The sequence below is a fragment of the Schistocerca americana genome, chromosome X (assembly GCF_021461395.2).
Source record: "Schistocerca americana isolate TAMUIC-IGC-003095 chromosome X, iqSchAmer2.1, whole genome shotgun sequence".
Taxonomy (NCBI): Eukaryota; Metazoa; Arthropoda; class Insecta; order Orthoptera; family Acrididae; genus Schistocerca; species Schistocerca americana.
In genome coordinates this window covers 818,942,626-819,086,804 of record NC_060130.1, presented here as the reverse complement: position 1 = coordinate 819,086,804, position 144,179 = coordinate 818,942,626, and the positions used below count along the sequence as shown (strand labels likewise).

The window sequence follows — 144,179 nt, the reverse complement described above, 5'->3', positions numbered from 1 at the left end:
TCATACATCTTGCTAACCAGATGGTAGAGTTTTGTCAGGACTGGCTCTCCCAAGGCCGTCAGTAGTTCTAATGGAATGTTGTATACTCCTGGGGCCTTTTTTGACTTGGGTCTTTCAGTGCTCTGTCAAACTCTTCATCCAGTATTGTATCTCCCATTTCATCCTTATCTACATCCTCCTCCATTTCCATAATATTATCCTCAAGTACATCACCTGTTGTGTACATAGTTCCACATAGTCAGTGTGTACACAACTTTCCCACTAGAGCGCGCCCCGCTAAGCACAACAGCGCAGGCGCAGCGGTCGTCTGTCTCTGCACTACGAGATGGCGCTGCCATAGAGACGAACCAAATTCTGCTTCTGTCGATCTGCATATTAATATGTAACGCAGCCAATGAGATTGCTGCTAATGTAGAACCTTTACTCCTCATGGATCACACTCGCGCAGTGATACATGAACACGCGAGGTATTATAACAAGGGTACAGACCTCCGATTAGTCAGTCTGAATTTGTCTGCACCAGTCTGTGCCAGTCTGCATTAGTTTGTATGAGTTCTACATTTGTCTGTACCAGTCTATAGTCAAGTTTCAGTCTGTACCTAATAAGATTACCATATTCCTGTACATAGCCATGAAGATAAATGTATAGACACTTTTGTCAAGTATCAGAGATATATGTGAGAAGAAGATTAACGTACCAATACCGACGGAACTTCAGATTGTCAATTGTAAATAGCATCCAGAACCAAGTTAAGTAATTTTTATGCTTGTTATTATTTTAATATATGTGTGTGCAAATTAATCAAGTTCTGTTTAAAAATGGTCACCGTCAATCTGCTACTCTAAGCGTGCAAGTGGCATTTCTATCGTCTGACCTAACGGCAGAAGATAAACACGCCATGAGAAGACCACGAGACATATTGCTGACACTCGCCTACTTCGTTAGAGCGACAAGTCAAATAATCTGATGGTGTGTGTACTGAAGGTCTTACAGTACGCACACCACATCACCCTTGTATAGGCCCTCTATATACTCCTTCCACCTTTCTGCTTTCCCTTCTTTGCTTAGAACTGGGTTTCCATCTGAGCGACTGATATTCATACAAGTGGCTCTCTTTTCTCCAAAGGTCTCTTTAATTTTCCTGTAGGCAATATATATCTTGCCCCTAGTGAAATAAGCCTCTACATCCTCACATTTGTCCTCTAGCCATCCCTGCTTAGCCATTTTGCACTTCCTGTCGATCTCATTTTTGAGACGTTTGTATTCCTTTTTGCCTGCTTCATTTACTGCATTTTTATATTTTCTCCTTTCATCAGTTTAATTCAATATTTCTTCTGTTACGCAATGATTTCTACTAATCCTCGTCCTTTTACCTACTTGATCCTCTGCTGCCTTCATTACTTCATCCCTCAGAGCTACCCTTTCTTCTTCTACTGTAGTTCTCTCCCCCATTCCTGTCAATTATTCGCTTATGCTTTCTCTGAAACTCTGTACAACCTCTGGTTCTTTCAGTTTATCCAGGTCCCATCTCCTTAAATTCCCACCTTTTTGCAGTTTCTTTAGTTTTAATCTACAGTTCATAACCAATAGATTGTGGTCAGAGTCCACATCTGCCCCTGGAAATGTCTTACAATTTAAAACCTGGTTCCTAAATCTCTGTATTACCATTATATAAGCTATCGGATATCTTCTAGTATCTCCAGGATTCTTCCGTGTATAAAACCTTCTTTCATGATTCTTGAACCAAGTGTTAGCTATGATTAAGTTATGCTCTGCACAAAATTCTACCAGACGGCTTCCTCTTTCATTTCTTACCCCCAATCCATGTTCACCTGCTATGTTTCCTTCTCTCCCTTTTCCCACTCTCGAATTCCAGTCACCCATGACTATTAAATTTTTATCTCCCTTCAATACCTGAATAATTTCTTTTATCTCATCATGCATTTCATCAATATCTTCATCATCTGCAGATCTAGTTGGCAAATAAACTTTTACTACTGTAGTATGCATGGGCTTCATGTCTATCTTGGCCACAATAATGCATTCACTATGCTGTTTGTAGTAGCTTACCTGCACTCCTATTTTTTTATTCATTATTAAACCCACTCCTGCATTACCCCTATTTGATTTTGTATTTATAACCCTGTATTCACCTGACCAAATGTCTTGTTCCTCCTGCCACCGAACTTCACTAATTCCCACTAAATCTAACTTTAACCTATCCATTTCCCTTTTTAAATTTTCTAACCTACCTGACCGATTAAGTGATCTGACATTCCACACTCCAGTCCGTAGAACGCCAGTTTTCTTTCTCCTGATAACAACATCCTCGTGAGTAGTCCCTGCCCGGAGATCCGAATGGGGGACTATTTTACCTCTGGAATATTTTACCCATAGGATGCCATCATCATTTAACCATACAGTAAAGCTGCATGCCCTCGGGAAAAATTACGGCCGTAGTTTCCCCTTGCTTTCAGCCATTCGCAGTACCAGCACAGCAAGGCCATTTTGATTAGTGTTTCTAGGCCAGATCAGTCAATCATTCAGACTCTTGCCCCTGCAACTACTGAAAAGGCTGTTGCCCCTCTCCAGGAAGCACACATTTGTCTGGCCTCTCAACAGATACTCCTCCGTTGTGGTTGCACCTACGGTACGGCCATCTGTATCGCTGAGGCATGTAAGCCTTCCACCAATGGCAAGGTCCATGGTTCATGGGGGGGTTTAATAAAATTTGATCTCTCATCCCCCTCCCCCCCCCCCCTCCCAATTCTGATGTGGCCCAAAGTGTCACCCTACAAAACTGAACTATACCTAATGAGCTGATGTCCATGTCCATTCAGATGTTTCAGGTGTGACTGGTTAATGGTATACTTCGAGTTACACAGCCTAGTCCATTTTTGCATTATGTTTCTATGAGTGGCCTAGTCTTCTTCAGCTGCTGCAAGTTTTGCTGTTGTATGCTCACTGCCTGAACACCAGCTAGACTGAACTATCGTTGGTCCCACACTGCTGTTAATAGAGTCCAACTCTTCAAACCCATTAGACCCCTTGGTGCTCCTTTTTCAGGGCTCATATTGATATTTCCTGAAACACACATTCTCTTAGCGTTTCCTGACTGGTGGATGCCATGACTGACACACACTTAACAAAATGAATGTCAGACTCTCAAGCCTTATATAAATTGAGACCTCCATCTCTGTTTATTACATTTTCATACAGCTTTATTTTGAGACTTAACCATGCTGTGCCAGAAACATGACATTTGCACCGTGACACTTGTGATTCCACATTCCATTTCATGATTAGTTGCTTTTTTTGGGTTGTTGCTGACATTCCTTGCATCTCCTCTGAACTGTTGTGACAGTCTAATCCACAGAAGACATGCCCACAGAGGCCCAGATCATCCTTAAAATTAAAGATTTTCATCTTTGACAGCTGAAAAATACACAACAAAACCCAAAGTACCTAAACAAGACAATTGGGTCAGTTGGAAATACTCTGGAAAGATTGAAATAACTCTACTGTGTACCAAGAGACACCACTAGTACATGTTCAGTTACAATGACTGTCTTTTACTGCTTCTTTAATACACTTTCAGAGTTGCCACAAGTTTCCCCAAGGTAAATTCCCTGATTTAGCATTTTTTCCTGACAAATTTTGAGCTCTCAAGGGTCAATAAAGACAAAAGTTGACAAAAATGTAAGGACTTCAGTATTTCTCACCCATTTTGTTTTGTTTTAGGGCACAAAAACAGCTAGGGTCACACGTGTCAGAACTGTGAAACATGAAGACAAAGAGAGGAGTTAAAAACAACTTCATGTCAATCCCAAACGATGGAAGAGGAGACAGGTAAAGCAGGGATGTGGAGAAAGGTCTATAGAATATGCAATAGAGAAATGGAGATCCAGAACTAAAAATTAAATGGTCTTTGCCATATTGCTACAACAGATAAAAAGTAAAACATGGTTGACAGCCCATGCATCATTTGCTAAAATGGCCAATAACTAAGGTGGCAAACCCAAACGGGAATGTAAACAGTCAAAAACGGACCTTCGGTCTGGAAATGGTGGACCGTTAAAAGTTCGGCACAATGTGCACCAAGTGGTGGGGGAGCGCCACTTAAATGGCAATGGCTAAAAAGGCAGTGCCCAATACGCAACCTAGTTAAAATTACCTCCTCATGGCAGGAGGGCCGAGAGGGGATCATCCAAGCATCTGGGAGAGGCTTAATAACCCAGAGCTTATTCCCACGAAGGGAGGATCAGCAGTGATGGCAAAGTGATATCACCTCCTGACAAATGACAACACAGAGATCAGCGAGAATGTAAGAACCAGTGGGCTGAGGTACAAGGACTGCAGCCTTGGCAGCAGTGTCAACAGCCTCGTTTCCTGTCAGATCAAATTGACCAGGAACCCACATAAACATCACAGTGGCTCCATCAACAGTGAGCAATTGAAAGCTTTCTTGGACTCACTGCACTAAGGGATGGACAGTGTAAAGAGGCTTTGAAGGGCGCTGAGAGGGTCTGAGCAGATGACACAATTGAAAAGACTGTGTTGCCAGATGTGCTTTATAACTTTATACAAGGTGAAGAACCCTGCTGTAAATACTAAGCAGTGTGCCGGAAGCCAATACCAAAAAACGTCGGCCCAACAACGAAGGGACACCTGACACCATATCAGTCAGAGGCATCAGTGTACACAAAGGTACTATCGTGCAATTCTATGTGAAGGTCATGAAACTGAAGGTGATACAGCAAGACTGGTATAGTGTCGAAGCAAATGAAGGCCCAGGTGAACATGGGGCGCTGCATGAAGCCAAGGTGATGAAGGGTTCATACCAAATGGGAAAGTTGCAGGGAGTATGAAGTTAATCTGCTGGAGAAAGAACCCACAGCAAACTCCAGTAGGTAACACAGAAGAGGGACACGCCCCATATTGTCGATCAAAGCAGTCACTGATGATGGAGGCATAGAGTAGGTGGCCACACATGGAAGACAAATGGCATACATATCTGCTGAGGAGAAAGTCACGGCAGTGGGACAGCAGTACTTAGGCAGATTCTGCATAGACACACTCAACCGGGATAGTGTAAAAGGCACCAGTGGCCACACAGATGCCACGATCATGGTTAGTATTGAGACAGCATAAGAGGGGCAGATGTGCAAATGCATAAACAAAGCACCCATAATCTAGTTACAAACGGACAAGGGACTGGTACAAATGAAGGAGAGTGGCTGGACTGCACCTTAGGAAGTACCATTGACGACATGTAGGGCATTGAGGGACTACATACATCAGGCTGCCAGGTAAGACATGTTGGAGCACCAACAGAATTTCCTATCGAGCAAGAGCCCTTGGAATTTCGTAGTTTATATGAATGGTAGAGCAAGGGGCCCAAGTTGTCAAGATGGCGGGAGAAACCAAATGGACCACTGGATATTCACAAAAAAGGTTTCGTCAGTGGAGAGACAAAAGCCATTGCCTTGCTCCATGAGTAAAGATGATTGAGACATCGCTGAAGACACCACTCTATGAAACAGGTCCGTGAAGAATTGCAATAGAAGGCAAAATCGTCAACAAAAAGGGAGCCGAAGATTACAGGTGGGAGACAGACCATTATAGGGTTAGTGGCGATAGTAAAAAGGATGATGCTCAGAACGGGACCCTGAGTTACACTGTTTTCCTGGATAAAGGTGTCCAACAATACAGAACCCACACATACCACTTTAAAATTCCTCAAGGAAACTGAGCAGGCTGCCACAGAACCCCAAGTGTAGATAGTACGGAGGATAACAGCCCTCCAGCAGGTGTCGTAGGCTCTCTCCAAATCGAAAAACAAGGCCACAGCCTGAGATTTCTGCAGAAAACCACTCATGACATGGGTGGACAAGGTGAGAAGCCCTAGCATCTTCCAGTGGAGGAAGGAACGGTGGTAGTGGGAGCAGCTCTAAATTTCCACAAAATGGTGGAGATAGCGACAGGCTCCATGATAACATCGTCTACTACTGTCAGGCCGTAAGTTGGGGTGTGTATCTTGGACCCAGAGAGCCGTTGGAGGTTGGCCGACACGACAGAAGATGGGGTAGAACTGTTAAAAGAAGTATTGAGTGAGATACAGCTAGCTTTTTTGTTATTCCGAAGAAATTAACGACACTGCACATGAATTGTGTCGTAGCACACCCCAGTCCACCAAGGGACCAGGACGGGGCACGGCATGGTAAAAAGGAAGTGCGAGGCATGGAACATTCTGCGGTGGTAAGGATAACATTTGTAAGATATTGCACCTGGTTATCACAACTAGGGAAATCGTGTTCATCAGGGAGGAGTGGTAAACTGCCATTTTGGTGTGCACGTACGTGGAATAGGAATAAGCAAACAGATGGCACACATGAAATGGCCACTCGAGTCAGTGTCGGAAAGAATGGACCACTTGAGACGACGGGCAGTGCAGAAGGATAAGTCCAAATGGGACTAGGTGTGCAAGCAATCTGAAAGGAACATGTGTGCTCCTGTGTTACAGCAGAAAAGGTTAAGTTGATTCAGAAGTTCAGCCAAGAGGGCACCTCTTGGACAGGTTCTGGGAGAACTCCAAATGGGATGGTGTATATTAAAGTCACCAAGCAGCAGAAATTGGTGAGGTACCTGCCCAATAAGCTGGAGGAAGTCTGCCCTGATGACATCGAATGACAGAGGGAAGTAAATGGTACAAAGGCAAAAGGCGAACTGCAACAGCTTGAAGACTGGTAGTCAGGGTGGTGGGTTGACTATGAACATCATCTTACATGAGCAGCACGACTCCCCCACGAGATGGAATGATGACCTCTGGCAGACGCTCAAAATGGACCAGGAAAAAATGGAAGCTCGAAGTGGTCATTAGGCCGCAATTTAGTTTCCTGAAGGCAGAGTATAAATGTCGAGATACATCGGACAATCTCAATATGTGGCATGGTCGCCTTTTCAGTCAGTACAGCAGGGAAAAGGAGGCAGACAATTACCCTCATGCACATCCATACAACAGGTTATACATTCGGCCAGGTGTCGACAAGACATTGTAAGGTTGAAACAAATACACTCCTAGCAGTGCATTAGGTTCAGAATGTACAGACGGACTGTGGGAGCCTCACTACCTGTTTCGATTTTGGATGCAAGCACCACTCTCTCTATCAAAGTTGATAAAGAGTGTGGGCACTAAGGAGGCATATACCTTTTTTGTCACCCAGTGGATGGCAATGACACCCTGGTCAGAGAGGTATGTTCGGGTTTTTGGCCTCAGACAGTCATGCAGCCTAGTGTAAATAACACCACTGGAAGAATTCAGAGTTCTATGGGCCTCAGAACGAACAGGATAGCTATGGAGAAGCAAAGCAGTTGTTGTGCTTCTGAATCAGAAGTAGCTTCCAAAAGCAAGGTGCCATTACACAAACGAGAGCAGGATTTCACAGGCCCGACAATTGCATCAACTCCTTTCTGAATAATAAACGAATTTACCACTGTGAAGGACTTACTGTCTTCAGTATGTGAAACCATGAGGAATTGTGGTGCAGCTGGGAGGGTCTTTGAATTGTTAGCCTCATACCGTTCACATTCTGTAGACATTGATTGTGAAGATTATTGGCTCATTGTGAGAAAATTCTCCCACGATTGCCGGCATCTCCGATGGTGCACTCCTTCAGAATGGGGTCTCCTTCACAAGGGGGCACACCCATTTTAGGTGATTGTTCACACCTCCCAAATAGTTGACAGAGGGACCAATGGGCAACTTGGGAAGGTAGCAGCTCAGGCAGTCACCCCACGCTGGTCCTGGCCTGTACCAGGGGTATGTGCGAACCCTACCTGTAGACCCTGGGCTGGGAATTAAGTGTTACCCAGTCAACTGTTACGCATCAGATGCATGGGCCAGCCTACATGAGCACACAAGAAGGAAGAACAAAAAGAGAGGAGCCTCAAACACCGAAGCAGAGGGAGGATAGGAGAAGGTAAACAAAGAAAGGAAAAAGGGACAAGAAACAGTGGTGAGATTGTTCTTTTGTCAGCTACAGATAATGCACAACATTCCCAAAAACACCCCAGGCATGTTCCCCAATGGAGAGGAAAAGGAATAGCAAGAGGATAGACATGCAGCACGGAAGGGGGAAAAAAATGCTTCAAAGGTTGGGTCTCCGTGGCAGATTTCTCCCCAGTGTGAGCAAAAATCTTAAGTACTAACATCAACATCACACATAATGAACTACTTTTAGATGGAGAAAGTAAGGCAGATGGGATGTATGTTTGATCGGACCACTTTTATTTTAGTTCAATAAAGCGAAACATATTCATGACAAAAATAAGCATTTTCTTGGCGTTACAAGACAGATTTAAAACACTGTCACCAATTTCATAAATGACCTCAGAAAAAAAGTAGGTCTCTTGAAAGAAGTGTATAAGGTAGAGAAGACTTCTGTAGACCAACAACACTATAGGCGACCACCAATAAAATGTTGGTTCTACTATGTCATTATTGTCGGTTATTAGTCACTGTGTTATGACTATTGTTCAGGGTGTATACATGGACAAGGAAAAAATTCCCGGATTATTCCCGGTTAAAAATACACTTTCTCCTGGGTGTAAACACGCTTTTCCGTGTTAATTGACGGTATATTTTCCCTTATAAATCCTTTGAATGGTTATGGTTTTATAGACGGGCATAGAATTTCCCGGCACACAGGGAAAAAGACACGTTTTGGAAATATCTTTGATGTGCAGCAACATGTACGCTACGTATTTTCGTATTACGAAAGTATACACTGGAATTCCACCAAACACCGCATGTTACTTTCCGAATCATCGAAATCGAAATTGCGATGCGCTTTTGTAAGCCAGTCATAGCTCATGTCACGTCATCTCGCCAGCCGATGATAGATATTCAGAGCATAGGACACGTGATGTAGTCAGCCAACAACATCATCACTGGTAAGTAGCACGAACACACAAACAGGGAAAGTTAATAGTTCAAATTAGTATACATAGAGTTGCTACAAGAAAAGCTTTCACATATAGTATTGGTCTGTAAGGTTAATAAGCTGCAAGAGAAGCTAAGCTTTCGCACATAATGTTGATCATTTTTGTCTTCTAAATGGCTCATCATCAAATAGTTGATTTTTAAATGAGAGTCAAACGCTCTGAATTAATAAATTAATGGTATATTCTTGCATATGGTTCAACTTACGTAAAATCATATTTACTTCGAAAGTAACGCTTTTCAAACCGCCATTTGCAATGTTTTCCCTCGACCTGTTAAAGTCATGGACTGTGCGATTGGTCCCGGCGGAGGTTCGAATCCTCCCTCGGGCATGGGTATTTGTGTTTGTCCTTAGGATAATTTAGGTTAAGTAGTGTGTTAGCTTAGGGACTGATGACCTTGGCAGTAAAGTCCAATAAGATTTCACACACATATGAACATTTTGAACCTGTTAAAAATAGGTTCGTTCCAGCAGTTGCCAGAGAGTGCAGACAACAGGCGACACCGCGCTTGCGGAGCTACCATGACTTAGGAAGCCAGTATGCATGTACGTGTAAAACATTAAAAGATCATACATTATGTCATAAAAGAAACAAGGCATCAGAGGATACTCCAAGTGCATCGGAATTTCGTGAACTATATTAAAATGTGCACATTTAAAGTGCATACTTAACGTGCACATTAGTATGTCCAGAATCCCAATGAAGTAGACCTCGACCTGATATTAGGCTTTTCAGTGTGGTTTTTCGGAACGTAAATTTTCTTGGAGCTCCAGTACTGTATTATATCATGTTCGGTTCTTTATTACGGCATAACGCCATACGTGCTAGAAAATGAAAACGTGCACTTGAAATGCAGCGAACGGTTGAAACTAGCCAGTACTGTGGAATTAAACATTTCGTTTCAAATACATTGACTGCCTCTGCGGAAAACGTTGCGAAAAGTCAAATTTCTTTAGCAAACAGAAAATAACTTCATTGTTCCGCAAGGCGATTAATGCTCCACTGTCAGAAAGGTGGAAATGAAATGAAATAAAATAAAATAAAATAAAACTAATGACATATTTTAGCATTCCGTAATTATGTGAATGTCTTAATTCACTTTACAGCTCCCGGCCACAAACATCCGTTTTGTTGTCATTTGACGTGAGAGTAAACTAAGGGCAAACAGCAAAATCACAAAATGTAGATTACCCACTATAACACAGACAGCTCTGCACATCAGCCTCGGATCTACGAAATTTGCGAACTGGGTCAATAATAATTTTTAAAAAAATTTAAAAATCGAATTTTCAAAAATATGTTCATCTTGTAGCGCACATCGTTCTGAAAAGTCAAACAAAGCATGTGTGTTCGACGAAATGTAAGACATATTATTTGGTCTGAAGTATGCCGAAGTGCACTGCCACGCCTTTTCATAAAGCATTCTTCTACCACACGTCACTGTATTTCGCTCTGTGGAACTGAAACGTATATTTTGTAATTGATGCCATCAAACCATATTCAGGACAGTGGAAACAAATGTCCTGTGGTGCCTCTCCTGCTCCCAGTCGGCCGGTTCGGCAGCCTGCGCCTATTTAAATAAAAAATCTCGCAATTAGTAGCGGATGGGATTATTTGTAATCGGGAGAACAAGAACTCTTCAAAAAATGTGAACTCTTTACTGCCTATTAGCTAACAACTTGCTGTTTTGTGTGACATAAAATTAAATATAGGATACATAAAACCAATAAAGACGAGACTTAAGCAACAATTTACACATTTCTTCAACCCTTAGCTCATAGCATTTTTTCTCTCTAATCTTGCTACAGCTTTACATGGAGTGCTTTCCTTTCTGCGAAAGAATCTATTACCTCATCAAAGCTAGTCAAACGTTCTGCTACACGAAAAATCTAAACGTCGTTATCAAATACTGAAAAAGTTGTTAACCCAAATAATACCCAAGACTGGTGTGGTTTCTCGATCTGATTACTTCTATTTTGTCACTGTCCGCTAGATAAAACGAAATAGACCTTTCTAATATGGCAACAATTTTGTAACACACACCAAATAAACGAGACTCTTTTGGCACATATTGCCATTTTTATAACAAAACAGAATATAAATTCACGAAATACAAATAGCAAATGCCTATTAGGCCTACTACAAGCAAAAAGCTTTGTTAGGAAATAGTTTCAAATTCCATTCATACGCACCAGTTTCTCGAGCATGAGATCGAAAAGTAGTATTACATTTTTATATACACTACTGGCCATTGAAATTGCTACACCACGAAGATGACGTGCTACAGACGCGAAATTTAACAGACAGGAAGAAGATGCTGTGATAGGCAAATGATTAGCTTTTCAGAGCATTCACACAAGGTTGGCGCCCGTGGCGACACCTACGTGCTGACACGAGGAAAGTTTCCAACCGATTTCTCATACACAAACAGCAGTTGACCGGAGTTGCCTGGTGAAACGTTGTTGTGATGCCTGGTGTAAGGAGGAGAAATGCGTACCATCACGTTTCCGATTTTGATAAAGGTCGGATTGTAGCCCATCCCGATTGCGGTTTATTGTTTCGCGACATTGCTGCTCGCGTTGGTCGAGATCCAATGACTATTAACAGAATATGGAATTGGTTGGTTCAGGAGGGGAATACGGAATGCCGTGCTGGATCCCAACGACCTTGTATCACTAGCAGTCGAGTTGGCAGGCATCTTGTCCGCATGGCTGTAACGGATCGTGCAGCCACGTCTCGATCCCTGAGTCAACAGATGGGGACCTTTGCAAGACGACAACCATCTGCACGAACAGTTCGACGACGTTTGCAGCAGCATGGACTATCACCTCGGAGACCATGGTGCGGATACCCTTGACGCTGCATCACAGACAGGAGCGCCTGCGATGGTGTACTCAATGACGAACCTGGGTGCACGAATTGCAAAACGTCAATTTTTCTGATGAATCCAGGTTCTGTCTACAGCATCACGATGGTCGCATCCGTGTTTCGCGACATCGCGGTGAACGCATATTGGAAGTGTGTATTCGTCATCGCCATACTGGCGTATCACCCGGCGTTATGGTATGGTGTGCCATTGGTTACACGTTTCGGTCACCTCTTATTTGCATTGAGATCACTTTGAACAGTGGACGTTACATTTCAGATGTGTTATGACCCGTGGCTCTACGCTTCATTTGATCCCTTCGAAACCCTACATTTCAACAGGATAATGCACGACCGCATGTTACAGGTGCTGTACGGGCCTTTCGGGTACAGAAAATGTTCGACTGCTGCCCTGGCCAGCACATTCTCCAGATCTCTCACCAACTGAAAACGTCTGGTCAATGGTTGCCAAGCAACTGGCTCGTCACAATACACCAGTTACTACTCTTGATGAACTGTGGTATCCTGTTGAAGCTGCATGAGCAGCTGTACCTGTACACGCCATCCAAGCTATGTTTGAATCAATGCCCAGGCGTATCAAGGCTGTTATTATGGCCAGAGGTGGTTGTTCTGGGTACTGATTTCTCAGGACCTATGCACCCAAATTGTGTGAAAATATAATCACATGTCAGTTCTAGTATAATACATTTGTCGAATGAATACCCGTTTATCATCTGCATTTCTTCTTGGTGTAGCAATTTTAACGGCCAGTAGTGTAAATTTGGCATTGTCTTATTCCTCCATAATTTGTGTGATGTCCCCATTTCTTCTCCTTCCTCGTTGTGACAAACAATCTTGTCATAAACTCTGTGGCTATTCCTGACATTGTCAAAATTTGTTTCAAATGGCTCTGAGCACTATGGGACTTAACATCTGAGGTCATCAGTCCCCTAGAACTAATTAAACCTAACCAACCTAAGGATATCACACACATCCATGCCCGAGGCAGGATTCGAACCTGCGACCGTAGTGGTCGCACGGTTCCAGACTGTAGCGCCCAGAACCGCTCGGCCACTACGGCCAGCGTCAAAATTTGTTCGCCGATTAACTTCACTATACCCTGCCAAAACCACAGATTTAGTTATCCCGTGATTATTTGCCGGTTAGGCGTTATTACATGTTCGTACAATACGTTTTCCACATCACTTCCAGAACAGAACTTAAGCGGCAGCTAGTTGGGGACTGTACTACTGGTCCTCACTAGTGTACCGATCTGGCCAAAAATGTCAAAGTTTTATTTTCTTGGATACACCGAGAAGATAATACGTAATCTTTCTCACCTGTTATTCCTGTCAGTCGTTTATTTCCATTCTGGTAGTCTGAATCTATGGATTTCGCTATTAATAATAACAACGCTCATCATTCGCAACCCGAATCAACCATATAATCAGACAGCGATTGGCATTCATCCGTTCGGCTTTACTCTGCTCAGCTCCAGCTCATATAGCCCCGTCCCGTTTTGTCTGCAGAAAGTTTATTTCTAGCTGCAACGAGCATTCTCGTGACAGTGACATCACGTACACTATGCATGCATTCAAAAATTAACTTACGATTCGTTCAGAAATCAACTTAAAGTGTGTTCAAAATTGTTCATAAACGAACAGAGAAGCGTTTAAAAATCATATGAATAATCGATACACCAACGAGCGCTGGACGCTAGGCGCTTTGCGGAACAAGTTTTTTTCCTCAAGACCATGAATTTGGAGCCCCTTTTCCCGGTAGCATCTAGCTGCTTGCTGCGACTGCTTGCACAGCCAACAGCGACTTCCTATAGCCAGAAGCGGGAGAACCTACTACTCAAACGCGACTCAACTGCGCATGCGCATGAGACCTCTCGTAACTGCTAAAGCAAATCTAATGTAAACAGTTGTGACTTCACGCTTATCGGAGGCAATGTGTTGTTATGAAGCATTGCATAGTCTTCCTAAAGCCTTTGACACATTTTGCAGTTGGCAGACGCTCACGAGCACTGTGTCGTCGTCGTATATGGCGCAAATCCTTTGCAATTCAAGTTATTTTCGTTTTTTCTCTCGTTTATGTTTTATTGCTGAAGTATTATTCTGCGGCAGCAGGGTACAGTAATATCCTGAGTATCGGTTCTTACCAGCCAAAATTACAAAAATTTAACTGAAAACTAAATTTTAAAAAATCCTGAGTTTTTCCCGGTTTTCTCCCGGGTCGTATACACCTCGTTATTTTACAGGTACTGTGTGACTTTTTTTTTTTTTTTTTCAAGAAATGCATAAGTACATACATAGCATACAAACTGCCAGAGATTGCCACAATGTTCTTACCGTTTTGCTTTGCTTTAGGGCGCAAAAAGCAACTGGGGTCACACACGCCCAAGTCAAAACTATATAACACGAACACAGAGAGGAGTTAAACGACTATATGTCAGTCCTATTGGAAAGAACAGGAGACAATTAAAAAACAGGGCTGTGGAAAAAGTCTAAAAACACCACCATACGGAAATGGAGGTCCAAAACTAAAAGTTAAATGGTCTTCGCCATATTGCTTCGGCAGACAGAAAGTAAAACGCAGTCGACAACTCGCGTGTCATTCACTAAAACAAACCCAAGTTGGAACCTAAATGGGTAAAAAAAGGGCATTCCAGCAGGAAGTGGCTAACAGTTAAAATTTGGGCACAATGCGTACAAAGTGGTGGGGTAGCGCCAGTTAGCAAATGACAATAACTAAAAAGGCAGTGCCCAATACGCAGCTGAGTTAAAATAACCTCCTCCCGGCGGGAGGGTGGAGAGGACATCATCTGAGGTGCCGTGAGAGGTTGAATACGCCAAAGCTTATTCCCGCGAAGGGAGGACCATAGGCGATGCCAAAGGGACAACACCTCCTGACAGATGGTAACACAGACATCGGAGGGAACATAGGTAATCGTGGGCTGAGGTACTAGGGCTGGAGCCTTGGCAGCAGCGTCAGCAGCCTCGTTTCCTTGTAGACCAAAATGACCAGGGACCCACAGGAACATCACACAGGGTCCACCGAGCGTGGACCCATTTCACTAAGGGATGAGCAGTGTACAATGCACAGACTTTGGAGAGCTCCGAGTGAGTCTGAACTGAGGACACAAAAGAGAACACTGTCGCCAGATGTACTCTGTAGACTGATACAGGGTGAAGAGCTCTGATGTGTATATATTCTGATGAGTGTGCCACAAGCCGATATCAGAAGACATGGGTGCCAATGATGAAGGCACACCTAGCCCCACAGTCAGTCTGAGAGCCATCACTGTATACAAAGGTACTATTGTGAAGTTCCATGAGAAGGTCATGAAACTGAAGGTGATAGACTGAGGCTGGAGTAGTGTCCTTAGGAAGTAAATGAAGGCCAAGGTTAACATGTGCCGTTTCACAAACCCAAGGTGGTGAAGGGTTCACACCCGCCGGGAAAGGTGCAGGTAGCGCGTAGTTAAGCCACTGTAGTGAGTGGTGAAAGTGGACTCCAGGAGGTGACAGAAGGGGGACGAGCCCCCATACTGACAATCAAAGGAAGCATCAAAGAATGAAGCATAGGAGGAGTGGCCACACATGGCAGACAAATGGCACGCATACCTGCTGAGGAGAAAGTCACGGCATTAGGACAGTGGTAGTTCAGCAGCTTCAGCATACAGACTCTCAACCGGACTTGTGTAAAAGTCGCCTGTGGCTGAGCGGATGACATGATAGTGGACAGTGTTGAGACAGCTTAAGAGGGATGGGCGTGCAGACACATGAACAAAGCACCCATAGTCAAGTTTCGAACAGACAAGGGACTGGTACTTTCCTATCGAGTGTGAGCCCCAGAAATTTTGTAGTTTCAACGAATGGGAGGGCAAAAGACCCAGGATGAGATGGTGGCAGAAACCACTTGCGTCAGCAGAAATTCATATAGACTGTTCTGTCAGTGAGACAGGTCCATTGAGAACTGCAATAGGTGGCAAAATCATCAACCAAAAAAGCCGGAGATGCCCGGCGGGAGACAGGCCATTATAGGGTTAACGGCAATAGCAAGGATGGCGACACTCAGGATGGAATCCTGAGAAGTGTGTCCAACAAGGCAAAACTCACACGCACCATGAAATCTTATAAAAATGGCTGAAGGAAACAGGGCAAGAAGCCACGGAAGCCCCACGTCTAAAGAGTATGGAGGATAACAGTTCTCTAGTAGGTGTTGTAGGCCTCATCCAAATCGAAAAACACAGCCACAGTCTGGGATTTCCACAGAAAACCATTCATGACATGCGTGCACAAAGTAATGAGAGGGTAACGACAGAACACCGCACTCGAAATCCACATTATGCATTCATGAGTAAATGGCGAGACTCTAGCCACCTCACCAGCTGAACATGAATCATATGTTCCATCACCATGCAAACGCAGCTGGTAAGAGAGATGGGGCAGTAGCTAGAAGGAAGGGTTTTGTCCTTACTGGGCTTAGGTAAGGGTACGACAGTAGCTTCACACTAGCTTCTGGGAAATGTGCCCTCTGCCCAGATGTGGTTGTACATGTTAAGCAGAAACTGCTCACCCACAAGAGAAAGGTGCTGCAACATCTGAATGCGGATGGCGTCTGGTCGTGGGGAGGAGGATCAGGATGAACTGAAAGCATGATCTAGTTCCCTCATAGTAAAGGCGGCATTGTAGCACTCACGATTTGGAGAAGAAAAGGGTATCATCCGATCCTCCTACTCTCATTTCCGATTGAGGAAAGCAGGGTGATAGTGGGAAGAGCTCAAAACTTCCGCAAAATGGCTGCCCAAGATGTTGGAGATATCAATAGGGTCCACAATGACATCGTCTGCTATTGTCAGGCCGAAATTGAGGAATGGATCTTTGTTCCAGAGAGCCGTCTGAGATTGGCTCACACAACAGAGGAAGGGCTGGAACTGAAATGAAATCCAGCTAGCTCTTCTGCTTCTGCTATCCTAGAGGTGGGCCAAACGGTTATTCTGGAGTAACCGTTATCACAGTTCCAGTTATTCTTTGATAACCGTTATCGTTAACGGTTATTAATAACTGCCAAGTTATTTTTCGCTAGCGAATACCGATAACTCCGACAGTTAAATAATGACATAGTTGGAATCCATCAGTTTAGTTATCAGTATAACTGCGAGTAGTGTGAAATAGCAGGAATGTCGTATGAATCGTGTCATAACCTCAGCTTATTAACTCCGGGTACATTTTAGTTTATGTTAGAACGATTATTAGTGTTTCAGATTATATGTTTGTAGGTTATCGGTCGCTATTAGAAATATTATCTTCGCAGCTGCGACAGAAAGTACGCGGAACTTCGCCAAAGCACTGTTTAAGTAAAATGTTAACAACGTGCTTTTTAAGTATGAAGTAATATGTAAACTGAGTACTGTAGGTTAAATTCGAAGCTTAATTTCTTGTGCTGCTCACATAATAGAATAAAGTGTACAGCCTTGTAATACAACAAAAAATATACGTAATGTGACAGATTCGTTTACTCCTGTGCTGTAAAAGCTAGTCCTATTGGGGAAAGTGTGAGTACGCTAATCCAAGTTTTATGTCAGATTTGCAAACTGCTCGATTTCTCCAGCGACAGCATGTTTATAACATATGAAGACATGCAGATCGAAAAGGTTGACAGTGTTACATTTCTGGGACTACAACTCGATAATAAATTCAGTTGGGAAGGGCATACCACATTTTTTTCATTCTATTATTTCATAAGGGAACATATTCTGTGGTAACTCATCAAACGTAGCAAAAGTTTTTCGCATGTAAAAGCGTGTAATAAAAATCGTTTGTGGTATCAATTCAAGAACATCATGTAGGAACCTGTTCAAGGAACTTTGTATTCTAACCACTGCTTCCTAGTATATTTATTCCTTAATGAAATTTGTTACAAGTATTTCCAACCAATAGCTTAATACATAATATCAGTACTAGAAATGGGAACAGCAATCTACATAAAGACCTAAAATTACTTACCTTGGTCCAAAAGGGGTCCAATATTCAGGAACATGCATTTTCAATAAGCTGCCAGCAAGTCAGCAACCATTAAAAACTTGGTTTCAGATAAGGCACGGTTTACAGTGTGTTTGAATGACTATTTGATACATAAGTGTCTGATTCCACCCATCATCAATATGCCGGAAATGTCTATTTTAAGTGTGTCTATGACGTCACTACATACACATGGCTACAAACACAAAGATACATATAAATAATACAATAACATTTCCCACCAAAAATACAATCAAACCAATGGGACAACTGCGGGAAGTTGGGGGTTTTAGGGTGAGGACAAGCTAGTAAAAAAAACACACCATGATCCCAAAACACAAAATGAAGAACAAAAAGAAAAAAAATACAGCATTCTGCTACACCAACAAAAATCTGCAGGAATCGGACACTTCCCTTGAACAATATAGGTCAACTATAGGTGACCATACCAAAACACCAATACCCACAACTAAAAGTACGAAAATTGGAATCAGACATTTCCCTTGACCTACATAGGTCAACCTCAGATGACGATACTAAAACATCAACACACACAATTATGAAAATGGGAATCGGTCATTATCCGGTGACCTATATAGGTCCACCACAGCTACTGATGCCAAAAAACCAACACTTACAACTGCGAAAAATAAAACCACAATCCCAAAAGTCCACAAATCAATCATCCCTACATAAATTAAATCACATTCAATACTTCATAAATACACAAAACATCACAGCTAGAAAAAAAAAAAAAAAAAAAAAAAAAATAATTAATTACCACCAGCAAATGCCGGCACTGCAACCTAGATCGACAGCCCCCCCCCCCCCCCCCCCCCACACACACACACACACACACACACACACACACACACACACACACAAAACCAACTCATAAACACGGTGCCGTAATGACATTCACACACCACAACACCTTTACATCGAAGCAGACGGGTGGAATCAGACGCTTCCAGTGACCCCTCCTTCTACTCTGTAGATGAATATCGCAACAGAGACTGATAGACCAGCTTAGGTAAAAATTCTGCTATATTTCAGTTTTGACAGCACTTGGTTGCAACAGTCAAGATCGGGTATTCTGTGTACGATAAATTTATTAAAAGTACGTAACTGTGTTTTATTCTGTCAGTGTACCAATTCTGTAAATATTAGCAGTTACTGTGATATATTCACGTATTTGGACAATCTCCTGACAAATGATGAGGATAATAATTATTATATTCCACTGTATTATGTTATACTTTCTGACATGTTATTTGTCATTCGTGATGGCCAGTGGCTATTTCCGTAGCAGTACGAAAATATTTGTTCACTCCAGTTACTATCCTCTCTGGAAATATCACCTGGAACTACGACCTTTAACTGGAGTCACCGAGTCAGGAACGTCTAGGCACACAGTTATTCCGTTACCAGCTTCCAGGTTATCTGTGGTGGTAGCCCGATAACTACCAGAGAACTAGAACTACGAGCCAATAACGATAACTGCCAGAGGAGAATACCGGCTCTGACAGTTATTTCCATAGTCGCTCGAATTCCTTAGTAACTTTCCTTGTACTACCCGTCCAAGCTAAATTAACACGTAAGGCGGTGGCTTAAGGGAACGACCGTATTTGTTAATGCCTGTACTGCAGCTCCTATCAGCCACGGCTCGGACATTAACTTTGTTTAATTGTTTATGCTAAAAGTAACGAAGGCCCACGAAATAGTACACAGTTCTTATCAACAGATGGCGCGCAGTCTCACAGTTATTCCCATGGTCTATAGAACGCCTCCAAATGCGCAGTACGATCTTCGGTCAACAGATGGCGCGAGGCACTGTTGACACTAAACAGTTATTGAAATAACTGCCAGAATCAGAGGAACGGTTATCGCAGTAACCGTTACTTCTCAGTAACCGGTTATTTCTATCAGTTACGTTATTTTTTGCCACCTCTATGCTATCCAAAAGAACATGACAGCACTTTGCACACATCTGTTTATAATGAATGCAGTTTGCCAGCATAGGGTGGTGGTTAAAAATACGGAGAGCATGCCTACGTGCGCAAATTGTGTCACAGCATTCCTCAGTCCACCAAGGGACTGGGACATGACAGCGTAGAAAGGAAGTGCAGGGGATGGATCGTTCTGCAGTGGTATGGATAACTTTGGTGACATAGTCCACCTCGTCATCACGACTGGGGAAATATTTTTCTTTGAAGGTCGCCAGGGAGGAGTAAAGCTGCCAGTCAGCCTTAGTAAGCTGCCATTTGGGTGCGCATGCAGATGGGGTAGGGGTTAGCAAACAGAGCACACAGGAAATGGTCGCTTGAGTATGTGTCAGAAAGAACGGACCACTCAAGACTAGGGGCAAGATGGGCAGTGCAGAAGGATATGTCCAAATGGGAATTGGTGTGCAAGGAGTCAGAAAGGAAAGTGGGTGCTCCAGTGTTATGGCAGAAGAGGTTAAGTTGGATAAGGTCAGCCAAGAGGGCACCTCTCTGACAGGCCCTGGGAGAACCCCAAAGGGGATGATGCACATTAAAGTCACTGAGTAGCAAAAATGGGGGAGGTACCTGCCTAATAAGCTGAATTAAGTCTGCCCTGGTGACATCGAATGACGGAGGTACATAAATGGCACAGAGGGAAAAAGTCCGGAGGGGAAGGAAAACGAACTGAAACAGCTTGAAAATGGGTAGTCAGGGAGATGGATTGACTGATTGGTTGGTTGGTTGAAGGATTAAAGGGACCAAACTGCAGAGGTCATTGGTCCCTTTTTCCAAAATACTAAAAATACCCACAGAGAATAAAAAATGTTCAACAGAATAGGAGACAGACGACACAGAACAAAAGAAACATAGACAAGGACCAGACAAAACGAAATAAAATCACACGGAGTGTGACGGTGGTTGGCCGACCATAGGAACAAAAAAAAGGGAAAAGCTAACGACCGAAAACACATTAAAAACTTAGTTTAAAACCGTAGGCCAAAGGCCAGAATCAACACAAAACAATAAAATAAAACAGAAACACTCAGATTAAAGAATAAAAACTCCCTGCCCTAATAAAACGTAAAACTAAGGCAGCCATAACAGGGTCATCAGATAAAACGGCAGGGAGCGTATCAGGCAGCGCAAATGTCTGCCTGACCACAGCTAAAAGGGGGCAGGCCAACAGAATGTGGGCCACTGTCAAAGCCGCCCCGCAGCGACATACAGGAGGGTCCTTCCGGCGCAGTAAATAACTGTGTGTTAACCGGGAGTGGCCAATGCGGAGCCGACAAAGGACGACTGAGTCCCTGCGGTTGGCTCGCATGGATTACCGCCACACAGTCGTCGTCTCCTTAATGGCACGGAGTTTATTGGGTGTGATCCGATCGCGCCATTCAGCGTCCCAAAGCGCAAAAACTTTTCGGCGGAGGACTGCCCGCAAATCAGTCTCTGGGAGGCCAACATCCAGAGATGGTTTACCCGTGGCCTCTTTCGCCAGGCGGTCAACATGTTCATTGCCTGGGATACCGACATGACCAGGGGTCCACACAAAGACCACAGAGCGGCCGCAACGCGCAAGAGTATGCAGGGACTCATGGATAGCCATCACCAGACGAGAACGAGGAAAACACTGGTCGAGAGCTCGTAAACCACTCAGGGAATCGCTACAGATAACGAAGGACTCACCTGAGCAGGAGCGGATATACTCTAGGGCTCGAAAGATGGCGACTAGCTCAGCAGTGTAAACGCTGCAGCCAGCCGCCAAGGACCGTTGTTTGGAATGGTCCCCTAGAGTTAGCGCATACCCGACACGACCAGCAACCATCGAACTGTCGGTGTAAACAATTCCAGAGCCCTGATACGTGGCCAGGATGGAAGAAAAGCGGCGGCGGAAGGCCTCTGGAGGGACCGAGTCCTTCGAGCCCTGTGCCAAGTCGAGCCGAAGGCAAGGGCGAGGAACACACCACGGGGGTGTACGCAGAGGCGCCTGGAAAGGAGGTGGAACAGGGAAAAACCCAAGCCCGCAGAGTAGCTCCTTGACGCGTACGGCGATCGGACAACCCGACCGGGGCTGACGGTCCGGCAGATGGACGACCGACTGTGGGAACAGGACATGGTAATTTGGATGCCCGGGCAAGCTAAAAACATGGGCAGCATAAGCAGCCAGTAATTGTTGGCGTTGTAACCGCAGTGGAGGGACACCTGCCTCAACAAGGATGCTGTCCACAGGGCTGGTGCGGAAGGCAGCAGTGGCAAGTCGGATCCCGCTGTGTAGTATTGGGTCAAGCACCCGCAACGCAGAGGGGGATGCTGAGCCATAAGCCAGGCTCCCATAATCCAGACGGGATTGGATTAACGCCTGGTAGAGCCGCAACAGGGTAAATCGGTCGGCGCCCCAGCGGGTGTGGCTCAAGCATCTCAGAGCGTTTAGATGCCGCCAACACGCCTGTTTAAGCTGCCGGATATGAGGCAGCCAAGTCAACCGGGCATCGAAAACCACCCCCAAAAACCTGTGTGATTCCACCACTGAAAGAAGTTCGCCGGCAAGATAAAGCCGCGGCGGCTCCGGGTGGACAGTGCGTCGCCGGCAGAAATGCATTACGCAGGTCTTGGCTGCCAAAAACTGGAACCCATGAGCTACAGCCCAAGACTGCGCCTTGCGGATAGCACCCTGTAGCTGACGTTCAACAGCTGCAATGCCAGTAGAGCTGTAATAAAGGCAGAAGTCGTCAGCATACAGGGAAGCAGAGACAGAATTTCCCACGGCCGCAGCGAGCCCGTTAATGGCTATTAAAAACAGGCAGACACTTAAAACAGAACCCTGTGGCACACCGTTCTCCTGGACATGGGTGGAACTATATGAGGCTGCGACTTGCAGGCGGAAGGTACGATACGACAGAAAATTTCTGATAAAGATCGGCAGAGGGCCCCGAAGACCCCATCCATGAAGCGTAGAAAGGATGTGGTCACGCCATGTCGTATCGTACGCCTTCCACATGTCGAAAAAGACAGCGACCAGGTGCTGACGGCGGACAAAGGCAGTACGGATGGCCGACTCCAGGCTCACCAGATTGTTGGCGGTGGAGCGGCCTTTACGGAACCCACCCTGAGATGGAGCCAGAAGGCCCCGAGACTCCAGTACCCAAGTCAAGCGCCGGCTCACCATCCGTTCTAGAAGCTTGCAAAGAACGTTGGTGAGGCTAATGGGGCGGTAGCTGTCCACCTCCAAAGGGTTCTTGCCTGGTTTCAGAATGGGGATAACGATACTTGCCCGCCACTGCGACGGAAACTCACCCTCGACCCAAATACGGTTGTAAAGGTCGAGGAGCCGTCGCTGGCAGTCCACTGAGAGGTGTTTCAGCATCTGGTAGTGGATGCTATCTGGTCCAGGGGCGGTATCAGGACAAGCAGCAAGGGCACTGCGGAATTCCGACTCACTGAATGGAACATTGTACGATTCTGGATGGTGGGTGCGAAACGAAAGGCTCCGACGTTCCATCCGCTCTTTAATGGAGCGGAAGGCCGTAGGGTAATTCGCAGAAGCGGAACTTGTAGCAAAATGCTCTGCTAAGTGGTTTGCAATGACGTCGGAGTCAGTACAAACTGCTCCATTCAGTGAGAGCGCAGGGACGCTGACAGGTGGCCGATAGCCGTAGACGCGTCGAATCTTGGCCCAGACCTGCGATGGAGTGACATGGAGGGCAATGGTGGACACGTACCGCTCCCAGCACTCCTGCTTGCTTTGGCGGATAAGGCGGCGGGCCCGCGCACGCAGCCTTTCGAAGGTGATCAGGTGTTCAATGCAGGGATGTCGCTTGTGACGCTGTAGCGCCCGCCGGCGATCTGTAATCGCTGCAGCAATCTCAGGCGACCACCAAGGCACAGTCCTCCGCCGAGGGGACCCAGAGGAGCGGGGAATGGCAGATTTGGCGGCAGTAACGATGCCGGTGGTGACGGATTGAACCACCGCATCAATGTCGTCATTAGAGAGAGGCTCAAGAGCGGCAGTGGAGGAGAACAAGTCCCAGTCAGCCTTATTCATAGCCCATCTGCTAGGGCGCCCAGAAGAGTGACACTGTGGTAGTGACAAAAAGATCGGAAAGTGGTCACTACCACACAGGTCGTCATGCACACTCCATTGGACAGACGGTAAGAGGCTAGGGCTACAGATTGAAAGGTCAATGGCGGAGTATGTGCCATGCGCCACACTGAAGTGTGTGAAGGCACCATCATTTAAAATCGAGAGATCGAGCTGCGACAATAAATGCTCAACGATGGCGCCTCGACCTGTTGCCACTGACCCACCCCACAGAGGGTTATGGGCGTTGAAGTCGCCCAATTGCAAGAAAGGTGGCGGCAATTGGGCTATCAGCGCAGCCAGGACATGCTGCGAGACATCACCATCCGGTGGAAGGTAAAGACTGCAGACTGTAACAGCCTGTGGCGTCCACACCCGAACAGCGACAGCCTCTAAAGGTGTTTGGAGAGGGACAGACTCGCTGTGCAGAGTGTGAAGGACATAGAGGCAGACGCCACCCGACACCCTTTCATATGCTGCCCGGTTCTTATAATAACCCCGATAGCCACGGAGGGCGGGGGTTCGCATTGCCGGAAACCAAGTTTCCTGAAGAGCAATGCAGAAGAAAGGGTGAAGGCTGATAAGTTGTTGGAGCTCAGCTAGATGGTGGAAAAAACCGCCGCAGTTCCACTGGAGGATGATATTGTCCATGGCTGAGAAAGGCGTGAAAGGACTGGGAAGGCAATTTACGCCACTTGTTCACTCACTGCCACCGATTCAGTACCCGTACGAGAGGCATCCATGGCGTCTGAGGGACCAGCGAGTTCAAGGTCCTCAGTGGACGCTAGAATCTCGACTTCATCCTCAGACGCAGAGCGCGAAAGGTGCGGTGGGGTTGGTGCCACCCCAAGTTCTTTGGCCTTAGAGGTCTTTCTCTTGGACTTCTCTTGCTGAACCTTGGGTTTCACCGGCTGGGAAGGCTTCACCGATTCAGTCTCCGGGACAGAGGAGGATCATGAAGCCGTACGCCCGGCCGCTGGTGAACACTTATGCCACTGGCGGCCGTCATCCTTCCCGCTGGTGGAACCCTGGGAAGGGAGGGTCCCAAGGGAACTCTCACGGGCGAGAGTAGCCGAAGAAGTTAGACGCTTCTCCGGCTGAGAAGCGGGGACGGACGTCCCCGACGGGTGGGAGGAGGTTGCTCCTGAGGTAGGTGGTGCAGGAGCAACCGGTTGGGTAGAGCCCCCCCACGGGCAAGGGGGCAGGAGGAGTCTTACTGCTTATCGAGCTGGCTGGAAGTCTCGAAAGTGATGGGGCTAGCACAGTTGTTGTAGCAGCTGCATAAGAAGATGTCATTCTCACAGGATGGAGTCTGTCATATTTCCTTTTGGCCTCAGTATAGGTCAGCCGGTCCAGGGTCTTATATTCCATGATTTTGCGCTCTTTCTGAAAGACTTTGCAGTCAGGCGAGCAAGGGGAATGATGCTCTCCGCAGTTGACACAGATGGGAGGCGGGGCACATGGAGTATCGGGATGAGATGGGCGTCCACAATCTCGACATGTGAGGCTAGAAGTACAGCGAGAGGACATATGCCCGAACTTCCAGCACTTAAAGCACCGCATCGGGGGAGGGATGTAGGGCTTGATGTCACAACGGTAGACCATCACCTTGACCTTCTCCGGTAATGTATCACCCTCGAAGGCCAAGATGAAGGCACCGGTAGCAACCTGATTGTCCTTCGGACCCCGATGAACGCGCCGGACGAAATGAACACCTCTACGCTCTAAGTTGGTGCGCAGCTCGTCGTCAGACTGCAAAAGTAGGTCCCTATGGAAAATAACTCCCTGGACCATATTTAAACTCTTATGTGGTGTAATGGTAACGTGAACATCCCCCGACTTGTCACAAGCAAGTAACCTGCGTGACTGGGCAGAGGATGCTGTTTGTATCAGTACTGAACCAGAGCGCATTTTGGACAAGCCCTCCACCTCCCCAAACTTGTCCTCTAAATGCTCGACGAAGAACTGAGGCTTTGTGGATAGAAAAGAGTCCCCATCAGCTCTCGTGCAGACTAAGAATCGGGGCGAATAACTATTACCTCCATCCTGAGACTTACGCTCCTCCCACGGCGTGGCCAGAGAGGGTAACGTTTTCGGATCATACTTTTGAGCATTAAATTGAGCCCGAGAACGCTTAGAGACTGCTGGCGGCTGGCCGCCAGCGAGAGATGATGTACCATGCGTCATTGCGGGTCATCCGCCCTGATGCCACTTACTCCGACCAAGGGCCCTCCCCACAGGCGCCACCCAGCCGCAGCAATAGCCACCTGGCAGGATGGCTATTGCCGGGAGTCCTGATGCCCCAGGGAGACGGGCATCTACTCCTTGGCATACGTGGGGAGTTAACGGCGCAGGCATCAGTAGAGCGATCCCTGTGTTGTCAGGGGGCTACAACCAATAGGGTACATGGCTGCCCCACCACAACGGACTGGCTACCGTGCTGGATCTCAGGTGCAAAAATGTCCAAGGTCGTCGTCGCAGTTAAAAGCAACACTGCAGAGTGCAGCGTATCCCCGCCCAAGAGACGGAAAACGAGCAGGACACCATTGCAACGACGAAAAAGTTGGCTAAAGGTCTCAATGCACGACGGATACAGTGCACCATGTAAGGCGCCCTTCCCCAATTGGCTCGCTCTTCGGAATAATTTAGAAAGATGGAGGTCAAACCCGAGAGGGGACCATCACATAAGGCCGAAACATTTGAGACTCCTTTTAGTCGCCTCTGACGACAGGCAGGAATACCACGGGCCTATTCTGATCCCCGAACCCGCAGGGGGGTGGATTGACTGAGTGTCATCCTGTATGAGCAGCTTGACACCCCCATCACATAGAATGCTGACTTCAGGGGGAGTGTCAAAACGAATCGGTAAGAAATGTGGAAGCTCAAAGCGGTCGAGGGGGCGCAATTTTGTTTCCTGAAGGCAGAGTACAAGGGGATGCTGCGATGCTAAAAGCAGTCACAAATCCTCTTTGTGGGACTGAAGGCCGCAAACATTCCATTGGAGGAGAGTTATGATGAGGAAGAGATGTAGGGGTGTCATTCGGCAGCTGCCAAGAGACAACTGGGGAAGAAGTGCTTCTACAGGGCACAGAAGCTGGAGGATCCTGCTCCATGGAGCCCACAGAACCATCAGCTTGCTTGTGCGGTTGGTCTGTGGAGTCCAACGCTGAAAAACGGTTGTTAGTGTGCACCAGCAACATGGTGGCTGGCTGGCCGGCCGGCCTAAGGTATCATGTGCCGACACCATTGAAGACGATCTTAGAGGTGGTGAAAGAGAAGACCGTTTGCCTTTGGTGGACTTCTTCAAACCTTTCCAGTTAGATGAAGACTCAGGTGTTGTTTGGTTGGATGGATAGACGAAGTCTTCACAGGAGTACTACTCCTGTCCTTTCCGGCCTATCGGTTGTGTAGCTGGTGGTTTCGTCCCTTGAGGCGAGAGTTTGATGGCTTGTTGCACAGCTGGATGGGGGTATGGCGATGCTACCTTGACACTGGGCGATTTCACAACCTCTGAGCTGAACTGGAGGTCGCATGTCTGTGCGGCCATGTCCTTCATGGAGTGAGGGGTAAGAAGAATTGAACTATTGGAACCATATGGAAGAACACAGGTTTTGTGACTAGCCAGTAACTTGCAAGCAACTGGATAAGGCACCTTTTCCTTTACCTTGATCTCTTTAACAGCCCTCTCATCAAGTTAACATGGGACAATCCCGAGAGGAGGCGTCATTGCCACTACTGCAGTTGATACAGCGGGGAGGAGGTGGTGGAAAATCGCCCTTGTGTGCATCGTTACCACAGGTGACACATTTGGCTGTATCGACAAGATGTTCTAGTGTCGTTGAAACAATGACACTAGTACCAGCACATCAGGTTTGGAAGGTAAGGTCAGAAGGTTATAATTTAATAGCCTTCTTTGAGCTTAGATGAAAGTACCACTCTATCAAAGCTGAGAAAGCGACTGCAGGTGGGCACTAAGAAAGAATCTACCTTTTTCATTATACGATGAACCCCAATGACATCCTGGTCAGAGAGGTAAGATTCTATTTCAGCCTTGGTTAGACTGTCGACCAGCCTGGTGTAACTTACAGCACGGAAAGAATTCAAAGTTCTATGGGCCTCTACACGAACAGGGTAACCATGGAGAAGTGAGGCAGCAAGCAGTTGCTGTGCTTGAGAATCAGAAGTGGTCTCCAAAAGCAAAGTGCCATTCTGTAAATGAGAACAGGATTTCACAGGGCCAGCAAATGCATCTACACCTTTGTGAATAATAAGCAAATTTACCGTGGCGAAGGACTGACCGTCTTCAGTACGTAACACCATGAGGAACCGTGATGCAGAAGGAAGGGTCTTTGAATCATTACCCCCTTGCGTTTATGTTTTGTGGATGATAGCCAGTGTCTTCAATGGCGTGCTCCTTCGAACTGGGGGCCCCCTTCACAAGGGGGCGGCGCATCCACTTTAAGTGATTGTTCATACCTCAGGTCACACCTCCCGAACACCTGACAGAGGGACCAATGGGCAATTTGAGAAAGTTACAGCTCAGGCAATCACCCCTCCCTGGGCCTGGTCTGTTCCAGGGGTATGTGCGAACCCTACCTGTCGACCCGGGGCTGGAAAATACACGTTACTCAGTCACCTGTTACGCGTCAGACATGTGGGCCGGCCTTCAGGGGCACATGGGGAGCAAGACGATTAAAAAAGAGGACCCTCGAATGCCGAAGCAGAGGAACGAGTGGAGAAGGAGAACAAAGAAAGGAAAATGGAGCAAAAAACAAAGGTGATACTGTTCGCACATCAGCGACAGAATGCAGAACATTCCCAATATTATCCCCGACATGTTCCCAAAGGGAAGGGAAAAAGGAAACGAGGAGGAAAGATATGCAGCACGAAAGGGAAAAAATGCTGGAAAGGATGGGGCTCTGTGGTAGCCAAGCACGAACACGCCAAAGAGTGGCGAGCCCTGTGCGGGGCAATGTTCTCGTTGTCCATACTTTCCAATATATAAATTACTTTCTAAGTGCCAAAATGTATTAGAATAAATAAAATGTCTATAAAATGCTGCACTGTAATCCCGAAAGTAACGTCTATTATTTTGTAAGTACATAGACCTGTTTATTTATACAATAGTTTACAGCTTGAACATTTAGCTATTTTTCGACATAATCGCCATTTCTGTCGATGCATATTTGTAGACATTGTGGCAGTTTTTGTATGCCCATGTTATACCAGCTTGCCACCATGCTGTTAAGAAAGTTATGAACTGGCGTGATTGTTGCTTGGTCTCAGGTGTAAAGTGGTATGCCCAGGTTTCGTCACCCATGACAGTCGAGTCCAGAAAGTTGTCCTGTTCAGCTGCAAGGCAGTGAAGAAATGCGTGGGAAGCATCAACACGTTGCCGCATGTGGTCCTCTGTCAGCATGCGTGGCACCCGTCTTGTGTACACCTCCTGGTAGTTCAACGTTTCTGTTAAAATTCTGTGACCAGTGCTTCGGGGAAACCTCGAACCAACGTGCAGACATCATCCAGGGTGAAACTTCCTGGCAGATTAAAACTGTGTGCCCGACCGAGACTCGAACTCGGGACCTTTGCCTTTCGCGGGCAAGTGCTCTACCATCTGAGCTACCGAAGCACGACTCAAGCCCGGTACTCACAGCTTTACTTCTGCCAGTATCTTGTCTCCTACCTTCCAAACTTTACAGAAGCTCTCCTGCGAACCTTCGCAAGGTCCCGAGTTCGAGTCTCGGTCGGACACACAGTTTTAATCTGCCAGGAAGTTTCATATCAGCACATACTCCGCTGCAGAGTGAAAATCTCATTCTGGAATCATCCAGGGTGACCCGCCGATCTTCACCAATGCTTTTCTCAACCTTCTCCTCAGAAATTAACAGTCTCCCGCTCCTTTGTTCTTTGTGAATTTCGGTCCGACCAGCTGCTAACTCTCTACACCGCTTACAAACATTTTTGCAATCCATGCACGACTCACCATACACTTCCGTCAATTGGCGATGGATTTCAATCAGCGCAGTCCCTTTACGTTCAAAACCCGATAAACTGCATGCAATTCACACTTGGCGGTAACATCCAACAGGAGCTCCATTCTCAACGGCTGCCAAGCAAAGACTGAGCGCCCCAGTGGGACGTGCGTATGTTTACACACAGCGTGTGAAGCACTCTTCATAACAGTGTGACCAACTGCCACACAGAGTTTTGTATTTATAAAAAAAAAAAAATAGGAGACCTTACTTTCGTGATTACACTTGTACATTGTACTTGTGGCGAGACAGTCGCACTTCATGAAATCCATCGCCTGTGGCCTCCGGTCTGCCGAGGAGCACCGCAGTCCTGGGTCCTTGGATAAACTATGAAAATCCGCCACATTATGCCACACACAAACAGACCCAGACTGCAGGCAGATTGGTGAGACTAGATCCGATGGGCAGAGCTTGCACATTAGTGGGAAATGATGGGCTTCAGATCAGCAGGCCCGATCTGTTAGAGATACCCACAGAAATGGTCTGCAGTTTTGGCCTGTCATAGAAGTCCACTCGAGTGGCCAGCTATTTACATGTCAAAGACGCCATGTTGACAATATGAGATCATGTTGATCAATCCATGCAACATAACTTGCGCAAATGCTCAGAATCAATACTCATGAGGATAGGTACAACTCACCATAAACATGATCACCGAGTCGCGAACAGGCACATAGAACAATCACAACCAAATTTTTGGCCATAGCCTTGTCAGAGAACAAGAGCATAGAGACATTCACACAGTCCCTCACACAGCTGATGCATACATGGCAGCCATCTCTGGTCACTTCTTCAACTATGTCTAATAATCAGATCCAAACAAACCATTCCTTTGCCTCCCTGCCTCTCATTGGCAGCTACACACACACACACACACACACACACACACACACACACACACACACACACACACAAAGAAAAAAAGTACAAAATGTTTCCAGCAAATGTTCTTTAGCTGTCAGGGGGACATCAATCAGCACGATTGCCTTCGTTGTAGCTTTGTTTTTTACATACATATGAACTGCACTATGACTTTTTTAATTGGCACCCTGTATTTTTTATTCAGTAATTAATTTCCTCTCCTTAAGACCCATTAAAAAATGTATCACATTGTACCATTCACTGAAAAACAACGTTATTAATTACATATCACAACACTGACTGAGCCCGGGACCATCCACTTGCTGGAGTTGTCAGAATACCAATGAAAACCAAGTAAACTGAATGAAATAATTATTTAATGCTTCCATTGTTGCCTGCTGAAGAGAATTACAAGTAAGCACGATAAGTTCCTGCATGTCCTCTGGAGTTGTTGTAATATAGCAATAGATAACGTCTTTAATGCATCCCCAAAGAAAAAAGTCCAGAGGATTTAAATTATGAGACTTAGCAGGCCAAGTAACTGTTCCTCCTCGACCAATCCATCTGGCAGGATACCTTCGGTTCAGAACATGACGTCCACACAAGGCATTATGTGCTGAACATACATCGTTTTGATACCACATAAGCATTCTGGTTCTTGGCAGTACTTCACCCAGAAGAGGAGGAAGAAGAATTCATCTGAGGAATTTGGCATACGCTGTGCCATTTAGACCACAATTGATGAAATAAGGGCCAATAATTGTAGTACCAAGCATCCCACACATTAACTCCCCACTGCTACTGATGTTCCACCTGTCTAAGCCATCGTGGGTTGTCGCTGGACCAATAATGCATGATCCTTGTATTTACCTGTCCTTTGAGAAGAAACTTTCATCAGTAAATAGAACATTGTAGAAGAAGTTCGGGTTGGTGAGGATTTGCTGCATTTCACCTACCTTCAACACCAACAATAAAAGAAACATTATGTCGATGCAGTTTGTAGGAAGGACAGCCTTTACTGTATGCCTACTGTACACAACAGCATTTAAAATGACTAAACTACTGTACTAAATGTACTCGTACATAAGAAAACAGTATTGCAATTACTGTTCTGCTAACTTACTTTCCCCATAAGTGAGTAGCATTTGTACCTTCTCTTCATTGGTGTACATTCTACTCACACAACTCTTGAACTGATGATGTTTGATGGAATGACAGGTGTGCATTCTACTTATGTTTACATTTCTCCCCTGTCAACATCAGCATGTGGATGTGTTAAATTATCCTGAATACCTGCACTATGCACTGGGAGTGTCAACGTCAATGTTGTTTTATGTAATTAATAATGTTGTGTTTCAGTGAATGGTACACAGTGATACATTTATGAATAGGTCTTTAGGAGAGGAACTGAATTACCGAATAAAAACTACAGGGCACCATTTAAAAGAGTCATACCGCTGTTCATATCTTTGTAAAAAACAAAGCTACAACAAAGGCAATCATGCTGATTGATGTCCCCCTGATTGCTAAAGAACATTTGCTTGAAACATTTTCTAATTTGCATCTGGACAAACAGTTATTTAGGGTGGTCAAGGTAAATTGGACACCCTGTATATAGTTAGTTCTTGTGTATGCCGTAAGTCCCTTCCTGGAAATTTACAATCCCAAATTTTCCTTGCTTTTGCTTTTCATGCCTTTAATAAAAATATTAATAAATACAATATACTGAGTATTATTCCAGTTTATTTGCAGTATAAGTTTTTGCGTAGGGACTCCACTACCACAACCCTCATATTATTGTTCTGAAGTCTTCCCATGGAGCCAACTGCTGGCTGGAAAGTAAGCTAACAAACGTGCCACACCTCACGGGACCAGTGTGAAAAATGCTATTGCTTCTAAATGCTTGGTCATCTGGAGCTCTCACTTCTGTCCCTTTCAGTTCTGGCCAAGCCCTGCATGTGCAACAAATTTAGTTTAAATCGGTAATGATGGATAGGTGTCCCATTTTATACACACATTCCACTCACTCTGCCAAAAAAAAAAGTGTTATTAACTAAAGTAACTATACACACAAAGTTAACTATTGTTATCACTAGACACACAGATGGAACTATTACAATGAATATTTATTTCTGAGTCATGTGTTTATAAAATGATAAGCTCACAAACTTCAATGAGTTGTCCACATGATTATATTAAAGTCCCAAAACCGTGTGACACACAAAACTGATCAACAGGTACTTCATGTAAACTTTACTATTTTATTAATCATTGAAGTTACAAACTTCAGATTTTTATATAAGTTTACTAATGTTACTGCCAACCTTAAGGTGAAATTTCATGACAATCTGAACAATATATGAAAACAATGAAAATGTACACAATACAGCAACCTGACAAATGGCACATTAGCTTGTTACAGGCATCCAGCCTGACCATGTGTCACTTTGCACTGCAGCAGAACAAATTATTCTCTCTAATCTGACACTGCTGGACTGCAGGACACTCCATAACACATCTAGGCGAACAGTAATAATTAAAATTTACAGCCTTCTTTAGCAACTACATTGTCACATACACCAGGCTTACAAAATAAAGAGAACACACAATGTTACTAAAAAAAAAAGTACACACTGCACTTTTTCCCAGGGGCAGCTAAATTGTGATTGGCTCTATGCCAGTTTCCTTACAATCTCTCAGAACTGGTTGGGTGTGCAACATATTGAACAGTCACCATTGTCAAGCTAAGAAACTAATCTCTCAATACGGTCATTAATAAATTAATGAAACTCATCGAAACAAAGTAGCTTGTTTGTTTTACAAGTTATTTCATTCACAACATGAAGTATGTGACAGATTCACAGTAATTACCCATAATAAAATATACTGAAATTTTTGTGCGTGTTTTATAATTTTTTCAAAAATTATTTCATGTAGTATCAAGGTCAAGTGTGAAATTGTATATTTTTGTATCTGCAGTAACAGTAATGCGAAGAGGTAAGTCCAAGAGAATGATAATGTGAAATTTCACATATAGTCTCATCAGGATCAGTATCAATAGTGTGTACCTCTGAAGTGGGTAAGTACGGATGGAACAGATAAACTGAAATAGGTGGTCAATGGAGTAAGACATGGTGAGTGTGGTTGCTCTGCAGAGTCCCAACTTCAAGTATACCAGGAGTGTCTCCTAACAACTGTCAGATTTCATCTGGTGTTTTGGTACACATTTGCAATTTTGGTTCTGGAATGTGTAGCTGAAGTCAGCACAAACAAATATTGCTCACGGCCAATGTCAACAGAAAGCATCAATTTGTTTCCCCCCATTACAATCATTTTTAAAGCAGAACTTAATGTGCCCATAGGACAGAGCAGTGCAACATTATTGTACTGCAGTATTTATTTCAGTGATCTTTAGTAAAACAGGCAATAAAACAGAAATAGTAATTAGTACTCCAGCAGCGAGTCATGTGCCACCCTGCCACGTGCTATCTGCTTCTGCCTTACTGCAGTGCATCACGGGCGCTGATGGAGTGCTCTGCATTCTTCATGTTTCATTATCCCTTTCAATAAATATCAGTAAAATGAATATCGCACTAGACCAGTGGTTCCCAGCCTTCCTGAGACCGTTACCTGCGAGCGAGTGTAACCCAATATTATCTATTATCCACCCCCCCCCCCCCCCTCCTCACTCTACCACATCAATATCAGCTGATTAATTCATTTTTCCATGGCAAATTTCTGTGAACATTTATTTTTAGAATGATAAAGATATTTAGTTCTTGTAGGTCTTTTATTGAAACACAAACTAAGTCAATGAGGCGACTGGCACTTTATATTTCGAATAACCCCTTTTTATCAATGTTCAAATGTGTGCGGAATCTTATGGGACTTAACTGCTAAGGTCATCAGTCCCTAAGCTTACACACTACTTAACCTAAACTATCCTAAGGACAAACACATACACCCATGCCCGAGGGAGGACTCTAACCTCCGCCGCCCTTTTTATAGAATGAAGCAATTCTCAGTACATCCCAAGTGCTACCTACAACTCCTCAGTAATTAAAGCTATCTACATTTAGGGTAGACACTTTACTGAACATACTTTATATGCATCACTGCTCTTCCTAACAACACTCATTTCAAGCCTATACTGCAAACCTATTTAAAATCAATGAAGTTAAAATGTGACTACTATCCATACTATTAGTAGATTACTTCTAAACTGACAAACTGGAAGATTTAAGACTGCCAGTGCTGTGCCTGGCCACTGCCACAAACAACAAGAACAACATTGTTTAAGCCCTACAGCACTGTAGCGGCCATATTATGTGGTTATTGATGTGTCACTATCATTTAGTTCATTATCTATTGTGAAGTGAATGATGGAACTAATTCTGGTCCTTTGCAGGAACTAACGAACTCTGAGGAGACATTTCCGTGAGATATTTAAGGTATACTCATTTCACAAATAGTAACCTTCAGTGCATTGTGTCACGCGTTAATGATGGTATTTGTAATTATTGGTGACTTATTATTACAATCTTATGAACATTAAGGATTTTTTAAAAGTATTTTGTTTCATGACCGACACAGAATCAAACACCTTTGTTTTTACCCCTCAGAAAATTTCATTTTATCTCTCAAGGGGTAATTACCACCATGATGGGAACCACTGCACTAGACTACTTTGGCATCACTCTATAGAATGGGCATGCAAAAGTCCACTGTAAAAACAATTGTAATGAGAAACTAAAAGTGAAATCACAAGTATCTGCCAAAACAAGAGGAAATGGACCTGCAGACTTTTTAGGACACACACCCTGCATTATAATCTGACTGTAGCAAATTTGGTACAAAGTAAGTCATATTTGCTCAGTGAAAGACTGAACTGAGCTCTGAAATGATTATTTTGTGTGTTAAGTCAATTTGTGATACCATGAGTGCAATGCTTTTCAGTAGCATGACATGTGGTGTCTTAAGGATGCGGCTAATAGATAACGTGAGGGAAACGCCTCAGTGTGAATCTATTACAGAGGCTTTCTGCTCTAAATACCAATAACCAGCCTCTGCATGTAATGATAGTTCAAGAGGCTGTGCCTGTAACTGCGTGCTATGTATTATTTGGAGCCATATCTTACAGGAACAAAAATGATCTGCACAAGGACTTAAAAGCACTTACTTTAGTTCAAAAAGGGGTCCACTACTCAGGAACACTCATCTTCAATAATTTGCCAGCAATCATAAAAAATTTAGTTAGAAATAAAGATCAGTTTAAAAGGAGCCTGAAAGACTTACTAGTGGCCAACTCCTTCTACTCCATTGATGAATTTTTTTTAATAGAAACAAGTGATGTATTGTATATATTCATACTATTAGTATTGTTATTTCAGCTAAAAAAAATTGAAGTGTTCCACATCCACGAGGATCTCCTCAGCACGGATCTATGGAACAAAAAACAAATCTAATCTAAATCTAATGCAGCTGTCAATTTAGAACAATTTGTAAACCGCAATCACTAAAACCGGAAGACAAACAACGTATATATTTCTGCAACAGGGTGCAGATGAATGATTTTTGTTAGTTTTGAGAAACATACATCAAGGAAATTAGGTGTTCATTAATGACTAAAAACTACATTGTTAATTCTTTCACTTTATCTAACTGTGTGTGATTACAAGGAACTCTGAAGTATTTGCTTACATAAAAAAATAATCTTTAGTATTTCTTCACAGTAACTGAGATAGTCTGCTTTTTCTAACTGATTACCTCCATATATTTTGTATATACCGAGTTACATATCAAATGCTTTCAGTCATGTAGCATGTCAATACTTTTGCACAGCATTGTTAATTATTTAGAATACTTGAAAGAAATAGCGTTTCTGAATTGCATTTCTTCAGTACTAGTAAAAGTAGTTATTTCACTGCTTACTGAAGCTCATGAAGGTGGTAGCAGTTGCATACATCATTTGTTAACTGATAATTTAACTCCTGTTGGTTTTACCATCTTAAAGTTTATGGTACAGAAGTGACTACAGTATTACAGTGTAAATAAATGAAATATTGTTTGAAATTGTGACATCTTAAAGTCTTAAACATGGCTGTAAATTCAACAACTCTTTGGCATGAACTTTGAGGCATTGAAACTACAGCCACCCAGCTGCAAATAAAGGCTTATTGGAACCCTTGACCTAAGTTCTGACAATTTTGAAGTTGTCTTCTTCAGAACATATAATGGCCCTTAAAGTTACATTGGTGGTTACAGAAGTATTTTAAACAAAAAGTAACAGTTACAGACAAATATTTTAAGATAAGTGCACTCACTTGTTACATAACATATTGATAATGTACACAGAATATAATCAAATGGCTCATCATATGGGACACTCATTTTATGAACACAAATAATCACAGCCTTGACATAAGACTCCGGCAATGTGGTACTTCAGGTATGTAGATTAAATCCCAAGTATAATGGCCCTGTAATGTAAGAGTCTTGCTGAGGTGTAAGTTTACTTACATTTATTAAAACACAATCATGGCATCTGGGTTAAAACAGTATGCATATGGCAATTAGTAAAAGCTGGCTACCCAAATTTATGGGTCCTAGCACTGAGGAAAGCTATGTGCAGAGGGCACTAACTGTGTGTGAATATGAAATGTGAACAGACTGCATTGAGTACACTACGTAAATTAAAACGGAGATGAGAACTGTGTCTTGCATAAGCCCACTGTTAATCTAAAATGATAAAACTGAACAGATATAAAAACGTGTGTAAAAATGGAACCATAAAACCACCTTATAAAAGAAAGAATGCATAGAAATTTTAACATGAATGTAGTAAAAAGTATTAAATTATTATAAAAACTGGAAAGAAGGGGGGGGGGGGGGGGGGGGTAAGGAGGAAGGTTAAATACGATCTAAAATTTGAAACTTCCATTTACTATCAACGAAGTTTACAAACAGTAGCTTATGAAATGAGTAGTGTGAGGAATGGGGTTGGGACCCCCGAAATAAAATCTGTTAATAGCCAATTCCCAAAATGAGAACTTCCAATTACCATTAGAGAAGTTTACAGCAGATGGAACAGGACAGACAACAAATTCCAAAATTCACATTAGGCTCAAAACAGTACAACAGTGTATCTAAAGGCTGAAAATAATGCTACATACATGTAAAAATTTTCATACAAATGAAAAAATGTTATTGAATTAATGTAGAGAGAGTATGTATTGAGGAAAACGACATGTTTGTCAAAGCTAGTGAGACCAGTAAATGTGCTATATGGCCGTGAGTTGCTCACAGTGGTGACTGAATTTGTTTCACCATGTTCTAGTCTTGTTAACAATTAGGTTTCAACCAAATAAGGTGCTAGGTAACTGCATGCAGGCCATGCACAGAGGCTCTTATTGAAATGGTTAAAGAATATAGAAGGGGGAGGAAGACTGGAGGGGGAGGTGGGGGGGGGGGGGGAAGAGAGAGAGAGAGAGAGAGAGAGAGAGAGAGAGAGAGAGAGAGAGAGAGAGAGAGAGAGAGGTTAATACTGCAGTTGCATTATATGGTAAATACTTTCCATAAAAGGCCCACATCTGAGCAATTACAACCATTTTATTGCCATTCATGATGCAGAGCAATTTAAGGCTGAATACAGAAATAATACTGTGACACTAACCACTGATCAGTAGTCAGAACACGAATACTTCAAGAAATCCAGAAAAACCAGAAGTTGACTTTCCTTCACTTACAAGTGTCACCTGAGCACACACTCATAACCAAAGGACCTCCCAAGACTGAACTCTTATTTGCAGTCTGTGGGAAATCCTTCGGATACCAAGGTATGCTGTACAAAAAATCCTCTTCACAAGTGCATTTTCACTGTCTCTAAACAGATGTCATCCTGTATGCCACTTGGTTCAAACAAATATGTAGAAACAAAAACCAGTCTGTCAACTGCTTTTAAATGTCTTCACAATTAATACTACATACTACTTGACAGAGATTACATTCAAAATTAAAAGACAAATATTTAGTATTCTGACACACAAAATGCACTTCATGTTGACTGTTCTGGAAGTAGAAATAAACATTGCTTCACAAGCCACTACAGGCATGTGGAATGCATTACATTGAAACTTGGCTTCAACTTCCTTGTTGCTTCTCTGCCTTACAAGTTGTCTGTACTAGGTCAGCCTGGATACTGTGTGTGTGGGAGGAAGGGAGGGGCTTAACTGCAGCTCCTCCCAGACACTTGGAGGATGCTTTATGTATGTACGTATAAATTTTGCAGCTCTTTTCATTACTATGAAACAAACTATATCGGTTAAGTATGTTAAAAATACAATGTATTGTTTACATACAACTTGCAACTTCTATTCCAAGTAGCTACAGTTCATTTAACTAAAATCACATCACTCTTCTTCATTTTGATATAAACGCAACTTTAGCACCTCCCAACACATAAAGGATTTGCCCAAACTGGTCAATTAACCACAGTTTGTGGCAAGTCTTTTACATGACAGAAGGCGCTGTAATAATTTGAATGTGGTGAAGACCTTGCCTGCTAATTACCATTTGCAACTGGCCAAGGCTCAATACTGGACCATTGGTTTTCACAAGCAATGTTCCCTCCAGACAAACACATCTGATTTACTCAATAAAAAGATTTAACCTCAATCTTGACAATGGCTGTTTCCCATACCACACTGAACAAGACTGGCATATTCACAAGTTCTCTCTCAGTTCACAATATCTGGGCTCTGGCTAAGGTATCCTCCATCATACCATTTCTCCCACAAATGCTGGGCCTGTAACAGAAGAGACTGTGTAATTTGAAAAACTAAGTGTTTTGGGTGGTTACAATTTCAAAATGGACCACAACAAGATGTATTAGGGCAATGTACACAGAACAGAAAGGTCCACACTCATGACAATGTGACAATTTAATTTAAATTTTGTATATAAAAGAGTTTCATGAGCACTGTGGCAATGCCTTTCAGGAGCAACTGCTAATTATCTCCAATCCTGATACATGGTTACCAAGTTTCCCCACATTACTGGCTCAGATATAATTCAACCCTTTGCTAATAACTGTCAATGGTTGGTTGAAATACCTAATGAGACAATGTGGCACTATTCCAGTAAGAAACTCATCAATGCAGCATGGTGCCCCAATGGAATGGCATGCTGTTGTCACGAGATGGAAAACAAATTGGTGCAAGAATGTTACCAATGCCCAAGCCTGAAGAACTGCCAGCAGTGCAGTTCACTGATAAGAGCACAGTGAACCCTTGTGCTCAATAAGAACCACTAGCACCGAGGTTCAACACTACCAGGCTTCCCACCAGTGAAGCCTTCACCTAGCTGTGCTACAAACAGTTGCTCCGGCCTGCAAGTGACCCACTAGCTTTAGGGGGGCCACTACTCAGTGCTGTGTGAAGCAGGATACCTACCAGCATGGTGCAAGAAGTGATGTGTGCAGTGTGGCAGTGGCATGGGACACATCTGACTCGAAACCCAATAAAAGTAAGGTGGCACAATGTCTTTTTCAAAAGATTATGGTGTTCTGGATTCAGTTAACGTAATTGTTTTATGTGAATGAAAAAGCTAAATATGTTTCTGCAGTTTCTCAGTAAAACTTACTTTTCATGTAGAAAATTGAAAACAAGTTCACACATTTTATCTGCTATGCAATGTATCACATTCAATTTTGATTAAAAAATAGATTCTTTAGAACTTTTTAGTCCGACACTTCAGTTTGCTAACTTAATGTCTCCATTATTGCTTATAGTGGTCATGATACTTCAAAATAAACTAACTACTGTGTATATTTTGAAAAATTTATACTGAAAAATAAAGTCACTGGTCAGTTTATGTTTGGTACATTTTAGGTAATACATTGCTGTGAACTGAACTTAGTTAACATACCAAAGCCACACTTGTCTCCAGTCTCAAGTAAACAGGTTATATATTTTGACATTTGGCTGTGATGTGTTACAATGTGTCACTCAACTTCGGCTATACACTATGCTGAGTTGTGGCTCGTTTTTCTCTATCATAAGGGATTTATGAAGTCAGTCACATTACCACTTTAAATTAACATCGCATTAAAGTTATTTCAAGTTTAAAACCAGAGATAGGTAAAGTTACAGTGGCAGAGTTAGCTATATAGTGTATTCTCCGGTTTTTCTTTTCTCCGCTAACAGTTTCATTAATGAAGCATTCAGTAACTATTACTGTTCATGTATTATTGGACAGAAATGGTGTGGCCCAGAGACCAGTGAAAATTAAACTGTATTTTCCTAATGATATACAGAGCACAGTATGTTTAAGTTATGTCACCAACATCAAGACATTTGCTGTGAAGGGATTTGAGTCTGTCATGAACTTTGTTGACAGAAGAAGAAATGTTTCAGCAATAAGAAACCATTTGATTTTATCCATATTTTGCAGCTTGAAACATGACTGTATTCAATACACTAGATGTATGAATTAAAGAATGCCTTCAGTTGCAACTTTTTGTGTTTTATTAATTACATGATGCATTTCGGACCCTGTGGGTCCATCATCAGGTGTAATTCGTTTTAATACATGCTATATTTCTTCTTTTGAATGAGGTGAAATGCATATTCATATCACGAAAAGGTTTAATGTTAAGTTATGAATGTCTCGAATAAAACGCGGAAAATATGTATGTTGTTGTTGTTGTTGTCTTCAGTCCTGAGACTGGTTTGATGCAGCTCGCCATGCTACTATATCCAGTGTAAGCTTCTTCCAGTACCTACTGCAACCTACACCTTTCTAAATCTGCTTAGTGTATTCATCTCTTGGTCTCCCTCTACGATTTTTACCCTCCACGCTGCCCTCCAATACTAACTTGGTGATCCCTTGATGCCTCAGACCATGTCCTACCAACTGATCCCTTCTTCTAGTCAAGTTGTGCCACTAACTCTTCTTCTCTCCAATTCTATTCAATACCTCCTCATTAGTTGTGTGTTCCACCCACCTAATCTTCAGCATTCTTCAGTAGCACCACATTTCGAAAGCTTCTATTCTCTTCTTGCCTAAACTATTTATCGTCCATGTTTCACTTCCATACATGGCTACACTCCATACAAATACTTTCAGAAACGACTTCCTGACACTTAAATAAATACTCGATGTTAACAAATTTCTGTTCTTCAGAAACGCTTTCCTTGCCATTGCCAGTCTACATTTTATATCCTCTCTACTTCAAACACCATGAGTTACTTTGCTCCCCAAATAGCGAAACTTCTTTACTACTTTAAGTGTCTCATTTCCTAATCTAATTCCCGCAGCATCACCCGGTTTAATTTGACTACATTCCATTGTCCTCGTTTTGCTTTTGTTGATGTTCACCTTATATCCTCCTTGCAAGACACTCCATCCCGTTCAACTGCTCTTCCAAGTCCTTTGCTGTTTCTGACAGAATTACAATGTCATCGACGAACCTCAAAGTTTTTATTTCTTCTCCATGGATTTTAATACCTACTCTGAATTTTTCTTTTGTTTCCTTTACTGCTTGCTCAATATACAGATTGAATAACATCAGGGAGAGGCTACAACCCTGTCTCACTCCCTTCCCAACCACTGCTTCCCTTTCATGCCCCTCGACTCTTGTAACTGCCATCTGGTTTCTGTACAAATTGTAAATAGCCTTTTGCTCCCTGTATTTTACCCCTGCCACCTTCAGAATTTGAAAAAGAGTATTCCAGTAACCATTGTCAAAAGCTTTCTCTATGTCTACAAATGCTAGAAACGTAGGTTTGCCTTTCCTTAATCTTTCTTCTAATATAAGCCGTACAGTCAGTATTGCCTCACGTGTTCCAATATTTCTACGGAATCCAAACTGATCGTCCCCGAGTTCGGCTTCTACCAGTTTTTCCATTTGTCTGTAAAGAATTCGCGTATGTATGAAATAGTGGAAAAGCTGAACAGTGTGAACTTACCACATAATCCATGAAAAGCGTTTTTAAAGTTTTAGCACCAGCAAACTTTCTCTTCTCCATCGTTTTCGTACATGTCATTTCATTCAAGAGGCACATTTGCACGTACGTTTCTAAACATTTCACAGATGTTTTTGTACATGGTATTGTCAAAGATGAATTTATTCTTAGCGCTGAAGATATAACTATTAAACAATTGCCATATGCAGGAGATAAATTTAGGATACGTCTTTAATATTACTTTAGTAACTATAGCTTGCGAAATCTGTTTGTTCATTTAACATAGATTCTGGTTTTTTTTTTGATTTTGTGAAGGTATATCTCCACTTGTTCTAACACATTTACCGAGCGAGGTGGCACAGTGGTTAGCACACTGGACTCGCATTCGGGAGGACGACAGTTCAATCCCGTCTCCGGCCATCCTGATTTAGGTTTTCCGTGATTTCCCTAAATCGTTTCAGGCAAATGCCGGGATGGTTCCTTTGAAAGGGCACGGCCGATTTCCTTCCCAATCCTTCCCTAACCCAAGCTTGCGCTCCGTCTCTAATGACCTCGTTGTCGACGGAACGTTAAACACTAACCACCACCACCACCACCACCACCACCACCACCACCACCTCTAACACATTTAGGGTCTTACCACTGGATTCATTATGTAGTACTACTGAACTGCTTCTATACTGTTTATGACATGTTTCGTTTCCAACATATGTTTTGCAATTACTGATTTTTCGAAATGGTTTAGCCTGAAAGCATTTCAGTGTTCTTGAAAATGGGTTTTGAAGTTTCTGCCTGTTTTCCCTATATAGTAGGCAGAATAACTGGGAATGTTACTTTGTACACTCTGCCACTGTTGTATGCTCGTGTATTTGATTTTATGTTATGGACGAGTAAGTTTCCCAACTTATTATTCATTGCGAATGAAATTGTTACGTTTGTTTTTCTGGAAAGGTTAGCGATGTTTCTGTGATATGGAGCCCAGGTATTGGATATCGGTGAATATTCTCTCTTCTTTCACAGTGTGGCCATTCGTTGTCTTACTTTTGTGTACGTGTCTGTTGAAATTGTCAGTTGTTTTGGTTGTGTAGCCATCACTTATGGCAATGCTCTGTATTGCGTCTATCTCATTTTTGAGGGTGTTTTCTTCTAAATCAAAGGAGTGCACTCTGTGTAGCATGGACCTAAATGCAGCATGTTTCAGTGTTGTGGGGTGGCATAATGAGTTGTCAAGTGTTATGTCTGTATATTTCCACAAAAACATAAAATTATGTATAGAACATGAGGACAATTACTGAATCTTAAAATCACCAACAAAAAAGTAAGTTCTGCATACACAGAAAACGCACAAACACAGACGTAGCACTAGAGAACTCATCATGCCAACCCACCACACAAACATGCTGCTTTTAGGTCCAAGCTACACAATGTACACTACCTTGATTTAGAAGGAAACACCCTCAAAAATGAAAAGTTGTGACTAAAGGCATTTCTTTAGTCATACCTCCTATGAATAAGAAAGATTCAGCGGATAACTGTTCTGTAACTCTGGGAAAGTGCCTTGACAGGACAGAAAAATCTGAGGTCTTACATTAAGACAGAATATGAACTGTCATAACCATTTCCCTTCTCATGTAGGTTTCCTTTAATTTTATTGTTCATACTGATTGTTATTTTTATAGTTTATCTGCCAATTCTTCTGAAACATAATAAAATTAATCTGCTACTGAACTTGTCCTCTCACTACGGAGTAACTTTAAAGAGCAGAGCCTAGAGCAGAGATTTGTTTAATGTTCTGTTTTTATTGAAGTATCAGTTTTTCCTATAAAATTATTGTCTGAGGTGATAATGTGGCTTAATTCATTTAATCCCCAAGACTGCCACTTCCTTAGGAAACAACTGTCTGAACAGTGTTCTTTGACACACCTTTTAAGAAATTATAATGCATACTGTCACCAATGCTTCATTATTATCAGTCATTCCATGACTACATTACATATGTTTACCAGTATGAAACCACTGATCAGTCACACCAGGAATACTTCAGGAAACATTTCAAATTTTCATTGTTATTTGACCTGTTTTGTCCTTCGTTACATGTTAAAGAAACTCATTACCAGATTCCATCATCACAATTGAATTGTCTGTCTGCTACATTGTGTGAGAAGCAGCACAATCCAACATATCAACAATAAGATAAATGCAAGAGTTTTTCAAAACTGTCAGCATCTGACTTTCCAGAAACGTTCTGCTCTGGCGAACTCAGCCTTCAGGTTTGTGTTTAATATGTATCCCAATTTCCCCTAATTTTTGTGACTCAAATGTCTAAGTCAATATAACAAGATCTGCAGCCTTTATATATACCAAGACCAATGCAATTCTGAAAGAAAACAGTTGACTGTTACTGGTGACTATGGAATCTACCAAGCTTTTTTCAATGCAGGTGGAATATTTTTGTAGTTGACACAGGAGAGCATGACTGCAGAGTGATGGTTGAGTATTAAAAGAAAGTTTATTGAGTGTAGCTTTCTTTGGAGGTACACACTCACTTCCAGAGCCTAAACCTTAGCAGAAAGACCACAAATTTCATGACTGTTTAGGAGTGGATGAAGTTTTACCTTTTAAAAGTGCAGGACACTATACCCTCTGACAAATAACCAATGGAAAGTTGTTATGAATTATCCAGGGGAAGTACGCCTGTAGGATGTTCTTTCGGTAAGGTAGTGGAGAAAATCTAGGTGCTTGATGCTTCAGTAACTTTTTACACAAATAGAATTGGCACGACTAAGCTATCTGTGTGTTTCATAACTTTGTATGGATTTACGATTACGTTCTATGTCATATGTCACCTCTTTACAAGGCAGACAGTCCTATTGAGATTTCACATCAAATGCCAGAAATCCAAAGGTGACCTATGAACAATACAATGAAATTGAGTAATACACTCCTTAGTTTCTTTCTTGATCCAAGTGGAGCACTGTCTTTTCAGAACCAAGTGTGGATGCAGTTATATACCAAAACAATCTGATATTACATTACATCCAGCAAATTGTTAAAGATTTGCAGAGGTTTTAAAGAAAGCCACCGAACGTAATTCTATTTCATGTCTCCATTAACTTTCACAAATAAATTAAATGAATTACAATTATTAAGTTATCTATTTTTTACAAGCAATCCTTTCCCATGCTTTGAGTGTTTCTGTTCTATTTCACACTGCTGTGGTTGTAGATACATGGATTTTCTTCCAATATACTAACAAAGAAAGAATATTTAACTCTTATGTCTCATTTTCCTTTTCCTGGGTGGAGAGCATCGCACAATCAAGGCAGTAATTTCCTAAACAGTTAGTAGCACAGGCTTAGTGGGTGGCTATATGCTTGCCTTTTGACACATGCCACACCTCTCTCCACATTCATCTGGTAGGCGTCCTGCCTACGTGCACTGCCTCCCAGAAACACGTGTGTCCTTCAGGAGAGACTGCCTCTACTGCACCAGTACAAAGCTGCCACGATCAACGTCAGGTTGTACCCACCACGCTTGGGCATGCACCTGTATCTGCACTAGCTTGATGAAAAAGTAACTAGTTTTCATGAACTTGCTACCTTTGCTGTGGCCATTCTTAACACCAATGGACTTCTCTCTCCCTTGCTAGCCCATCAGACTCGCAATGCGCAAAAGGAAGAGCACCTACACAATCCTGATCAACCTAAGAAACAGTCCCTTTAGCTCTTACAGTTTCATATTACTCCAGTCCCACAAACTAAAATAACAAGTAACTGGAACCTGCCACAACCATGGGGACATATACATGTTTTTCTTAGTAGTTTTAAGTAACACTGAGGTTTTATTTTGACATTACATGCCTTCCATCAATGTTTTTGTGGGCAGAAAATGATGCCCTGTAAGTCTGGTAGGGACCCACCACTTTTATGAATTCTTTTCTTTTACTCTTAACAGTCCAGTAACTAATCCAGTCACTGCTACATTCTTTCTAGCCATGCTCCTAGTCCAACAGTGATCCCTGAAAATATTTTGAGTCTGAAAAGTAACTCCATTTGAGAGAATGGATGTTTGGGTCATTTCAAAACTGAATCAGCATGGCCTAATGGAACATCGAACTTGCAAATCTGATTTTAGTGTTATTACTGCATTTCTTGGTTTGATGAAGGACATCAGAAACCGCCAGACAAAAAGTTTCAAATTACAGCTGTACATAACTAAGTTTTACTAGTTATGTAAGTTGGATTCTAAAAATTCAAATAATGTAAAAACCATACAAAAGCCAAGACCACACAAAATATTTCCTTATTCCAAAAAACCTGTTTCAACAGTCTTCAGATCGCAATATTTTTTGAAGTAAAACATGTTCATTTTATGTTTACCTCACACACAAGGTGTCAAGCAGATAAAACTCAGCACATTATGGACATTTGTCATTGCTACATTATTTAAAAACACACAGTGATGACAAACTTCTAGAACATGCCGAGTTTTATCCACTTGACACTGTGAAGTCAACGTACAATGAACATGTTTTACTACATAACATGTTTCAGACCTAAAGATGACATCAAAGACTGTTGAAACCGACTGTCTTGAATAAAAAATATTTTGTTCAATGAAACTTCCTGGCAGATTAAAATTGTGTGCCCTACCGAGACTCGAACTTGGGACCTTTGCCTTTCGCGGGCAAGTGCTCTACCATCTGAGCTACCAAAGCACGACTCACGCCCGGTACTCACAGCTTTACTTCTGCCAGTACCTCGTCTCCTACGTTCCAAACTTTACAGAAGCTCTCCTGCCAAACAGATCACCCTTCAATATTCTCAAAAGGAAATTCAATTAAATAATGTAATAATAAATGTATAAACCTGTCCTCCATAATTTCAACAAAAATCAGAAGTAAAAGATTCACAACATAATAAATGTGGCAAACTCACATACCTCAACACCAGTTCCAGCTTCACTCGTTCCTTTGAAGTGGAAGCTACTTGTGCACCTCCCAGCACGTAAAAGATTCGCCAAAACTGGTACATTACTTACAGTTTGCGACAAATCTTTCACATGACAGAAGAAGCTCTGATGACCGCCACAGACATGTTTAACCAAATTTCTCATCAAATTGAGACAGTTTTACTCATTTAGGTACGTGACCTAAAATTCTGAAGATAAGTGACACAGAACTGCAACAATGTAACACAGGCTAAGCTCATAAAGGAAGCATTTCATAGTTTTGTAACACTCAACAAAACATCCGGATGGTATGCATTCACCGTGAAAAAGTTTAGCCATTTTGTGCAATTTCTTTAAAGCTCTTATGATTAAAGCACTGAACTGAAATAGTGTAAATATGATAAATAAGATGAAGCCTGCAAGTAGAAAAAGAAACCGATAGTCATTGCAAGGAGAAACTGGAATAATGTAGAAATAAGAACCAGCACTTACGAGAATACATGGTATAAGGAATGTCAAATTATTATATCAATATTCACTGCAGGTTTTTCTTGGAAAAGAAGGAAGGAAGGATAGAAGCCACCTGGAAAGAATGTTGATCTCGATATGATGACAGCATATGACACTAGAGGGACAGTCGATGTACTGATAATGGTTTCTGTGCCGTTTGCCAAGAGGTAGCGTAGTAGCATAGCTACTACAGCACAATCTGTGTCTAACCTTTAATAGGAATGGCGACACCTAGAAGGTTCACTATGGCGCAAACGTGTGAAGGAAGCAGGCAACCATGACACAGAGACGCGTTCTTGCTTCCTACAGCCAACTGAGCAAGTTTTAAAGGGGTCAAATTGTGGCCTTCCTAGTGACAAGATGACTCTTTTCTAAGAACTGCCATGCAAGTTGGATATGCCAGACTCACTTGTGCAACAATGCTGGTATCAGTGGTCATGTGAGCATTCTCACATCTGTAGATGAGGTTCTGGATGTCCACACAGTACAGACACTCGTGAGGAGTGTTGTGTTGTAAGGGTAGTAGTGGCAGATTGTACAGCTACCACAGCACAGATAAGTGTGCTTGTAAGCCCAGACGCGTCAACACGAACTGTTGCAGATGGCTGTTAGCAGAGTGACTGCAAGCATGTGCACCTCTAGCTTGTCTTCCACTCATGCCACAGAATTGACTTGCATGGCTTGACTGGTAATGTCAAAGAATCACTTGGAAAATGGAATGGCATGCCATGGTATTCAGGAATGAAAACAGATCTGCCTGCATGCAAGTGATGATCACTTGTGTCTGCGACAGACCTGCTGAGTACTGTCTCGAAGTGAGCATTTGTCCTAGACACACTGACCCCATCCCAGGCTTTACAGCCTAGGGTGTGATAAGCTGCATTTCTTTCACCTTTGGTGTTTCTGGAGGGGACACTAGTGCTTGGTACATGAAGAATGTGGTTAGAACAGTTCTTTTACCATTCTTGGTAGGCCTGCACAATTTCTAGATGTCTCCAATGGAGCATGTGTGGAATATGATGGGACGACAAGGACTTGTCTTTCAGAACTATGTGAACAGGTCGAGTAGACATGGCACAACATATCTGAGGGCAGTATTCACCATCTGTGTGATTGACTGGATGTTAGAGCGCCTGCACTGCCGACCTTGGAGGCTACACCACTTAGTAATATGGGTGTTTCAACATGGGCCAATATGTGGTACCTTAGAACTGCCTGTGGTACTGATCAGAGAATGTAATCATTTCACTTACTCCATGTTCAGCGATTTTGTCATTGTCAACAAAATGATTTTCTTGTTTCAAAATTTTCTCCGATCTATTTAACAACAATGTCAGCAAGAACATCCATCCCCAACGCTGGGTTACTTGACTAGTATGTTCAGTAGTTAGGTTCCTTTGGGTATCTTCCAATCAAATTATTTGCTATGAAGCAATGAATTTCATTTAATGAGAGAGAGAAATTGCATTCAGCATTTAAAAAGGCATACCATGTAGTGTCTGTCACATCTAGTACTTCATGAGTGAACATATTGTTATGACAACGATGAACGAAGTCATCGCCAATGTTGACTGGTGGCCAATGCTAAACAGAAGCACACAAATCACAACAGGTTTGTCATTAACGTCGGAAAGATGCTCGCTGCACAGTCTGGATCTGCAATGACTAAAATAATTAAGAGTCATTGGTAAAAAATAATATATATATTGTACTTAACTGGTTGTACAGGATTATTCTTGGCTGCATACATGTGATTATGAACAGATAGCTACTGAGGTCTCACTTAGGCCATACGTTACTAAGCGCCTTGTTAGAGGTTGCTTCCTATCAGCTGAAAGTTGTGCTACTTTACGTTCCGAGCAGGAGCACCACTAGTGGCGCTGGTCGCAACTCGAGGGTCAAACGATACTAATAATGACTGCGGCCAATAACTGCAACCCCTAACAAGTGTGGTATTGAATGTCGATACCACACATATAGCAGTAGTAGAAATATGGTGTATTTTCTACTGAAGGATCAATATTATTTTTGTGAACAACACAGAATGCAGGAACGCTACTAAGTCACTGTCCTTGTTTGGATACCATACAGCACATGGAGGTGATGTAGAATTTGAAACTATGAAATTTGTACATGTAGTTTCACTATTGTTGACTGAATTGCATTATAAACAGCTAAAACTTACCAACAACACTTAACACCACTATCATTGGTATCCTTATGAACATCACTGTCTTTGTCACTTGCAATCAAGTACAAAGCTGAACAGCTGGCAACATCAAATGAATCTAAAATGTGTGAAATTTTCCCTGGGCTTAAGGTTTTCCTTAAATTTATTTTTAATTATGTTGCTAGAGCAAATGTGAAACAAATAAAAGTGACAAAATAATAGAAACTGTAGAACAGTATTTCAGTATTTCACAACTGAGACATGAGTGGTTACATAATATTTCAGGTTACATTACCTTTTGCATTGTGTCCACAAATTGCGTTTGTGTGTGTGTGTGTGTGTGTGTGTGTGTGTGTGTGTGTGTGTAAACTATTTAAATGAAATGGTACCTAGGTATCACATAAAAGTAACATTACAATAATAAACATTCAAGACACACAAAACATTATTGATGCAAAATTTGCCTGTAAGGAAACAAATTATGATTTGACAATGTAGAAAAAGACAAGAGTGCTACTTACCACAAAGAAGATACATCAAGTTGCAGACAGGCACAATTAAAAGCGACATACAGCTTTTGGCCACAGCCTTCATCAGTAAACGAGACACATGCTATTCACACACAGAAGCAAGCACACCTCATGTGCACATGACCACCAACTCCTGCATCTCAGGACAGAATGCATCATCATATAGGATGCAAGCAACAATCTGGAGAGGGGAGGGGAGGGGAGGGGAGGGGAAGGGATGGTGTAAGGTGGGGGGAGAGACTATTGCTGTCTGGTGGTGCGTGCAGGGACTATAATGTCAACAGGCACAGCATTAGGAGGTTGTGGGGCAAGGAGATGGGGAAAAAAAGGAGCAAAAAATGAGAGAAGCAGAGAAAGATGGGCAGATGCATTGGCAGAGGTCTGCAAATAAACGGGGTGGGAGATGAGAATGGGGATAGACGGGGTGGAAACTGCTGTGAGGAAGGTGTGGGGACAGTATGTTACCATAGGTTGAGGCCAGGGTAAGTATGGGAGTGAAGAATGTGTTTTAAGGATAACTCCCATCTGCACAGTTCAGAAAAGCTGGTGATGGAGGGAAGGATCCAGATGGCTCTGGTAGTGAAGCAGTCACTGAAATCAAGTGTTATGTTCAGCTGTATGGTGTGCCACAGGGTGGTCTACTGTGCTCTTGACCACAGTTTGCCAGTAGCCATTCACTCTAGTGGACAGTTGGTTGGTAGTCATACCAATATAAAAAGCTGTGAAATGATTGCAGCAGATCTGATAAATGACACTACTGTTTCCACAGGTGGCAAGGCCCCTTATGTGGTAGAATAAACCTGTGACAGGACTGGAAAATCAAGTGCTCGGTGGGTGGATTGGACAGGTTTTACACTTAGGTCTTCCAAAATGATACGATACTTGCGGCAAGGGGTTGGAACTGGGAGTGGCCTATGATGGACTAGGATGTTGTGGAGGTTGAGTGGGCGATGGAACACCACTTTAGGAGGGGTGGGAACTATTTCAGGTAGGATGTCCCTCAGTTTTCCTTTTCTTATATTGTTGATATCCCTAGCTGAAGTTTCCATTGTTTGAAATTATGATTTGACACACACACACACACACACACACACACACACACACACAGTTAACCACAGGCAGTCACTGACTATCATCAGACATCAGAACCTCCCCCCTCCACAGCAGTTTAAGACTGACAACTGGGAACAGAGCAGCCAACTTCTGAGAACAAAAGAGCAACAAATGTTAACACTACCTATTGCAGTATTTCATATTCTCCAACATATTCAACATCAGATTTATGGCCACACATATGTCAATATTCTTGAAGATGTTAAACTCTTCTTCACTTTGATGTGAGCGCTACTTGGCCATCTCACAGCACATGAAGGATTTGTCAAAACTGATCCATTACTTACAGTTTGTGGCAAATACTTCACATGTTGGAAGAAAATAAACTGTGACAGAAGCGTAAAGTGAAGTTCTCATAAAATCTGGCAACTTGTAGTGAGTAGATGATATTGTCACAGAAGAAGCCAAGTAGCGCAGTCGCCGTAGTGTCATGGTTATGATACTAGATTGTTGCATTTTGCGTTCAAAACTCACCTGACCTGAAAATTTTAATTTCTACATTCAGTTCGAGTACATTCTAGAAGTATCCACAAATGGCAAGAATCATTGTACTGGAATGTTCTGAGATTATATATGGCCGGAGGCAGTTCGCCCCACACTCTTGTATGTGCAAGTGCTGAATAAACCTTCGTTAAGTGAAGTTAGTTTTTGTCATTGATCTACTTACACCTTCCTCTACGTGACATTATTCTGGTGGAGACGCTGGGTATTGGAACTTGTGATAGTACACAATTATCGACGACACAGTGGCTCCCATCAGGCTACAACAGAACCGCCGTTTACGTGGCAAGAAACCCGAGTTTGAGCCATATTCAACAAATCGCAATCTATCTGAGGCAGAAGAAGAGGTCATGATGACAGCAACTGTGTGCCACCACATGAGACCACCTTCCAGGTTCCCTGGTGACGATGGCTAAGATCCAACCAAGTAGCTGAAGGTATACAAGCATATAGCCAAATTTAACAAATGGGATGACTAATGGCTCTGAGCACTATGCGACTTAACTTCTGAGGTCATCAGTCACCTAGAACTTAGAACTAATTAAACCTAAATAACCTAAGAACATCACACACATCCATGCCCGAGGCAGGATTCGAACCTGCGACCGTAGCGGTCGCTGGGTTCCAGACTGTAGCGCCTAGAACCACACGGCCACTCCGGCCAGCTCAAATGGGATGACACCGTGTATTTGGCTAACGTATTTTTCTAGTTGGAGGGCACTGCCAAACAATGGTATGAAAACAGCAAGGAGAAGTTCACAAGCTAGGTAATACTCCAGGCAGAACTGTGCAAGTATTTCGGCAACACACAACAACAGAACTGCAAGGCTGAAGATAAATTAAACTGCAGGGCACAGAGTCCAGGAGAAACGTCAGCATCCTCGAATGAGGGAGGAAGATAGGGTTGCACATCTTATGAAGGGTGTTGCTGAGGACATGTATCAAGCTCTACTAATGAAGATGGTTTCACAGCAGATGACTTCATAAAATGGTGCCAGTATATTGAGACAATGTATCAAAAAAGAATTACACGCAAGAAGTTTGAACGGCTTCCAAACATCGTATCAATGTCTGTGATGGAGGAAGAAACTGATTTCACAAGTGTTTGTCATCAGATAGTGAGAGAGGAAGTTCAGAAGGCACTTTGATTGCACGGCGAGCAGAAAACCGAGACGCTTCAAGATGTCACAAGAGAGGAAGGAGAACACACACTGAACCTAATCTCTCATCCTTCATTTCCCTTTGAAATGTTAAGAAAGTCGAGACTCACGCGAAGTTACATTCCTGCATTGCTGCATGAAGAACCTGTTTGGGCACCAAGGAAAACTGATGTCTTGAGGACCCAGAATAACCAACCAGTATGTTTCCACTGCAGGCAACCGGGACATGTGGTGCACTATTGACGAAAAAGGCGGAGGATATTTGATGATGCCTGCACCGGAAGAGAGCAGACCGATCTTAGCCGACGCCAACTCCGGGACGACGAAGATCAACAAGAAGATGTGGGTGCAGGATGATGTAGGTCACCATTGCCACAAGCTAGCCACTGGAGAGGACACTCCCCAAAACGCCGATCAAGGTCTCCATCGCCGTTTAGAAGCTCCAGCCAATCACCTAGCTGCCACAACCTGGAAAACTAAAGGGTGCGACCTTCCTTGGAGGTGAGGCTGCCGAAGAGAAAAATCCTCCGACATCAACCAATACAAAAATGACAGCAAACTATGTCGATATCCTCATGGATGGACGACCAGCCCAAGCCCTTGTGGACTCTGGAGCATCATATTCAGCCCTTTAGGAGAAGTACCATCACCAATTGCAGAAAACTATTGGTCGACAGCAAAACATCTCTACTGAAGGTGGCTAATGAGAAATATGTAAAACCTACAGGAAGATGTGTCATTCATGTGGGTATAAGTGGCCATACACAGCCCTCAGAATTCATTGTCTTACAAGAGTGTAGTCATGACGTCATTCTCGGATGGAACTTTTTGAAAGCTTCTCAAGCAATTATAGATTGTGGTTGCTCGAAGATTATGCTAGACGAGATGAGATACTGTGAACAGGAAGATACGCATCCGAGTGTGTGAAGACTGTGTGCTGGATGAAGTGATCATTCCTGCAGTCAGCGCTAGAAGGGTAACTGCCTTGCGTCACGCCATGCATCAACCCATGGATCTTTTAGTGGAATGCGAAAGAAGCATACCATTAAATAATAACTTGGTCATCCCAGCCTCTGTCGTCTCGTTTAAGAATGGATTCGGTGAATTGTGGATAGTTAACTGTTGCAGAGAACTGCAGATCCTTCCAAGACGCATGTGTGTAGCAAATGCTGAGCCACTAATTGCAGACCAGCTGAGTGTTATAGAAACCTCCTATGCAGAGTCTGTGGACAAAATTAGCACTACCAATATGAAACAAGATCTTCGAGCTCGACAATCACCAAATCTCACTAAGGAACAACAGAAGAAGCTATTTGCCATTCTTCAGGAGTTCTCTAAATGCTTCAATCCACAGGTGAAGAGCAAATTAGACAAACTGATGGTGAAGCACCAGATCAGCACTGGAGACCATCAACCAATAAGCCAGAGAGGATACCGTGTGTCTGCAACGGAATGTCGAATAATTCGCAACGAGGTAGAGAAAATGATGAAGAATGACATTATTCAGCCTTCACAGAGCCCATGGTCATCACCAGTGGTTCTCGTCAGGAAGAAGGATAGCAGTTGGTGCTTTTGTGTTGATTACAGGAAGCTTAAGAAGGTAACTAAAAAGGACGTTTACCCTCTTCCACGAATTGACAATACACTAGAGTGTCTGAAGGGGGCTAAGTTTTTCTCAACCATGGACATGAACTCTGGATACTGGCAAATCGAAGTAGATGAGGCTGATCATGAGAAAAATGCATTCATCACCCTACAAGTGCCTGTATGAGTTTAAGATAATGCTGTTTCGTTTGTGTAATGCAGCAGCAACTTTTGAACGAATGCTGGATAATCTTCTAAGGCACCTGAAGTGGACGATGTGTCTTTGTTATTTAGATGACATTATAGTATTCTCAGACATTTGATGGACTCATAACAAGACTGAGGGCCATTCTTAAGTGTCTCCAACAAGCCAGACAAACTTAATCCACGAAAGTGTCTCTTTGGAGCAAAAGAAATCAAAATAATTTGGCACCTTGTGTCAAAAAAAGGTGTGCAGCCAGACCCAGAAAAGGTGAGAGCTGTAACAGAATTCCTATTCCTAAAAGTATTAGAGATGTGAGAAGCTTCCTCAGATTATGTTCTTATTACCATCATTTTATCAAAGACTTGTTTCAAAGCCAGGCCATTCCACGAGTTGTTAAAAGCCGATGCTAAATTTATCTGGGGTGATGCTCAACAAGATTCTTTTGATGTGCTGCGAAAAGCTCTGATGACTGACCCTGTACTTGGTCTGTATGATGAGAGAGCACTTACAAACTACACACAGATGACAGTGGGTATGGGATCGGTACTGTTCTGGTGCAGATTTCGAATGGAAAATAGAAAGTTATAGCCTATGCTTCTAGGACAATTACAAAAGACGAGAGAAACTACTCAACTACAGAAAGAGAATGTCTTTCTGTGATCTGGGCCATGTGCAAATTTCGAGAGTAATCTCTATGGAAGGCCATTCACAGTTGTTTCACACCATCATTCACTTTGTTGGTCGGCAGGTCTTAAGGATCCAACAGGACGACTCGCCAGGTGGGCACTACATCTTCAAGAGTATATGACATTACCATAGTGTACAAAAGTGGAAGAAAACACCAAGATGCCAACTGTCTCTCAAGAAACCCTGTGCAAAACCATCAAGACTTTGATGAAGATAGTGACTGTCTTGCTGCACTCCAGGATCCCTCTGCTGAGCAGAAGAAGGATGCCAAGATATCTTAAATTATGCTTGCCTTAAGTCAGAGGATGTGAAAGGACAATTTAAGGTAGTTAATGGCTTACTTTGCAAGAAAAACTTTGATCCGTTTGGAAGGAGGTGGCTACCAGTGATTCCTAAACACATGTGCTTAGATGTTCTACAGAAATTCTGTGACACACCTGAGGCCAGACATTTAGGATTTATCAAGACATATGGTAGGATCTGCAACAGATTTTTCTGGTCAGGTTTATTTAGGAGTGATCGTCACTATGTGTCGCACTGTTGAGAGTGCCAGAGGAGAATGGCAGTTTCTCAGAAACCACCTGGCCAAGTCAGACCAATTCCACCAGCCGAAACGCCTTTCCAGCGTGTTGGGATTGACCTCCTCGGACGACTTCCAACATCTGCTAGTGGCAATAGATGGATTATTGTTTGCACTGATTATCTAACATGCTACGCCATTACAAAAGCCATGAAAACAGCCAAAGCATTCCAGGTAGCCAAATTCATCGTAGAAGACATTGTATTAAAACGCGGTGCTCCAAGGTCGTTAATTACAGATCGAAGGAAAGTTTTTCAATTCAATCTCGTGACAGATAAGTCGTCGGTGCAACATTACTCATCACATGACGACTGCCTACCATTCGCAAACTAAAGGTCTTACTGAACGCCTTAATAAGATGTTGACGAACATGCTATCAGTGTTAGTCAGTGTTGAGCAGAGCAATTGGGATGAGGTGCTACCTTTTGTGACGTCTGCCTACAACACCGCAAAACAAGACACCACAGGATTTACACTATTTTTACTGGTGCACAGTTGTGAGGCGATAAAGTCGACGATGGACACTGTTTCCATTACATCCTGATGATGTGGACAACAACTACATCAGCCAGGTGCTAACCAGAGCTGAGGAAGCTCGGCAGTTAGCTTGGCACCACACACTGTAGGCTCAAGAAAACAATCGCTGAAGGTATGACGTGAGCCACCACCCTGTTGTCTACCAGCCTGGTGACCTCGTCTCGATCTTCACTTCTGTTTGGAAGGTTGGTCTCTCTGAGAAACTCCTCAGGCGCTACTTTGTAACTTATAAGGTTGTGAGACAGTTGTCTGATGCTACTTATGAAGTTGAAGATTTCAACCCCGACACAAGACGAAAGATCAGAGATACGGTCCACGTCCTTCGAATGAAGCCCTATAAGGATCCTGCAACCCATTGTAAATTCGAAGCTCCAGCAACAGGCAACAAACAGAGAGGGAACAAAGAACGTAGCGGCAAAGGAAGTTCTAAGAAGATCACCGCCAGGGCGAACATCAGTAGTCTGAGTATAAACGACCAATGACTCAATCCCGGACTAGGGGGACATAACACACAGATGCTGTTCTTTTAAGGAGGTAGCGGTGTTGCAGAAGAAGCTGAGTAGCGCAGTTGCTGTAGTGTAATGGTTATGATACTAGATTGTTGCATGGATGGTTGTGCGTTCAAAACTCACCTGAACTGAAAAATTTTAATTTCTATATTTGGTTCGAGTACATTCTAGAAGTATCCACAAATGGCAAGAATCATTGTACTGGAATGTTCTGTGGCTGTATATATACAGTATGTGTTCTGGCCGGAGGCTGTTCGCTCTGCGCTCTTGCATGTGCAAGTGCTGAATAAATCTTTGTTAAGTGAAGTTAGCGTTCGTCATTCATCTACTTACACCTTCCTCTACGTGACATTATAATATGCTTAATTGTTACTTATGACTGGCATCTTACTGTAACAGAAGGTCCTACCATGATAGGGACCTCACAAAGCACTAAAAACTTCAATGAATCAATTTGTACAGGACTTTCTTTCCACAACTTGTTTGCAATGACTACTGGACTTCTGGATAAGTTTTATGTTGTAATTGCTGCTTAGTACATTGACAGTGAGGCCATTAAGCACCAAGCACTGTCTCAGTTTCAGGATTACAAGGAAAGAACGGACTGTCAGATTGATAGAACAACCCCCCCCCCCCCCCCCCCCCCCGAAATTTAAATGATTTAAGAGTCAACAAAATTTGTATGCTGGATGGATGATAGAAAATTAACAATGTAACATATAAAGATCAAATGCACGATTTAATACAAATCACAGCATTGTACTTTTGAAGTACCCAATGGTTCATCTAAGCCACTAAAGGCAGATTTGACTTCCCTTTTCACTGAAATGAAAATATTTGGGCTCCTCCAAGCACCTGTAGGAGCTGTCAAGACTGATATACACTGAAGAACCAAAGAAACTGGTATAGGCATGTGTATTCAAATACAGAGATACATAAATAGGCAGATCACAGTGCTGCAGTCAACACCAGTTACACAAGACAACAAGTGTCTGGCACAATTGTCAGACTGCTACAATGGCAGCTTATCAACATGTAAGACAATGGTAGCTTAACATGTAAGCAAGTTTGAACGCAGTGTTATAGTCTGCGTAAGAGCAATCTCTGAGGTAGCAATGAAGTGGGGATTTTCCCGTATGACCATTTCAGGAGTGTACTGTATCAGGAATCTGGTGAAACATCAAATCCCTGATATCGCTGCAGCCAGCAAAAGATCCTACAAGGACGGGACCAACAACAATTGAAGTTAATCGTTCAATGTGACAAAAGTGCAACCGTTCCACAAATTGCTGCAGATTTCAATGCTGGGTCAACAAGATGTGTCAGCGTACCAATCATTCAACGCCACAGCGTTATGGGCTTCTGGAGCCGAAGGCCCACTCGTGTACCCTTGATGACTGCACGACACAAAGCTTTACACCTCACCTGGGCCCACCAATACCGACATTGGACTGTTGATGACTGGAAACACGTTGCCTGGCAGGACTAGTCTTGTTTCAAATTGTATTTAGTGGATGGACATGTACAGGTATGGAGACAACCTCACGAATCCATGGACCCTGCATGACAGCAGGGGACTGTTCAAGCTGATGGAGACTGTCATGATGTGGGGCATGGGCAGTTGGAGTGATGGATGTCTAGGTAAAACCCTGACAGGTGACACATACATAAGCATCCTGTCTGATTACCTGCATCCATTCATGTCCATTGTGCATTCTGATGGACTTGGGCAATTCCAGAAGGACAATGCAACACCCCACATCACTACCGAGTGGCTCCAGGAACACACTTTTGAGTTTAAACACTTCTGCTGGCCACCAAACTCCCCAGACATGAACATTATTGAACATATCTGGGATGCTTTGCAACTTGCTGTTCAGAAGAGATCTCCGCTCTACCAGGATTATGGAAAGCCCTGCAGGATTCATAGGGTCAATTCAATCCAGCACTAGTTCAAACATTAGTCGAGTCCATTCCACATTGTGTTGCAGCACTTCTGTGCACTGGTGGGAGCCCTATACGATATTAGGCAGGTGTACCAGATTGTTCGGCTCTTCAGTGTATTACTTGCAGTTGACAGCAAATCCCGCAGATGACAGAAGTTGTGGCAACAACCATGGACCCAATTAATGGAAGCTCTTGCAGAAACTTTCAAACTTTACTGTGAAATGAGAATGTCTTAGAATGCTGAAAATGTAGGGAGGCAGTGAAGCTTCCCAACATCTAAAAACTATACCCAACTCAAGACCTGACCTTTTGCATTTCACAGGTTTTTGCAGGAAAATTTCCGTCTTGTAGTACCCCTGTTCTACAATCCAAGCACAACAAAGGTTTCCCTCTGCATGTCGGACTAGTATTTATGGAAGACACATTCTCTTACTCTTAGTCCATTCTTTACCCTTCCACTCATGGTATGGAGGACAGCTTCTGTGGATTTTCAAAAGTAGTAAAAATGTGATTTCAGGAGGTTCGAGTTGTGCCACAAGTTGTGCTCATCTAGTTCCAGTACAGCACTGATTGTGGTAAGTAAGAGTCCTAGTTCAATGCGGTCAAACATTCATTTGTATGAAAATTTATTTTAAAATAAGCATTTTTATATGCACAGTATTAATTGGTGTAATCCTTCAAAAAATCGATAATGGCCTGAAAACAATGACACGTTGACAATTTATCACATTTTGCTCTCATGCCCCAGATGAAACTGCAAGATTTACCAGTATTTATTTAAAACTGGGGGCAATGCCCACTCGATCTAATGGTTTTCTCAGTCCACTAATGTGACATCCAACTTAAGTCTTCTCTACTTTGATAGATAAGCTGTAACAGCATCTCCTTGCACCTTTTTCTTTTTTCCTTTTCAAGTAGTCTAACACTCATCACTGCACTACTACTTTGGAAGAAGAATCATGATCCAGAATGAAAAGGAGAACTGTCACGGGAAAAATTTGGGTTCCACATTAAATTACATATTTATACATAATCACAATATTGCTTATTGGATATGACTAACATTTTAAAAAACTTCCACATTTCTGAATATCAATATGGGTGCCATATGATCATATTATGAAGTGGAAATTACTTGTGAGGAACAAAAAATGTTTGTGTATCCAACATTTCTACATTAAGCTGACATGTGGCTATCCACAGAAGTAGCAACTCCTGTTTAATTCTACTAAATGTTTCAGGATGTATTATTTTGTGAAACATGGAGAAAAAGCCCATCGTAGTAGATATCAGGAATGAGCTCCATATACTCAGTTTAAACTTGACACAATGTGCTCTTAGACTCAACTCAGAAGTTTCCACTGCAACCCACTCATCACCTGTCTGTTTTCTGACTACAAGTGGACTCTACTTGCTTAGAAACGAGAGTGAGTAGACAAATCTCAAGTATAATCACTGACTCAGTATGCCTCCTATATACACATCTGTTTAGAAAGGATTTTTGTCATTTAACTGTACATTACTGTTCTTGTATTTCACACAACTGTGATTTTGACTTTATAGCCATTCTCAAGTTCAAGTTGAACGATCACAAAATGCCCAACATAACTAAATGAAAGAAGCAAGCTATATACCAATATAATGGTGGACTGATTAACAGTCAATGCTGTTCTATTTATACCATCATTTATACAGATAAAACTTTTTCTAAGACTGCTGTAATATTTTAATGTTTAATATCTATTTAGAGAATGTTTAACAATTACGATGAACTATACACACATTTTCGAGGCATTACTGAGGCGTTACCAAGCCTAGAATGACAGAACCAGGTAACTTGAGGATTAAGTGCAATCTCTAAATAATGATTAATTATGAAAATTACAGAAATGAATGATAAGCTACACAACTTGCTGTTAGCTGTGCACCTCAGAGTGGTCTGCAGAGTATAGATGTAGGTGATCCATCATTCCCAACCTATGTCCTTCCCACTGACGCGTGACTATCTGAGAGTGTGGACATAATGCAAAGTGATTGTACACTGAGCTGTGGAACTATCATTACACAATTCCTAGGTTACCACGTCTGCTAATTCATTTTCGTGAGTACTCATGCACAGCAGTACTCAGCAGAATTATACGAATAAATTTATATTTATAATAAATGTATTTTGAACTTTATCAGCTGCGAATGTGTATTGTGAAGACTGAAGTGCACTCCAGGAGCAGGAGCGGATTATGATTTCTGTATCTAGAACCACACCCTGCAAACCACTGCATGGCAGAGGCACTTCCCACTGAGCCAGTTATTCAGGCTTTCCCCTCACTCCAGTTGTGTATGGGATGTAGGCTGAATGATTGCTTGTATGCCTGTGTGTGCACTGAAAATACATTTAACCCCTATGAGAACCATACGTAGTGAGGTTTTGTAGAGTATTAATCTTATCATTAAAAGTTGGTTCTTTAAAGTTGCTACATAAACTGTCAAATTTTAGTAGCAACTAATTTGAAGTTGGTTTAGTTTTTAATATCTCCATGACTCTCTCCCATCGGTCAAACAAACGGGAAGGGTCCATCGAGTTCTTGAAAGTACTCATGGTATGGACTTATAGCAGGTCCCTATTCTTCTACCAATGAATCGAAGTCTGCCATCTGCTTTACGTATGACTGAACCTATGTGATTGCTCCAATTCATATCCCTGTAAGTTGTTACACACAGGTTGAGTGATTCCAGCTATGACACACTGATATTTTAATTGTTGGATACGTTAACGAACATTAGTTGGGATCACACAAATAAGAACCTACTTTATTCACTGCTATTTTGGATGCCCATTTTAGTTGGAAAACATTGGCTAGTTTGGGAATGGGCATAGTCTGAAACCGGTCACCAACTAAAGGAACATCCATTTTAGTTGCAACTCTGGCTGTCCCATTTTACATCACAATCTAAAAATGAGTTGCTGTCCCACTATACCCAGCATACTGAAGTTATGTAGGTTTCTTTCATTTTGTGAAAGGCAAAATTTTATTAATATACAATATGAACAGCAAGGGCTCCAACACACTTCCCTGGAGCACACCTGAAGTTCCTTCTGTACTTATCAATGACTCTCCATTCAAGGCAGTATGCTGTGTTCTCTATAACAAGAAATCTTCAATCCACTCACTCATTCCGTTCGATACTCCATATGCCTGTGCTTTTGTTAGTAAGCCTTAGTGTGATACAGAGTCAAATGCTTTGGAAGTCTGGAAACACTGACTACCTTGATCCACAAATTTCAGGATGTTTTCGAAATCCATGCTGGCTGTCATGGAGATGATATTGATCAAGGTACATCATATACTCTAAGATTCTACAAGAAATGGGTGTCAAGGACATTGGATGGTAGTTTTGTGGATCACTTCTATTACCTTTCTCATAGCTGGGTGTCACCTGGTTGCTTCCAACTTTTTTTTAAGGAGTCTATGGTAGATTGAAGTTAAGGAGGTGTGTGTTAGGAGGGGGGGAGGTGGCTAACTCAAACTCAGCCACATATTCTATATAGGATCTAATAAGGATCATATCAGGCCTCAGAGAGTCTGGGATTGTATCAGGCCATAGAGATTCAGTCAATTTTGAAGATTTCAACTGTTTCTCAACACCAATGTCACCAATATCTACCACTTATCTTTGTAATGATGGAGTTAAACTGGGGGAAACACCTCTGCATTTTCTGCTGTAAAGGAACATTTTAAAACACTTTACTGTTTCTGCTTTTGCTTTCCTTCCCTTAATCTCAGTTCCTGTTTCCTCCACGAGTTTCTGGACACTAACTTTGGTACTCTCACAAACCTTTATATACAACTGGAATATATCTTTGGGTTTTGCGAGAGATCTTTCCATAATATTTTGCTATGCTAGTTCTTGGAAGCTTAACACATTGCCCTCTTAGACTGCCTAACACATTTAATTCAGAACTTCCCTCTCTTGAGCATTATGCTTTGTTTTACACCTATTATACAGTAGTAACTTTCTTTGCAGTGAGTTTATACCCCCCCCCCTCCCCCAAAGGGGCCCCTCCCACCATGAACTGTTCTACTACGGAAATATCTGTTAAGCACATGGTAACCGTTCTTCTCAACTTTAGTCACAGTAGTTCTACACAATCCTTTCCACAGGTAAATGTTTGGAGTTCCTTACTGAGATATGACAACTGCCTCTATCTATTTCGCTGAAAATATATATCCTACTTGCTTTAGTTGCCCCATGTCCAATACCAGTTCCTATGTGGACGTCGTCAAAGAGATGAGGTCAGGTTTGTTTATTGCTATTAGGCACAATATATTTCTATCATGAGTGGGCTTCCAAAAACTCTGGTCTAGGTAGTTCCCAGAAATACATTTAGTAATGTTTTGCATGATGCCCTGTCATGCCCACCACTTACAAAAATGTAATTCTCAATTTACTCATTGTTGGGAGAATTAAGTATTCTCCTACTATAAAATTATGATTGGCGAACTTGCATAATAGCAAATTGAGGTTCTATCTTAAGTTTTTAGTTACACCTGGGTGGCGAGACTGGTGGTTAAGCCAACATTGAAGACACATTCAAGTGAAACTAGTGTGATGAAGATAGTTCCCTGTCTTAAGCGATCTGCGAAAATAAATACCTTACAGTTTTCCACAGCTAGTTGTTAACATTGCTGCCTCTACATGGTGAAGTTCCGGGCTCGATTCCTGGCCAGTTGACAGATTTTCTTCACTCAGGGACGAGATGTTTGTGCTGTTCTAACAATTTCATCTAATCCTCATCCCAGAGATGCACAAGTCATTGGAGTGGCATCGAACAAACTTGTGTCAGGTGGATGAACGTCCCCAGACAGCGTCTCCTGGCCTATAAAGCAGTATGATCATTTTATTTCACCTTATAGAAGTGGTGCCCATTGAAAATATCATAAAATGTCTACCACCTATCCAAAGTATCTCCACCCACTTACCCCAAATCTAAAAACTTCTGAGCCTCTTCAGTAACCTGTAAACAACTGTAGGTTACAGTTACATGTTATTGCAGCAGCATACAAAATGATCAATAAAAACAAGGTAATTAATTTTTATGGTTTTACCAACAATGTCCTATAAAATAGAATATTATGTCACATTTGGAATAAGTGGAGTACCTGCCAGGCTAGCAGAGAGCACTAATACGCTGCTTCCTGGACTCTGGAGATGCGCCAGCCCCGGCTCGAATCGGCCGGGTGGACTAAAGACAATGGCCAGTGTGCCGACCAGCCTGGATGTGGTTTTTAGGCGATTTTCCACATCCCACTACATGAATACCAGGCTGGTCCCCATGTCCTGCCTCAGTTACAAGACTTGCAGACATCTGAGAGGGGGGGGGGGGGGGGGGCTTTGAGGGTGGCAACATGAAGGGAATCAGGCCACTACTTAAAATTAACCATTCCAATTCAGACCTTAACCATGCCGACCATGCGCAACATGCAGGACAAAGGCACTAGAGAAAGAAGAAGAAGAAGATGATTTGGAATAAGTGGAGTACTGAAGAAAAGAAGGATAGAATTTCAGAGTAACTTCTGATCCATTAATGTTATGAGCAGTGAATTACCTCATGTATCACTTTTACCGTGATGAGGAAGTTGGCCATATCCTTTAACAAAACTTCTACTATATCAATTACAAGCCAATAGAGGCAGACTGCCCGAGTAGTTTTTCAGTCCAGACTGTAATTTGCGTATGATTTAATTGCAATGCAAAACATGAAAATCACACAAATCATTTTACAGAACTTTTGAAGACATTCCGAACATTATGGAAACCAGAAAATTATGCACTTGTGGCTTTAGTGGGCCAGGCTGTTGTCTTCTGTTAGTCATCAGTTCACTGACTGGCCTGCCACAAATTCATCTAATTCCATATGTTTAGCCCCACACCAGCAGTTGCACCTTGTGTTTTCAATACAATCACACAGTTTTAAATGCACAATGAATGCCTTGCTGGAGTTTGGGCTGGTTTTGGTCTGACCAATGTAATTTTCCGTATCATCCGAGTTTCTGAATAAACTTCAAAGTTGTTTCACCAGGTTACAAGAACTGAACATAGAGTAGTAGCGAAGTTGCACAACAAACTTAATGGCAGAATGCCAGTGGGGAAATATGCCAACCATACTGCACCCATAGAGCTAATTAGCCAAAAGGGCTCAAATGTTCAACAAGAGTTGCTTTGAAGTTGTGAAATTGAAGAATTTCTTGTGCATCCACAAAGATGGAAGAAAACAGCTAGACAAGACCAGCATATGGAATATTAGCCACAGTGTCAGAGTTTCATATACCAAAATTATGCTGTATGAATAGCTGTTCAGCACTTGTGACATGCCACATCGAGGGTACAGGTCAATCACTTAAGACTGAAGTCGTAGTTCAAAAAGAATATCAAAGTTACGACCAGAAATATGAAAATGGACAAAGATATTTTTATCAGCATAGAAATGAAACCAATCTAAAATCGCGATAAATATTTATACACTCACAGTGACAAAAATCGGAAAAAGCCAAGTTTAAATTAATGCAAAATCTCCAAGACTGGCAATCTTTTACAGAAGCTGCAAGGTTAGCACAGACATCAATGCGAGATGCTTATAATAGTTTCACAATGAAACTTTATCTCTAAATTTGGTAGAAAATCCAAAGAGTCTGATAGAATGTAAAGTACGCTAACGGCAAGACAAAGTCAATGCCTTCTCTGCACGATAGCTATGGAAATATTATCAATGACAGTGCTGCGAAAGCAGAGTTATGAAACACAGCCTTTCAAAATGCCTTCAACACAGAAGACTAAGAAAATATTCCAGAATTCAAATCAAGAACAGCTGCCAACATAAGGAACTTAGAAGTAGATATGCTCAGAGTAGTGAAGCAACTTAAATCACTCAATAAAAGCAAGTTTTCTGCTCCAGACTGTACCAATTAGGTTCCTTTCAGAGCATGTTTAAGAAATAGCTCCATACTTAATCATATACAACTGCTTGCTTGACGGCAGACTGGAAAGCTGAACTGATCACACCATTATTCAAGAAAGGTAGCAGGAGTAATCCACTATATTACAGTCATATCATTAGTGCTGATATGCAACAGGACACACACACACACACACACACACACACACACACACACACACACACACACACTCTTCTTGATTTCCGAAAGGCTTCTGATACTATTACACGAACAACTTTTAATAAAACTGTGTGCTTATGGAATATCGTCTCAGTTATGTGACTGGACTTGTCATTCGTGTCAGAGGGGTCACAGGTTGTATTACCTAAAGAAAATCAAACAGAAGTGATTTCTGGTATTCCTCAAGGTAGTGTTACATGCCCTCTGCTCTTCGTTAAACAATTTAGGAGAAAATTTGATAAGCTGTCTTGGGTTGTTTGCAGATGATGCTGTCATTTGTCATCTAGTAAAGTCCTCAGGAGATGAAAAATAGCAGAACAATTTAGGAAAGATATCTGTATGGTGCAAAAAACTGGCAATTGATCCTAAATAACAAAAAGTGAGAGTTCGTACACATGAGTGCTAAAAGGAATCCATTAAACTTCGGTTACATGATAAATCAGTAATCTAAATGTCGTAACTTCTACTAAATACCCAAGAATTACAATTATGAACAACTTCAACTGTAATGAACACCGAAAATGTTGTGGGAAGGCAAATCAAGAACTGTGATTTATTGGAAGAATACTTAGAAGATGCAACTGCTACTAAAGAGACTGCCAACACTATGCTTATCCATCCTGTTAGGGAATACTGGTGTGCAGTGTGGGACCCTTACCAGATAGATTTAAAGGAATACATCAAGAAAGTTCAAAGAGCAGCAGCACACATTGTATTATTGACAAAGGGGGGGAGACAGTGTCATGGACATGATACTGGATTTGGGATGAACACCATTAAAACAAAGGTGTTTTTCATTGGGGCAGAACCTGCTCACAAAATTTGAATCGCCAGCTTTCTCGTCATAACGCGAAAATATTTTGTTGACACTGACTTACATAGGGAGAAACAATCATCATAAAATAAGGGAAATCAGAGCTCACACAAAGAGATACAGGTGTTCATTTTTTCTGTGCACTGTTTGAGAGTGGAATAATAGACTATTATTGTGAATGTGGTTCGATGAACGCTTTGCCAGGCACTTACGTGTTATTTGCAGAGTATCCACATGGATCCAGATGTAGATGTAGGTGAGAAAATTAAGGCAATGCAGTTGCATGTAAACAGAAATGGGACTTTGTTCAAACCTACAAAGAGAGTAGTATACATTAAAAAGGAAAGTCAGTGACTTTGATTATGGTACTGACAAGGACAATATGATCATGTGATTTACTGACATGGGACAAAGTGGGAAGAAATGCTCTGGAACTTCATGAAACCTTTCTATTAATTACAGCAAAGCACATTTTTGAACTAAGGCAGAAGTAAAATGCCATCTCAGTGGCCAGAACTGACAGGATAATGTCAACTACAGCAAATTTTATTACTGATATTTAACAGTTGGGCTTACAGTGTAACATCTGTAAGATGATGGTTTGATGAGATACTTCCACCTGAATATTATTTCAAGTCAAAAATGAAAGGAATGGGAAAATTAACAACTCACAACTGCAATCACTTTAATGAAGAACAATAAAACTAAGAGCTGTTTGCATCATTGAGATCAGTGGTGTCACAGCTTTTGGCAAACAAAAATAAAAATATTTAGTTTGCATTAACATTTCAGTTTGTAAAACCTGAATTTTACCTAAGGAATGATGAAAACCTAAGGAGAATATAGCACTTTTTATAAACAGCCACCAGTCACGACAGTCACTGACAACAAAGGTACTAAAATTAATTCAAGGAATAAGATCACATCAGTTCCTCCATCCAGTTTTACACATAAGACAAAAATTGTTACAAAGATAAACTTTAAATAGTAATTAGTGCAGAGCATGTTACCAAGTCACAGCAGTAGACAAACATCCCATTTGATTAACAGGGTTTAGAATCAGTGCAGTGAAACCCGAAGTACCTTCAGAACTATGTCACTGATAACAGCCCACTGTGGATAAGAATTGTACTGTGCTCTCTCTCTCTCTCTCTCTCTCTCTCTCTCTCTCTCTCTCTCTCTCTCTTTTTGTGGGGTTTAAGGGCGCTCAACTACTGAGGTCATTAGCACCCAGTCACTGTTGTTAGAGCACATGGAATCTAGTAAAACTCAAGGGGAGGGGGGGACACCAGAAAGACCTGACAAAGATGCAGATAAAATAAGTAAAAAGGTTAGATGTCTTTGGACAAGCCAGTCAAAGTTATAAAACGCAGAACACGAGCAGCTGCTCGAGCGTCATCAGCTAAAATATCCGGCAAAGTAGATGGCAGGGACAGCACAACACAAGATTGACTAAAGCGGGGACACGACAATAAAACATGGCGCACTGTTAATGCCTGACCACAAGGGCACTGCGTGGCTGGGTCACCGCAGAGCAGGTAGCGGTGGCTAAACCGGCAATGCCCAATCCGCAACCTGGTCAGAAGGACCTCCTCTCGCCGAGATGGTCGGGAGGAGGTTGTCCAAGCAGTTGGGAGCGGTTTTACTGCCCGGAGCTCGTTTCCTTGGAGGGATGACCAAGCATCCCACCACAACGACACAAGCCTCTTACAAACATCCCCACAAACGTCAGATGACGGGACACAATGGGAGGCTGGCCGAGGCAGGAGGACTGCAGCCTTGGCTGCAGCATCCGCAGCCTCATTCCCAGGCACTCCTACATGTCCGGGAACCCACAGAAAGCTGACAGGAGAACCATTATCAGCGAAAGAATGGAGGGACTGCTGTATCCGTTGAACCAAGGGATGGACCGGATAGGGAGCTCCAAGGTTCTGAAGAGCACTGAGTGAGTCAGAGCAGAGTACATACGATGAATGGCGGTGGCGGCGGGCATACTGAACGGCCTGACGGAGAGCAAAAAGCTCGGCCATAAAGCTGGAAAATTGGTCAAGGAGCCGGTATTTAAAGGTGGTGGCCCCGACGACAAAGGCACAGCCGACACCATCGTCAGTTTTGGAGCCATCAGTGTAAATAAACGTGTGACCGGCAAGTCGAGCACGAAGTTCGACAAACCGTGAGCAATACACTGCAGCCGGAGTACCCTCCTTCGGGAGTGAGCTGAGGTCGATATAAATATGAACCGGAGCCTGGAGCCAAGGTGGTGTCGGGCTCTCACCCTCTCTGAAGGTGGTAGGGAGGGCAAAATCCAATTGTCGAAGCAGGCGACGGAAGCGGACTCCAGGGGCAGCAGGGCAGACACATACAACCCGTACTGACGGTCGAGAGAATCGGCGAAGGAGGACTGGTAAGAGGGGTGGTCGGGCATAGACAACAGCCAGCAGGCATACCAACACAGCAGTACGTTGTGCCGGTAGGTCAATGGTAATTCGGCAGCTTCAGCATAAAGACCCTCGACAGGACTAGTGTAGAAGGCTCCGGTCGCAAGACGGAACCCCCGATGGTGGATGGAGTTGAGACGGCGTAAGAGGGATGGCCGAGCAGACGAGTAGACAAAGTTCCCATAATCCAGCTTCGATCGGACTATGGACCGATACAAGCGAAGCAGGACAGTGCGATCCGGCTCCCCAAGATGAACCACTAAGAACTCTGAGGACATTAAGGGAACGTGTACAACGGGCCGCCAAATAAGAGACATGCGGAGACCAACACAGTTTCCTGTCCAACGTGAGCCCTAGAAACTTAGTTGTTTCCACGAATGGGAGAACAACTGGACCGAGATGTAAGGATGGCGGAAGGAACGCTTTATATCGCCAAAAGTTGATACAAACCGTCTTCTCTTCAGAGAACCGGAAGCCATTTGCCACGCTCCATGAGTATAGGCTGTCTAGACAACGCTGAAGGCAGCGCTCCAGGAGGTATGTTCTCTGGGCACTGCAGTAGATTGCGAAGTCATCGACAAAGAGAGAGCCTGGGATATTAGGTGGAATGCAATCCATAATTGGATTGGTCACGATGGCAAAAAGGGCTACGCTCAAGACGGAGCCCTGAGGCACTCCGTTCTCCCGGAGGAAGACGTCGGACAATACGGAACCCACACGTACCCTAAACTTTCGATCCGTTAAAAAGGAATCAATAAAAAGGGGCAGGCGACCGCGTAGGCCCCACCTGTGCATAGTGCGGAGGATACCTCCTCTCCAACAGGTATCATAAGCCTTCTCCAAATCAAAGAACACGGCTACCGTTTGGCACCTTCGCAAAAAGTTGTTCATGATGAATGTCGACAAGGTCACAAGGTGGTCAACAGCGGAGCGGCGGCGACGAAAGCCGCATTGGACATTGGTAAGTAGCCGTCGAGATTCAAGAATCTAGACTAACCGAGCATTAACCATGCGCTCCATCACCTTACAGACACAGCTTGTAAGAGAAATGGGGCAGTAACTAGAAGGAAGGTGTCTATCCTTCCCGGGTTTGGGTATAGGAACAACGACGGCGTCACGCCAACGCATGGGGACCTGACCTTCGGTCCAGACGCGATTATAGGTACGAAGAAGGAAGCTTTTGCCCGCCGGAGAAAGGTGTGCCAGCATCTGAACGTGAATGGCATCTGGCCCCGGAGCAGAGGACCGGGACAGTGCAAGCGCACGTTCGAGTTCCCGCATAGTAAAGGGGGCATTATAAGTTTCCAGATTCAGCGAGTGGAAGGAAGGTCGCCGAGCCTCTTCTGCCTCTTTCCTGGGAAGGAAGGCAGGGTGGTAATGGGCGGAGCTGGAAACAGCCGCGAAAAACTGGCCGAAGGCATTGGAGACAGCCACAGGATCAACGAGGACCTCATTACCTGAGGTCAGGCTAGGTACCGAGGAGTGGGCCTTAATGCCCGACAGCCGGCGCAGGCCACCCCATACGACAGAAGAGGGAGTAAAACTGTTAAAGGAGCTGGTGAAAGACGCCCAACAAGCTTTTTTGCTGTCTTTGATGACTCTACGGCATTGCGCTCGGAGTCGTTTGTATCCAATACAATTCGCCAACGTAGGATGGCGGCGAAATGTGCGTAAAGCACGTCATCGAGTACGGATAGGGTCTCTACAAGCCTCGATCCACCAGGGGATGGAAACGCGACGTGAAGAAGAAGTAGTACGAGGAATGGAACGTTCAGCAGCATTGATGATAACAGCCATGAGGTATTCAACCTGACTATCACAACTGAGAAAATCGTGGTCCGGAAAGGTCGCCAGGGAGGAGTAAAGTCCCCAGTCAGCTTTCGGTGTGTTCCAGCTCTAAGGACGTGGGGATGGGGTGTGGTGCAGGAGACGAAAGACACAGGGGAAGTGGTCGCTCGAATAGGTGTCAGAAAGGACATACCACTCGAACCAACGGGCAAGAGTGGTAGAACAGATCGAGAGGTCCAAGTGAGAGTAGCTATGAGTAGAGTCCGAGAGGAAAGTCGAGGCTCCAGTATTGAGGCAGACGAGATTGAGATGGTTGAAGACATCCGCCAAGAGTCAGCCTCTTTGACAGGATGCAGGAGAGCCCCAAAGGGGATGATGGGCATTGAAGTCGCCAAACAATAAAAATGGCGGGGGAAGCTGAACAATCAGGTGCATCATGTCAGCCCAACTAACAGTGGATGACGATGGAGTGTAGATGGTACAAACTGAAAAAGTAAAAGCAGAAAGAGTAATACGGACAGCTATTGCTTGGAGTGGGGTGGTCAATGGGATGGGATGGTAATAGACATCGTCCCGAATGAGCAACATGACCCCACCATGAGCTGGGATACCGTCCACAGGGGTGAGGTCATACCACTCCGAGGTATAGTGGGTAAAGGCAATACGGTCAGTCGGGCACAACTTGGTTTCCTGGAGACCAAGGACAAGCGGACAGTGCAGGCGGAGGAGCAGTTGTAATTCCTCCCGATTAGATCGAAGACCTCTTATGTTCCAATGTAACAAGGCCATCGCTAGTCAAAAAAGAGGGGGAACGAGACGGGGGAAGAGCTGGTCACCTCGACAGCCGCGGAGGGCCAGGTTTCGAGGGAACAACACTACAACTGGCGGGAGGCGGATCCTGTTCCATCGAGTCGTCGCCAGCTGCGGACGCTGTCCCTGGTGGTGTAGGAGGGGCAGCATCATTTGCTGACGAGAGGCCAGCTGAGCGCCTGGCAGCAGAGCGTCCCAGCGAAACTGAGGACGGCCGGGAGCAGCGACTCACGGATGGAGCGTCAGACGAAACGCGCCGGGGTGGAGAGGGGGATAGAGACTTCTTCTTGGAGGCCTTCTTGGAAGTCCGAGGAGGCACAGGGATGGTGGGCTGGACCCGAAGAAGGTCCTCATGCGCGGAGTCCGTTTTGGAACGCCGGACCTCAGAAGCTGGGGTCCGGAACGTTTCCCCGATGGACGCCTGAGAAGAGGATCGCTTCTCAGGCGGCAGGGGGGGGGGGGAGGAGGAGGAGGAGGAAGGGTGGCCCCTGGGGCAGAGGGGGCGGGGGCCACGGGGGAGGAGGATTTGGAAGGGAGGGATTTGGGAGGCGGAGGCAGAGACCCCGGATGGGGGGAGGAGGCGGAGGGGGGACAGGATAGGGGTGAGGATACCGCGGAAGGAGTGGACACAACTGAGGCAAACGAAGTGGTCAACGGCACGGGATGGAGGCAGTCATACTTCTTCCTGGCCTCAGAATAAGAGAGACGATCCAAAGTTTTGAGTTCTTGTATCTTCTTCTCCTTCTGATATGCGGGGCAGTCTGAGGATCTAGGTGAGTGGATGCCAGGACAATTAACGCACCGAGGTGGTGGGGTGCATGTATGTTCCTCACGAAGAGGACGTCCACAATCGCCACAAAGGGGCTCAGCCTCACACCATGATGACATGTGCCCAAAGTGCAAACACCGAAAACAGCGCATAGGAAGCGGGACGTAAGGTCGCACATTGCACCGGTAGCACATCACCTTTACCTTCTCCGGGAGAACGTCCCCCTCGAAGGTGAGGATAAAGGCCCCGGTGTCGATGCGACGGTCTTTGGGGCCGCGCTGGACTCGCCGGACAAAATGCACGCCTCGGCACTCCAGGTTGGCCCTGAGCTCCTCATCAGATTGCAGCAGGAGGTCCCGATGAAAAATAACCCCCTGCGTCCTATTTAGTGCCAGATGCGGGACAATGGACACTGGAATGTCCCCTAGGCGGTCGCACGCCTGGAGCGCCGCCGACTGTGTGGCGGAGGTGGTCTTTATAAGAACAGACCCCGAACGCATCTTACTGAGAGCCTCGATTTCCCCGAAGATGTCCTCAATGTGCTGAACAAAGAACATGGGCTTGGAGGTGGCGAACATCCCCCCATCGGTTCGAGAACAGACCAAATAACGGGGGAAGTACCTCGCCCCAAGCCGGCGGGCCTGTCCCTCCTCCCAGGGAGTGGCCAAGGGGGAAAGGGCAGGAGAACCAGAACTAGAGACAGTACCTTTCCGTTTGAAAGACTCGGCCGCAGAGCGACCTGATACGTGTTGATGTTTCATCTGCGAAACGTCCGCCACGATACCACCCACTCCGACCAGGGGCTCTCCCCACGGGCACCACCCAGCCTCAGCAAGGGCCACCTGGCAGGATGACCGTTGCCGGGAGTCCTGATGCCCCAAGGAGATGGGCATCTACTCCTTGGCCGACGTGGGGAGGGTGCAGCTCAGGTATCGGCAGTACGATCCCTGTGTTGTCGGGGGGCTACAACCTAGAGGGTACATGACGACCCCACCACAACGGGCTGGCTACCGTGCTGGATTTCTGGTGCCATGGAAAGTCCATCATGATCGTAGGTGCAGATGGGGACGCACTACGGGCGTAACTTATACAACCCATCAGGCATTTAGGCCCAATTTGAGGAATAGTGGGTATGGTTACAACGCCGGTACAGTGCTGTGCCAAGGTCTTAGTGCACTGATGACCAGTGGTACACCACGTAAGGCGTCCTTCCCCAAAAGGCTCGTACTTCTGTAGAATTTTGAAAAATGGAGGTCAAACCCCAAGGGGGACCATCACATGGAAGGCCGAAACGGTTGAAACTCCTTTTAGTAGCCTCTTACGACAGGCAGGAATACCTCGGGCCTATTCTTACCCCGGACCCGCAGGGGGGAGTTCTGTGCTCTGATGAGAGCTATTACACTGAAACTCTTATTCATTTCTGAAATAATACATTCCTCTTTTTATGCAGCCTGCAGAAGGGAACTATTTAAAATCAAAGGAAGCAATAGGATTAGAGTTTAACATTCCATCAGTGACATGTTCATTATAATCTGAGCAAGGCTGGAAAAGTAAATAGCACCATTCTTTCCTCAGAGGAACCACCCTAGCCTTCATCTCAATCATTTCCAGAAAAAGACCAATCTGAGCCTCATTTCTCCCAGACTTGAGTCTAGTGCCTTAGTCATTACAGTACTTCATTTTGTGTTCAGAACTGTACAAACGTACTTTAAGTACGACCCCCCCCCCCACTCTCTCTCTCTCTCTCTCTCTCTCTCTCTCTCTCTCTCTCTCTCTCTCTCTCTCTCTCGCCCCCCCCCCCCCCACCTCCTCCCTAACATTGTGCTCATTTGACTGCCAGCTCTTTCCTGGCCTACTGTGAGTACTGAGTGAGGTGGGGGTGCAGCATGAGAGATGGACAGAGGCGGGAGGGGACATTTTTATTTGTATTTCTGCTTGTGTTATGAAGGAAGAAACATGAGAGAAAGAAAGCAATGGACAATAGAGGGCAGCTACATAAAGGAGATAGTGACAAAGGCTGGACAACACTAGGTTTGGACAGAAAGGAGCCAGTAGGCGGAATAATAATTCATGGAAAGTTCTGCCTTCTGGCTCTCTCCCCATCCCTCACTCCACCCCAACACTCACCATTGGCCAATAAGGAATTGGGAGTCGAATGAGCACCATGTAGGGAGACAGGCCCACACACGTTTCTCTTACAGCTTGAGAAAGAAATTTCACTCCAAAAGCTAGCAAACCAAAGCTTTGTACCTTTTGTTTGTGTATCTGTCTATGCCAAAGCACTTCTGTCTTTCAGTAAGTCGTCGTCTATTCCCAAATTAAAAAATCCAATATTAAATATTTATGTACAACACAAGCTTATTGTTTATTATTATTATTATTATTGGCATGTTTACCATAAAGTGTAACAACAATCTTAAGCTGTATAAAAAGAGTCTCCGTTGTGAAGTCATTTTTATTACAAGTAACACATTTTGCCCAGTTAAGGCAGCATCAGATTTTATGGAATGCTATCAAGAGAATTTCATCAGCTGGAAAAGCAATTGGTCAGAAACTAATGGTGAAGAGACCATCTAAAAGACATTTCCACTAGACTAGATACACTTTCAAATCGTGAACACTGGGTGAAGCTCAGCTTGGAGCTGCACATACATCACATAAACCTGAAATACAGGGTGTCCGAAAAGACTTTCCCAAATTACATAAATTGATAACTCAGGCTAGAAGTAAGATACAAATATGAAACTTGTGTCAAATTGTTTACAACTATTGAAGTTTTTTTCTGTTTTAGGTTCGCAGTATGTAAGTAGTGGATGAGGTGCAGTGCCCAAGAAGCCATGTTAACCAATCAGGAGAAGGCACAGTGTGTCCTGTGGTACCATGAGACACGATCACCAACCACAGTGCAGAGACACTTCCAGACAACATTTGGAAGGAATCCACCTGATGTCAAGAGCATTATAGCCTGGTACGAGAAGTTCAAGAACACAGGATTGGTTGCTGACCTTCTGAGGTCTAGTCGACCAAGAACCTCAGCAGACAGGGTGGAAGCCATAAGACAGTCTTTTCAGCGAAGTCTGAAGAAATCTGTGCGCAGGGCCTCACGTGAATTACAGATGCCAAAAAGCTCCCTCCATGACATTTTACACAAACGTTTATTGTTTCATGCATACAAAGTGCAAATCGTTCAGGCCCTGTTGCCCAATGACAGTACACGTCGATATGACTGTAGTCGAAACGCTATCACTTATTGAGGACGATGATGGTTATCTCAGACGAATTGCCTTTTCTGCCGAAGTGACCTTTTTTTGTCAGTGGAGTCATGAATCGCCATAATGTGCGCATTTGGGGTTCACAACCCCCTGGCGAGGTCATTGAGTGCACCAGAGGCAGTCCAAAGGTGAATGTTTTGTGCGCGTTATTGCACGATCGAATTATCGGGCCATTCTTCTTCGCTGAGGCTACAATCACATCTGCAGTGTATCTGGACATGTTGCAACTCTATGCTGTTCCTCAGCTGCTTCAGTATCACCCTGATGTCTTGTTTCAGCAAGATGGTGCACTGCCTCATTGGGGTTTGGACGTCCATGCCTATCAGTACTGTAGCTGAAATTAACCACCACTTGGCACTTTTATTTCAGATTGTTTTACTGGATACCTATCAGCTCATTGGAAGTTCTTACTGAATATACATGGTGATCAAAAACAGTCTGAAAACCTTTTGAACATGGTTCAGGGTAGTTTGCACTGCGAAACAATTGATAAGAAAAAAATGTTACACTGTGCCATCTCCAAGATAATTAGCACTGAAGTTATCCAACCAGGCCACTGCACCTGCAAATTCAACCCAAGATCAATACAAAAATTGAACATGTGACAATAGGAAGGATTGAATCTGAGCCAAAGGCTCAGCAGACTTGTGTGCCATCATCTACGCAATAAGGGCAACAGACAATCTTATATGATGAGCTGTTTGAAGTTTCATGCACTACGGCCTGATTGATCAACTTCAATGTTAATTAACTTGGAAACAGTATGATTTATCTAATTTCTTCTTAAAATTACTTCTCAGCAAAACCTACCCTGCAACACCCGTACAAGCTTTTCAGACCATTTCCGACCACTTGTACATGTGTTGCACATTTTTAACTGTCAATCAAGATTAAATTTATATACTGTGTATAAAATATCTGAAGTATCACTCCCTCCTCTGGTGATGGCAGAAATGACGCTAACCACTATTTGGTGCTGAAAAATAAGGTATGCCACCTTTAAATTCTTAATTGGATCATATCTAAGGATGAGATTCTGTGCCCATTCTGTAAAAATCCACCAAAATTTTAAATCTGTGTGCTATTTAATTTCCACTTACCTGAATATTTTCTCAACAACATTATATTTGGTTTTGTGACCTGGCCAAGTTCACAAATTAAATTCATCACTGCTGCTTATTTGACGATTCTGAGAAGATTCAGCTCTTTCAGTAGTTTCATCACACTTGTCACCAAAATCCAATACATCATGAACATCACAACCACTAAATTCCCAGTAAGGTAAGTCACTATCAATTCTAGGTCACCCCATCAAAAATCCAAACAGCAGGATATACGGAGACGGCTTTGATCACAATCTGGTGTCTGTAAGGCAACATTTAACTCATTTATCTCAATCTGTCTTCCAATTAACACACAAAAATGAAATTTACACTTATTATTGTTTTCAAGGAACATCATGTTTTGCCCTATGTAGAAATTAATAGATAAGTATAATGTATAAGCAACTTTTATCAAAATTCCCACTGCAAATGAAAATTATTTCATTTTAAAATTAAGCATAAAACTCAAACATATTGGCAGGATACTGCAAAAAGGCGGGAATTTAAGGAGATGGGACCTGGACAAACTGAAAGAACCAGAGGTTGTACAGAGTTTCAGGGAGAGCATAAGGGAACAATTGACAGGAATGGGGGAAAGAAACAGAGTAGAAGAAGAATGGGTAGCTTTGAGGAATGAAATAGTGAAGGCAGCAGAGGATCAAGTAGGTAAAAAGATGAGGGCTAGTAGAAATCCTTGGGTAACAGAAGAGATACTGAATTTAATTGATGAAAGGAGAAAATACAAAAATGCAGTAAGTGAAGCAGGCAAAAAGGAATACAAATGTCTCAAAAATGAGATCAACAGGAAGTGCAAAATGGCTAAGCAGGGATGGCTAGAGGACAAATGTAAGGATGTAGAGGCTTATCTCACGAGGGGTAAGATAGATACTGCCTACAGGAAAATTAAAGAGACCTTTGGAGAAAAGAGAACCACTTGCATGAATATCAAGAGCTCAGATGGAAACCAAGTTCTAAGCAAAGAAGGGAAAGTAGAAAGGTGGAAGGAGTATACAGAGGGTCTATAGAGGGGCCATGTTCTTGAGGACAATATTATGGAAACTGAAGAGGAGGTAGATGAAGATGAAATGGGAGATATGATACTGCGTGAAGAGTTCGACAGAGCACTGAAAGACCTAAGTCGAAACAAGGCCCGGGAGTAGACAACGTTCCATTAGAACTACTGACAGCCTTGGGAGAGCCAGTCCTGACAAAACTCTACCATTTGGTGAGCAAGATGTACAAGACAGGCGAAATACCCTCAGACTTCAAGAAGAATATAATAATTCCAATCCCAAAGAAAGCAGGTGTTGTCAGATGTGAAAATTATCGAACTATCAGTTTAATAAGTCACAGATGCAAAATACTAACACGAATTCTTTACAGACGAATGGAAAAAATTGTAGAAGCCGACCTCGAGGGAGGTCAGTTTGGATTCCGTAGAAATGTTGAAACACTTGAGGCAATACTGACCTTACGACTTATCTTAGAAGAAAGATTAAGGAAAGGCAAACCTACGTTTCTAGCATTTGTGGACTCAGAGAAAGCTTTTAACAATGTTGACTGGAATACTTTCTTTCCAATTCTAAAGGTGACAGGGGGTAAAATACAGGGAGCGAAAGGCTATTTACAATTTGTACAGAAATCAGATTGCAGTTAGAGTCGTGGGGCAAGAAAGGGAAGCAGTGGTTGGTAAGGGAGTGAGACAGGGTTGTAGTCTCTCCCCGACGTTATTCAATCTCTATATTGAGCAAGCAGTAAAGGAAACAAAAGAAAAATTCAGAGTAGGTATTAAAATCCATGGAGCAGAAATAAAAACTTTGAGGTTCGTCGATGACATTGTAATTCTGTCAGAGACAGCAAAGGACGTGGAAGAGCAGTTGAACGGAATGGAGTGTCTTGAAAGGAGGATATAAGCAAAACGAAGATAAGGGAATGTAGTCGAATTAAACCAGGTGATGCTGAGGGAATTAGATTAGGAAATGGGACACTTACAGTAGTAAAGGAGTTTTGTTATTTGGGGAGCAAAATAACTGATGATGGTCGAAGTAGAGAGGATATAAAATGTAGACTGGCAATGGCAAGGAAAGCGTTTCTGAAGAACAGAAATTTGTTAACATCGAGTATTGATTTAAGTGTCAGGAAGTCATTTCTGAAAGTATTTGTATGGAGTGTAGCCATGTATGGAAGTGAAACATGGACGATAAATAGTTTAGGCAAGAAGAGAATAGAAGCTTTCGAAATGTGGTGCTACTGAAGAATGCTGAAGATTAGATGGGTAGATCACATAACTAATGAGGAGGTATTGAATAGAATTGGGGAGAAGAGGAGTTTGTGCCACAACTTGACTAGAAGAAGGGATAGGTTGGTAGGACATGTTCTGAGGCATCAAGGGATCACCAATTTAGTACTGGAGGGCAGCATGGAGGGTAAAAATCGCAGAGGGAGACCAAGAGATGCATACACTAAGCAGATAATGAAGGATGTAGGCTGCAGTAGGTACTGGGAAATGATGAAGCTTGCACAGGATAGAGTAGCATGGAGAGCTGCATCAAACCAGTCTCAGGACTGAAGACAACAACAACAACAACAACAACATTGGCACGATCTTCTCCATTATTGGTTTCCTCCTCCTCCTCATAAGTTGCTGCCTACCGACAATAATAGTTAAAAGTTACAAATGCAGTTAAGTAAAGAAGGGTTGAAATTTGATTGATGTTAAATATACTAACACCTTTCCCTTAACAAAATGCTGGGCTGGTAATTTTTTTAAGTATTTAATGATGAAACCAATTTTCAGAAACAAGTTATATAGCAGTACGAAAATTTAATTCTTATTAAGGTGGGAGTCCAACTTAATGGTTTTGGTCAGTTATATAACAAATTACTTTATATGAGCACTGATGCTAATCTACGTATTGAAAATTTGATCGTGAGAAAAATTCTAGGTGCTTAATCAACATTATCTTAATGTCCTAACCACACTCAAATGACCAGCATCAACTCAGTTTTACAATAATCAAAACTTTTGAGGAGAAGTAATTAACTTTATATATAATGTCAAACCACTGGAACTTCTTTTACACGTGTCACGTCTTAATCAAATGGAATAAGTGAGTTTTCAGTATCACACGGAATGCACTCTTTTACAAATTTAACGTACTGTCCCAATGAGTAAAATGGCAATGTGGATATACAGTCGTTATATAAATATCAAAAATACTTCTATGGCGTAAGAGGTGCCACTGAACTTGGCTTCATTGTGTGTCTGAATTTAATTTCTTATATATCCGAGCCACTCCTTTCTGTGCCAAGCTAAGGCTGAGTGATTTATTGTGCAAGTGATTTCTCCTAGTATTATATTTATGAGCATTGCTATTGTTTTTGAACTGCAATTGTTAACAACAAACATACTATACCCAACTGTTTAAATTGTTGAGTGCACACCTATCCACACTGGGTAACATATATCCTTACAAAACACTTCTGTGCAACAATACTTACTTCTTCAATTGAGAGTTACCCAGAATATGTCGTAAGACACTAGTTAGTTAAAATATGAAAATTAGACTGCTATTACCCATAATGCAAGTTGCAGACAGAGAAAAACAATTTATACCACAAGTTGCACTTAGGAAATATTTACATTGGGAGTACTGAAGAGAGACTTTGAATTGCATAGTGGACAACAAACATTCTGGAAACTACAGGAGGGGAAAGTCTGTGCTCTCCAGGCACAGTTTGAGGAAGCAAGGAACAATCTGATCAGGTTAACACCATACAGGGGGAGGTGGTGCTCGGCAACTTGCAGTGGTAGAAAGGCAGGGGAAAAGTTTTATGATAAATACTAAGAACAGCTGTCAAACAATGGAAAATCCATGATGGAATGTGGCAATTTAATGAAAAGGATAGATGCTATTCACCACATAGCAAGAGTGTCACACAATTAGCTTTCAGCCAACAAGGCCTTTGTCAAAATTAGACAACATACCCACACGCATGCACCCATGCAAACAACTCCATTTCTCTGTCCGTTTAAAATCTTCTGCAGCAAGCACTCAGAAACTGACACACCCAAGGGCCGTTTACAAGATGCCATGAAGAGGAAGAAATGACTGGGACAAGCAACATTGCATATTGTTCAAAACATGCAACTTTAAGTTGAGCTTCAGTCTTTGAACTATACAATAGTTTCTGTCACTACGCACAGGTGTACACATACCCAGAAACCCCACATGTTCTCATTCTAAGAAAGGACAAGACATGACCTTAGTACAGTTAATGAAGAGAACATTTTGAAATGCTGTTGAGTGAGCTTACAAGATCCGTAACCAGTCATTCCCATTGGGGTACTTTACAAAGCAGTGTCGTTACTAAGAGCCCATTTCCCTGCTATAATTCTCAAAAATAATATTTATCAAAGGCACATTAATGAATTACTAGTGTAAATACAACCCATGTGGATCACACTGTTCTGAAATGGCCCAAGTAGAGAATTGGTCATATTGGAATCTACAGAAGTGGTACCTAATGCTCTTAAAGATGAGTGTCAGACATTTTCTTAGATCTGTATATGTTTTTGGTACTTTGTCCATAAGATTCTACTTATTACATTAGAATCATTAGGATTAAAAGATTTAACTAACAATTGTTTTGAATCATTCCCTTCAAATAGGGTACAGATAACATGAACTTCAATCTCACATAAGGACAAGCTTTTCATTCAACACTTTCCAAACTAAAATGTTAATTTATGAGTTCCTCGGTACAGCAAATTGAGATCAATATTGTTCCTGATAAACATAAATGATTTTTCCAACCATTTTTGTCATGGGGAAAAAGTTACCTTCAGTGATGGCAAACGTTACATTCACTGCAAAAGTTACAGAAATTCTCATGGAGAATGAAAATTAAACCCTCAAAAAGTTAAGTTTTCACTTTGCAATAAAGTTATATTGCATACAAAGAAAATAAATGCCACAAATTTCAGTTTGAAGAGGGATAACAAATTTATGTAGACAGTACATCTACATACTGCACAAAAAACAAAATTTTTAGGAATGAATACCGATTCTCAGTGTAGTTGTTTGAATGCTCAAAGCCAGATGCCAAAAGAATGCAATACATAAATGATCATCATATAGCCAAGTAGCAGAAATTGTTCTCTTTGTTGATCCAAGTATTTTAATCAAGCATAGTGCATTAACTTCAATGTCTGAAAATGTAAACATTTTCTTGAAAATGCAAATGCACCAACACTGAACTAGTAATGAAAGTGCCGGGTGGTAGAATGCAGGGTTTCAGGCTTGCCCAAAAACTTGCAAGTGACGGGTAAGGCACTTTTTCCTTCACCCGGATCTCCTGGACAGCTTGCTCATCAAGATACACAGGACAATCTCAAGAGAAGCAAACAACTGCCCCTGTGAGCATCCTTAAAACATGTTACATATTTGGCCAGGTGTTGACAGGACATTCGAGTGTGGTAACGATGACACTGGTAGCAGCACATTGGGTTCAGAATGTACAGCCTGACTGTGATGATTTCATAACCAGCTTTGATCTTTGACAGAAGCAACACACTATCAAAAGTGAGAAAGAGGGTACGTGTGGGCACTAACGATGCATCTACCTTTTTCATCACATGATGGACTGCAATGACACCCTCATCGGAGGGGTAAGTTTGGATTTCTGCCTCTGAGAGACCATTTAGCACCCTAGTGTAAATAATATGACAGGAAGAATTCAGCATTTGATAGGCCTCGACACGATCAGGATAGCCAAGGAGGAGTGAACCTGCAAGCAGTTTTTGTGCTTGAGACTCAGAAGTAGTCTCCACAAGCAAAGTGCCATTGCGTGGATGACAGCAGGATTTCACAACGTCGGCAACTGCATCAGTGCCCTTCTGAAAAATAAATAGATTTACCGTAGCAAAGAACTGACCGTCCATGAGGAACTGTGGTACAACTGGGTGGGTCTTTGAATCGTTAGCCCCATTTCATTTATGTTCAGTACACACTGACTGGGAAGAAGAAGACTGACTCATTGCGAGAAAATCCCCGTGATTGCCAGCATCTCCAACAGCACGCTCCTTCCATCCGTCCCCTTCCCCTTCTCAGAAGATGGCACACCTGCCTTGGGTGACTTCACACCTAAGGTTACACCTCCCAAAAACATGACAGAGGGACCTATTGGAAATTTGGGAAGGTAGCAGCTGAGGCAATCACCCTTCCCTGGGCCTGGCCTGTATCAGGGGTACGTGCGAATCCTACCTATCAACCTGGGGTTGGGAATTGCTCATTACCCAGCCACCTGTTACGCATCAGACATGAGGGCTGGCCTTCAGGAGTGCACAGCGAGGAAGAGGAACCTCAAATGCTGAAGCAGAGAAAGATAAGGGCAATGAAGAAAGAAAAAAAAGGAATGAAAAACAGTGGAGACTGTTCTGATCTTGGCTACTGAAAATGCAGAACGCCTTTCCAAAAATATTCCAGACATGTTCCCCAAGGGAGGGGAAGGGAGTACCAAGAGAACAGACATGCAGCACGGACGGGAGAAGATGGTGCAAAGGCTGGGACCCCATAGTAGCCAAGCACAAACCCACCAAAGAGCGGTGAGCCCTCTGGAGTGTATCCATCTTTGGCATGGGTAACAGCAGCGACATGTCATGGCATGGCAGCAGCAATGCCTTGGTAGGTTGCTGGACGGAGTTGGCACCACTCTACACACGCAAGTCACGTAATTCCCTAAATTACAGGGAGGGGAATGGGGGGGGGGGGGGGCAGTGGTAGAGAGCTCTGACGTTACATTCAATCACATCCCAGATGTGTTCGATGGGGTTCAGATCTGACAAGTTGTGGGGCCAGCACATCACATGGAACTCACCACTGTATTTCTTGAACCATTCCATCACACTTCTGGCATTGCGACATGGACCATTATCTTACTGAAAAATGCCACTGCCATCAGGAAACATGATAGTCACGAAGGGCGTATGCGGTCTGTAACCAGTGTGCGATACTTCTTGGCCGTCATGGTGCCTTGCACAAGCTCCACTGGATCCATGGATTCCCACCTGAATGTTCCCCTGAGCATAATGGAGCCACCACCAGCTTGTCTCCAGGTGTTAAGGAGCTGCTCCCCTGGACATGATGAAGGTATCACGATTCATCAGATCCTGTGCCCCAACGTCCAGTGCCAATGGTCGCACGCCCATTTCAGTTGTAGTTGCCAATGTTGTGGTAATAACATTGGCACATGCTTGGGTCATCAACTGTGGACGCCCATCGTTAGGAGTTTTCGGTGCTCTGTGTGTTGAGACACACTTTTACTCTGCTCAGCATTGCAGACTGATGTTAGTTCCAGAACAGTTCGCCACCTGTCCTGTTTTACCAGTGTGCCCAGCCTACAACATCTGACAGGAGGGGTGGCCACCCAACCCTGCAACATCTGGACATGGTTTCACAACATGTTGAAGACAGACACCACGGCACTCCTAGAAGACCCGACAAGTCATGCAGTTTCTGAAATGCTCATACCGAGCCTCCGGACCATGACAATCTGCCCTCTGCCAAACTTAGACCATCTGTCTTCCTAATTTTGCACATGACCACCACACTCACTAACTACCTAAATGCACTGTGCTTGTGTTCAACTACCTGTCATACCTCACCAGGTGATGCTGCTATTGCCTCGATGCGTTTGTACCTATTGCAGGCCAGTAGTCATAATGTTATGGCTGATCAGTGTATGAGGTATTTTCTTTTTAACCATTGTCCTGTTTTTGCATTTCTATTTTTTTAGAAATGCCCTTTTTTTACATAAAAAATCTGGTCCCTCTAACCTAATGACAATGACAATCTTCCAATAATGGGAGGAGAGGAAGTGGGCCACATATGTGTAAATGGTACGTACAGAAGATGAGAAATTATAATGAAATACATCAACTATAGTGTTTGGGAGTTTGTACCTAAACATTGTGTAAGTGAAACTAATTAATGTATTTTTGAGATTAAATTAAGTTTTACTTCTTCAGATATCACAAAATACAATTTTGATGAAAAATGAGTAGTGCTCTCTTGTTACATAAGAAAATGTTATTTAATGTTTCTCTTAATCCTGTCATCAATTGCACACGTACCAAAAATTTACTCAAGGGCATGATGAAGGTATTAGACGGGAAGTAAGTGCACAAAATGTAACCTGTAACATTTTGAACTGGAACATGTTACTTTAATTGTTTCACTAAAAAGAAATTTGTGCTGAATCATTTCATTAAGAGGATGCAAAGCTGTGATAATGTATAAAGTGAACTAACAATTTAAAAATAATTTTGTAAATATTACATAGTGAAATATTGAATGTGAATAAAATAAAATTGTTCTTTGTTACACAAGGGAATGTAAAGCTATTTCCCTTTTTCCACTTCTCACATCAATTTTCACTGGTTTTGGTTTAAAACATCTAGCTGTAACAGCACAGTCAGTCTCTGTAGCTCTTTGTTTGATAAATTTTTGGTTTCCCCCATCTCCATGGTCACTGTTATCTTGTAGCCAAAACATGTGAAAAAGCAGCTATTGTCACTTCAGGACCCACTCTATATCAGGAGGGTCTTCAATTGCAGTTGGCAGCACTTGCAAAAATGACTACACATTGAAGTACCTAGCAACTACCCTCTGGAGAAAGCAAATGATCTTGATGCCCCTACTACAAAAGCTCCTAAGACTAAAAATTAAAAACCACCAGTAAATGTAATATGTCTCATGACTGTTTTTAAGTGAGTATATCTAGCAAGCATGGTTATCCAGTAATTTGGGAAGGATCTGTCCAATTTTACGCACACTCCACTGTACTCGGTTTACCAAACGATAAACCACTTACCTAACACTGTTTCATTTTTGCACAATAAAAATAATATATATTTTCCTATCTTCTTTAAATACATCTTTACACTTTAGTTGTGCCTTCACATTACACATTTTTTTGTTTTTAAATATTTAAACACCTGTAATGTGTTTTTCTGAACTCTGCATGTATCCTTGCTTAATTTGTTTCCTCTTCCTCTTATGGCAATGGGCACCTGAAACTTGCTAATGATAGCTGAATAATCTTATTTTACTAACACACACACACACACACACACACACACACACACACACACACACACACACACACACACACACACACATTCTTACTCTTCCATTTAGTGAACACAACATACACTTTGCCTACACAAACGTAATTTTAACACTCTTCACCTTTGGCAGACAAATGTAAACATGAGAACAAAAGATTCGATTTTAACCTCCTTGTTGAGAACTTACTCAAGGAGGGGTGGCAGTGAGAAAGTACCGTCTCATCAGAAAATACGCTTCAAAGTTTTTACTCATACAAAAATTAAAGCTCTTATGGCCAGCATTCTCATTAACTAAAACTTCTGGGTAAGAGGTCGTGGTTGAGCAATAGAAATTCTTCCTCCTGATGTTTCATTGTCAACTGAGGGCAACATCATCTGAGGTGAGTCAACAACTGGCCACTGGGACTTTGAGGTCCCATTTATGTAGAGCACACAGAGTGCGGCACCACTCCTCACATGCTTTCGACAATGAAACTCTTTCTGATTAACATCATTACTGTTGATCACGCGTACAAAATCAACCACCATATATTACATAACTTTAAGCATTCTTTTCTGCTAAAATTACTGTGGTATTTATAAATGTCTGTGGCTTTTCTGTACATACTTGCATAATAATGCCATGTCCTAGCTAGCATGCTTGTCTCCCTAAACTTTATTTCATGATCACCATCTTCTAAAACATGTTCCACTACAGCCAAGGAACTGACTAGGAGACACCGACAAATCAGCTGGATGATGACTGGTCTGGCCTTTCTGTGCTGGCACTGCGAACGGTTGAAAGCAAGGGGAAACTACAGTCCTAACTTTTCCTGAGGGCATGCAGCTCTACTGTATGGTTAAATGGTGACCGCAGATTATTGGTTATGAAGTGCAGATTAAAACTGAAGATGCTGCAAAAAAGCAGGAATTTAAGGACATGGGACCTGGATAAACTGAAAGAACCAGAGGTAGTGGAGTGTTTCAGGGAGCGACTGACAAGAACACAGGGGAAGGAGTGCAGTAGAAGAACAATAGGTAACTTAGAGATCAAATAGTGAAGGCAGCAGAGGGTCAAGTAGGTAAAAAGTCAAGGGCTAGGGGAAATCCTCAGGTAACACACGTGATTGAATTTAATCGATGAAAGGAGAAAATATAAACATGCAATGAATGAAGCAGGAGAAGAGCAATACAAACTTCTAAAAAATGGGATTGACAGGAAGAGCAAAATGGCTTAGCAGGAATGGCTGGAGAACAAATGTAAGGATGTAGAAGCATATACTGCCTACAGGAAAATTGAAGAGACCTTCGGAGATAAAAGACCACCTGTAGGAATATGAAGAGCTCAGATAGAAAACCAGTCCTAAGCAGAAAGGAGGAAGTAGTGTATAGAGGGTGTATACAAGGCAGATTTACTTGAGGCCAATATTACAGAATTGGAAGAGGATGAAGACGAGGAGAGATACGATACTGCATGAAGAATTTGACAGAGCACTGAAAGACTTAAGTTTAAACAATGCCTCAGGAGTAGACAACATTTCGTTAGAGCAACTGAAAGCCTGGGGAGAGCCAGCTGTGACCAAAGTTTTCGATGTGGCGAGCAAGATGTAAGAGACAGGTGAAATACCCTCACACTTCAAGAAGAATATAACTATTCCAGTTCCAAAAAAAGCACGTGCTGACAGGTGTGAAAAATCACCAAATTATCAGTTTAATAAGTTTAAAACACTAACACAAATCCCTTACAGAAGTAGGATGGAAAAACTGGTAGAAGCCAACCTCTGGGAAGATCAGTTTGGATTCCAAAGAAACGTAGGAATATGTGAGGCAATACTGACCCTACAACTCCTCATCAAGAATAGGTTAAGGAAAGGCAAACCTACATTTCTAGCATTTGTAGAGTTAGAGAAAATAATGGTTCAAATGGCTCTAAGCACTATGGGACTTAACATCTGAGGTCATCGGTCCCCTAAACTCACAACTACTTAAACCTAACTAACCTAAGGACATCACACACATCCATGCCCGAGGCAGGATTCGAACCTGCGACCGCAGCAGCATTGTGGATCGGGGCTGAGTGCCTAGAACAGCTAGGCCACAGCAGCTGGCTAGTTATTTAGGTCCAAGGAGAAGCAGTAAGAACTCTGAGGTTTGCCAATGACATGTATTTTATTAGAGAAAGCAGAGCACTCTGAAGATCAGTCGAATGGAATGGACAGTGTCTTGAAGAGAGTATACAGGGTGTTACAAAAAGGTACGGCCAAACTTTCAGGAAACATTCCTCACACACAAAGAAAGAAAATATGTTATGTGGACATGTGCCCGGAAACGCTTACTTTCCATGTTAGAGCTCATTTTATTACTTCTCTTCAAATCACTTTAATCATGGAATGGAAACACACAGCAACAGAACGTACCAGTGTGACTTCAAACACTTTGTTACAGGAAATGTTCAAAATGTCCTCCGTTTGCGACGATACATGCATCCACCCTCCGTCGCATGGAATCCCTGATGCGCTGATGCAGCCCTGGAGAATGGCGTATTGTACCACAGCCGTCCACAATACAAGCACGAAGAGTCTCTACATTTGGTACCGGGGTTGTGTGAAAGTCAAGAGGGTTGAGGTCAGGAGAGCGTGGAGGTCATGGAATTGGTCCGCCTCTATCAATCCATCGGTCACCGAATCTGTTGTTGAGATGCGACTGAACACTTCGACTGAAATGTGCAGGAGCTCCATCATGCATGAACCACATGTTGTGTCGTATTTGTAAAGGCACATGCTCTAGCAGCACAGGTAGAGTATCCCGTATGAAATAATGATAATGTGCTCCATTGAGCGTAGGTGGAAGAACATGGGGCCCAATCAAGACATCACCAACAATGCCTGCCCAAACGTTCGTTCACAGAAAATCGGTGTTGATGACGTGATTGCGCAATTGCGTGCGGATTCTCGCCAGCCCACCCAACTGGCGGTGAATCGACGATGTACAGTACATCCTGACGAAACTAAAATGATCTCTAACACGGAAATTAAGCATTTCCGGACACATGTCCACATAACTCTTTTCTTTATTTGTGTGTGAGGAATGTTTCCTGAAAGTTTGGCCGTACCTATTTGTAACATCCTGTATAAGATGAACATTAACAAAAGCAAAACAAGGATAATGGAATGTTGTCTAGTTAAATCAGGTGATGCTGAGGGAATTAGATTAGGCAATGAGACACTTAAAAGTGTAAACGAGTTTTGCAATTTGGGAATCAAAATAACTGATGATGGTCAAACAAGGGAGGATAAAAAAATTTAGACCAACAATGGCAAGAAAAGCATTTCTGAAGAGAAATTTGTTAACATCAAGTACAAATTCAAGCGTCAGGAAGTCCTTTCTGAAAGTATTTGTATGGAAGGGAAACAAGGAAAATAAAAAGTTTAGACAAGGAGAGGAATAGAAGACTTTGAATTGTGGTCTACAGAAGAATGTTTGAGATTAAATGGTAGACTACTTAACTAATGAGGAGATACTGAACAGAACTGGGGAGAAGAGAAATTTGTGGTACAACCTGACTAGAAGAACCGATTGGTTGGTAAGACACGTTCCGTGCCATCAAGGGATCACCAATTTAGTAGTGGAGGGTAGCATGGGGTGTAAAAACTGCAGAGTGAGACCAAGATATGAATACAGTAAGTAGATTAAGGAGGATGTAGGTTGCAGTAGTTACTAGGAGATGAAGAGGCTTGCACAGGATGGAGTACCCTGGAGTACTACATCAAACAAGTCTGGACTGAAGATGAGAACAACAAGCCAGACTACTTTGTCAACGAGTATCTGCAATGAACAGCTCAACATCTTTCATATACCGTAATAACAAAATTGCACTCGAAAATGCACGAGAAAAGCAAATTAGGTATCTGAACAGGGTGATGCCACTGGTGCATTTGAGATTCCCAAACAGCCCACTTTGCTCAATGGTTGTCCGGCAAATACAACTATAATCAAAGCTTTTACTTTTACAAGTTTCATATTATCACTAAGCATAGTTTAATAAAAATCAGCATAATTCAGTGGTCCCCAGTAGAATAGCTTACAAAATTCAGTAAAAAATTAGAGCTGCCTTCCATATTGTAACTTTTAAGTATATGTTGGTAATGCCTGTTGCAAGTAGTCATTGAAAGCTGTGATAGTAGAACACCCAATAAAGTAATGAATATTTTAGTTTCCATGGCACGAAAAATATTAAGCATTTAATGTAACCGTAATCTTACACTATGTGCCAGAGAGCAATCAAACAATGCTCTAAGAAAAACATTAGTTTGCAGGGGTAAATACACATGCATATATATAATGCAATTCAATACCGAGTTTCCATTTTCTGTCTTTGCCATTATCTTTGTGTTTGTTATCAATATACCAATATGTACTGCACGATTCTGGATGCAACTAAACAGAAAATGAAACTATCAGTTTCCACACTAACTGACTTCCAGCTAAGCTACAGACCTGTGTCATCAGGATCTAGAGTGAGTATTCACATTTGTTGACTTCATCAATTTGTGACCAAACTGAACTTTCCACCCAACCCAGACCTCTGGCTACTGTATGGATCAGTCTGCCACTACAAACTAGACATACGCCTTTGAGATGAAACAATTAATGTATTACAATATGTTAGCACAGATAGTGTGTAAGTGCCCTGTATCAGCAACAGAAATGCTGGTAAGCAGCAAAAGAAGAAAGTGAAGTCTACACAATTTCAGGAATTTGTGTAATTTTCTCACCACAACCAAGAGCTGTATTTCAGAAAAATCAGTAATATGTTTCAATATAAACAGTCATTTACACAGTATATATTAAAGTCAATATGCAGCGAACACAGAATATCATTGGCTGCCTCCAACTTGACACAGAGAAGCACTGCCAACATCTATCTGCACACATAATGAACAAGTGCAGAGTAAGATGGTCCTTTGTGAAGTTTAGCCAACAATTCAGACATTCCACTCTCCAACAAGGATTCCAGAATACAACAACTTTCACACCACCATAATCTTCTTCAAAAGCACAAGGCAGTAACGCTTATCAGATTATGGCCCAAAATGTGAAGATAATTTATCCTAATATCACAATATGTCATTAACAATAATGCTAATGCAGTAATTGATATTAGAGCACTCAGCATCTTTAACGAAAGTTTCTCTTACGAGTCAGGGATCAGCAGAACAATCTTTAGGGTATAACTTCTAAGCACAGAATTTCCTTAGCTGCTTTGAACTGATAGCCAGAAAGCTGCTTCAAGTACTTACCACTAGTGGGTATTGCTCATCTTTATCATATTGGGGCCATATACCAAACAGCCCAGCTTTTCTAGCAAATACAGTAATCCTGCAATTAACTTACATGTAGAAGTGTATGTACTCACACTGAGCACCCAGAAGCTCTACTTCCACAAGTATTCATTGGATTGCAGTTTTGTGCATCTCATTAAACAATTTTTCCACACCCTGATAAAAACACGTCAGTAGTACCATTGGTGGGCTGGCATTATTTGCATGTACCCCATGTAGCTAGCATTATTTCACTATTGTATGAACCATACTGAGTTATTTATAAAATCATTCTATTAGTAGTGGCATTAATTCCGGACATTTTTCTGAAATGTTCGTTTTAACATCTTAAAATTTACGTAATTTGTGGCACACTAAATTAATGAATAATGTTTCTATTTTTTGCTTACAATACTTATCCTAAGTAGTTATTTTTTTATAGGAAACAGGCTCTCTTTGTTAGTTGGTTGGTCAATTTGGAGGAAGAGACCAAACAGTGAGGGCATCGGTCCCATCAGAGTAGGTAAAGATGGGGAAGGAAGTTGGCTGTGTCCTTCCAAACGAACCATTCTGGCATCTCACGAAACCCTAAGCCTGGATAAGGATTTGAGCCGCCATTCTCTTGAATGCGAGTCCAATGTGCTCATCACTGCACCACCTCACTTGATGTATTTTTGAAACTTTCTGCCAGATTAAAACCATGTACTGGGCCAAGACTAACTCTGGTCTGCAGGAGAGCTTCTGGTACTGGTGGAATTGAAATTGAGGATGGGTCGTGAGTCGTGCTTGGGTAGTTCAGATGGCAGAGAACTGTCCATGAAAGGCAAAGGTCCTGAGTTCAAGTCTCAGCGCAGCACATGGTTTCACTCTGCCATGAAGTTTCATATCAGCGCACACTCCACTGCAGAGTGAAAATTTCATTCAATATATTTTTATTAACAATGAATACACTTAACTGTAATTTAAAAACTTTATTTTACACGTTTGTGCAGCTGAACTCTTCAAAAACTCTGATAAAGGTTGCACACTTGCATACGTGAGCTTTAGCACAAAGCTGCCACAAATCAGTTTCGCTGTAATGATACAAGAAGGGATAGTGGCTGTCCTCACCCATTAGCGTGTCCAGCACTTTGTGGAACGCAAGGCAGAGGCTCACAAAGTTAAACAGGCCGGTATGGGGAGAAACTGGGGAGTTCAAAGTCAGGTTTGCTCCCTAGCACAAAGCACAGCCCTTGGTGCAAATACAGAGGAGTAGGAAGAAGAGTATTTGTGCGAGGAAATGTGGTTGAGAGTAGTGATGACTGAAAAAAGTTTACCCTTTGCGTTAAAGAGTGAAAAGTAGTATATTGTACATCTCAGGGTTTGTTTTATTTTGTTTTGCTTGAGGGCACAAAAACAACTGGGGTGATATGCACCCAAGTCAAAACTATAGAACACAAAGACAAAGAGAAGTTAAAAAACAACTATATGACAGTGGCAACTGACATAATAGGAGACAGCTAAAAACAGGCATGTGGAAAAACAGCTAAAAAATACACCATATAGAAACAGAGGTCCAAAACTAAAAATTAAACGGCCATCGCCATTGGCTTTGGTGGATAAAAAGTAAGATGCGGTCAACAGCCCGTGCATCATTTGCTAAAACGGGTGCTAACTCAGAAGGCAAACCCAAACGGGAACTTAAAAGGTTGAAAAATGGACATTCCATCAGGAAGTGTCAGGCAGTTAAAACTTGGACGCAATGTCAACAAATTGGTGGGGTAGCACCACTTAGCAAATTATGATGGCTAAAAAGCCAGTGCCCAATATGAAGCTGAATTAAAATAACCTCTTCCTGGCAGGTGGGCCGACAGGAGGTCCCGCAAGTCACTGGGAGAGGCTTAATAAGCCAGAGCTTATTCTGGTGAAGGAAGGACCATTGGCAATGCCAAAGGGACACCACCTCCTGACAGATGGCAACACAGACATTGGAGGGAACATAGGTAATCACGGGCTGAGGTACTAGGACAGCAGCTTTGGCAGCAGCGTCAGCAGGCTTATTTCCTGGCAGACCGACATGAGCAAGAGCCCACAGAAACATCACACTGTCTCTACCAATAGTGAGCAGTTGACAGTTTTCGTGGACCCCTGCACTGAGGGATGGGTGGTGTACAGTGCACAGAGACTTTGAAGGGTGCTGAGTGAGTCTGAACAGAGGACACAATTGAAAAGGCTATGTCACCAGACACTTTTCCATGGCCTAATACAGGGTGAAGAGCTCAGCTGTAAATACCGAGGAGCGTGCCGGAAGCCCATATCGAAAGTCATGGGTCCCAATGACAAAGGCACACACGACCTCACAGTCAGTCCGAGAGCCCTCAGTGTATACTAAGGTATTATCGCGAAGTTCCATGTGAAAGTCGTGAAACTGAAGGCGGTAGGCTGAGGCTGGAGTAGTGTCCTTGGTAAGTGAATGAAGGCCAAGGTTAACATGGGCCGCTTCACGAAGCCAAGGCGGTGAAGGGTTCACCCACACCAGGAAAGGTGCAGGTAGCGTGTAGTTAAGCTGCCATAACTGGCGAAAGCAGACTCCAGCAGACACAAACAAAGCACCCATAGTCAAGCTTCCAACTGACAAGGGACTGGTACAAACGGAGGAGGCTGGTTCCATCGGCACCCCAAGAAGTACCATTGATGACACATAGGATATTGAAGAACTGCGTACAGCAGGCTGCCACGTAAGATACACGGGAGGACCAAAAGAGTTCCCTATCGAGCAAGAACCCAATGAATTTCACAGTTTCAACAAACAGAAGGGCAACACGCCCAAGATGTAAAGGTGGTAGGAGAAACCACTTGCATCACGAGAAATTAATACAGATGGTTTTGTCAGTGAAAAAGTGAAAGCCATTGTCGATGCTCTAGGAGTAAAGACGATCGAGACACCACTGCAGATGCCGCTCAGTGAGACTGGTCCATGGAGAACTGCAATAGGTGGCAAAATCAACAAAAAGGGAGCTGGAGATGCCCACTGAGAGACAGGCCATGGTAGGGTTAATGGCGATAGCAAAGAGGACGACACTCAGGATGGAAACCTGAGGCGCACCTATTTCCTGGATAAATGTGTCCAGCAAGGCAGAACCCACACGCACCATGAAAACTATCTTTTAAAAATGCCTGAAGGAAACAGGACAGGCAGCCACAGAAGCCTCACGTGTAAGGAATATAGAGGATATCACTTCTCCGGCAGGTGCCATATGCCTTCTCCAAATCGAAAAAAACGGCCACAATCTGCGATTTCCACAGAAACCATTCATGACATGGGCAGACAAAGTAACGAGATGGTCAACCGCAAAACGCCACGGTCAAAATCCACACTGTGCATTAATCAGTAAACTTTGAGACTCGAGCCACCACATCAGCAAGGCATGAATCATGTTTCATCACTTTGCAAATGCAGCTGGTAAGAAAGATGGGGCAGTAGCTAGAAGGAAGGTTTATGTCCTTACTGGGTTAAGGTGTGGGTATGACGGTGGCTTCATGCCAACATCCAGGAAATGTGCAATCTGCTCAGATGCAAGAGAAAGGTGCTGCAACATTTGAATGCAGATGGCGTCTGACCCTGGGGCAGAGGATTGGGATTAACTGAAAGCATGATCGAGATCCCTAATAGTAAAGGCGGCATTGTAGCACTCGCGATTCCGAGAAGAGGAGGGTATCGTCCAAGCCTCCTACACTCGTTTCCGATGGAGGAAGGCAGGGTGATAGTGGGAAGAGCCCAGAATTGCCACAAAATGGCAGCCCAGGGTGTGTGAGATAGCAATAGGGTCCATGATAACATCGGCTGCTACTGTGAGGCCGGAACTGGGGGAATGGATCTTGGTCCCAGAGAGCTGTTGGAGATTCACCCACATGACAGAGGAAGGGGTGGAACTATTAAAAGATCTAGTGAATGAAATCCAGCTAGCTCTTCTACTATCCCAAAGAACACAACTACACTTGCACGCATCTGTTTATAATGAATGCAGTTTGCTATCGTAGGACGATGGTTAAAAATGCGGAGAGCATGTCACTATGTGTGAATTGCTTCGTGGTATGTCTCAATCAACCAAGGGACAGGGACACAACATGGTAAAGAAGTGCGAGGAATGGAATGTTCTGCAGTAGTAAGGATAACATTGGTGACATAATCCACTTGGTCCTCACAACTGGGGAAATCTTTTTCTTTGAAGGTCGCCAAGGAGGAGTAAAGCTGCCAGTCAGCCTTAGTAAGCTGTCACTTTGGTGTGCACGCAGATTGGATAGGAGTCCGCACAGAGAGAGCACATGGGAAATGGTCGCTCAAGTAGGTGTCAGAAAGAACGGACCACTCAAGACAATAGGTAAGCTGGGCAGTGCAGAAGGATAAGTCCAAATGGGAATTGGTGTGCGAGGAGTCAGAAAGGGAAGTGGGTGCTCCATTGTTAAAGCATAAGAGGTTAAGTTGGATAAGGGATAAGGTCAGCCAAGAGGGCACCTCTCTGACAGGCCCTGGGAGAACCCCAAAGGGGATAATGCACATTAAAGTCACCGAGTAGCAAAAATGGGGGAGGTACCTGCCCAATAAGCTGAAGGAAGTCTGCCCTGGTGACCAAATGACAGAGGTACATAAATGGTACAGATGGAAAAAGTCAGGCGGGGAAGGAGAATGTGAACTGAAACAGCTTGAAGATGGGTAGTTAGGGAGATGGGTTGACTGAGTGTCGTCCTGTATGAGAAGCTTAACACCCCCATGAGATAGAATGCTGATCTCAGGGGGAATGTCAAAACGGATCAGTAAGTAATGTGAAAGCTTAAAGTGGTCATGAGGGTGCAAGTTCGTATCCTGAAGGCAGAGTACAAGGGATCCTGCAATGCTAAAAGCAGCCGTAAATCCTCTTTGTGGGACCAAAGGCCCCAAACGTTCCATTGGATGACAGTCATGAGGAGGAAGAAATGTAAGGGTGTCAACTCAGCGGCCGCCAAGTGACAGCCGATGGAGAGTCGCTACTACAGGGTACAGAAGCTGGAGGATTCTGCTCCATGGGGTCCACAGAGACATTGGCATACGTGTGCGGACAGTCTGTGGAGTCAGACACTGAAAAACGGTTGGTTGTGAGACCCAGCGATACAGAGACCGGCCAGACTAGGGTACCACGTTGTGACACTGTCTAAGGACATACGAGCTGGTGAAGGTGAAGATCGTTTGCCTTTGGTTGACTCTTTGAGCCCTTCTGGTTAGAGGAACACTTGGGTGATGTTCGGCTGGAGGGATGGAGGAAGTCTTCACGGGAGTACTCCTGTCCTTTCCAGACTACCAGTCATGTGGCTGGTGGCCTTTCCCCTTGAGGTGAAAGTTTGATGGCTTGTTGTACAGCTGGACGAGGGGGGGGGGGCGGGGGGGGGGGGGGGGGGGGGGGGATGGCAATTTCACAACCTCAAATCCGAATTGGAGGTTGCACTAAGGAGGAATCAATCTTTTTCCATTACACGATGGATGACAGTGACACCCTGATCAGAGAGGTAATATTGGATTTCAGCATCAGTTGGACCGTCGAGTAGCCTGGTCTATATTACAACACGGGAAGAATTCAAAGTTCTATGGGCCTCGACATGAACAGAGTAACTGTGGAGAAACGAGGCAGCAAGCAGTTGTTGTGCTTGAGAATCTGAAGCGGTCTCCAAAAGCAAAGTGCCATTCTGTAAACGAGAGTAGGACTTCACAAGACCAGCAATTGCAGCAACACCTTTCTGAATAATGAACAGATTTACCGTGGCAAAGGACTGACCGTCTTCAGTATGTGAGGCCTCAAGGAACCGTAAGTGCAGTGGGAAGGGTCTGTCTATCATTAGCCTCATTACGTTTATGTTTAGTAGATGTTGAGTGGGAGGATGACTGACTCATCATGAGGAAATCGCCATGATTGCTAGTGTCTCCAATGGTGCGCTCCTTCCAACTGGGGGCCCCCTTCACAAGGGGGCGCACCCGCCTTAGGTGATTGTTCACACCTCAGGTCACACCTCTCTGACACCTAACAGAGGAACCAATTGCCAATTTGGGAAGGTTGCAGCTCCGGCAATCACCCCTCCCTGGGGCTGGCCTGTATCAGAGGGGAACGCACGAACGCTACCTGTCAACCAGGGCCTGGGAATTACGCGTTACCTAGTCACCTGTTACATGGCAGACATGTGGGCTAGTCTTCAGGAGCACACAAGGAGAAAGAAGAAAAAAGAGGAACCTCAAACGCCGAAGCAGAGGAACAAGAGGAGGGGGGTAATGAAGGAAGGAAATGGTAGCGAAAAACAAAGATGAGACTGTTCTTATGTCAACGACAGACAATGCAGAACATTCTCTAAAACATCCTAGACATGTTCTTCATGGGAGAGAAAAAGACTAGCAAGAGGATAGACATGCAGCATGGAAGGGGAAAAATGCTGCAAAGGCTGGGGCCTTGTGGTAGCCAAGCACGAACCCGTCAAAGAGTTGCAAGCCCCTGCCATCAGACAAAAGTGTGTTTAATAAATACAAGATAAAACACAGAGATAATAATATAGAATTTACTAAAATAAAACTGATTGTGATTTTGTTCTTGGCAGTCAGTGTAGATTGCTGCACTCCAGCTTGTTTTAAGGTGAAAGCAATCAAAGCACCTTTCAGCAACACAGTGCGCCATATACAGCACTATAATTTATAAGAAATGATTAACTCTTGCAGTAATGTACTGAACTAATGTGGCAACAGTCCCAACATCAACCCAATTTATAACTTTTAATCCAAGTTGAAAATTTCAGAAACAAGAGGGCACTGCTGAGGGCCATTGTTGTTTCAAGGGTCCAAGTGATCAAATCAGATTATCTTCTACATTTCAAATACTCATATCCATACAGAATAGAGACAGTGATTAAATCTGAAAGATATCCCACAAAACATTTGATAAACACCGCAATTACTTCCACACCAAACAATTTTTATCATCCTAAAACATTAGGTTCTAAGTATTCTGTTCAATTCTTTTATTAAACAGCAGAGATGATGTTTTTTTTTTGTTGAAAACTGTAATAAATTGTAATGCAATTCAATTAAAGTAACTCCCTGAATGGATTATTCAAAAATCTCTACAAAGTGTCCAGATTAATGCCGCATCTGTATAGTCTAGCAGAGCACTCATCTTTGAGTTAAATTTGGAAAAAAAAGACACAAAATGAACAGACAAAAATTATTTTCTGCCGTACAATTTACCCTTTTCTTGGCTGGAAAATCTGTCATAAACAGGCCTCCCCCCCCCCCCCCTACAATCTGACTTACAAATGCAAAAACTGATTAATTTAGCAGCTTAAATTGTTTCTGAAAGAGATGTGAAGACTACACCTATACATTATACTTTCTGACAATACTTTGTCAGAAGTACAATACCACCAGAACAACATTTCTCACAAGAATATCATAACTTTGTTACTGCCATACAATCAGTAAGATACACATACTATTTGTTTAGCTTCAATGCTAGCACCCATCCCAATGCAAGAGAGATCCACAGGCTTGTTAACTGGACATTAATCATTCTTGTATAGACATAATCCAGATCACTTCAGGCAGTCTCTTATGTAAGAAGGAAACATGCATTTTTTTGTTTTCTCCAAGAAAATTCCTGTCCCGAGACACAGGCTTCCAAAGATGACACTGCGAACACCATTTTTAAGATGCAAATTTCTGAAAAAAAATTTAAAATGTATTTCTGTAATAGTTCTAGATATTTTGTTAGAGTTTTTTTTTTATTTGAAAGAATTGCTTTACGATTCCAATGGTATCCTCTATTTGGACATATCTGTTAAAGTTCTTTTACTGTCACCTTTCGAATTTTTTTATAATTTACAGAAAAAAATTGTTTTTTCAAAAATTCCAATCCAGAAAATTTAGATTTTTGCTGTTGATTGGTACCATGTAGTACTATATTCTTTGTAAACTTTGTAAAGGAGAGCTTCCATTTTTATGTTGGACAAGTTTTACTTTCAAAAATCTTTTTTTTTTCTGAAGTTGTCTCTTACTAATTTCTTTGTTGCAATGTTGATTTCTATTATCTCTGTTACAGTTATTTCTTTTCACTTTCTTTGTTGTTGTTTCTCGTCAGTTTCTTTGTCGTGGTTGCTCATTGCAGGTTTCTGTATTGAGACCATCGAGTGAGTTCTGTGTTTTTGTGAGGAATCGACCGGCTGATCCATGCAATATATGTAACTCCCTGAATGGATTATTCAAAAATATTCACAAAGTGTCCAGATTAGTGCTGCATCCGTATAGTCAAGCACTAACTTGCTCTCATCTTTGAATTATATACCATTTGAAGACTCTGTTTCAAAGTGAAGATGTTTCCAGTGATGACTTATGTTCTAAATGTTTTGACATAATAACAACAATGATAGTATCTGAACAAGGTGAAGCCTTCCATGGTGTAGATGATGCAGATTTTGCATGAATAGAGGAAGAATTAAATACTCTGAATTAGTAAACTACAGAGAAACTGCGGTCAGTGAAGTCGAGTCATAAGCTCTATGCATCAAGAAAGCTATGGATGAATACACTACAGCAAAATGTATGACACTCATCAAAGTAGAAATTCCATCTTAGAAGAAAATGAATCGAAGCACTCTTGCAAGGATTTTATCACAAATAAAAATTCAGCTATTGAATATTGTGCATCCTAAAATGAAAATGTGTAAGTTTTAACTATTACTCCAGAGACATTTTCAAAGAAACCAATTTTGAGCCATGTTCCACCAGTATCAAAGTACATGGTAGACAAATCAAGAAATGTGAAGTCTAATAGGAGTCTTTGCATGACCAGATCCCTATTACAGTCATCCTGTAGAAGCAGCTCAAGTTCAAATAGTGCAGTCATTTTATGTGGAAGATTAATGGGACTGTTCTCACCAGAGTGCCAACAAAAAAAGGCACTATAACAGTTGAAGGTCAAAAAGTTGTGACAGTGAAGAGGTACACGACTTGCAGTATTAAAGAAGCTTCTGCAATTTATAAGAGCAACTATACACCTTCACATATTGGAAGATCAAAATTTTATGCACTACGACCTAAGTGGGTAGTTCCACACCCACCAAGAGAGGTCTGTTTATACATGTACTGCGTGAATTTTGAACTTTGTGTGGGGGAAATACGGAAGCGTCCGATCCCACCCATCTGCTTTGACCCATGACATCACAAATATGGCGGAAACAAAAACACACACTTTCCACAAGAAGCCTAATGACACTAACGGGACAAGCGCGGGAAATGGGGTGTTTTGGGTGGGGGGCAAACTAAATATAAACAAATTTGGACGCCTTGCATAGCTACAACGTGTAAGTGAAGACAGCCATGCATGAATACCCACCCACCTCCCCAGGGGTCGTAACCCCTGCAACCCATAGAAGATAAAGATGCTTCAGTAGCTGATTAGTGTTTTTTGTCTTTAAAAAAAAAATCTCACGAGATAGAACAAACAGATCAGAAAGATAAATATAATAAACTAAAACAGAAATTCGAGGAAACAGATAATTTAAGTAAGTAATAAGTGTTTTTAAATTTAAAAAATAAATCTCACGAGAAAGAACGAACAGATCAGAAAAGTAAATAAAATAAGATAAAACAGAACTGGAGACAGCCACACTCAAACCAAACTCCGCGCCGTCATGACGTCACACACGACAACACCCTTACGTCACGGGTCAAAGCCGACGCGTGGGATCGGACGCTTCTGTCGACCCTTGTGTGGTAGCTTTGAAGAACTTACTGGAGCACAATACATGTGACACCTTGGTTGGGCATGTGAAGTCATTAGTAGTCTGTGACAAGGCGAGAGACTTGTTTGTTTCAAGAATATGGTGACCCCTGGAAAGGGAGGACTGTCTTTAGACACTTGGCCTGGAGGACATAGCAGATAACTGCAGGAATTACATATATGACAAGGCAGAAAAACAAACTAATTAAGAAAACTGTTGTGTTTGACAGTTTCATTGATGAACTTGGTAAAAGGTCAGTAAAAGCAGTAACACACCGGCATCTGAAGAAATTGCAACAACACTGCAGAAGTGAAAGGGTGTGTATAGGCTGAAGAACTATGTTTAGTGCTTCACTGTGATTTTGTTGAGAACTGGCCTAATTCTCCCACAAGAAGTACAAGGTTATCATTGGAGTAATGACCAGGTTTCAATGTTTACAGGAGTGATATTTTCAAAACAAGATCACAAGTGTTACAGTGACAAGTGATGGCACAGGATGTGACAGCACATGCTTTGTGAGCAATTCGAAAAATTCTTCAACTGCAAACAGGCTGAGAAGATCATTATTTCTGACGACTGGTCACAGGAAGGGGTTTTGTGATGGTGTAGGAGGCCTGCTGAAGCAGCATGCTACAAAACAATCTTTCAAGACCAAATACAGCTGTGATTCAGAATGCTGAGGATTTTAAGGAAGGCATCACTACATATCAAAGGAAGATACTGAAACAGTGGAACACATTTTTTGTTCATTGACGGGCTAATTTCAGGTCAACAGAAGCGTCCGATCCCATGCATCGGCTTTGATCCGTGACGTAAGGGTGTTGTGGTGAGTGACGTCATGACGGCGTGGAGTTTGGTTTGTGAGAAGTTCTATAAACTGAAACCTTTAAGTCTTTGGACTTTCCACCTGGATTATGGAACCATTTAAAATGCATGAAAAAATGGATCTCTTACTCATCTTTCAAAACTAAAATTATGTAAAATAAGGCTAGGTTTTGATTTTTACGAGTCTGTTATGTGATAATAAAACAGGTTTTATGTATAGCAACAATTTCAATTGTTTATAAATTCTGTTCAACCTAAAAGTCTAAGCTCTCCTTTTCAGGGAATGTAGAACTATGTCTTACTAATCAAGAGGGGAAAAAAATCAATACTTTATGGATTGAAACTTTTGAAAAATCCAATAAATTATATAAAAAAGTTGAGAATGCTGTAGTAAAAGAACTTTGACAAGTATGTTCAAATGGAGGATTTCTTTATAATCATAAAGCAATTATCTTTCAAATATAAACCCCAACAAAACATCTACAACTGCTCCATAGATACAGCACATCTAATTTTTTTCCAAAATTCGCATCTTCAATATGTTATGCGCAGTGTCATCTTTTGAGCACTGTATCTCTGAGCAGAAATTTACATGGGGAAAAAAAAGGTGTTCCTTAATTAGTCCATTTTAACATATGATACATAAAATAACATCTGAGACTATGAAGGTAAGATTTTTTTCCTAGCCTGCCTGAATTGATATAGGCTATGCTATGCTTATACGGAAACGAGAGATCTGTATTTACCACCTACAACTTAGTTTTACATAGAAGCCATGGAAAGTTCAATCTCAACAGCCAAATACCATAAACTTTGGAATATTATCGAGTTTTTACTGAATAAGGACAAACGTCTGCAAAATGTATTAACAAAAATTTTGGGAACATTACTAAACGCTTAACCTATACGCTATGGATGCAGATTTCAATGTCTCTATCGTTGAATGTCTACACTGTGACTGCACAAATCGTAACAGAAGCTGACAGACTGATCGGTAGCGCAGCCTGAGGTCTATGTTAGATTGGTAGGTGACAATCAGGATGAGGGTTGGCGAAGCCAACAAACGTGAACGCAGAAAATCTTGTAGCGGTAACAAATTAAGCAGTAGCGAAACTTAATGTTTACATCCGCATCATATTAAAAAATGCAAGGAGGAAAAAAAAGGGGGAGGGGTGCCGTTACGTTTATCTTTTACCGAAAAGTATGCTAAGTATGCTGTCCAACACTTCGATTTGGAAAAAAAATAGTCCGAATCACTAGCCCACAGGCCGGCGTGACTAACCTTAACTCATGACACCGACAGTGCTGAAGTAACACTTACAGTGACACACAACATAACCAACAAAGAAACATGACAACACAATGTATTTTCAAATTCAGCCACATGACATACAAGAACCACCTTCCATGCAATACTGAGTTCAGGAAAACTCACTTTACTAATCTCATGATCTCATTGAATAACTTCAAGATATTGATTGCAAGGATCTCCATACGAACATCTCTCTTGCGTACTGCAGTTTGAGAACACATAATGCCAGAGATGCGGCTATGGCGCCAGTAGCGTGCAGTAGACCCATGGTGGTCGAAGATTACACACACATACATATATATGTGGTGTGTGCATTTCTTGCACACTTTACACGTTCCATATCATAACGGCTAACGTACCGTGCGACTGATCAATGGAACACGCAACCAACCAACTAACTCCCCGGTAAGCAGCCTGTTAAACTATATTCTTGAAATAGGGCGAGAAACGTGTTGTACGAACCCAGAATAACGCTTAACCGGAGAATAAACTCAGAATAACGTAACCGGCAATTTGTGGCCGGTTAGCGTGCTTATCCGGAAAAAGTTTTCAAAATGGCAGGAATAGTGACACATGCAGACAGCATTGTTTTTACCAGTCTGCCCAGCTTCCAACGTCCAACAACTGTAATAGAGGTAGCCACCCAAACACACAATGTCTGGACATTGTTTCAACTTGGTTTCGCCACTCACCACAGCCCTTCTGCAGAACGAGGAGCAGGAAATGTGCAGCACACTTCAACGGAGGAGAAAAACCCTAAGAATATACAAAATGTTACGAAGAAGAAGCTGCTACTGCTAGGCAGTAGCCTGGGATGAGGTGTAGGCCATCAGTCACAGGAAAGTTTAGGGGAAGTGTACCAGGCCACCAGTATCTTCAAGCCAAATGCAGGGCTAAGGCCGGTATTACACTATCAAATTTCTTTGTCAAAGATTTGATCAAAGATGTGATCCAATATTCCGTCCAATATATTTGACAAAGATCTTTGACGTAGCGCTAGAAGGGGTATTACACTGTCATAAAATTTTTCGTCAAAGTTGAAGATGGCTGACAACAACTTGTTAATTGTTATTAACCGCAGCAGTTGTACGTACCCCAATTGCATTGTGTGCACATGCGGAAAAGAAGTGGGGGAAAAATGGAACCATACATACGAGGTTGACAGTCTTAAAAGTCCTGGGATTACAACTTGATAATAAATTCAGTTGGGAGGAGCACACCACAGAACTGCTGAAAGGCCTTAACAAATCTGTATTTGCAATTCGAGTGTTAGCAGACATAGGCAACATAAAAATGAAAAAGCTTGCATACTTTCATTCCGTAATGTCATATGGGATAATATTTTGGGGTAAATCTTGAAGTCAAACAAATGTTTTCAGAGTCCAAAAGCGTGTAATACGTATTATTCACGGATGTCCTACAGAAACCTCTTCAAAGAACTGGATATACTAACTACTGCCTCTCAGTATATCTACTCATTAATGAAATTTGTCGTAAATAATATATCTCTTTTTCCATCAAACAACTCAGTTCATACATACAATACCAGGAACAAAAATGATCTGCACAAGGACTTAAAAGCACTTACTATAGTTCAAAAAGGGGTCCATTTACTCAGGAACACTCATCTTCAATAATTTGCCAGGAAACATAAAAAATTTAGTTAGAAATAAAGATCAGTTTAAAAGGAGCCTGAAAAACTTATACTGGCCAACTCCTTCTACTCCATTGGAGAAATTTTTTAATAGAAACAAATGGTGTATTGTATTTATTCATACAATTAGTATTGTTATTTCAGCTTTAAAAAAATCGACATGTTCCACATCCACGAGGATCTCCTCAGCACGGATCTATGGAACGAAAAAGTAATTTAATCTGGGTGAAGCCGTGGGTTTTACGACGACACGATAAAAGCATTCAACAAAACTTGTTACGTGAGCTTACAGTGGAAGACGTCAAGTCGTACATCAATTACTTAAGAATGGATGCGCATACATTTCTGTATGTGCTCAATGAAGTGTATCCTCATATCACAAAGCACAATATTCACTTAAGAACTGCTACATCTTCCGAAGACAGGCTCACTGTAACACTCCGATTCCTTGCTACAGGAGAGGGTTATGTTATGTTATGTTAGGTTAGGTCAGGTCAGGTCAGGTCAGGTCAGGTCAGGTCTCCAATCTTCTTAATCTATTTTTGTATTCAGGGTGCCTCACGTTGTAAAGCGCCTCATCAGCTTCAGACATCTCTATTAATTTTGTAGTTGTCGGCACACACCAATTGTATTTACCGGCAATGGTTATAAAAACACTACAGACAACAGAACGCTGCAGCGTTGCTAGCGCTCCATGTGGTAACATGTCACATTGCAGTGAACAGAAGACAAGCGGTTTCTTTGATCAAATATACAGCGAGGCCATAGATTTGATCAAATATTGGACGACATTTGACAAAGTCCCTATTACACTATCAAATATCTTTGACAAAGATATTGGACAAAGAAATTTGATAGTGTAATACCGGCCTAAGTCATGTGATACAGGACTTAGGGTGTTTATGCATGGAATTACAAAAGAGGACCATGTAGTGATGATAGTGGGTGGGGTAGGGAACAGTTTGGACAGGGATGGGGCATGTGACATAGGTGGTGACCTGGACAAGATAGCTTCCCTGACTCATGGCACCAACGAACACTTTGTTGAGCTGTTCCAGCGTCATGATCGACCATACCTTGACGGAGTTGTGAGGCGAATCAATGTGGGGTTAGGGATGGCTCTGTGGGCAGCCAACTTTGCTCATGTTTCTCTGGTGTCCGCCGGGGCTATCAACATACGGGGTTTCACTAGGCATGGCCTACACCTAAACAGGAATGGGAAGGGAAGATTGGTACAGCTGATCGTGAAAGTATAGGAGGTGGATTTCGAGCCACACACCGTCAAATACCTGTTGTCATATGTAGGAGAAGTAGGTCTTCTTTTTTAGGATAAATCCAGACAACAGGTTCTCCTGCCTAAAGAGTGTCTCCAGCAGTTTAAAAAATACTGAAACAACCACTCACCACACAGATTTTAACACTTCAAATATCACACTTCAAATATCACACACACCAGATGTCACAAAGAAAAACAAAACATTGGAAAGAGTAACATTGGGCATTTCACAGACTTAACAATCCTCCATCAAAACATGCAATCAGTGAAAAATATAATGCAACTATTACAAGTTGAGATCCAATCTTTGAACTGCACAGTAGTTTGTATTACTGAGCACTGGTGTAGAGAAACAGAAATCCAACATGTAGTATTAGAATTGAATGAATTGGCAAACTCATACTGCAGAAATGCTTCAAGGGGTGAAGGATCATGCATTTATATCAGAAAAGGAACACAGTTGAAATCAAGACATGGCCTCAGCACAGTAAGTGAAGACAGACACTTTGAAATATCAGCTATTGAGTTAACAGGGTTTGATACCAGCAAGAAATTAATCATTTTGTGTGTGTATAGATCTCCCAGTGGTAGTGTGGACACATTTTCAATAAATTAACAGAAGTTCTACATAAAGTCTCAAGTACAAAGGTCAGAATAATTCTTTGTGGGGACATTAACATCAACACTAATATCATAAATGAATCCAGCACCACCCTCATAAATATACTTCAAAGTTTTGGCATGTCCCTATTGGTCAATAGTGCAACAAGGGTTACTGCAATGACTTAATCAGCAATTGACCATGTGACCACAAACAAACAGGGAAAAATGTGATGTAGCTGTAAAAGGTCTCAGACTATCAGACCATCTCTGTGTAATAACAACAGGAAAATCAGGCATCGAATCATTCACTAAACTACAAGCATACAAACGACATCTATCAGAAATCAAAATAAAAGATTTTTCAAAAGAACTAGCAAGACAAAGCTGGGATGAAGTGTATAAGGAAACCATTGTGAATAAGAAATTCTCTAAATTCTCCACATTATTTAAATTGAACTTTGAAAAGGCATTTCCAAAAGTATGCATGTCTGTATCACCATCATACAAAAACAGATGGATAACAGCAGGTATTAAGAAGTCCTCCCAAACACTAAAATACCTCAGCTCCATGGAAAAGAGTCGCAATGATCCAGAATTCTTTAATTTCTATCATCGGTACAAAAAGATCTATAGGCAGGTGATGATTACTGCAAAAAACTCATTTAATGACAAAAAATATATAATGCAGAGAATAAAAGTAAAGCAGTCTGGGATGTTATAAAAAAGGAAATGGGGAGAGGCAAGTAATGCAGAATAACATACTGCTAAGGGAGGGGGGTAAGGTAATAAGGGATCCACAACGCTTAGCAAACTATGTAAATGAGTATTTTTCAACTATTGCAGAGAAGATACAGCAAAAATTCCCCAAAACAAATACAACACCTGTAAATAATGTTGCACTAAACACAATGAAGATACTTCCAACCAAAGAGAATGAATCCAATAAAACCGTTCAAAAACTAAGAAATAAAAAGTCAGTAGGCTTAGATGAAGTACCAATGTGTCTACTAAAACAATGCATAGAGATTATATAAGGCCCCTAACAAATATAATAAATGAATCCTTCGCATCAGGGACATTTTCAGAGCAATTAAAACAGGCAAGAGTTGTACCTTTGCTTAAGAAAGGTAATGCAGAAGACATAGAAAATTACCAACCCATTTCCCTGCTGTCAGCATTCTCAAAAATAATAGAAGCATTTATGAAAGACAGATTAATGAATTACCTGAATAAATACAATCTTTTAAGCGGGTCGTAGTTTGGTTTACGAAGTGGCAAAAAAAGCTTGATGCTGTTGATAAAGATGAGTGCGTCACAGGAATATTTTTGGATCTTTCTAAGGTCTTTGGTACAATCGACCACAAGACTCTGCAAAATAAATTAGAAGCATTAGAAATAAGAGGGATAGCTAATGACTGTTTTCGATCATACCTAGCAGATACGGTACAAAGCATAGAGATAACACGTATTTCAAATAGATCTAAACATTTAGCAAAACACTTATCATAACCAGAATATATTAATATAGGGGTTTCGCAAGGTAGCATATTAGAACCAATACTATTCCTGATATACATCAATGACTTTCCCAGTATTGTTACTCATGGCGAAAAAATTCTCTTTGCTGATGACGAAAATATTACAGTCACTGAGAAAACAAGAGAACTCCTTGCAGAGAAAGCACATGAAACTCTCACGGTAGTTTATGATTGGTCAATAAGCAATAAAGTGACATTGAACATAAAGAAAACTAATGCCATGAATTTCAGTTTGAAAATGGAAAATGACAATGTTAAATTAAATATAGATAGCACCTCTATGGAATGTGTAACAAATGCAAAATTTCTAGGAATGAATATTGATTCTCAGTGTAAGTGGTGTGAACACACAAAGGTACTTGCAAACAGTATGTCATCAGCATGTTATGCCCTTAGAATCCTATCATCACTGTGTAACATGCAGTGTCTTTTAGTTACATACCATTCATATGTGAACTCAATTCTTAGCTATGGCATTCTGTTTTGGGGAACAAATGCACAAAATATGAACACAATTTTCAAATTCCAGAAAAGAACCATAAGAATAATAACGAAAAATTGTAGTGGAGCTCATTGTAAAGATTTGTTCAAAACACTGTGGATTTTAACTTCACCCTGTGAATACATGTACCAGTCAGTTGTACTAATCAAAAATAACATTGGTCATTACTTCACAAACAGCTCTGCCCATCACCATTGAAGAAGAGCTAGACTCAACTTACGTTTACAAAAAAAAAAAAAATAAACATAAAACTCAAAACAGCATTTTCTACCAAGGAATAAAAGAGATTAAAGAAATTGCAAAAATACACTAATGTAAAAAGACAGTTAAAAAGTACCTTTTATGCAACACATTTTATACATTGAAGGATTACTTAGATAAAACAGAGTAGGGGTTTGGTAAAGAAAACATTATACAAATAAATAATAATAATGATTATAAAATATCCAACATTCCACATAACACCTTCACACTAGTTTTTTTTTTCTTTTATATAAATACTTACCCCCAAGGTATGCATAGCGCAACGCTAACACCTCCTCCTCTTTCTGAGCTCAACATCTCACTCATTATAGAGGGATGCTGACTCAGTTTTTCAGGATAGCAAATGGGAAGTTTTGGTATGGAAAATGGCCCAGAGATCACCGGTGTGTGTGTGTGTGTGTGTGTGTGTGTGTGTGTGTGTGTAGTGAGTGAAGTGTTATAAAACCATGTGTGTATAGTGTGTACAGTGACTGATAGTGAGATATGAGTGAACAGTGTGGCATTACATTATTTAATAAGTTATTTGTAAAAAAGAATTGCATATCAGGAGTAAATCTAATGATTGTCTCTAACTAGAATTCTGTAAATGTGTGTGTATACGAATTAGCTTATTTTAAATTGGTCTAAACTGGTAAATACTTTGACATGTCCTGTAGCCTTGTAATAAGAGATCCATGGATGAATACTACTACAACCCATACTTCGTACAGTTTCCGAAATGCTCATCTCACGTCTCCAGGCCAAGACAGTCTACTCTCAGTTAAGATCAAATACATCGTGTGCCTTCCCCATTCTAAACAGGGATAGCATTCTTACTGATACTACACACACTGCCCTTATGTGTAATTATAGTGGCCATTCCCTGCCAGGTAACCTTGCTATCACTGGACAGAGTTATATAGATAGCAAGTCAGTGATCATATGTTCTGGCTGATCAGTGTACCTTGTATACATGATACTGCTGCCATCTATATATGTGCTTGTTGCTGTTCAATGACTTTGGTCACATATATATATATATAAGGAACAATTCGCCAAGAAACGCATATATATGCGTTTCTTGGCGGATTGTTCCCTTTTCTCTCCTTTTTCATAGCTTTCAAACTAGATTTCAATGCACAGCAATTATCCTTTAACCCAGAAAGGTCCTCTAGATTATATTCTAAAGGTTCAAGTGTCATCTCATGCATGGTTAGCTTTAGATATTTGTATGTAACATCTCGGATAGGATGACATTCTTTCCTTGTTTTTCTCCATAACACATGTAAGCTGTGGGTTGTGGTGTATATTGGTGTTGTCTATTCTTTGTACGATGTTGTAAGCAGAATGTCTCTGTATACTGATAACTGTGCCTCTGTCAACTGTGTTCTGTAGTTGTACTTCACTCAAACTCGTCATTAATGCATTTATATTCAGTGTAACATTGCTTAGACGCCTCAACTCAAAGGACGAGGCTATTCTATTTAATCCACAGTCTAATATATACAGTCGCGACACTCTCGCTGATTTTTGTTATACACCGCGACAACAGCGCGGTGGAGAAACTACGCTGCTGAATACGGTATTCAGTAAATGTAAACAGTATCATTTATATTCATTTTCAAAGTGGTTTTTACGAAAGGCAGCGTATGCAGCGCAATCAATTGCAGTAATAATAGGAAGAGGACACCACATTTGTCATTTTTCAGGTTTCCTAAGGACCCTGAGAGGTAGGAAACATCACATTAGAGCGCCCCTTATTTACGATTTTTTTCTAAACTGTATTGAATTACTGAATTTGTTTTTCTTTTTTAGGAGCAAGAAATGGTTAATAAATAGTAGAAGAGAGGACCTGCTGCAAAAAGATGTCCTTTATTTGCACAATAACGTCAAGTTTTGTGCGTTACATTTCGAGTCAAACCAGTTTATGCACGCGGAAAAGAAGACATTGCTATGCAATGCAGTTCCTGCGTTATTTGACGTGTCGAATAAGCCACAACTAGTGACGATGAAGAGAAAGTTGCCATACAAACGTGAAAATGTTACTGCAAAAACAATAAAATTGTCTCCCGACACAGAAGAAACGGCTACCATAAATGTTCCTACACGAGACACATATATAAAATCACTAACAACGGAATCTGCAACACAGACATCTTTTGAAGATAAAATGCTTAGATTACGTGAAATCATTCGCGTGTTGGAAAATCGTGTGAAACGTAAAAACGTGCAAATCATTAGACTTCTTACAAAATTACTACGTGACAGGGAAAGTACCCATCGTAAGAATAAACTGCAACCACAGCGTCACAGGTCACAAGTACGAAAGGAAAAGCTCATTTTAAAAAGCATTGGTTCCAAGTACTTGAAAAAAGATGCTCTCGATTTATTGATAAGCCAAATCAGTATACCACTGAATGGAAAATGTCGTGCGAGATGGGAAGATGAAACTAAATTATTTGCACTTCATTTGTTGTATTATAGTACTCAGGCATACAGTTTTTTATCACACTGTTTTAGCCCTCCATCAGTACGTACCTTAAAAAGGTATGTGGAAGGTATACAATTAAATTGTGGGATAAATAATAACATATTTCATCTTTTAAAGCAGAAAGCGCAGGAGTTACCAGAAACTGATATAATTGTTAATTTGTCGATGGATGAGATGTCACCAATGGAAAATTTGATATATGACAGCTCTAGGGATCGTGTTATTGAATTTGAAGACATGGGTTTCATACGTAAATCTGTGGTTGCTAATACTGCATTAGTTATCATGATTAACGGATTATTATCAAATTTTAAACAGCCATTAGTATATTATTTCTCCAAAGGACCAGTAGGAGCCACCAATCTGATGCACATATTTTTTGAAGTTGTCAAAAAACTCACAGAGATTGGTTCGGTTGTAAAAACATGTGTGACTGACCAAGGCTCGAATTTTGTGGAGTGGAGGCACAAACTGGGTATCACACCAGTTAATCCTTGCTTAGCACACGAAGGGAGTAAGATCTACTTTTTTATGACACCCCACACTTGATAAAAAGCATACGTAATAATTTATTCAGGTATAACATTATCCACACAACAGCCGAAGGATGGATTGGCACTGCTTCATGGAAGGACATTTGTCAGTTGTACTCAAGTGATTGTGAAAGGAAGTACAAGTTGGCCCCCAAGCTCACCAAAAGAGCTGTCCAACTACCAGCATTTTCAAAAATGAAGGTAAGCACTGCAGTTCGAGTGTTGATTCATACAGTAGCAACAGGCACTGAGACACTTGTTACTTGTGGCACCATATCATCATCTGCTACTGCTACTGCAGATTTTTGCCAAAAAGTGAACCAATGTTTTGACATATTTAATGCTTATAGTGTTAAAGGGCCTGTATCCTTAAGGAACTGCATTACAAGTGCCTCAAGACATTAGGAAATATTAAAGACAATGAAGCCATGAATACAGTCATGGAAATTTGTAGATGTTGATGGGAAAGATTTTTCATCTAGGATTGAGTGTGTTAAAGGACTTCTGGGTAACATAAGCGCTTTGATCATGTTTGTTGATGATGTTTTGGATGGAACCAAGTTATATTTATTAACACTCAAAATTAATCATGAACCATTGGAAAACGTTTTCTCAGTTACAAGGCATAAAGGTGGTTTTTGTAGCAACCCATCACCACGAAAGTTTTGTGCTGCATTCAGTAATTGTGCTTCAAGCAAATTAATGAACACAGACAGTGTAGCTACCTCCAATTGTGAGGGGATCAACTGGGGTCAGACAATAGTGGATATGAAAGCAGCGCCCAAATTACTTGTTTCACCACTGCTGGACATCAGTGACACGAGTTCAGTGATCAGACTACCAAATGTAGAAGTCCAAACAGATCTCAGAGAGGCAAACAGCATGAGATACGTGTTTGGCTATGTATTAAAGAAACTGCTTACAATTCATAACTGTTATAAATGTAGGACTGTACTTGTAGATGGCAGCCAAGACTTAGATGCAAATGACAAAGTGTATTGTCATTTTAAAAGTTATGAAGGCAACTTTGGAAGCCTATTTATTTGTACAGAAGATGTAAAAGAATTTTTAACTCATGGCTTCTGCTTTTGATGACTATGCTCACATAAGTAATTGTGGTGCTTTCTTTGTGAACATGTTGATGGACATCCCCAATTTTCCACCTGGGTGCTGTGCTGAAACCAAGCTGCTGTTAATAAGACTGTTTGTGAAAGTAAGGCTCTTCTACGTTATTAAATTCAGGAATCAAGACTTAGTCTGTAGGAGCAAGAGAAGAAATAAAAAAGTGATGAAGCTGGCTCACTTGGGTTGCTAAAGTGTTAGGACTGACTTATTAATTTAATTTTGTTTTCGGTAAATGTATCAATGGGATATAATAAAGTTTTAAAACAGTCATGCTTTTTATTGAGAAAACTTGGTACCACAAAGAATAAGATGGAAATTGTATTTTAGGAAGCTGGCTTCCTGTGAAACAGAACATAATGAAAAGTGATATGTCGCTTCATCTTTACACAAGGAAGAGCACCTATATACTTCATATGTAGGATATACAGTGTGTATTTTCTTACTTTCAGTGGAATAAGTGCGATTGTATGCTAATTATTTCTTCAAGAATATGTTGCAGCTTATGTCACTTCATTCAATAGTTTGTGCTCTGTTTACTTATATTTCACGATCATTTATGTCTCTCGCTGTTCTCCTAACACTTCTGACGCAAAAATATACCAACTATTTTGTAAATTACATAAAAAACTAATTAAAAACAAACATTATTTTTACGTCGCATCTGCCGTTAGAGGAAGGCGAGCTTTCTGGCCGCTAGGGGCGCTGGTGTCACTTGAACTGTCAAATGGTAACGACTTTCACAGCAGTGAGTGTCGCAACTGTATATATTAGACTGTGATTTAATCCTCAAATTATATGTTCCGTGATACTGCCAAGAATACAGCTGTTTGGAACTGCAGAATTTAGACATGAAACGTAATACAAACTTCTAGCAATTTATAATTATTCGGTGTCCTTTATTATACTCGAATATTTACGACCTTTTTGGTGCTAAGTAATATGTTTACTAATTTATTCATTTTACCCTATCGTTTCACGTGTAACATGTGAAAAATGGCATGCCCAATAAAATTTGTGCAAGTAACAATTGCATGCATTCTAGGGATCTGGTTTATACCTCTGTTTCAACTATGACTAACTACAAAATACTTGAGAGAACACACTTCAACATTATGAAGCTTCACGCTGTGTCTGTTAATAACAGTTTTGTGCTATGTCTTTAACATTGTCCATGTGTGTTGCTTTCGAAGATGCATTTTTGAATATGAGCAACAAGATAGCTTATGTGATGACCATTAAAAACACAATATTCCATAGGGACTGATGACCTTATTTGTTAAGTCCCATAAGATTTCACACACATTTGAACATTTTGAACAATATTCCGAAATCAACAACTGTTTTTCGAATAGGGTTAGTAACTTCGCTTTAATGTTTTACAATATCTATCTATGTGAGAACAGATCCGTCGACCATTTCTTGTTGATTTTCCGTATTCATCAAGACGATTGTTGAGTCCCTGTACTTCATAACAACTTTTCTTCAGGCAGACTCATCAAAAAATACAGCCTATCAACTAAATTTACATTTTCAGTGATAAGTATACTTAATTCACTTAGTTTGCGGTAACGTATCACAAATGAGTGTATTTTCCATGTGACACTACACTCTAGATAAAATGACAATACAAGTTATGACTGCTATAAAAGCAATATACAGTGTTGTTGTTGTTGTGGTCTTCAGTCCTGAGACTGGTTTGATCCAGCTCTCCATGCTACCCTATTCTGTGCAAACTTCTTCATCTCCCAGTACTTACTACAACCCACATCCTTCTGAATCTGCTTAGTGTATTCATCTTTTGGTCTCCCTCTACGATTTTTACCCTCCACGCTGCCCTCCAATGATAAATTTGTGATCTCTTGATGCCTCAGAACATGTCCTACTAACCGGTCCCTTCTGTTTGTCAAGTTGTGCCACAGACTCCTCTTCTCCCCAATTCTATTCAATACTTCATCATTAGTTATGTGATCTACCCATCTAATCTTCAGCATTCTTCTGTAGCACCACATTTCGAAAGCTTCTATTCTCTTCTTGTCCAAACTATTTGTCGTCCATATTTCACTTCCATGCATGGCTACACTCCATACAAATACTTTCAGAAACGACTTCCTGACACTTAAATCTATACTCGATGTTAACGCATTTCTGTTCTTCAGAAACGCTTTCCTTGCCATTGCCAGTCTACATTTTATATCTTCTCTACTTCGACCATCATCAGTTATTTTGCTCCCCAAATAGCAAAACTCCTTTACTACTTTAAGCGTCTCATTTCCTAATCTAATTCCCTCAGCATCACCCGACTTAATTCGACCACATTCCATTATCCTCGTTTTGCTTTTGTTGATGTTCATCTTATATCCTTCTTTCAAGACGCTGTCCATTCCGTTCAACTGCTCTTCCAAGTCCTTTGCTGTCTCTGATAGAATTACAATGTCATCGGCGAACCTCAAAGTTTTTATTTCTTCTCCATGGATTTTAATACCTACTCCGAATTTTTCCTTTGTTTCCTTTACTGCTTGCTCAATATACAGATTGAATAACGTAATATACAGTAACAATGGGGAATTTGTGTAAATTTGGAGAACTTTAATAAAAGTTATTCTGATTAAAATAAATTGATATTCCAAAATAGTGATTTATTATATGAGCTGCTATACTGAGTATAGATGAAGTGGCAAACTATAGCTCTCAGTACACAGTCACAAGCACTTCCTTAAGGACCACTGACGCCCAGAACACGCACAGCAACAGAAGAATGAGTGTGTTTCGTTTCGTCTAGCACTACTAAAGCATTACATTACCAAACCTTAAACAGCTCAGAAATCTATAGAATACGAAGTTTGCATTACATATTCACAGGTGTTCTGCGACAAAGCATTCATACCCTCTCACATACTGTTGCTAAATTTTACGACACAGAAGACGTAGCACTCTACTAATCGATCTACCTAATCTGTTTCTTAGGAGTGTTGTCATGTGTATTCATAATTTGGTCTCCTTAGTTAGATACATTTCTTGTTGGCTGTTACCATCGATTAATCTGTTCTAAGCAAGAACTGGGGCAGAATGTAGCATAAATGGTCCTATTTTATAATGGTTTGTTCGTAAAGTTCTGTCGTTTCCCAAATATAAATGAAGTTACATGCTAGTTGCAGGAATGGAGGACCTAGTATTAGGGTACTTCTTTCAAACTAGATTTACCAGCCTTTTTGCTCGAGTTAGTTTTATGTTTAATAAATAACAAACCAGTTATATTAAATCCGCTTTAGTTATGGTTATTTACAATTTCGGTAACTTGTGCAATTACAGCCATTGTTCTGCTGTTTGTATCCTGACTCATAACAATGATAAGGCAGAATAAATTAACACAGGCAATAAATAATGTGTAAGAACAGACACTTAGCACTAATGTGCTCGTTAACGAAAGTATTTACTCATGAAGGGAAGGGGTAATCAGTGGCATGTTAATCCCAATTTGAGATTCTCAAAATGCGAAGACCGAGAGCGCTCCTCTCTGACCCTTACTGTTTTACAGCTTTTGTACGCTACCGTATGTGTGAGTCCAATAATTCAGTGTAGTCACCAGAGTGTCAATTTTAATTAATCTATCCAGAAACACAAACAAGTGACTTTTAGTGAACGGACGAACCTGGAGGATACCTCTGTAAACACTGATAAGCGTAACAGATGTGTCACAGAGGAATGTGCTGGCAGCAGTAGTATTTGTGTGAACTGTGTACATGTTTACATGTCGTACTGCTGTCATGGGTGTACAAGCTGTTATAGTACAGTTTGTTTATTGGTGCATGTCGATGCTCCACCTGCTCATTATTTTGCACCTATGGCTTGCAGAACTTTTTGCTCAACTTGTGATTGTCATTTGCATCGTTTTGTGCATTTTCATGCTTGTTGACAGAAATGTCTGTGATACGAGCACGCATTACTTACGTTGCCCCCACATTGTGCGTAATTTTGCACTTATGGCAATACAGCGTTTTTGGGAGCATAGCTGGTTACTGGCTCCGATTCATAGCTGATGCGCCCAAACTTGTCTGAGATGTGCCTCAACCATGGTGGATAAACTCTGGAGCTCTTGGGAAACACTCAGGGCATGTTGAGGTGTGATGGCAGTAAAGAACCGCGTCGTTTCTTTGGGCAAGTTAGGCGTCAGCCAGGTGGATTAGGCTGGCGCATTGCCTGTTGACGATATTGCAACAATTTCAGTCGACTCCAGTGCTGTGTGCAATCTATCAGTGACTTTCAGCAACAAATTTATTGGTTGATCTTCATACCCTGCCAATGCTACTCGTATTTGTTATGTAGCTGCTGTTGCCAACTATATAGCTGAAACTGTAATAGTGTCTGTCGCACCTTGTAGATACTACCAAAATTCTGAAGGGCTTTAGTTGCCTCGTTTTTCTTGATAAAGCACTTGTCTGAGATTTTGTCTGGCGATTTGGCGCAGCGACCAATTAATTCACTTTTGAAGCAAGGAAGGGTTGATAACATGTCTGCTGCATCATAATGGCAATCACCACTGTTGTTGCCCACTACTTGTTGATCACTAGTGTAAATGTTTCTTGATCATCTGTAACTGGATGGTGCAAGAAAATGTTTTCCATAACTGCAAACACGGTACAGAACAAATGCTTAAGTTGATGGATGGACAGTTCACTGTTCCTGCGTGTGGTCACAATGTAGAAGAAAACACTGGGCAGTCCAGTTCAAAACCATCTTAACCTCATTTCCTGTTTAGTGGAAAGAGCAAATGCACTGTGTTGTGTAGGCTGCATAGCTGTTTGCATATGTCTGACTGAGATGCGGTTTTACACTATGTTCACTGTTTGTGTTTCAGGAGTAGAGTGACCCAAAAAGCAGGAGTTCATTATGAATTTCTTGAATCTCATCACTGGTGGTGTGTAAAAGGTTGTGAGTGTTCTCCATTACAGCACCGTATTTGACAGTCCACAAAATAAGACATCCACACTGATATTTGTTTCTTCATTGTTGAAGTCACCAATTATGTGGGTAATACTAACACATCACATAGAATGATGTGCACAGATTTAAATGTACAGAATTATCTTCTTGTTGCTTACTGCACAATATATATGTTTTGTTGAGAATATAATATAACTAGACACTGGGAATAATTTCAGAGATAACCTTTGTACGAACTGTGACACACACTACAGTCAATTGCTGGTCTGATTATTCCCACACAAGTAATGTCTTTGGTGAGGGATTGTTTTACAAAGGATGGATTTAATAGGAATGGGAAAGAAAAAATGTATATATGTGAAGCAATCCTAAAACTAACCAGTGAATATTCCATTAAAAAGCAGCAAGGACGTAGCTGCCAGCATCATCAGCTTAATTTCATTACTAGCCAGCAAAATGAATTTCACTAGCGCAAATCTTGGGGAGATGATGAACGTTTAAAATCCCTTTAGCGAAATTTTTTTTTTGTACAACTACACATGCCAGTTGCTATGACATAGCCTCGTGATGACTGGGTGTTGTGTGATGTCCTTAGGTTAGTTAGGTTTAAGTAGTTCTAAGTTCTAGGGGACTGATAACCATAGATGTTAAGTCCCATAGTGCTCAGAGCCATTTGAACCATTTTTTTGCTATGACATACAATTTTTTTTGATTTTTCGGTGTAACATTTAAACATAATATTTTACCATGAATGCATCTTTACATTGCAGCGTCTATCCCTTATGGTATGGGTGATACGCTGTATCCTAAAAACTCGAAAACTACCCTGTTTTTTAAGTCAAAACCCGTATATACATACTCACAAACACATTTTTGGGTATAAATATGTTGTGGAGTGAAGAAAAAACGATGAAATGTTAACAATAGTTTTTCAATGATATCTTATTTATATATTTAAGTAGTTCACTGGTGTCGAGAGCTATTGTACTTATTGAAAACATTAAAACTATGACATATCGTCAGTTAATTCACTCAATAATTCCTAATGAAATATTAAATCAAAAACAAAAGTAAGATTTACAGACTTAGTTCACTAGTTTTCTTTCCATTTTCTTGACCACAATCGACACAAACGTTAAAAAAAATTGCAAAATCTTGGTGTAACCAAAACTTGTAAGTTGCACAACATTACCAATCTTTTTTTTTCTTTTTGCAGGTATAATTCCCCACACTCTCTACACATATCTAGGGATACTTTCTTCGATTCTTTTTTGTCGTCATCTGGATCGTCAGGATCTGAAATGTTGTGCATGCTAAGTCATTTGAACGAAAATACAAATAGAAATATTTTCGCTTATTTAAAACTGTCATTTGATTTGTGCAGCAAGTATCTATAATGAAGAAATTTGCGGCATCTGTACCGAATTTTATCGTGGCATGCTTCCCGATCTGTAGGGGAGGGACGCCACACCTTATAGATTCGTGACATTGATAGCCAAGATGGCCACACTAGAATCAAAACATGCGCAGTAGAACTTACTATTAATACTACTGAGATATTTGGAAATATTTGGCTATTTAGCATGTACTAAGAACTAATAGTGACGCCAAAAAGGTTTTGAAGGGATATTTATAGACTTACCTCAGTTATTCCCTCAGAGCTTATGTAAACCTCCCTCGATCGAAACGTAAACGACTCTGTTATGGTTTGGCGTTCACTGGGCAACTGCAGTGCCGATACACACACACTCTGTGTTTACCGAAACTACGTCTGGTCCCTTCAACTCCCAAAAACCAACCAACCAACGGAAACTACGAGGGGTGTGCAACCTATACCGCATGCGGCGCCTCTCCCGGTTGTACCCTACCGAAAAAGTAGCATTAGCTGCATCAGAAGGGGTAGGGAAATTACAAAGTAAAATGTGACCAGAAGAGCAAAAGAACTGAGCAGCAAGAAGAGCAGGAACAACAGCATCCAGACTAACAGACAAGAAGACAAAGTCAGATGGAACGGCACCTTCAGTCGAAAGGAATACTGTATACTATGTGATCAAAAGTATCCGAATACCCCCCAAAATATACGTTATTCATATTAGGTGCATTGTGCCGCCACCTACTGCCAGATACTCCTCATCAGCCAATAGACATCGTGAGAGAGCAAAATGGGGCACTCCGCAGAAGTCACGGACTTCGAACGGTGTCAGGTGATTGGGTGTCACTTGTGTCATACGTCTGTACACGAGATTTCCACACTCCTAAACATTCCTAGGTCCACTCTTTCCGATGTGATAGTCAAGTGGAAACATGAAGGGACACGTACACCACAACATCGTTCAGGCTGACCTCGTCTGTTGACTGACAGAGACTGCCAACAGTTGAATAGGGTCGTAATGTGTAATAGGCAGACATCTATCCAGACCATCACACAGGAATTCCAAACTCCATCACGATCCACTGCAAGTACTATGACAGTTAGGTAGGCGGTGAGAAAACTAGGATTTCATGGTCGAGCAGCTGTTCGTAAGCCACACATCATGCCAGTAAATGCCAAACAACGCCTCGTTTGGTGTAAGGAGTGTAAACATTGGACGATTGAACAGTGGAAAAACGTTGTGTGGAGTGACGAATCACGGTGCACAACGTGGAGATGCGATGGCAGGGTGTGGGGATGGCGAATGCACAGAGTCCTGACCTGAATCCTACAGAACACGTTTGGGATGTTTCGGAACGAAGACTTCATGCCCGGCCCCACCGACCGACATCGATACCTCTCCTCAGTGCAGCACTCCGTGAAGGTTGGGCTGCCATTCCCCAAGAAACCTTCCAGCACGTGATTGAATGTATGCCTGCGAGAGTGGAAGCAGTCCTCAAGGCTAAGGGTGGGCCAACACCATATCGCATTCCAGCATTACCCATGGAGGGTGCCACGAACTTGTAAGTAATTTTCAGCCAGGTGTCTGGATACTTTTGATGACATAGTGTAGATTCAAGATGGCCGCCGAGTCAGTTGCAGTGTGATGTGGTTCCGCATTCAGGTGCAGTTTTTCTCGGTAAAAATTTGCATGTGGACGGTGATGTTTAATTCTCGGGTACTGGGAATGTTATCTTACATAGTCCATTCTCGTTTACTCGTTGGTACTGTAAATAAAACAGAGAGAGTGGTTAAAGTACTTCCAGTGCGTTCGTCTTGTGCAACGCGTCAACGGAGAGGCCGTCGCCTTCCCGCTGGCCGAGCGCGTGTCGGTTTCGCCAGTCAGGCGCGTCGGTTCTTGCGTGTCAGCACTCCACGCCTCGCTGCGTCACCTCACTGGCCGCAGCGGAATCCGACGCGTCGGCAGCGGCCACCGGCTGCCCCACGCCCCGCCGTCGACGTCAGCAGCAGCGGCCACCAGCTGTGTTCCCTGCTGTCAGAAAACAACCGCCCGCCTACGCTCGGCCCTGGATTTCAACCGACGAACCAGCAACACCACCACACGAGAGGCCGACGGAAGAAGGAGGAAAGCATGGGGTAAGACGCTAGCTCGAGACATCAGCGTCACATCCGGAATGGAACACACGGAGGAAGAACTTGTGCCTATGTCAACCAGTCAAAAGATAACAGCCACAGACAAAATACTGAGAGAAACAGGGGTACAGTCAAAAGCTAAGCATGCTTCATCTGCTCTGTTAACCGTCACTAGAGACAAAGTGTTTCCGTTAGCTTTCCAAATAACTATCCTCGAAGCTAAACAATCCTGCCTAAATGATGAAAATAGGCGATTAAGACTTGAACTAGAGAGAGCACCGAATCCAGTCAAAGAAATACCGACTTGACAGAAAATCCTAGGATGTTCTGGTCTTACGTTAAATCAGTAAGTGGACCGAAACAGCATATCCAGACACTCTGGGATGATAATGGCATTTAAACAGAGGATGACATGCGTAAAGCTGAAATACTGAACACCTTTTTCCAAAGCTGTTTCACAGAGGAAGGCCGCACTGCAGTTCCTTCTCTAAATCCTCGCACGAACGAAAAAATGGCTGACATCGAATTAAGTGTCCAAGGAATAGAAAAGCAACTGAAATCACTCAACAGAGGAAAGTCCACTGGACCTGACGGGATACCAATTCGATTCTACACAGACTACGCGAGAGAACTTGTCCCCCTTCTAACAGCCGTGTACCGTAAGTCTCTAGAGGAATGGAAGGTTTCAAATGATTGGAAAAGAGCACAGGTAGTTCCAGTTTTCAAGAAGGGTCGTCGAGTAGATGCGCAAAACTATAGGCCTATATCTCTGACATCGATCTGTTGTAGAATTTTGGAACATGTTTTTTGCTCGCGTATCACGTCATTTCTGGAAACCCAGAAACTACTCTGTAGGAATCAACATGGATTCCAGAAACAGCGATCGTGTGAGACCCAACTCGCTTTATTTGTTCATATGATCCAGAAAATATTAGATACAGGCTCCCAGGTAGATGCCATTTTCCTTGACTTCCGGAAGGCGTTCGATACAGTTCCACACTGTCGCCTGATAAACAAAGTAAGAACCTACGGAATATCAGACCAGCTGTGTGGCTGGATTGAAGAGTTTTTAGCAAACAGAACACAGCATGTTGTTCTCAATGGAGAGACATCTACAGACGTTAAAGTAACCTCTGACGTGCCACAGGGGAGTGTTATGGGACCATTGCTTTTCACAACGTATATAAATGACCTAGTAGATAGTGTCGGAAGTTCCATGCGGCTTTTCGCGGATGATGCTCTAGTATCCAGAGAAGTTGCAGCATTAGAAAATTGCAGCGAAATGCAGGAAGATCGGCAGCGGATAGACACCTGGTGCAGGGAGTGGCAACTGACCCTTAACATAGACAAATGTAATGTATTGCGAATACATAAAAAAGGATACTTTATTGTACGATTCTATGATAGCGGAACAAACACTGGTAGCAGTTACTTCTGTAAAATATTTGGGAGTATGCGTATGGAACGATTTGAAGTGGAATGATCATATAAAAGTAATTGTTGGTAAGGCGTGTACCAGGTTGAGATTCATTGGGAGAGTCCTTAGAAATTGTAGTCCATCAACAAAGGAGGTGGCTTACTAAACGCTCGTTCGGCCTGTATTTGAGTATTGCTCATCAGTGTGGGATCCGTACCAGGTCGGGTTGACGGAGGAGATACAGAAGATCCAAAGAAGAGCGGCGCGTTTCGTCACAGGATTATTTGGTAAGCTTGATAGCGTTACGGAGATGTTTAGCAAACTCAAGTGGCAGAATCTGCAAGAGAGGCGCTCTGCATCACGGTGTAGCTTGCTGTCCAGGTTTCAAGAGGGTGCGTTTCTGGATGAGGTATCGAATATATTGCTTCCTCCTACTTATACCTCCCGAGGAGATCACGAATGTAAAATTAGAGAAATTCGAGCGCGCACGGAGGCTTTCAGACAGTCGTTCTTCCCGCGAACCATACGCGACTGGAACAGGAAATGGAGGCAATGACAGTGGCACGTAAAGTGCCCTCCGCCACACACCGTTGGGTGGCTTGCGGAGTATAAATGTAGATGTAGATGTAGACATACAAATACAAACTTTGCAAGAGAAGACTGAGAAATTAGAGTACAAAAATAGGGAACTCAGTGTAGCGAAAAAAGACTTGCAACAACAAATTGAAGAATGAACTAAGAAAGTCACACAACCAGCGCAAACACAAGCACAGGCATTGACGTATGCTGCCTCCTTAACAACAGAGCCCAAAACCAAAGAGGCTAGAAGAACAGAACAGGCTAAAACAAAACAGACCGCAACCCTATATATCAAATCGAGAGCAAATCAAGACGCTAAAGCTGTTCGACAGACTATCACCGAGAACATAAATCCCAAGAAAGAGAATATACACATCAAGTCAATCAGAACCAGCCAGACTGCAGTTATAGTAGAAACGGAAACACAGGAGGATTGGCGGAAAATAATAGAAAAGACTAAAGACCTGCACATCATTGTCTGTGAAGGACCGCGAAAACGCAAGCTACTCGTGGCAGTATATCACATGCCAGATACACATACCGACGAGGAGTTTCTAGAAAGCCTTTACGAGCAGAACCTAAGCGGTGACACCACGAAAGAAGACTTCGACAGAGAAGTCAAAAGAAGATTTAAAACAGGCCTAAGGGAAGGGGTTTCAGTCACAAGATACTGGAAGTCCGCCCAAACCTGTACAGAGTCCTTACACGAAGACAGAGAGTCTACATAGACTTCGAATCGCTCTCTCTGAAAAACTATACAGTAGTAAATCAGTGTTTTAAGTGTTGTGACCTAGGACATCGACTAAAACCTACAGAAAGGCTGATGTTACGTGTACCAAGTGTGGCAACCAAGGACACAAGCGCAGTGAGTGCACGTCCTCAGTTTGCGTCTGCATTCCTGCAAATACAGAGGCCGTGTCTGCAATAAAACGAAAGGATGTGATTGTCATACCTATAAACAATAGCATGACCGGCTCCTGGGCAGTATAGACTATGGCAGCTAAAATCAGTACATACACAAGATACACGAGCATCCAAAGCCAGTCACCCAAAACACGTAAATACAAATCACTGTCAACATTACAGAGAAACTGCCAAAGAGCAATTTCCTGGAGAAGACAAATGAATCTTCTGACGGAGAATTACGACGATAATGGACTCATCCCATCCGTAAGACACTCAACGACGTTACAGGATAACAGTATTAATACGATAGAATATAGATAACATGACAATCGGTGGCTCCATCCACTACGAGGTGGCAAACCAAATTAAAAGACAATTACACCACTAGATAAACTTGCAAATAACATTAACACAGAGGATAGATGAGTTGGAAGACGAACTTACATTTATTGTGCACAAGAAAACGTACAAATAAAAGCGACATACTCATCCACAATCTCTCCCAGTCGATGTACATGACGTCACATATATACAAGATGAACACAAACCGGAATCATCATCACATGGAAAGCCCTACGACATAGGTGAATGTGAACAGTACGCCAAACCAGTCAAATTTGTCTCTGGAGGGACTCTTCACCCAGGGAAAAAGGAACAAAGAATAAACATACATAAAGCCTGAATCAATACACACCGAAATAATCAGGCCACAAACCAATACAAAACTCAGAAATACCGGACCCAGACTTGCAAAAGTAGACAAATTAGATGAGAAAAAATCTGAGGGAGACACATGTGACATTTGCAACGATGTCAACGTGCGTCTACAAACAACCACCACTCCGAACATCACACGTATAGTCAGTCCCACACAAATCACCACAATCGCCGACACCACACCAGCAAGCACCGCCAACATCAGTGAAAAATGTGTGATGGCAAAAAGCATTGAAGAAGCGGGTGACAAAATGAAGTGTAACAATGTGGCATCCCAAAGAGATCTTAAAATGTCTCCCAGTCAGCGGCCAACAGCAAGCCACAATCCATCTAGTACCACTTCAGAAACTGCAACAGAAATCCCAGCACCAACAGCAAGCCAGCTACACCTAATTCTGATAATTTAGAATTTAACTTACTTTTAAGTAGGCTAGAGAAAAAAGAGATGCTGCAGACAGCGCAGCGGATGGTACTTAGATTGTGCCACCCAACGGGAGATTCTCTCTGTTTTCCAGTAACTAAGCAGACCGACAGAATTATCCTAAGGACAGAAAATATGCCTACAACATATTTCGATTACTCGCAGAGAGGCAGTAAATGGTTTGTACACCTAAAACACCCAGAACTCACAGACAAAAAATGAATATCTTACAACATGATACAAAGAACAGTACGACAGTCAGCACGGAAATCCCTAAAATGGCAAAAGACTTGCAGGCAGACATCATGTGCTTACAAGAAACTTATAATAGAAATAGACAACTAATATGTCTACCAAAACATGCTACCACAATAGCAGGTAGCAATGACTGTAAGGCTGCAATAGTAATTTTAAAGAGAACTTATAATTAAGTGTAATCACTGGTTCCTAGCCAATTCTTTGTCACTAAACTTTGAAAAAACACACTACATGCAGTTCAGAACTTGTAAGGGGTGTCCTACGAGTATATGTCTAACATATGATGACAAGAAGATAGAAGAAGTGGACAGTGTTAAATTCTTGGTATTACAGCTAGATAATAAATGCAGCTGGGAGGAGCACACCACAGAACTGCTGAAGCGCCTTAACAAATCTCTATTTGCAATGCGAATTGTGTCAGACATAGGGGATATAAAAATGAAAAAGCTGGCATACTATGCTTACTTTCATTCCATAATGTCATATGGGATTATTTTTTGGGGTAATTCATCAAGCCAAGCTAAAGTTTTCCGGGCACAAAAACGTGCAGTAAGAGTTATATGTGGTGTGAACTCAAGAACATCCTGCAGAAGCCTGTTTTGGGAACTAGGGATACTAACTACTGCTTCCCAATATATTTATTCCTTAATGAAATTTGTCATTAAAAATATATCACTTTTTCAAACCAACAGCTCAATTCATGGAATCAGTGCTAGGAATAAGAATAATCTTCACAAGGATTTAAAGTCACTTAGTCTTCTACAAAAATGTGTGCATTATTCAGGAACACACATTTTCAATAACTTGCCAGCAGCCATAAAAAGCTTAACAACCAATGAAATTCAGTTTAAGAGAAGCCTACAGGATTTATTGGTGGCCAACTCCTTCTACTCCATTGATGAATTTCTCAGTAAAACCAACTGATATATATATATATATATATATATATATATATATATATATATATATATATATATATATAAGTACAATATAACTTCTGCACCATTTCAGTGCAGTAATGTGTTCATTGTAAATAAGTATTATAGTAGTTGTATTACATGTTTATTACCTTACAAATAAATAAAAAGCTTTTTTATTTTAAATTTAGTGCATTAGTATTTGTAAAATGACTCTTTCATATAGTGTTCATTAAAAAATGACGATCATTCCACTTGGGACCTGTGGAATGGTACATTAGCTTATTTGTTTTAGTTGTAAATATTTGTCATGTATTGTTGTTTTTTTGACATGTTCCACATCCTGGAGGACTTCCTCACTACGGATCAATTGGAATGAAAGTAAATCTAATCTAATCTAACAAGACTTATACAGACAGACCCTATACAGCACGTGTGGACAACAATGGGAGCGATTTATAACAACACAAACAGAGCAAAATATACGGGGGGGGGGGGGGGGGAACCATACAAAATATTGACAGAGAAGATAAAAACCCCACTAGTTCTGGGAACGCTATGGCAGGATGGCGGCACGATGACGAGGGGATGGAGGAATACAGCGGAGTTTCTGCTGTATAAACTGCTCTTTGACGACGTTTTCGATACAGACACACAATATCATACAACACAAAGAGAAACCTTACACACACCATGTAGCACGGCAACTGTCATCTGTCCTTTTGCGCAAGAAGAGGTTGCGCTAGCAATCTCAGAGCTCAAAAACAAGAAAGCACCTGGACCAGATGGTATCTACTCGGAAACACTGAAAAAAACTAGCACCGCAGATCACCCCATTCCTAACAACGTTACTGAACGATGCCTTACGGCTGGGCAGGGTACATACAGTATGGAAAACCTCCAAAGCAGTCGTTACTAAGAAATGAGCGGACAGAGATCCTTCAGATCCAAAGACGTAGGCCAATATACCTAATGAACATCCTCGCAAAGATTCAGGAGAAGTTACTGAGTAAGCGCTTGCAAACACACAGAGCTGTCGGTGGTATGAGCCAACACCAATTCGGCTCCAGAACTGGCAGATCAATAGATGATGCCATCAACGAGGTCCTACACATAGCTAATACTACAACACAGAAATACACCATGGGAATAATGATTGACATTGCCAGAGCATTCGATAATCCCTAGTGGCCCGCAATGTTTCAGAGGTTAAGACATCTGTAGGTACTACAGTCACTGTACAACAGTTTCCTGGACTACTGTAAAGACCAATAGTCGAATGGCAGATGGACAGCTGGAAAGTAATTAAAAGAATTACCAAAGGTTGTCCTCAAGGGCCGATCTGCAGCCCCATCTTCTGGTACATAACAATCGAAACCCTCCTACAATTTGATAGGAATGACAGGCCAGACGGAACTGTCGCCTATGCAGATGACTTATTAGTTGTAGTCAGTGAAAACAACAGAGCCGCCGGCCGCCGTGGCCGTGCGGTTCTAGGCGCTCCAGTCCGGAGCCGCGCTGCTGCTACGGTCGCAGGTTCGAATCCTGCCTCGGGCATGGGTGTGTGTGATGTCCTTAGGTTAGTTAGGTTTAAGTAGTTCTAAGTTCTAGGGGACTGATGACCACAGCAGTTAAGTCCCATAGTGCTCAGAGCCATTTGAACCATTTTGAACAACAGAGCCCAGTTAGAAGAGAAAGCCAGTGGAATACTACAAACAATTACACAATGGCAACACAACAACGAACCCACGGTAGCCGAAAACAAAACAACATACACATTACTGAAAGGATCACTCCAGAATATCCTTCTGTTAAAATTGGGGACACAAACATCAAATGAGCACACGTTATGCGCTATCTTGGGGACACATAGATGAGAAATTGAATTTCCACGAACACATAAGGCTAACAACAGACAAAGCAGAAAAAATACTACACAAACTGGTGAGGCTAAATTCAAAACAGCACAGATTACCTCTGCCAGTCATACGGACATACCACTGTGCGCTCTTCGAATCAGTACTGAGCTTTGCAGCTAGCACGTGGGAACATATACTGAACCTGGTCACCAACAGAGCATCGGCCAGACGAGGGCAGAGAAGTGTCCTACTTAGGCTACCTGGAGCCTTCGGTACTACCTCAGCGGATGAACTGTGTATGGTGCTCGGAATATGCCCCACAGATATCAGAATGAAATTCAGAGCTGCAAGGTACTGGTTAAAGATGGGAAGAATGGATAAGGTACACACAATGACTGGTGTGCCGATAGAGACGATACGTCACCCTAAAAGTTGGCATTTGGATACATGGCAAGTTGAGTGGGATATAAGTAATAAGGGACGTAGACTGCACGATCCTCCCTGACATAAGGGAGTTGTTGAGAATGAATCATATCGATACCTGCCGCGGTATGGTACATTTCTTAATCGGACACGGACCTCATCCCACGCACTTAAACCGCGTCAGTCTGAGGCAGACACCTACATGCACACGCGGGGAAGAAGGTTCCCCAGAACATTGTCTTTTTCTGCGGGAAACATGTGAACAATAGACATACACTACACTTAGACTACACAGAAACAGACGTAGATATATACAGAGCAATAAGAGACGAAGAACAATGGCCGGCCGAAGTGGCCGTGCGGTTAAAGGCGCTGCAGTCTGGAACCGCTACGGTCGCAGGTTCGAATCCTGCCTCGGGCATGGATGTTTGTGATGTCCTTAGGTTAGTTAGGTTTAACTAGTTCTAAGTTCTAGGGGACTAATGACCTCAGCAGTTGAGTCCCATAGTGCTCAGAGCCAGTTGAACCATTTGAAGAACAATGGGCACATTTAAACATATTGATAAACAGTATTTCAAAAACAACACATGGAGAGTACATGTGGACACGATATAACAGACGTGCCTATGTGCAACGTGACAACAATCTACAGAGGGTGGACAGCGATACCCACAGTGACAGCGAAAACAGTGACAATGAGGAGGAACACGAGGAGGAAGCCGAGCTCGGACAGTAAATAAGAATAAGGTGCTGACGATCTAGCCAAGAAATCACCAAATGCTGTACATGGATGGGCACTTGAAGTTTATACATAGGATTAGTAATATATAGGATAAGCATTACTATTTCTCTACTCATAACCATTTGTGTGTGTATGTGTGTGTGTGTGTATCTGTGTGTGTGACTGGCGGTCAACGGCTCGAAGAAACCATTCCGAGTTATTCACCGTCAGTCACATCTGGTGATGGCACCAACAAATCTGTCGTCTATCCTATCATGTTTTTATATTCGTCTTAAAAACAAACTTTTATTTATATTTCAACCTTAAATTATTGTTATCTTGAAATGTATTATTCTTTGTAAATATTGTAGATAAAATAAAAGAAAACTGCAAAAGATGAAAAACGAAAATTGTAAGATGTACGAAGTGTTTTAAAACATCAGGTAACAGATCTATAATTTGGCAATAAGTAAATAAATAATTACATATTGTATCATCAGTAACAGGAGGTTCGAGAAAGTATGTAGTAGTGTGCGAAATGCAGAATTTATACAAATAATGCCTTCAGTGTGGGGTCATTTTACAAAGAATTCATAGGAATAGGAAAATTCCATTAAATTTCGAAGGAAGCATGTTTACAAAAGATTTTTTCCAAGTTAAAATGTATGATTTTGCAATCCGACTACAATGCGAGATGTAGGAAAAAGTAACTGCTGAAGGAAATGTAGAACCAACATAATGTACATTTTCATCAGTGTTTAAACTAAAATTTGAGGAAATATTCCCAAAAATAATAAGTAGGTCACCAAGGGAATTATGAAATTCTCCAAACTCTTAAATACCTCAACTCTCTAAAAAGAAATCAAACTGAGCCAGATTCTCTAGATTACTATAAAAATACGAAAGAATACACAGGAAGATGTTGCTAGCAGCAAAGAAAGCTGTCGAATCCTGCCTAATCGTCGATTATGGGATGTTTAGGAAACCTGCTTTTTCGGATCGCTAGACAAACAATTCAAACAAATCGTTTTATTACCAAAATTAAATGACAATACTTGACTTTGTGAAATACACAGATGTGTCGCAAGCAAATGGCGACATGCAAAATAATCAATGTTCTTTAGTATAACAATTCCAAGATTGAGCTACGTAGAATGTACAAGCAAGTGAGCCTTGAGCAGCCGCTGGTGAAGTATCAGTGCAGCAGCAGTGCAGTAGCGAGTCGCATATTTAGCTTTCATATTTGTTTTGTAGTTTGATTCTTAATTTCATTCCGGGTGTTTGTGCACTTGCATATTTAATTACATAAAATCCTTGCGTTTTCTCGTATTTGAGCGGAGTAATATTGCTTACTGACATCCGTAGAGTATAAACTCGCGGAGTCGTTAGATATTAGCAGCAGGATGGATAGGGTGCGTGCGTGCTGTGTACGGGCGCAGGAGGAACTGGCCGCGGTTCGCGAGCAGCTGAGCGTGCTGTTGGCCACGCTCAGCCGCCTTCAGGCTGCTGCCTCGAGGTGCAGCGACGGCGGAGGGTCTGGCGCGTCGCTTGAGACACCCCAGGTGTCGCTTGCTGCGTCCGCTGACTCAGTCGCCGAGACACCTTCTAGTGTACCCGGCGCGTTGGGGCCGCCCTCACCTCAGGGTGAGAGGCGGACTGCAACGCGTTCGCGTCGCTCGAGGAGGAGGGCCAATGTGGAGGCTGGCCGGCTGGCCTCGCCCGTTCATCCTGTCAGTGGGCAGGTGGCCGCTCCTTCAGGAGGGCCCGAGCAGGCACACGGGGGCAAAGGCTTGCTGGTTATTGGGAGCTCCAATGTTTCGCGGGTGATGGAGCCCCTTAGGGAAATAGCGTATAGGGCTGGAAAGAAGTTCAACGTGCACTCGGTTTGTCTGACGGGGGGGCTCATCCAAGATGTGGAGGCGGCCTTGTCTGTGGCTATCGAGCGTACGGGGTGCAGTCGTCTGCAAGTAGTTGTTCACGTCGGCACCAATGATGCCTGTCACTTGGGTTCTGAGGCGATCCTCAGTTCGTACAGGAGGCTGGCGGATTTGGTGAAAACCTCTGGCCTTGTACGCAGGGTGCAAGCAGAGCTCTCTATTTGCAGTATCGTTCCCAATGTGGATCGGGGTTCTTTGGTTTGGAGCCGAGTGGAGGGTCTCAACCAGAGGCTTCGTCGACTCTGTGACGGTCTTGGCTGCAGGTTTCTAGACGTGCGCTATTGGATGGGGAATTGTAGGACGCCCCTTGATAGGTCAGGTGTGCACTACACAAAGGAAGCGGCTGCTCGGGTAGCAGAGTACTTGTGGCGTGCGCATGGTTTTTTTTTTAGACTAGGTAGTAGTGCGAGGTGTCCTGATGAACACTCACCAGTCGACGTGTATGCAGGGAAATCAGGACGCGCTCGGTGTAAAGACACTTCAGCTATCACGATGTTAGCAGTAAATTTTCAGAGTGTTAGGAATAAAGTTACTGAATTTACTGCCCTCCAGGAAGCGTGTGGCGCGCAAATAATTCTCGGGACTGAGACCTGGCTGAACCCTGAGATAGGAAGTTCTGAAATATTTAGTGGGGGTTGGAACGTGTATCTGGACACGTTTAACAGGGCTAGGAGAAATAAAGTTAATTGTTGGGTGTTATTACCGGCCACCAGGTTCCACCGTGACTGTTCTAGAATCATTCGAAGGAAGTCTACATTCTATATCGCAGAAGTACCCGGATCGTGCTGTATTAGTCGGAGGCGACTTCAACCTACCTAGTATGGACTGGGATGTCTATGGATTCACCCGTCTCTAATGACCTCGTTGTCGACGGGACGTTAAACACTAACCACCACCACCACCTGGATTCATTACAGGTGGTACAGACTAGCCGTCGTGTGAATTACTTTTGAACACATTATCCGAAAACTGCCTTGAGCAGCTAAATCGACAGCCAACGCATAATGGAAATATTTTATATCTGGTAGCCACGAACAGATCAGACCTCATCGACGGTGTCAGTGTTGAGACAGGGATTAGTGGTCATGATGTTGTCATTACGACTATGGTTACGAAAGTTAAAAAGTCGGTCAAGAAGGGTAGGAGAGTATTCTTACTAGAAAGAACAGATAAGCAGTTGTTAGCGTCCCACTTAGTAAATGAATCGACTTCATTTACTTCCGGTACGATGGGCGTGGAAGAATTATGGGCAAATTTTAAACACATTGTAAATCACGCATTGGACAAGTTTGTGCCGAAAAAGTGAGTTATGGACGGAAAAGACCCACCGTGGTTTAACAGCGCAATTCGGAGAATGCTCAGGAAGCAAAGGCAGTTGCACTCGCGGTACAAGAAAGATCGGGAGAATGAGGACAGGCAAAAGTTAGTAGAGATTCGTGCTGCTGTAAAAAGAGCGATGCGCGAAGCATACAACCACTATCACCGTCATAGCTTAACAAAAGATCTTGCTGAAAACCCAAGGAAATTCTGGTCTTAACGTAAAATCGGTAAGCGGGTCGCAGGCCTCCATCCAGTCACTCACTGATCAGTCTGGCCTAGCAACGGAAGACAGCAAAACGAAAGCTGAAATTTTAAATTTAGCATTTCAGAAATCTTTCACGCAGGAGGATCGTACAAACATACCGCCGTTTGAGTTTCGTACAGATTCCCGTATGGAGGACATAGTGATAGACATCCCTGGGGTTGTGAAGCAGCTGAATAGGTTGAAAATAAATAAATCGCCAGGTCCTGATGGGATTCCAATTCGGTTTTACAGAGAGTACTCTACTGCATTGGCTCCTTACTTAGCTTGCATTTATCGCGAATCCCTTGCCCAACGTAAAGTCCCGAGCGACTGGAAAAAAGCGCAGGTGACGCCTATATATAAGAAGGGTAGAAGGACGGATCCTCAAAATTACAGATCAATATCCTTAACATCGGTTTGTTGCAGGTTCTCGAACATATTCTCAGTTCGAATATAATGAATTTCCTTGAGACAGAGAAGTTACTGTCCATGCATCAGCACGGCTTTAGAAAGCATCACTCCTGCGAAACGCAACTCGCCCTTCTTTCACATGATATCTTGCGAACCATGGATGAAGGGTATCAGACGGATGCCATATTCCTTGACTTCCGGAAAGCGTTTGTTCAGTGCCCCATTGCAGGCTCCTAACTAAGGTACGAGCATATAGGATTGGTTCCCAAGTATGTGAGTGGCTCGAAGACTTCTTAAGTAATAGAACCCAGGACGTTGTCCTCAATTCACTCGGAGGTGAGGGTATCATCTGGAGTGCCCCAGGGAAGTGTGATAGATCCACTGTTGTTTTCTATCTACTTAAATGATCTTTTGGATAGGGTGGATAGCAAATGTGCGACTGTTTGCTGATGATGCTGTGGTGTACGGGAAGGTGTCGTCGTTGAGTGACTGTAGAAGGATACAAAATGACTTGGACAGGATTTTTGCTTGGTGTAAAGAACGGCAGCTAACTCTAAATATAGATGAATGTAAATTAATGCAGATGAATGGGAAAAAGAATCCAGTAATGTTTGAATACTCCATTAGTGGTGTAGCGCTTGACACAGTCACGTCGATTAAATATTTGGGCGTAACATTGCAGAGCGATATGAAGTGGGACAACCATGTAATGGCAGTTGTGGGGAGGGCAGATAGTCATCTTCGATTCATTGGTAGAATTTTGGGAAGATATGGTTCATCTGTAAAGGAGACTGCTTATAAAACACTAATACGACCTATTCTTGAGTACTGCTCGAGCGTTTGGGATCCCTATCACATCGGATTGAGGGAGGACATAGAAGCAATTCAGAGGCGGGCTGCTAGATTTGTTACTGGTAGGTTTGACCATCACGCAAGTGTTACGAAAATGCTTCAGGAACTCGGGTGGGAGTCTCTAGAGGAAAGGAGGCGTTCTTTTCGTGAATCGCTACTGAGGAAATTTAGAGAACCAGCATTTGAGGCTCACTGAAGTACAATTTTACTGCCGCCAACTTACATTTCGCGGAAAGACCATAAAGATATGATAAGAGAGATTAGGGCTCGTACAGAGGCATATAGGCAGTCATTTTTCCCTCGTTCTGTTTGGGAGTGGAACAGGGAGAGAAGATGGTAGTTGTGGTACGTGGTACCCTCCGCCACACACCGTATGGTGGATTGCGGAGTATGTATGTAGATGTAGATGTAGACGAGCTTTGACACTTCTTTTCAGGTCGCTAATTTGGAAGCTTCTGTTGAACCGGGCCACGACCAGTCGGTCGCGGCGCTTATTTTCTGTTCGCTTAGAGGCCGCTGCTGTTGCGTTGTCGTTCTGGAAAGGGATCGGTCAGCGTGCGATTGACTGACGTCGTCTCACAGCCTTCTCTGCTCTAAAATTCCCGACTGGCGTGCTGGCGAATGACTTAACGCCGTAACATAGATTAGATTAGATCTAGATTAAATTAGTACTTGTTCCATAGATCATGAATACGACACTTCGTAATGATGTGGAACGTGTCAGGTTAATAAAAGGTGTCTACACAAGATATTACATTATACAAAATATTACATGACAGTTAATAGTTTTAATTTTTTTTGTGGGGGTTGGGGAAATTACCCTCTTACTATATCTAAAAATTCATCTAATGAGTAGGAGTTTCCATTAAGAAATTCTTTTAATTTCCTTCTATATCCTATATGGCTATCTGTCATAATTTTGATGCTACTAGGTAAGTGACCAAAGACTTTTGTGGCAGTATAATTTACCCCCTTCTGAGCCAAAGTTAGATTTAACCTTGAGTAGTGAAGATCATCCTTTCTTCTAGCGTTTTAGCCATGTACACTGCTATTACTTCTGAATTCATTCGGATTGTTAATAACAAATTTCATTAGTGAATATATACAGGGTGAGTCACCTAACATTACCGCCGGATATATTTCGTAAACCACATCAAATACTGACGAATCGATTCCACAGACCGAACGTGAGGAGAGGAGCTAGTGTAATTAGTTAATACAAACCATACAAAAATGCACGGAAGTGTGTTTTTTAACACAAACCTACGTTTTTTCAAATGGGACCACGTTAGTTTTGTTAGCACATCTGAACGTATAAACAAATACGTAATCAGTGCCGTTTGTTGCATTGTAAAATGTTAATTACATCCGGAGATATTGTAACCTAAAGTTGACGCTTTAGTACCACTCCTCCGCTGTTCGATCGTGTGTATCGGAGAGCACCGAATTACGTAGGGATCCAAAGGGAACGGTGATGGACCTTAGGTACAGAAGAGACTGGAACAGCACATTACGTCCACATGCTAACACCTCTTTATTGGTCTTTTTCACTGACGCACATGTACATTACCATGAGGGGGGCGAGGTACACGTACACACGTGGTTTCCGTTTTCAATTACGGAGTGGAATAGAGTGTGTCCCGACATGTCAGGCCAATAGATATTCAATGTGGTGGCCATCATTTGCTGCACACAATTGCAGTCTCTGGCGTAATGAATGTCGTACACGCCGCAGTACGTCTGGTGTAATGTCGCCGCAGGCTGCCACAATACGTTGTTTCATATCCTCTGGGGTTGTAGGCACATCACGGTACACATTCTCCTTTAACGTACCCCACAGAAAGAAGTATAGAGGTGTAAGATCAGGAGAACGGGCTGGCCAATTTATGCGTCCTCCACGTCCTATGAAACGCCCGTCGAACATCCTGTCAAGGGTCAGCCTAATGTTAATTGCGGAATGTGCAGGTGCACCATCATGCTGATACCACATACGTCGACGCGTTTCCAGTGGGACATTTTCGAGCAACGTTGGCAGATCATTCTGTAGAAACGCGATGTATGTTGCAGCTGTTTGGGCCCCTGCAATGAAGTGAGGACCAATGAGGTGGTCGCCAATGATTCCGCACCATACATTTACAGTCCACGGTCGCTGTCGCTCTACCTGTCTGAGCCAGCGAGGATTGTCCACGGACCAGTAATGCAAGTTCCGTAGATTCACCGCCCCGTGGTTTGTGAAACCCGCTTCATCGGTCAACAGGTAGAACTGCAACGCATTCTCTGTTAATGCCCATTGACAGAATTGCACTCGATCATTAAAGTCATCACCATGTAATTGCTGATGTAGCGACACATGAAACGGGTGAAAGCTCTGACGATGCAGTACGCGCATGACACTACTTTGACTCAGTCCACCGGCTCTCGCAATGTCCCGTGTACTCATGTGTGGGTTCATGGCAACAGCAGCTAACACACCAACTGCACCCGCTTCTCCTGTGACGGGCCTGTTACGGACCCATTTGCGTGCTACGACCATACCTGTTGCATATACACTCCTGGAAATGGAAAAAAGAACACATTGACACCGGTGTGTCAGACCCACCATACTTGCTCCGGACACTGCGAGAGGGCTGTACAAGTAATGATCACACGCACGGCACAGCGGACACACCAGGAAACGCGGTGTTGGCCGTCGAATGGCGCTAGCTGCGCAGCATTTGTGCACCGCCGCCGTCAGTGTCAGCCAGTTTGCCGTGGCATACGGAGCTCCATCGCAGTCTTTAACACTGGTAGCATGCCGCGACAGCGTGGACGTGAACCGTATGTGCAGTTGACGGACTTTGAGCGAGGGCGTATAGTGGGCATGCGGGAGGCCGGGTGGACGTACCGCCGAATTGCTCAACACGTGGGGCGTGAGGTCTCCACAGTACATCGATGTTGTCGCCAGTGGTTGGCGGAAGGTGCACGTGCCCGTCGACCTGGGACCGGACCGCAGCGACGCACGGATGCACGCCAAGACCGTAGGATCCTACGCAGTGCCATAGGGGACCGCACCGCCACTTCCCAGCAAATTAGGGACACTGTTGCTCCTGGGGTATCGGCGAGGACCATTCGCAACCGTCTCCATGAAGCTGGGCTACGGTCCCGCACACCGTTAGGCCGTCTTCCGCTCACGCCCCAACATCGTGCAGCCCGCCTCCAGTGGTGTCGCGACAGGCGTGAATGGAGGGACGAATGGAGACGTGTCGTCTTCAGCGATGAGAGTCGCTTCTGCCTTGGTGCCAATGATGGTCGTATGCGTGTTTGGCACCGTGCAGGTGAGCGCCACAATCAGGACTGCATACGACCGAGGCACACAGGGCCAACACCCGGCATCATGGTGTGGGGAGCGATCTCCTACACTGGCCGTACACCACTGGTGATCGTCGAGGGGACACTGAGTAGTGCACGTACATCCAAACCGTCATCGAACCCATCGTTCTACCATTCCTAGACCGGCAAGGGAACTTGCTGTTCCAACAGGACAATGCACGTCCGCATGTATCCCGTGCCACCCAACGTGCTCTAGAAGGTGTAAGTCAACTACCCTGGCCAGCAAGATCTCCGGATCTGTCACCCATTGAGCATGTTTGGGACTGGATGAAGCGTCGTCTCACGCGGTCTGCACGTCCAGCACGAACGCTGGTCCAACTGAGGCGCCAGGTGGAAATGGCATGGCAAGCCATTCCACAGGACTACATCCAGCATCTCTACGATCGTCTCCATGGGAGAATAGCAGCCTGCATTGCTGCGAAAGGTGGATATACACTGTACTAGTGCCGACATTGTGCATGCTCTGTTGCCTGTGTCTATGTGCCTGTGGTTCTGTCAGTGTGATCATGTGATGTATCTGACCCCAGGAATGTGTCAATAAAGTTTCCCCTTCCTGGGACAATGAATTCACGGTGTTCTTATTTCAATTTCCAGGAGTGTAGTTGGCGGTAGATGTTTTGCAATGAGCGGCACGTTGGATGCTCTCTGTCCGGGTACCGTTCTGCATACACCCTGCAGGCTTCAGCTGCATTTCGCCGACACTCGCCATAGATGAGTATCATCTCCGCCTTTTCAGAGTTCGAATACACCATGGTCACAGTTCCTACAACACTACACTATCACAGACGTCTGGTAACACGGTGTACTACAGTTGGTCTGCAGAATAACAATAGCAGCAAGCGCTACATGCGGACACTGCGACAGCTAGACCAAACCACAACAGTGCACTACAGCCACACTCGTAAACACGGTCGTCATCGTCAACATGTCCCTGCGGATGCTGCTCGCCGACCGTGGCCCGTGTTTGTTACAACACGCAACTGAACGTCGGAGGTTTCAAGCGTCAACTTTAGGTTATAATATCTCCGGATGTAATTAACATTTTACAATGCAACAAACGGCACTGATTACGTATTTGTTCATATGCTCAGATGTGCTAACAAAACTAACGTGGTTCCATTTTAAAACACGTAGGTTTGTGTTAAAAAAACATACTTCCGTGCATTTTTGTATGGTTTGTATTAAACAATTACACTAGCCCCTCTCCTCACGTTCGGTCTGTGGAATCGGTTCGTCAGTATTTCGTGTGGTTTATGAAATATATCCAGCGGTAACGCTAGGTGACTCACCCTATATATATATATATATATATATATATATATATATACACTCCTGGAAGTTGAAATAAGAACACCGTGAATTCATTGTCCCAGGAAGGGGAAACTTTATTGACACATTCCTGGGGTCAGATACATCACATGATCACACTGACAGAACCACAGGCACATAGACACAGGCAACAGAGCATGCACAATGTCGGCACTAGTACAGTGTATATCCACCTTTCGCAGCAATGCAGGCTGCTATTCTCCCATGGAGACGATCGTAGAGATGCTGGATGTAGTCCTGTGGAACGGCTTGCCATGCCATTTCCACCTGGCGCCTCAGTTGGACCAGCGTTCGTGCTGGACGTGCAGACCGCGTGAGACGACGCTTCATCCAGTCCCAAACATGCTCAATGGGGGACAGATCCGGAGATCTTGCTGGCCAGGGTAGTTGACTTACACCTTCTAGAGCACGTTGGGTGGCACGGGATACATGCGGACGTGCATTGTCCTGTTGGAACAGCAAGTTCCCTTGCCGGTCTAGGAATGGTAGAACGATGGGTTCGATGACGGTTTGGATGTACCGTGCACTATTCAGTGTCCCCTCAACGATCACCAGTGGTGTACGGCCAGTGTAGGAGATCGCTCCCCACACCATGATGCCGGGTGTTGGCCCTGTGTGCCTCGGTCGTATGCGGTCCTGATTGTGGCGCTCACCTGCACGGCGCCAAACACGCATACGACCATCATTGGCCCCAAGGCAGAAGCGACTCTCATCGCTGAAGACGACACGTCTCCATTCGTCCCTCCATTCACGCCTGTCGCGACACCACTGGAGGCGATCTGCACGATGTTGGGGCGTGAGCGGAAGACGGCCTAACGGTGTGCGGGACCGTAGCCCAGCTTCATGGAGACGGTTGCGAATGGTCCTCGCCGATACCCCAGGAGCAACAGTGTCCCTAATTTGCTGGGAAGTGGCGGTGCGGTCCCCTACGGCACTGCGTAGGATCCTACGGTCTTGGCGTGCATCCGTGCGTCGCTGCGGTCCGGTCCCAGGTCGACGGGCACGTGCACCTTCCGCCGACCACTGGCGACAACATCGATGTACTGTGGAGACCTCACGCCCCACGTGTTGAGCAATTCGGCGGTACGTCCACCCGGCCTCCCGCATGCCCACTATACGCCCTCGCTCAAAGTCCGACAACCGCACATACGGTTCACGTCCACGCTGTCGCGGCATGCTACCAGTGTTAAAGATTGCGATGGAGCTCCGTATGCCACTTCAAACTGGCTGACACTGACGGCGGCGGTGCACAAATGCTGCGCAGCTAGCGCCATTCGACGGCCAACACCGCGGTTCCTGGTGTGTCCGCTGTGCCGTGCGTGTGATCATTGCTTGTACAGCAAAAATGACCGGTATATTTGAAATGGCAATAAAAACTAAACGAGCAGCGATAGAATTACACCGTTTGTTGCAATATGCTTGGGACAACAGTACATTTTCAGGCGCACAAACTTTCGAAATTACAGTAGTTACAATTTTCAACAACAGATGGCGCTGCAAGTGATGTGAAAGATATAGAAGACAACGCAGTCTGTGGGTGCGCCATTCTGTACGTCGTCTTTCTGCTGTAAGCGTGTGCTGTTCACAACGTGCAAGTGTGCTGTAGACAACATGGTTTATTCCTTAGAACAGAGGATTTTTCTGGTGTTGGAATTCCACCGCCTAGAACACAGTGTTGTTGCAACAAGACGAAGTTTTCAACGGAAGCTTAATGTAACCAAAGGACCGAAAAGCGATACAATAAAGGATCTGTTTGAAAAATTTCAACGGACTGGGAACGTGACAGATGAACGTGCTGGAGAGGTAGGGCGACCGCGTACGGCAACCACAGAGGGCAACGCGCAGCTAGTGCAGCAGGTGATCCAACAGCGGCCTCGGGTTTCCGTTCGCCATGTTGCAGCTGCGGTCCAAATGACGCCAACGTCCACGTATCGTCTCATGCGCCAGAGTTTACACCTCTATCCATACAAAATTCAAACGCGGCAACCCCTCAGCGCCGCTACCATTGCTGCATGAGAGACATTCGCTAACGATATAGTGCACAGGATTGATGACGGCGATATGCATGTGGGCAGCATTTGGTTTACTGACGAAGCTTATTTTTACCTGGACGGCTTCATCAATAAACAGAACTGGCGCATATGGGGAACCGAAAAGCCCCATGTCGCAGTCCCATCGTCCCTGCATCCTCAAAAAGTACTGGTCTGGGCCGCCATTTCTTCCAAAGGAATCATTGGCCCATTTTTCAGATCCGAAACAATTACTGCATCACGCTATCTGGACATTCTTCGTGAATTTGTGGCGGTAGAAACTGCCTTAGACGACACTGCGAACACCTCGTGGTTTATGCAAGATGGTGCCCGACCACATCGCACGGCCGACGTCTTTAATTTCCTGAATGAATATTTCGATGATCGTGTGATTGCTTTGGGCTATCCGAAACATACAGGAGGCGGCGTGGATTGGCGTCCCTATTCGCCAGACATGAACCCCTGTGACTTCTTTCTGTGGGGACACTTGAAAGACCAGGTGTACCGCCAGAATCCAGAAACAATTGAACAGCTGAAGCAGTACATCTCATCTGCATGTGAAGCCATTCCGCCAGACACGTTGTCAAAGGTTTCGGGTAATTTCATTCAGAGACTACGCCATATTATTGCTACGCATGGTGGATATGTGGAAAATATCGTACTATAGAGTTTCCCAGACCGCAGCGCCATCTGTTGTTGAAAATTGTAACTACTGTAATTTCGAAAGTTTGTCTGCCTGAAAATGTACTGTTGTCCCAAGCATATTGCAACAAACGGTGTATTTCTATCGCTGCTCGCTTAGTTTTTATTGCCGTTTCAAATATACCGGTCATTTTTGAAACACCCTGTTTTGTGGCGGCGTTCGTAGCGACAAGCAATTCGCTGTAGAAACGGCTTACGAAGTCATCGCCACACTTTTAATAGCGGGCCGACCGGTCCGCTGGAACAGTGAACAGAAAGATGAAAACCCAAACACTCTGATTAAATAAAAGTCGGTACTTATCTTTATTAACGAAGATACAGAAACACAGTAGTGAACTCGGTGTCTACAGAAATCTGTCTAGATCGAGTCGGAGCGGCTAGGTCAGCGTCGGCTGACGACAAACAACAACTCTGCTGCGATGAACACACAACTGACTAGCAAGTACACAATTCGGTGGCGAGTATACAACTGAGCGGCGAATACAGAACTGTCCTAGCGCTCGCGACTCCAGCGCTTAAGAAACCAGAAGCCAGCGGTGGCGCGCGCAGACTTGCGGCGATTTCCTGTCTCGCTGGCGCTGCTTATGCGGACGGCGTCCGGACTTTTGATGCTGCCAACCTTTTGGCAGCGGGCTCGGGTGGCATTACTGGCTAGGATATAACACCCTGTATCTTGCTCTTTAAATAAGTGTCTGCAGGATGATCTGGGATGAGCTCCAGCAATAATTCTGATTACACGCTTTTGTGCTGTGAACACTCTTTTACTCAATGATGAGCTACCCCAGAATATGATGCCATACGAAAGCAGAGAATGAAAATAGGCGTGGTAAGTTAGTTTACTGAGAAATACATCGCCAAAATTTGCAAATGACCCTAATAGCATAAGTAGCTGAACTCAAATGTTTCAGCAGATCTTCAGTGTGTTTTTTCCAGTTCAACCCCTCATCAATGCATACACCTAGAAATTTTGAATGTTCTACCTTAGCTACCGATTTCTGATCGAAGTCTATATTTATTAATGATGTTATTCCATTTACCATGTGGAACTGTATGTA

General features: G+C 42.7%; 1 long non-coding RNA gene across 2 annotated transcripts; it reads right to left on the bottom strand.

Annotated features, from left to right (window-relative positions):
- Positions 1 to 38,444: 38,444 nt before the first annotated feature.
- On the bottom strand, positions 38,445 to 105,198 carry LOC124555611. 2 transcript variants are annotated; one of them, XR_006968571.1, is made up of 4 exons: positions 104,994 to 105,198; positions 77,964 to 78,228; positions 64,453 to 64,676; positions 38,445 to 39,658 (listed from the first exon to the last, which is right to left on the bottom strand). It is a non-coding gene; the product is annotated as an uncharacterized LOC124555611 (long non-coding RNA). The 2 variants fall into 2 exon arrangements; XR_006968570.1 differs by lacking the exon at positions 104,994 to 105,198 and adding an exon at positions 104,272 to 104,398.
- Between the last annotated feature and the right edge of the window lie 38,981 nt (positions 105,199 to 144,179).